This window comes from Sphaerodactylus townsendi, linkage group LG07, assembly GCF_021028975.2.
Source record: "Sphaerodactylus townsendi isolate TG3544 linkage group LG07, MPM_Stown_v2.3, whole genome shotgun sequence".
In the NCBI taxonomy this organism is placed as follows: domain Eukaryota; kingdom Metazoa; phylum Chordata; class Lepidosauria; order Squamata; family Sphaerodactylidae; genus Sphaerodactylus; species Sphaerodactylus townsendi.
In genome coordinates this window covers 18,606,914-18,729,327 of record NC_059431.1, presented here as the reverse complement: position 1 = coordinate 18,729,327, position 122,414 = coordinate 18,606,914, and the positions used below count along the sequence as shown (strand labels likewise).

At 54.9% G+C, this 122,414-nt stretch overlaps 1 protein-coding gene across 2 annotated transcripts; it reads right to left on the bottom strand.

The window, feature by feature from the left end:
* Positions 1–71,369: 71,369 nt before the first annotated feature.
* MALT1 (MALT1 paracaspase) lies at positions 71,370–122,018 on the bottom strand. Of its 2 annotated transcripts, none has more exons than XM_048503808.1 (17): positions 121,857–122,018; positions 119,750–119,916; positions 115,021–115,142; positions 111,493–111,643; positions 106,360–106,538; positions 104,848–104,944; positions 102,273–102,305; positions 101,901–101,927; positions 99,149–99,184; positions 90,919–91,122; positions 86,872–87,049; positions 81,622–81,696; positions 80,420–80,547; positions 77,168–77,317; positions 74,492–74,649; positions 73,406–73,531; positions 71,370–72,679 (listed from the first exon to the last, which is right to left on the bottom strand). In XM_048503808.1, the coding sequence occupies exons 1-17, from the start codon at positions 122,009–122,011 to the stop codon at positions 72,209–72,211; spliced, it is 2,457 nt and encodes an 818-aa protein (XP_048359765.1). In that variant the 5' UTR covers positions 122,012–122,018; the 3' UTR covers positions 71,370–72,208. The 2 variants fall into 2 exon arrangements, with proteins under 2 accessions (XP_048359765.1, XP_048359766.1); XM_048503809.1 differs by having other exon boundaries at positions 99,149–99,181.
* Positions 122,019–122,414: the final 396 nt, after the last annotated feature.

Here is a 122,414-nt window from a genome sequence, read left to right as displayed (position 1 = left end):
TGAGCAAGCCTTTATAGGAACATCCAGAATCCCACCTGGAAAAACTAATGGAGAAAGCATCTTTTCTGGTCCGCAATTGAGATACTCTCCTCCGAAAACCAAACAATTCTTCTTAAGCATATCCAACCTTTCATGCCTTGTCATCCACACTAATGGAAGTGACTGAGGGACAAGACATACAGTTCTTGTGACCAAAAGGTAGGTCTACCACGATGTAAAGAAAGGTGAAGAGCCACCCACCACTACCAGATTTGGAAGTAAGAAAGGACAGCAGAGAGGAACACAGAAGTGGGGAACTATTTTGTTTACTGACTGCCTTTCCCACTGACACCCAATGCAGATCTGTTGTTGAAGGCCCACTAAATTTAATGGGAAAATAGCACAATAATGTTTTTCCATGGCTCTGGTTCATTTCAATGATGTGGGCCCAGGAGAACGACACAGTGGAAGATGGAAGAAAGGGTGCCTTTTAGCTTGATACTTTACCTCAGGCAGCAAAAATGTCTCGGCCTAGTTTCTGAAATGCCACAAAGCAGACTGCAGCCACCATCTCACGCTCCTTACCTTCTATTTCAAAGAGGCCTTTGGTCCCCTACTTTGAGCATTAAGGATTTCAGACGGTCTTTTTTCCTTTTTTGCTTTGTTGTTAAAGATTGCAATAACATTTGAACTGATTTTTTAACTTCTATTATGAGACAGGGCTCTTGAAACAGATTCTGCAACCTGCTTCCAGTGCTGGGCTGTTCAGATGATCCAGCAGAATATAAAACGCTAGAATGAATCAATGAACAAATTGATGCATCAACAGATAAACACACTGCTCACAAATACGGATGTTGGTGAGACAGATGTTGAGACGAGCACCCCCCCCCCCCCGGCTTTCCTGATGTTATTGTCTGGAATAAATAATCTGGCTTTTATGGTGAATGACTCAAAGAACTGATTTACCGGGAGCCTGGAAATAGCAATTGAGATTTCTTCACCAGCCTGAATTCCTTCAGGCCACTTCCTGGCAAGCCGGAAAGATCTGTATGCAAGGCTGCCCATTACTGGAAAAATTGGATGGGAAATTCTATTGAACGCTCGCTTTTCTTCCCCGCCACTGAAAGTGTTATTGCGTTCCATCTAGACCGCAAACCAGGCTGAGCTGAGATCAAACAAATGCTCATTTCATGACACGATAAAAGCTGCCTCAACTAGCAGTTTTCTCCTCTCCTCGTCATTCCATATTTGTCTGGCACTGAGATTCAGTTGGGTTAATTCATTGTGACTGCAGAATACAATTACTGAAACGCTGGTGGGTTAATAAGCATAAGAGAAATGGTGTCAGACAATGAAAATATGTGATAACGTAGGCCTATGAGAGTCGGGCAAAGCTGGACCAGATCTAGAGTGGACGGTGTCTAGCTCAGTGGTTCTCAATCTGTGGGTCGCGACCCCTTTGGGGGTCGAACGACCCTTTCACAGGGGTCGCCTAAGACTCTCTGCATCAGTGTTCTCCATCTGTAAAATGGATAAATGTTAGGGTTGGGGGTCACCACAACATGAGGAACTGTATTAAAGGGTCGCAGCATTAGGAAGGTTGAGAACCACTGGTCTAGCTGGAGGCTGGAGCTCTCCAAGGATTTTAACTGATCTCTAGACTACAGATCATTTCCGCGGGAGGAAATGGGAGTTTAACTGGGTCACCTGTGTATAGCATTAGGTTCCTGCTGAGCTCCTTTCCTTTCACAAACTCCACCTTCTTCAGGCATGTACCAAAACCTCATGAAATTCTGTAAACTGGAATTGGCAACCCTAATTGAGTCTGCACAGTGAAGTGCAGAATATAGCATTCACCTGATCACATACCACTGTAGCCCATTTGAGGCCAACCTAAGGGCATTCTGCTAGCACAACAGGAGTTCTCCCACTGAGCAATGGCCAGTAACTGACCCTATTTTGAACTAACCTTATCAGTGTGGGTGGGGGAATAAATTAAGGACATATTTTGCTGGCTTTGAATTAGAAAAGGAAGGAAGGAAGGAAGGAAGGAAGGAAGGAAGGAAGGAAGGAAGGAAGGAAGGAAGGAAGGAAGGAAGGAAGGAAGGAAGGAAGGAACGGAAAGGAGAAGGGGAGGAGGGGATTGGATTTATACCCCGCCTTTCTCTCCTGTAAGGAGACTCAAAGTGGCTTACAAGCTCCTTTCCCTTCCTCTCCTCACAGCAGACACCTTGTGAGGTAGGTGGGACTGACAGAGTCCAGAGAGAACTGTGACTAGCCCAAGGTCACCCAGCAGGAATGTAGGAGGGCAGAAACACATCTGGTTCACCAGATAAGCCTCGGCCACTCAGGTGGAGGAGTGGGGAATCAAACCCAGTTCTCCAGATTAGAATCCACCTGCTCTTAACCACTACACCACGCTGGCTCTTATGAAGCTTTTAATTACGATTTGGAAGCAGCCTTGACCCACGAGGAAAAACAGCTGAGGGAGAAAGAGGTGTGTGTGTAGGTATTTTTGAATTGTATGTGGCAACTGTAACGTTTTCATGGCAAGAGGTGGTTTACCATTCAGAGGTGGTTTACCATTGCTGCCTCTGCACAGTCACCCTGGTGTTCCTTGGTGGTTACCAATCTAAATACTAACCATGGCTGACCCTCCTTAGCTTCTGAGATCTGAGAAGTCCTGGCTGTTTTTTTTTTGTTTAATAAGCTGCCCTTCTCCATGCAGGCTCAGGGCAGAATACAACATCATCATTAATAAAATCCACTGTATCTCAGGGCCACAGACTCCACTAAGGGACAACAGTTAACTGAAAAACATGCCTCTAAAAAACATAATTCACTCCAATATGGGGGACCCAGGCAACAAAGGAAAGGGCAAAGAAGGAAAATGGGAAGGGAGTAGGAGGGGAGGCCAAGAGATGCTGCCTTCTTCACCCATAAGCCTGGAAGAACAGCTCTGTCTTACAGGCCCTGCGAAATTTCACCAGGTCTCACAGGGCCTGGATCTCACTTAACAGGGTGTTCCACCAGGCTGAGACCAGAGCTGAAAAGGCCCTGGTCAAGGACAGCTGGACAGGTTCCAGGGATCTCTAGTAGGTTGCTGTTAGACAAGCCTAATGCTCTTTGGGGAACGTACCAGGGAGAGGCAATCCCGCAGATATGAAGGCCCCAGATCATTTGTCCAGGTCAGGGTAGGATACATATATTTTAATATATACCCACTAGATAGGTTCGGTCTTTCTGTCAGTCCCCATGGGTCTCTACAAAGACGCCAGGAAAGAACACCGTTCATTCTGAAATGGCTCTTCCTGGATAGCTCCATGCCTGAATGCTCTGTGGAGAAAACCAGACTGAAACAGGCCTGTCTTCCTGGTTATCTTCCTGTGGCCTCAGACCACAAGCTACTTGACTGCTTGTGGGTTTCTGAGAGTATTTCCTTAGCCTGGGTGCATGGATTCCCTCCCTGATGTTCCACTTGCTTTCCTTTCTCACTGGTGCTCTCCTACACCAGCGTGCCTTCTTCCTGAACTTTCCCCGCAGCCCAACTGATTGCTCTTCATGTCAGGAATGCTCCTCTCCGTCAGCCCACAACCCCACCTCCCTTGCCTCTGGCCTTATTGGCCTACAGCAGGACATACCCTTTCCCTGCACCCCAGACTCTCCCTCGGTCTCCCTGCGTGGGCCTGAAAGGGTAGCTGCCACTGCCCCCTCACTGTCCTAGGTCCTCTGAGGCATCCCATCTTCATTTCCATCCCAGTCATTGGGAGTTCCTCAACATCACCTGGGTCCAACAAGGCAGTTCAACATCACCTAGGCCCAACCTCAAGAACAATTCTCTCTTGTCAGTGCTTCACTTTCTTGTCATGGGGCAAAATATCACGCAGCAGTCGACGATCAATCCCAGCAGATCCCAACTTAGACATTCCCCTTGTCTTTGGGACCAAAGGCTTGAAAGGGCTTTCTTCTGCCGGTCCTGTCACTTCTTCCATCTGTTGTAATGCACACCTGGAACTCCACAACTGGAGGACCAAGCAAAGGAAGCCGTGGCTATTTCATCTCCCAATTCTCAGGTAATCTTAAAAGATCAGAGCGCAAGCTTGCAGCAGTAGCCCAGATTAGGTTGCAGCAAGTGAGAATGTCCTGGTTAAAGATCAAGAGTGCCCTTGAGTCCACCTACCTTCTTGAAGAAGTTCTTGGGTCCCTGAAAACCCCAATGTGGCCTTCCTTACAACATTCCTTTTGTCCACCCCAGCAAACCAGGAAACAACTATAACTAGGGTCGATTCCGCACTTGCGTTATCGACCTAAGTTCAAGCTGCGTTCGACCTAAGTGCCCCGCACAACCATTGGGATCAACGTGGTTTTGTACCAGCTTCGTCCCGTTTAACGGTCAAATTTCCAACTCCAGTTGGGAACTACTACTTTTTCAGGGAACCACACTCAAACTCAGCTCGATTCCAGTAAAGTGCGGAATCTCTGGTGCCAGGAGTCCCCCATTCAGCCAACCACAGCTGAGTGTTTTGGGCATGCGTACAGCTGGAGAAACTCCATTCCTGTGGCAGTTTTTTAAATGTGTGTGGGGATAGATGGAACATGGCCGTAGAACAGTAGCCAATCGGAACGGAGCACAGGATGATTCTGCCCTCCGAGCTGGGATCAAGCTGGTTGCAGTGGGGAACAACAATGACTTCGACCTAGGTTAGTACCCTTCTCAGGGAACTGGGTCGAACCTATTTTACTCATGTGCAGAATCCAAACAGGGACTCTCAGTCCTACTTCTATCAATCTAAACAGTTTTTTCCTTCTGAAGCAAAATCCACTTTTTAAACTGACTGCTATATTCCGGATGCACCAGTAAAAAAAATCTTGCTATTTTTCCCTTGCCACACATAAATCATAGCAACTCTCAAATCAATAAACACAGAGTTTATAAATGTATATCTAATGTACAGTTTTTATAAATCTACAGCATTTGCAAGCAGCACATTATATTTCATGGCTGTTTCACGCATTATAGAGGCAAATCTTAACTGGCCTACAAGCCTCTCAGGGTCTCCTTTCTGTTCACTCTGTTCTTTCTCCTCCTCCTTGGTTTTCACCCATTTTTGTTATCTAACCTACCATTTAAGAAACGCTGCCTTAGATGACACCCTCACTACTGCCTCCAAACACAGAGAAACTCTACATTTAATAAATAGTTCACAAATGTGAAGCTTTACAGAGACAGTGAAGTTTAAGATTAGTTGTTCAGTTTCCAGCTCTTAAAAAAAACCTCAGAGATACAGTGGAGTCCAAGCTCTTCCTAAGATTTTTGTCTAGGTTTCCTGTCTGAACTTACGCCTAGTTGTGACTATGAGTCTTACAGCCTCTGAGTCACATTTACAGTAAGGCCAAGGCAATGCCACCGCTGCATGGCTGATTGCAGTTTATACACCTAACCACAGTCATTATTATTAGAAAGGTAGACAAACTGACTTATAAGCCACTCAAGATTCAAGAACGATTGGATCCTGGGAAACGCAACAATACACACAGAAATATGATTTAAAAGTCAAACTTGATTTAAAAAGCAAAGTCATGGCATGGCATACCAGGGCTTTCGTCTTTCTAAAATTCCCACATCACCAACTGTGGCCAAGGAGATTGCAGTAATGGTGTAGTGGTTAAGAGTGGAACCATCGCAAAGCAGTGCCCCCAGCTCTCAAGCCTTTCCAGGATACTGTGGCTGATAGTATCGAAAGCTGCTGAGAGATCCAGGAGGCCCAACAGAATCACATTGACCCTATCTGTTTCCTGGAAAAGGTCATCATTCAGGAAGACCAAGGCAGTTACAGTTTCATGACCAGGCCTGAATCCAGTCTGAAATTGGATGAAATCCAGTCTGAAATGGGATCCTTGCAGCAGGGATAGCAACAAAGCAAAGCATTTCTGTAGAAGTGAGCAGTAATGGCAATTCTCTCAGATGTCTTTTAGATAATATTCAAAAATTCATTACAGTTGGATCTGTCAGTGGCTATTAACTTAAATGGAACCTCTTTGTCCAGAGGCAGCATACTGTTCCCAATCCCTAAGCTATCAGTTTCAGGTTTGTATAAATTGATAGTCCTGGAAGCAGTGCTACATTAAACCTTTTCACTGCTATGGTGCCAACATCAAATCCCCAGATTTCCAGGAAACAAGGGTACAGGGATTATTCCAGTGCTCAGGTATGTTGATTTTAGGTTTCTTTTTTGGCTATCCCAAATATTAGAATATTTGTCTAACCCAAATATTATTAGAAGGACTTGGCTATGCAAGAAATCTGTTCGGCTGTATTTAGAAACAATGTTATGCTAGTCTATAGTGTCTATGACCGTGGTGGCGAACCTTTGGCACTCCAGATGTTATGGACTACAATTCCCATCAGCCCCTTCCAGCATGGCCAATTGGAAGGGGCTGATGGGAGGAAACAACCAGATCCTGTATCTAGGTATAAGGCCGCCACCACTAACCTGACAAGCAACCCTGTACATGATGTCGGCATGCCCCTCTTCCCCAGTGTATTCTGGCACCTCTCCAGGCTGGGCAACCTCTTCAACCTTCTCTGCAACCTCTTCCCCCCCACTCCATGACCCGGGAGCAGTGGTGGGAGTCAGCAGGTTTGCACCACTTCGGCAGAACCAACCAGTTGTTAAATTATTTGAATCTCACCACTGGAACCGGTTGTTCAATTATTTGAATCCCACCACCGCCCGGGAGGTGTTCCCTGCCTCCCAAGGACTGGTGAAATGAGCCTCCTTTAGATTCTGGTCATGTAGGAAGAGCTGTGAGATCACCCAGGTTATAAATATCTCCATGCCTGCACTGTGCTCTTGGATCACACTGTCCCTCCAGTATCTGACAATGCCTTCCCAGACTGGCAGAGCAGACGCCTGGCCGCCCCGAAGGTGTAGCCGCCTCCATGGTGGCAGCAAAATTCCCCACGCCTCCCTCTGGTTGGAAGCATGAGCAGCTGCAGCAGGGATAGCAACAACCTTCAAGTGGAGCCCAGGGTATGTGTCCTACCTCCCATACCTTAGATACGCCACTGCTTGTAAGTCCAGCTTACAAGGAGAAACAAAGGGGTAAATAAACAGCTCCATCCTAACAAGAGCAAAACCCTTCAAGGTCCACTGAAGGCAAAGGCCTTAGAAAGGCATAACTCTGCTCAGGACTGAACTGTAAGTCAGTCTGAAAAGCAGATAGCGAAGTAAGTACAAAACGGGATAAAGGGAAGATCCCCACATTTAAAGGGCATTTTCATGGTAGACACCTCTGAGCCGGGATCCTTACATCTTTGGCACCGTTCTCAGCCCACCAATGTCAGCTATTTCACACATTAAGGTTCCCATTTCAAAGGTTAACACAATTAACAATTCGTAAAAGAAACAGACTCACACACACAAAACCCTGAGCTGATCTCTATCATTGGAGGCCCAGCAGAACCTAGCAGATTCTTCTTTAGCTCTTAGGACCTTCAGAAAAGCACACACACCCCATCCAAGAGAGAGATGGCACCACGAGAAGTAGAACCGCACCTGTCTCCTCCCTGCTTGGCTTTCTGGACATCTAAGCCCCTCACTTTGGGAGGAAGGGTTAAAACATTCACTCCTCAATGGGGACCAATCACTGGGAATGGGAGGGAGGAGAAGGGGCAATCCGCTTGTTTTACTGTAAACACTTTAATCCATGAGGGAAAGTGCTATAGAAACATAACAAACAAGTAATAGAGGAGGAGGAGGAGGAGGAGAACAAGAAGAAGAAGAAGAAGAAAGGAGGAGAAGGAGGGGAGTAGTAGTAGTTTGGATTTATACCCCACCTTTCTCTCCTGTAAGGAGATTCAAGGTGGCTTACAAGCTCCTTTCCCTTCCTCTCTCCACAACAGACAGGTAGGTGAGGTACCTTGTGAGGTAGGTGGGACTGAGAGAGTTCCAAAGAACTGTGACTAGCCCAAGGTCACCCAGCAGGAATGCAGGAGTGCGGAAACACATCTGGTTCACCAGATAAGCCTCTGCCATGCAGGTGGAGTGGGGAATCAAACCCAGTTCTCCAGATTAGAATCCACCTGCTCTTAATAACTACACCACGCTGGTTCTCAGGTATATTATCCAGGGAGAGTTTGATCCAAGTGAAGTATATTATCCAGGTTTGATAAAATTCAGACCTATGTACTAGTTTGCTTTGACTTGGGTGGTCCAAGCTAGTCTGTTCTCAGAGATCTCAGAAGCTAACCAGAGTCAGTCCTGGATAGCACTTGGATGAGAGACTACCAAGGAAATCAAGAGTTGCTATGCAGGGTTGCTCTTTTCGTCTCTTTCCTTAAAAACTGGTTGGGATTGTCATAAATCCATTGTGACTTGATGGTACTTTCCACAACACAGGTGTCAAACTCGCTGCCCTTCAGATGTTCATGAACTACCATTCCCATCAGCCCTTGCCGGTATAGCCAATGCTCATGTTGGGAGGGACTGATGGGAATTGTATTTCATGAACATCTGGAGGGCCGCGAGTTTGACACCCCTGTTCCACAACCATGTAATGCTTTACTAGACCAATTCACAGCACTAAAAAGACATTTTAGGCTCCCCAACACCCTTGGTAGGATCCAAAGGATCAGACATGAGGCTTCTGCACATGCACCAAGGCTTTTCAAACTCCCTGCTCCCATCACAGCCTGTCAGCTGGCCCACCCCCAAATATCAGGTAATCCTTGGGGGAAAGACTTTAATGCAGTCTGTGATGATGTAAGTAGACAAGGAAATCGAGAAAGAATCTAAGTCATGCGTAACCCTTCAAGCAAGAATACCGATGACCACTGAGAAAAACACTAGGCCCTAGAAACACTGGGGTGAGCATTTTCACACTTATTCAGGCAAATCAATAGCCAGGTTTACCTCACATCCTTTATAATTATTTTCAAGGTGGGGATAAGAGAAACAAAAGAAAAATTATTTCATGTGGGGAGGGATCTAAAACCTATTGGATTATTCCCCCGTTCAGGATCAACGACTGTAACCAGGCAGATTCAATGTGATCTTTTCATAAGGCCAGCCCTCAAATATCAGTCTGCATTTTCAGCTTTAAAAGATGGCCTACATGGGAAGGAAAAAAACCACCATCAAAAATCTCCCAGCGAACAGAATGTTTGAATATATTATACAGAAACGTCCAAAGAATCATAAACAAATTTTGTTCGGATTCCTCCTGTTAACAGCAAACAGTTCCTACCACAATATTTAAACGAAAGAAATCAATTCCCTCTGCAGAGAGCAAGAGAAAATAAAGGCAACAACACAGCCCACACATAGACACCCATGCACACAGGCGATACGACAAGATTCCCCAAACCTCAATTCAGAATACTGCCACAAAAGAAGTGTTAGCACTTACAGATTTAAAAACAGCCAACAAATACAATGGGGACCTCATCTAACCCTATGGATTTTAGGTGACCCTTGGAAAGAAAACCACGAAACAAAGAGAGCCAATGTATCAATAATCTCCCCCCATCATGCATCATGGACTAGCAGCATCTGAAAACAGTTAACAGCCAAGCACACCAGGAAAACCACTGGACACTGATACTAAAGGTTAACACAAAAATGAAATCTCAGCAAGCTGGGCTCCCTTCATGCAAGCTATTTAAATGTCCTGTCAAGTGCTCAGAAGCACTGTTGCTTAAACCTGATGGGGAAAAAAAAATTTGCTGCATATACACACACAGTATTTTTTCAGCCTTAACAGTCTGCATGCTCTTCTCATTCCACTCCCATTTAGCCCTTTAAATACCTTATGTCATCGTCTGCACAACCAGGAAATAAAGAGGTTCCTTGAGGCTTATGTCACCCTGTAAATGCAGCCAACCCCTGCCTGACACCGTCCTCCATGAAACATACCCAATCAAAATACTTCCAGGGCTTTTAAAGACTCTCTACTTTATTCCGCTTGAATATAACGGACAACCTAAATTTCAAACTGGACCAGAACATATTTCTTTCCCCCTTTTTCCCCCCCTCCTCTCCCCACTGTTTATCCTCCATCTTTGTTGGTTCCTCTCACCAGATTGCAGATTTATACCAGCAGCTGCCAGCCAAGGCACGGCTGGATTTTAGTAACATCAGAATGCATGCAGGATTCCAAAGGTGCAGATGGTTTCCTGTTTTAGGAAGTTACAGTTTTTAGAAAAAGAAACCACCTCCCCAGGCAAAATTGCTTAGTGTTGGTTTCGACAGAAGCTTTGTTCAGCTGAGTTGTGGCAGACACTTGCAAATCGCAACATCTTTCCCTATGCCACGTTCATTGTTGGTTTCTCCTGTCTCTCGTCCCCCCCCCCCCACACACACACAAACGCTCCCTTCCCCTACAGCTGAAAGCTTCAGTGTAAAATGCAAAATGCTGGCCCTCATCTAAATACACATTCGTTTTCTAGAGAACGAAAAACAAATCTTCTCCATTATCCGGTGCTCTGAAGCCTGAAGCCAGGAGGAGACATTCCTTACCAGCTGATGCAGGGTCCATCCGGTTTCCTATTTGTGGGTAATTAATGCTTGGTCTCGTAATTTATGCCCCTGCTAATCCACTGGAGTTCTACAAAACCTTTAAAACATGTCCCCCCGGCCAGGCAGAGGGGGGAAAAAACATTCCTTGTAACAACTATTAGGGAAAAGGCATGCCGAGCTTGTTGTTATTTGTAGAATATGTGTGTATGTGTACACAGCCTAACATGCTTTCCTGAATAAAGGTTAGGATAACTATTTTTGTAAGGAGGGGTAAAAAAACAACACCCCTGGATTCTTTAAAATATACATAAACTTTTCTAATTTTTCAATCGGAACAGCAGGGCAAGGCAAACAGCTCTTCACCATGTGGTCCACAATTTACGGCAGTCACACGAAGGCCTGTTCTCTTTTATGATTTAACAAGGAGGAAATGTCTGCCTGCATGGAATAAAGGCAGGAAGGCAAGATTCTTTTTGCCTGGTGATAGAAGAAGCCTTTATAAACAATAACTTTAATCCTATTAAACCTGGATGAGGTTAGCTTGCATTATCCCCTCACCTTCCTTATTTACCGGGGGGGGGGGGGGGGGGGGCATGGAGAAAGAATCATGAACATTGAGGTTTTGCATACCTTATCTCCATGCTATTGTGACAAAACTAAAAAAACCAAACAAATAAACCCATTCCTCACCTTGTGTACTTTGACCTGGGATAATTTTGTAAAGGGTTAAAGGCAGCCTCAATCAATAGGCCTACAAGGAAAACAGAGAGAGTATGCCTCACAGCCTTTTTTAAAAAAACACACACAAAATGCTTCCATGCACAATTCTACAACAATAGTTTGCTCATGGCCTTCAACAGAGACACAACACACACAATATTAACGTTTGAGATTCCTTTTTCTCTCTGAAAAGAAGCCCACGAGACAACGCCTTAGAAATACCAGCATGCAAACCAGCAACCCTGAGCCACAAAGCCTAACAAGAAATACAAATTGTTTAAATCCATTTTTTTTATTTTGTTCAGCTTTGCAACAACTCTTGCATATCCAAGTGTCCTGTCTAGCAAACAAAGGAAACATTTTTAATAAGGGTGATAAATCTCAGATCTTGTCTGTTCCTTCAGCAAAAAAAAGGAAACAAAAAAGAACCAAAGGAGGAGATAAAAAGGCATGTAACAGCCCAAGTATTCCCAGTTACTGCAAATCTGTACATAGATACACAGAATCTTTTATGACCACATTAGTCACATACCAGCGCTGTGTGTCTAAAGTGTGCATTCACATATTGTTAAGGGATGATAATCTTTGCTGCAAGATCCTCTTGCTTTTGGCTTGCATGAAGGGAGGAAGCTATCCTACTGTAGCAGCTCAGTGACTGCATTGTACTCAGGAGCTGATCTGCCTCAAACCAGTTTCAGCCGGCTCTGGTCACCCTACATAAAAAGCTATGGCAACCCTCGCTGAGTTGCCAACAAGTCCCTGAAAAAAATCAAGAGGGGTTCAGTTGTTTTCTTCGCTGGTGAGGGTGTTCCTGCGTTGTGCCCCCTTTTCCAGCACAGCCCCACTCTTCACACAACTGCTTTCCAGCACGACCTCCCTCTTCACACAACTGCTTTCTGCATACAAACATTCCTTCCCCCCCACCTTTCCCTCCCCTACTTACCTCCCAGAAACCTGGTTGAAAAGCTTTCTGTGTGTGTGTCTGTAGCTAACAAAGAGAGATTGCAATAAAAAAAATCCTCACAGGATCTCCTTTTGCGGCACAATGGATACTCGGCCGCAGGAGCAATAGGGTGACTGCTAAGCAGGGTTTTCCCTGGTTCTGCTCCCTCAAGAGCATGGGATGCTCCTAATCGATGCCATGTCGTCTGACCACTGCCCTCGGTACCCAGGGAATTAGAAGGCAAAGCTTTCTTACTCAGAAACCAACCTGGGCATGTATATCCTTGCAATGTTTGGGGGTGGCTGTTAAATATTCTCTCCTCAGTGCCATACTGATTATTATCACAGGTCTTTTTAAGCCTCCTTATCCGTCAGGAACATACTCATCAAATGCGGTGGCTCGTGGCCACATTATTTACTACAAGGTGAATTGTTAGCAAGGCCTTCTCCCTTACCTGATTCCCCATAAAGAGGTGCCCTTCCAACCCAGAATAATCCCCTCACTCTGCTTTGCACTTGGGCGATATGGCCTACACAAACACACAAACATTTCAACACCTTACCTGGATATAGAATTCGCCCCCTACCTTTAAGAGCTGTGCGCAAAGGAAAATGTGGCAGTTCTGTTTCCTCAAGTATCCGCTCTTGCAAGGTTGAAATTCCTTCCTCCACAATGTTAACAGACAAGATTCCTACCTCTAAGCTTGCCTATACCAAACAGACTCGGGCCTTTATGTACATCAAGATAACCTTTTAACCTGGATTTCAGATCTTTCACACCTGTTTTCCTGCACTAGGTTGGCCCTTGAACCCAGTCATCACTTTATATCTGTACCAAGATGACTTTGCTACACCCTTTTCAGCAGGGGCAGATGTCTTCATGCCATCTTCCTATGACTCAATCCTTCATGCACTCCTGAATGCAACCTTTTAAAGAATCTCCTCTCTCGTCATCCCCTCCCGGATGGAGGTCACTCACAGTCATTTTTAATAGCTTCGTAGAGCTGTGCATTTATTTTGTATTGGTTGGCTGCTAATGTGTGTCGTTCAGCGCAAGCTGGTGGGGCAGAAGACATCATTTTGTGAATTGCCTATGGGGAGGCCTAAAGCAAAGCCAGAATTCCAGTTAGGGTGCCTAGAATAATGCAGTGAATAATATTGATGCTCCATATCCATCCATCATCCTTGCACAACTTCTAAATCAGGGGGTATCAACTTGCATTGTTACAAGGGCCAGATATGACATAAAGGTGACTTGGATGGGCTAGATCAGCACTGGGGGGGGGGGGGTGGCTCAGCTGGCAAGTCTGCAGCAAACTTGCAGACCAGATTGGCACTGGGGGGGGGGCTCACCAGGTCGAACTGAGAACTGGGGGGCGGCCTCAGCTGGCTCGTGGACCTGGAAACCCTCCCAAGGATCCAGAAATGCCCCCCAAGCTGCATGTTTAACACCCTAAAAGTTTATTTTTCTGGATGTCTCCTTGGCTAGGACTGATTCATTGGTGGCTTCTGCGGAGAGGTTGCCAAACCAGGTCATTTGCCAGTGGATGGCTCGCTTGCCATCCCTATAATACATGGGGGAAGGCCAAATCACGTGCTTCCCGTGTTATCACACGTGAGTTTCACCCACAACAGAAACCATCACATGTATGGAACAGAAGCTGGGAGATAATTTAGTGTCCCAAGATACCGCTACTTTGCCAGGACAATCGTACTACAAAGATAATGCCAACTTTCTGACTGTGATAATTTACAAGTTGTCATATCATTTACTATCCTCTAGTGCAGTGTTTTCCAAACTTTTCGACGTCACGGTACCCTTCACCTCACTCTTCATATCTCACGGTACCCCTGCCATCCTCCCCCCACCTTCCCCTCCCAGCTCCCCTGCTTGCTACACCCCACCTTCCCCTCCCAGGGTGAAGGGAAGCACAGGGGGGTGGGAAGTGGCTGCTGACCTTGCGGCAGACCCTGCCCCCTGGGCCAGCTCCATGTCCTTGCTGGTGCCGGTGGGAGACACCACAAAAATGAGGGGGCCCGGTAGCATTGCCGTGGTACCCCTGGGACATGCTCACGGCACCCCAGGGTACCACGGAACTCTGGTTGGGAATTGAGACAAGTTATCTCACTCCCTTCCCCACATTATTTTCCTAAATCTCTTCCTTTTCCTTACTAGTTGTGGTTTGTCCAAGATGGCCATAACTCTCTGGCTCTATACAGAAGCATGATTCACATAGCATGGTGTAGTACAAAGACAAGACTCGCCAGTCTTTCTTAGCCTGCCTACACCTTTGGAATTAGTACAGAAGATGGTGAGTACAATCACAAAATGGCTGCCACAAAAGGCAGAGCTGCCCACAACATGGCGGACAAACATGGCTCACAAAATACTAGAGAATGAGGTTATGTATAACTCCAACAGTAATTCTTCAACATTTCAGGCAGAGGCTTTGTTTAACAGAATATCCTTTAAAACAATAATATTCTTTATAAATATTTTGATGATATTGTTTCACGAGATTTTCTTGCGTAAGCACAACTTACCTTCAGTCTTGCCATGAAGATCCTAGTGCTGTACTAGCTGCTCTCAAAACAATGTTTTTAAAAATCTGCGCAGCCAATCAGATCTCTAGTGGACATTAAAACACCACATCGAACACCACCCACTTTCTAAAAAACACTTGGTGGGCATCAGAAAAGGTTACAGTAGGCACCATGGTGCCCGCAAGTACCATAGTTGGGACCCCATACTATGATCTTGGAGACCAGGGTCAAAACACTAGTCTACCATGGAAGCTCATTGGATTACCTTGGGTGAATCACTCTCTCTTAGCCTAACCTTCCTCAAAAAGTTGTTGTGAAGAGAAAATAGAGCAGGGGGAAATGATGTCAGCTGGTTTGGGTCTACATTGGGAAGAAAAGTGGGGAGTAAATATCATAAGTAAAATAAACAAACATTGCAGCCTCTACAGAACTCCCTCTATGAATCAGATACTTCCGGTAATGATACGCAATTCATGCGGTTCACACTGCAAAGTTAATTCTCATACAAGGACCACATCGTCACAGCCGCTGATGTGGAAAGGATCCGTGAAATTCAGCTGAACACCATGACTGCAGCTTACATATAATGGTCCTATTTATCAATACCGAACCTTGAGAGGAAATAGTGTGCTGGCAAAATGGGAATATGAACCTGAGTCTCAATCGTCCAGACCCAACAGTCTCTCCACCGGGATGGATCCAGACAGCCCAAAGCCACACGGCTAAAAGTCAGGATGACCTCTGGTGATGTGGTTATGCCTTGCAAAGGGTCAATACAGAATGCATAATCTCTTCTTCCAACCTCCTATATGGTTTACAATCATCTGAATCCGCAGAAAAGGTTACAGTAGGCACCATATATGGTTTACAATCATCTGAATCCACAGAAAAGGTTACAGTAGGCACCATGGTGCCCGCAAGTACCATAGTTGGGACCCCCATACTATGATCTTGGAGACCAGGGTCAAAACGCTAGTCTACCATGGAAGCTCATTGGATTACCTTGGGTGAATTACCTTGGTTACCTTCTTCCAACCTCCTATATGGTTTACAATCATCTGAATCCACTAGCTACCACAGACTAGAATAGGGATCCCCAACATCTTGCCCATGGGTGTTCGATGACACCTTTCCTAGTGTCCACCAAATATTTTTGGAAAAGTAGGTGGGACTTCTGCCCAGAAAGACTTCTGATTAGCCTTTGGAGATTTGATTGGCTATGCAGAGTTTTTTAAAGGTTGCTGCTGCCATAACGCATGAACCTTTACTGAGTGTCTGAAGGAAAACTGTGGCAGGTTATTTTGTGGTTGGCTTTGCCTCCTGAGGCAGCCATTTTGTGGCTGTGCCAACAATGCTGTGTCAAAGGGGCCCACATACTGCCAAAGGTGGGGGACCCCTGGCCTAAAATATCTACCCCCCATATGCATGCACCATGCCCCCAAATCCACCCCCTTAGCACCTCTCATTGTATAGTTTTCTAAGGGATGCTTAAAGCCAAGTCAGGATGTACATGACCGCACATGATCAATAAGGCCACGATTCCAAAACTGACCTCTGGCCTTTTTGCACTCGGCCTGGCTGTTCACTTATAACAAAGGCTCTAATCTTCCACTTAATTGCACAGAAGTAAAAGCCAGTGAATTAAGTGGGTTTACTTTTCAGAACATGCAGCTCTAGCCAGCCAAAACCCACCCTCAAGGTCAGGCAATACAGCTGCTGGGTGAGAATTGAAACCTCCTCATTTTATAAGGCTCTATGGCAAAAAACAAAAAAACCCTTAGTGGTGTGCATCGAGGGATGTCCACTGCCTGAAACTACAATGGAGGCGATGCATGCTTCTAATAAAACATGGCTGCTGGGTAGCATTGAAACCTACTCATTTTATAAGGCTGGTGACTATCCTAGGAAAAAAAATCCCTTAGTGGTGTGCATCCAGGGATGCCCACTGCCTGAAACCTTGATGGAGGCGATGCGTACCTCTAATAAATCTAAGAGGCACCCAACGTGAAAAACCTAGGGACACACTGACCCTTCCCAGGAGCCAAATGCAAACACCCCCAGCCTTGCATGGAAAGAACGGCTCCCGGGTCAATTTTGCACCCATCCTCTTGGAAAACGAAAACCTTTGCAATTCTGCAAGCAAAACGCTGGCCCAGCTGAGATGAGACGGATGCAGCCCCAGCATTTCCCCCACCCCGGCTCTGAACCCGCCGGCCTAGCCTTTCTGGCTGCACGCTCCCCGGCTGAGGCGAAAAGCTCCAGCGGCCTGCTTCGCCTGCACACCCGCGGCCCTTGCCTATTAATTCCCCGGTCCCTTTGGGCGGAGGCCGCGACTGCAAGCTCCCCCCCCCCCCGCCCGCTTTCTTTATGCCGCGCAGGCATTGCAACGCGGCTACATCGAAGTTGCAAGGCCTACAAATATGTATTTTCCCTTTGTGTGTATGCACGAAGGGGGTGGGGGGGAGAGCCTTTGGTTGCTGCAGCAGCCATGCCCCACCAGGAAACAAAAGGCGAGAAAGAGAGCAAATACCCCCGTTTCCCCCGCGTTGCATGCAAACGCCTCGCCCCCATGCAAACAGACCTGCTGCTGCTGCTGGTAGCCTTTGTGCAAGAGGCCAGCGCGAGCTGCAAGCCAGGGAGGGGCTGATCCTGCCAAGGGTGCTTTTCAGGCAGACATGTTTAAAAGGCTCCCTCTCCCTGCCACAGCAGCCTGCAGAGAGAGACAGCGAGCGAGAGAGAGAGAGGGAGGCCTGGCTTTAAAAGATGGTTGCACATAATGTCAGGCAGACAGAGGGAGAGGCTCTTGCTGGGACTAAGGGAAAGGTGGGGGTGGGGGTATGCCTCTGGCTTGGGGAAGAAAAGGGATGGATGGGGTGTGTGGAAGAGATCTCCCCTGTGGATTCAATTTAAAACTTGTCACTGGAGTGTGAAAGGGGGGACTGGACCAGAGAGACACAGAGATTTTAAAATATATATATATATTTAGTGGGTTTTTTTCTGATTCATTTGTTTTGCTAATCCAGGAATTCCCTCTTGAGCTGGGAAGCAGAGAGGAAGGGAGTTAAAAGCAGACCCCCCCTCCCTTGCCCGTTTTAATTACAGGCAAGGAAGAAAAGAGGAAAGCAGTAATGGGACCCGCAGTAGTACCTCTGCGGCAGGGGGTGGGTTGGTGATGGTGTTTTGAAATCACCCTTCAGGAAAACAGAGTCAGCAGGCCAGAGAGGTATTGGATTTGTGCAAAACAAAACAAAAAGAGTCTCCAAGTCTCGCTCCCACCAGCCCCTGCTTTTTAAAGTCACAAGAAACCAGCCAAATGAAGCGAAAGGGCTTATTTTTAAACAAAATAAACTCCCCCCCCCCCAATTCCGTTTTAAAAGGGCTTGCGGCTCCTCAAAGGCTAGCAAATTTATTGCGGAATAACATTTGTTTCAGAAGCCACAACCCATTTTATTCCCAAGAGGCCACGATAAGCGGGTGGCATCACTGCTGGTGATTGGCCTGGCAAACGCTACCAAGAATGGTACGAATTGAGAGTTTGACATTTCATATCATAAGTAGGAACCAAGTGTGGGGTGGAGAGAGAAACTACCAATTGTATAACATCAAACAAGGTCGTCCCCCCCCCACCCCACACTCTCTTTTACAAGTACTCTGCCTCAGGGTGTTGCTTGATTTTAAGTGTTCCCACGCCCCCAGCACAGAGAATAAAATATTGCAGCCATATAGCAGGTGTGAGAACAAGGCTGTTGAATAGCAACGTAGTACTCTCCCTCCCATGCCCAGGAGAAGGTGGGAGTCTAGCTTAAGGGCACTGCGATAATTCATCTAATTTTGCCTATGTTTATTCATGTCCTGTTGGTCTGAAATTTATCAAGGCTCAAAAGTTGAAGCCGGTTCAGGGCTGTGACCAACAGTATGCTTCTGCAGTACCCTTATCTTAATGGTACTTATCTAGCAAACCTGCCAGTGTTAAAACTGTAGCATGATAAGACTGTCTTTGTTTTAGATTCAACTTGTGTGGTTGAATAAAGCTGAAGGCCTTTTAAACATTATTTTCTGTTCATGGTGCTGTTGTACAGCTCTGCCCTGGGTAGACAGGGGAACAGTTTTCCCTTTTATTTTCTGTTCCTCTCCCAGTCCAATTACTTCTGTGATAAATACAGTGGAACCTCGGTTTTCATTGCCTTCGGTTTTCATCTGTTTCGGTTTCATCAATTTTTTCAGTGAAAAATTTGTCTCGGTTTTCATCGATTTGCAGTAAGGTGCAGGGGTTTGTGGAGAAAAATCACCTGAATAAAGCTGTTGCAGGCCATGTCTGCAACTTGCTTAATGTCTTGCCCCATTTCAGACAAATCTTAAAGAGGCGTCAGAAACAGACCTCCTTGGACAGCTTTCTGGTGCAACATTGGTCCACTGGCTCTGAAGCTGGTCCTAGTGTTATTGTTTGTTGCTGTTTTCAGCATTAAACACTATGTTTATTCACCCCCCCAAATGTGTTTTTGGTATGCTTTTTGGAGTGCTTTGAACGAATTAATTGGATTTACATTGATTCCCATGGGAAAGTTTGCCTCGGTTTTCATCGGTTTCGGTTTTCATCTTTTCGGATGGATTACCAACGAAAACCAAGGTTCCACTGTATATCTTAAATATATTTCTGATTGACAAACTACCTTCAAGTGTCCATCGCAAAATTTTTCTGCATGCTTACCATTAACTTGGATAGGAACTCTTATTTGGTCCCGCAACCTCATTGCCAATTTTGCAATATCCAATGAGTTATAGAAAAAACTGCATAGGCAATATTTTCTCCTTCCTGCACCACACCTGGATGTATTTCTTTGTTCTGGATTCATCTGCACTCATGTGCTGATTTCTGATCAAGTGCCAGAAGGGACAATAAAAGGTCACATTCAGACAATGCATGTAATTTGCAAGTGTAGGCGCAGAACGGGTTCTGAAAAATCTTTAAGTTACTATGTTGATCTTTTCTTTAAATTGCATTGCTTTTATGATTTTATACTTTAACAGTGATCAATTAAAATGAACCAAAGTAGGCCTTTTGCTCTCTGGCTTCTGTTACTAGCCAAGTCAGCAAAAGCCTTGATGAAAAGCTTTTGTCCTCAATACTGCATGGGAATGTATGAGATTATGAACTTAGTTGTTTTTTTTAGGCAGGGGTGTCAAACTCGCGGCCCTCCAGATGTTCATGAACTGTAATTCCCATCAGTTCCTCCCAATATGAGTATTGGTTATACCGGCAAGGGATGATGGGAATTGTAGTTCATGAACATCTGGAGGGCCACGAGTTTGACACCTGTGTTTTAAGGTCTCCTTGTCCTGGCACCTTGAGTCTGCTCTTTTTCTGATACAAAGCAAGAACATGGCTAAATGTTTAGACTCCTTGTCTAAGAAAATAGGGCAACAGAGAATAATTCTGATAAGGTGGAGTTGGACCTTAGTTCATAATACATCAAAGGTGACAATCTGAAATCTTCCAATTAGGGCACCAATTGGGGATGATCTCCACCCTTTGCAATGATTGATTGATGATGACAGTACTGAGGGGTGTATTCTTTCTTTTGCTATTCTGATGTAACCTATAAAAATAAGAACCCACATCCATTTTGGTGTGGCTCTTCTGAGACTATCTTGCTTGCCCGTATGTTGGCCTGAATAAAATTTTTCTTTGGTTTTATTCGTTGTCGGCTTGAGCTCTTTGGGCTTATTTTCTTAAACCCGTTACCCCACGGTAACATTTTGGTGCCGAAACCCGGGAATTTGGGGTCCTTCGCTTTGTTGCCTCCTCCCCTGGCACCTTTAGTCCAGGCCATCCGGGTAGGGAAGGATTTGTTCGGATACCGCGCTGGCTTGTAGTTCCAGGAAGTAAATTGAAAAGGTATGGTCAGGGGAGCCTCCGAAGACGCTGGCTAGCCCGTCCCTGCCTCATCTGAAACCTGCTTCTTCCCGTCAAGACAGGTGTAGTATTGTCTGTGTTCTGTGTGTGTAAGTCACATTTTTGTGGTCTTTGTCTAAAAATAAAAAAGGTTTGTCTTGTCTTGTCTATGGGTACCCTTTAGGAGTTCAGAAAACCCCGGATATCCGAGGTCCTCCGATTCCATTGAAATCCGAGGACAGAGAACGAGAACCCCCTTGTGGTTGAAAAGTTTAAGTAAAGTCCTAGGCGAAGTTAGGTTAGGAAATCTCGCTGCTCAGATTGCAGAACACCCTAGGTGAAACGTCGTTTTAGACGCTAGGGTGAGATTTAGCTAGACCATTAAAGGATCAGGACTGATTAAGGCTGTGAAGGTTAACTCAACCTCCTTGACTATGGTTTGGTTTTTGAAACCCAGAGCAAAGGAAGGTACTGAGCCTCAGTCGACGGACTCAGCCTTGTCCTGTGTATTTTATAATTGGAAGGCATTGGCCTCCAAAATAAAAGGATCTAAAGACAAATTAAAACTTCTTTGTGAAAAGGATTGGACCCTTTATTGTTTGGAAGGGGGAATTGTTTGGCCTCTGGAGGGTACGTTGGACCTGTGTACTATTCAGTCATTGTATCAGGTCCTCCTTACCGCAGGGAAAGAAAAAGAGGCGAATTTTTTAAAGGGAACATTTATGGAGGTTAGTTTAAGTCCATCGTGCTATGTGACCCTCCAGGATCTTCTCTGATGGTGGTGCGTAGACCTCCTTCTGGTCTCAGACCTCGGGCTGGCCCCCCGGGGTATGACTGAGAGGAGGTGCTGCTACCCCCACCAGAGGAGTTCTTGCAGCCTTCCTTGTGTAATCCTGTGGTGGCTCCAATTACTCCTCCACCTTCTGGCGCAGGTTCTTCACTGGCCGCGGCACCGGCTCAGGGAGGACCCGTAGGGGCTCCTTCGTCGTCTGGTTCCTTGGGCGGTGCTGGACCCTCCCAGTCTCCAATTCATCTATTGTCAGAGGAGGAAACAGCTGACTCTGATGATGAGGCATCCTCCCCACAATCCAGTGGATCTACCAAAGAACTGGGTAGTGAGAGCGAAAAGATGACTTTTCCAGTCCATTCTGATTCCGGGTCGGCAGAGGAAGGGGGAGAAGCGTCGGGCGCCATCAAAAAGAAGCCCAAAGGACCCACTAAACCTGCTGAGCCGGAACAGACAGGACCTAGGAAAAGGAAACAAACCCAATTTTATCCCAATAGTGAAGGGCTGTTTCCACTTCGTACTCAGGTGGTGGCTGGAGCAGGGGGCATTGAAACTTATTATTCGTATGTCCCATTCACTTCCAGTGATTTATATAACTGAAGGAATCAGCAGGGTGGATATACAGCAGATTCCTTAAAAATGCATGACCTTTACGCCCTTCTTTACAGTATATTGCTACTCTGGGAAATTTATCTGATTGTTGGTTATGTTACAAAACACAAGTAGCTTATACAGATACCTGGGCACATTATACTCACATCCCTAAAGCCTCTGGGGCCTCTCTAGTAAAGACTGAAAACCAGAGTGGTGCCAATCAGTTATGGCCCTTGCCTGCTTCAGGACGTAAGGAGCCAGGAGGAAAGGAGGGTGTTTTGGGGAGAGATCTCTGGAAAAAGTCCTGTCTGTGCAAAACTTGCACAGCGCCACCTGTTTCTATGACTGTATAGAACAGCCATTTGAGCTGACCTTCCTCACTGACCCGAGGAACTTCATATTATGCCATTAGAAGAATAAGAGGAGGAGGAGGGGGAGAAGTTTGGATTTAAACCTCACCTTTCTCTCCTGTAAAGAAACTCAAGGTGGTTTACAAGCTCCTTTCCCCTTCCTCTCCCCACAACAGACACCTTGTGAGGTAGGTGGGGCTGAGAGAGCTCTGAGAACAGTGACTAGCCCAAGGTCACCCAGCAGGAATGAAGGAGTGCGTAGACACATCTGGTTCACCAGGTAAGCCTCCATCACTCAAGTGGAGGAGTGGGGAATCAAACCCAGTTCTCCAGATTAGAATCCACCTGCTCTTAACCACAATACCTTGCTGGTTGCAACCCCCAGGGTGGGAAATACCTGGAGATCTGGGGGTGGCTCCTGGGGACAACAGCGTTTGGGAGAAGGGAGGGATTTCAGTGGGGCATAATGCCCTAGAGACCACCTTCCAAAGCCGCCATTTTCTCCAGGTGAACTGATCTCTGTCATCTGAAGATCGGGAGTAATCCCAGGAGTCCTCCAGCCACCACCTGGTTGTTGGCACCCCTAAGAACACCTCCTTTGCATATGCATTTGTGCAACAGAACTTTTGAGGAGCAGTTCTCTGTCACTGGGCCCAGTTCTCAAGCACACAACTCCAACTCTGCAGGTATCAAGTGTTTACATGATTAATGCCTGCTCTAATCAGGTTTGTATGGCTTGGGGACGGGATGTGTGTTTAAATGTACTCCCCCGCTCGCTTTGTTATGCAAGATGTATGGTTTTGCCGCTCTTAATACGTTTCAAAGATATGCCGATCATCGCTGAATTATTAATTGCATACATGCCTGATTAGATAGCAGCCTGCACTGATTAATAAGCGTATTGCTAGCCGTTTGCAGAGGGGGCTGTCAGCAGCTATTTAAGCACTGTATGCTCACCTGCATGGAAATGTCCAAATGTTGCCTACAAGTTGTTGTACAGATTATTTATTTAATGAGCTGCCATCTCTTCACTGTTGGGCCCACAGGAGGGCTGGGTGGTTGGCAATTCAGCTAGCTCAACCTGACAGGAGAATCAAGAGTCCTCAGGCCAAACCAACTCCTCCTCCCTATTCCTGTTTAGCTCTTGTACCTTGGCAGCACATTTATTCAAACGACCAGGAAAGGAAACAGTAGGAGTCGCTGGTCACCTTCAGAGGTTGGATATACTCAGGGAAAGTGTGTGGCAATTTGGGCCTTTAAGGGCAGGTTCCTGAGAAAGGCTAAGGAGAATAGGAGATACTTCTGGTGTGGCAACAGTTGTGGTCTCGGGGTGTAAGGAGAAGGAATGTGGGAAGACCTGCCGAAGACACCTAGTAAGACAGGTGAGGGGAAACCTCTGGAATTGCAGAAGAAGGAACTTCACACCGGTCAGGAAAAGCTTGTGATGGGGGAAGTTTCACCTGACTGATTATCAGGGAGTGGTCTAGGATTCTGAGGAGCGTCAGTCAACCTCTTCAACTCTTCAACTTCTCTCTCAGCCCTGCCTATTTGCATGGAGATGTCATGAGGGTAAAATGGAATATCCCCCTGTTGGACTGCCAAGTCACCTACCAGCAGCCGCTCTGAATGGCAGCCAGAGAAAAATTAGGGGGGGGGGGGATTGGATGAACCATCCAGCGATTCCTAGACTTACCACAGCCTCGCCCCGGTATCCCCTCTCCCAAGCTTTCCTGACTGGAGGTCTCAGTGGGTTGAAATATTTCCCCTTCCTCTGGGTTGCCTATGGGATAGTCATCCAAATTTTTGAGCATTCAGAAATAAATACCCATAAACAACTTCCAATTTATTGTTTTAATATCTGTAATCTTGGAAAAAATACTTCAAAAGAGATACTAAATCTATTGAAAATAAATAAGATAATACTGGTTGCTTTGGAAACAAGCCCGGAGACAGCAATTAACTTTCCAAAGTCTCCTGCTGTTTTAATAAAAGTTTTAAAGACGATAGATCTTTAAATGAATTTTGACTCCCAGGTCGAAGACCTTTAATTAAACGTATCATTTTAAATCAGCCTGGCAATGGGATAAATCAGCCTAGCCTGCATGGTGTAGTGGTTAAGAGCAGGTGTACTCTAATCTGGAGAACTGGGTTTGATTCCCTCTCTGCCACTTGTGCTGTGGAGGCTTATCTGGTGAACCAGATTAGCTTGTGCACTCCAACACATGCCAGCTGGGTGACCTTCGGCTAGTCACAGTTCTTCGGAGCTCTCTCAGCCCCACCCACCTCACAGGGCGTTTGTTGTGGGGGGAGAAGGGAAAGGAGTAAGCCACTTTGTTGTGAGGGGAGAAGGGTAAGCCCCTTTGAGTCTTGTGACTGTCTATCAATTAAGAGTCCAAGGAGGGTATCGATGAAGTCACCACAGCAAGGAAACACCTCCAGATCGCCTTCAACAAATGGACTTTAAGGACTTTTTCTATTTGCCCGCCTCCGATTTACTTTGAATTTCCCCCCTATAAATTGCTTTTACGTGTGCTCCTGGGGCACGTTCATCTTAGTAAAGTGCTCCTGCATTTCAGATTCTTGTGTCTGTCCTCATTTCCGTTAAGAAAAAAACCCCTTCTTGCTGGGCTGGATTTCGCTGCTGCCCGGTTGATACTGTTTTGGTTCAGCAGCATTAATTGCTACTTTGGCAGCGGGTAACAAAAGTGGATTGAAAGTGCTTTATTCTGCATGTGCATAAGGGACCCGAGTGTACAGACTGCTTCATGCACATTGTCACCCCTTCGCCCCCTCCCCTTAACTTAGTTCAGCCTGAAAAAAGTTCAAAATTGGCTTGAAGAGGCTCTGGTGGTAGGGGAGGAGGAGGAGGAGGAGGAGGAGGAGGAGGAGGGAGAGGAAGAGAGTTGGATTTATATCCCCCCTTTCTCTCCTGTCGGAGACTCAAAGGGGCTTACAAGCTCCTTTCCCTTCTTCCCCCCACAACAAACACCCTGTGAGGTGGGTGGGTCTGAGGGAGCGCTGAAGAACTGTGACTAGCCCAAGGTCACCCAGCTGGCCTGTGTTGGAGTGCACAAGCTAATCTGGTTCACCTGATAAGCCTCCACAGACTTTTTTCAGCCTGAACTGAACAGGCCTGAACCTTTTCAGCCTGAACTAAGGTAAGTGAGGGGGGGAATGCAGGGGGTCTATGGGATGTGTGTGGAAATCATAGAATCTGCCCCAGGTGCAGTTTGGCCCAGTTACGCCCTGCTTTTCAGAGATACCCTGTTAAGCTGACCATCTGCCTAAAATACAGACAAGTCCAATCAATCAGCCAGTCTTTATTTGATAGCCGTAAGCCTTTCAAATTCAGCAATAATATATCAGCAGGTTAAGATAGATTAAAGCGCAAACCATTTTAAAACTAATTCCTGTACACTGAGGTCAAGAAAAACACAGCCTTAAAAGTTGAAAGGTTGATACGGTATATATATACAATTTATAACTTAGCCTTTATGCTGCCACCTTTCTGTGCTCTAAGTTTGGCTGAGAGAAACATCAATGTGGCTGCCTTGCATGTAACCTCCTCAAAGACATCAGCCATTATAAAACACACTTTATTCTCCTCAGTACCAGATCACTTTTCTAAGATATTTTTAAGGAATAGATTCCTGATACAGAAGAGCCATTTCCTGGCTGACATTTTGTGGTGGGCGGTGATTCCTTCCATGGAAACAAATTTGCGGATGGATCCACTTTTGACAGTAATTTTGGGGCTGCAGCCACTTCACCTGAGGGTCAGAATTGCAAATTAAGTCCTAGTTAAGGATCAGAATTGCAAATTAGAGTCCCGATTCAGCAATTAAGCAAATTCTGAGTCCTAATGAAGCACAGATTCAAACAAGTCTGGACCTTATGCGTTGAAGTGTTTTGATTTATCACAAATAACCGCTTGAAGCTACTAGGGCACAGGTGTCAAACTCACGGCTCTCCAGATGTTATAACTACAGTACAGTAAACCTTTATTAGGCATAAAGTATGGACTACAGTTCCCATCATCCCCTGCCAGCATTGGGGGGGGTGGGGGGGGGGGGGGGTGGGGGGGGGGGGGGGTGGGGGGGGGGGGGGGTGGGGGGGGGGGGGGGTGGGGGGGGGGGGGGGTGGGGGGGGGGGGGGGTGGGGGGGGGGGGGGGTGGGGGGGGGGGGGGGTGGGGGGGGGGGGGGGTGGGGGGGGGGGGGGGTGGGGGGGGGGGGGGGTGGGGGGGGGGGGGGGTGGGGGGGGGGGGGGGTGGGGGGGGGGGGGGGTGGGGGGGGGGGGGGGTGGGGGGGGGGGGGGGTGGGGGGGGGGGGGGGTGGGGGGGGGGGGGGGTGGGGGGGGGGGGGGGTGGGGGGGGGGGGGGGTGGGGGGGGGGGGGGGTGGGGGGGGGGGGGGGTGGGGGGGGGGGGGGGTGGGGGGGGGGGGGGGTGGGGGGGGGGGGGGGTGGGGGGGGGGGGGGGTGGGGGGGGGGGGGGGTGGGGGGGGGGGGGGGTGGGGGGGGGGGGGGGTGGGGGGGGGGGGGGGTGGGGGGGGGGGGGGGTGGGGGGGGGGGGGGGTGGGGGGGGGGGGGGGTGGGGGGGGGGGGGGGTGGGGGGGGGGGGGGGTGGGGGGGGGGGGGGGTGGGGGGGGGGGGGGGTGGGGGGGGGGGGGGGTGGGGGGGGGGGGGGGTGGGGGGGGGGGGGGGTGGGGGGGGGGGGGGGTGGGGGGGGGGGGGGGTGGGGGGGGGGGGGGGTGGGGGGGGGGGGGGGTGGGGGGGGGGGGGGGTGGGGGGGGGGGGGGGTGGGGGGGGGGGGGGGTGGGGGGGGGGGGGGGTGGGGGGGGGGGGGGGTGGGGGGGGGGGGGGGTGGGGGGGGGGGGGGGTGGGGGGGGGGGGGGGTGGGGGGGGGGGGGGGTGGGGGGGGGGGGGGGTGGGGGGGGGGGGGGGTGGGGGGGGGGGGGGGTGGGGGGGGGGGGGGGTGGGGGGGGGGGGGGGTGGGGGGGGGGGGGGGTGGGGGGGGGGGGGGGTGGGGGGGGGGGGGGGTGGGGGGGGGGGGGGGTGGGGGGGGGGGGGGGTGGGGGGGGGGGGGGGTGGGGGGGGGGGGGGGTGGGGGGGGGGGGGGGTGGGGGGGGGGGGGGGTGGGGGGGGGGGGGGGTGGGGGGGGGGGGGGGTGGGGGGGGGGGGGGGTGGGGGGGGGGGGGGGTGGGGGGGGGGGGGGGTGGGGGGGGGGGGGGGTGGGGGGGGGGGGGGGTGGGGGGGGGGGGGGGTGGGGGGGGGGGGGGGTGGGGGGGGGGGGGGGTGGGGGGGGGGGGGGGTGGGGGGGGGGGGGGGTGGGGGGGGGGGGGGGTGGGGGGGGGGGGGGGTGGGGGGGGGGGGGGGTGGGGGGGGGGGGGGGTGGGGGGGGGGGGGGGTGGGGGGGGGGGGGGGTGGGGGGGGGGGGGGGTGGGGGGGGGGGGGGGTGGGGGGGGGGGGGGGTGGGGGGGGGGGGGGGTGGGGGGGGGGGGGGGTGGGGGGGGGGGGGGGTGGGGGGGGGGGGGGGTGGGGGGGGGGGGGGGTGGGGGGGGGGGGGGGTGGGGGGGGGGGGGGGTGGGGGGGGGGGGGGGTGGGGGGGGGGGGGGGTGGGGGGGGGGGGGGGTGGGGGGGGGGGGGGGTGGGGGGGGGGGGGGGTGGGGGGGGGGGGGGGTGGGGGGGGGGGGGGGTGGGGGGGGGGGGGGGTGGGGGGGGGGGGGGGTGGGGGGGGGGGGGGGTGGGGGGGGGGGGGGGTGGGGGGGGGGGGGGGTGGGGGGGGGGGGGGGTGGGGGGGGGGGGGGGTGGGGGGGGGGGGGGGTGGGGGGGGGGGGGGGTGGGGGGGGGGGGGGGTGGGGGGGGGGGGGGGTGGGGGGGGGGGGGGGTGGGGGGGGGGGGGGGTGGGGGGGGGGGGGGGTGGGGGGGGGGGGGGGTGGGGGGGGGGGGGGGTGGGGGGGGGGGGGGGTGGGGGGGGGGGGGGGTGGGGGGGGGGGGGGGTGGGGGGGGGGGGGGGTGGGGGGGGGGGGGGGTGGGGGGGGGGGGGGGTGGGGGGGGGGGGGGGTGGGGGGGGGGGGGGGTGGGGGGGGGGGGGGGTGGGGGGGGGGGGGGGTGGGGGGGGGGGGGGGTGGGGGGGGGGGGGGGTGGGGGGGGGGGGGGGTGGGGGGGGGGGGGGGTGGGGGGGGGGGGGGGTGGGGGGGGGGGGGGGTGGGGGGGGGGGGGGGTGGGGGGGGGGGGGGGTGGGGGGGGGGGGGGGTGGGGGGGGGGGGGGGTGGGGGGGGGGGGGGGTGGGGGGGGGGGGGGGTGGGGGGGGGGGGGGGTGGGGGGGGGGGGGGGTGGGGGGGGGGGGGGGTGGGGGGGGGGGGGGGTGGGGGGGGGGGGGGGTGGGGGGGGGGGGGGGTGGGGGGGGGGGGGGGTGGGGGGGGGGGGGGGTGGGGGGGGGGGGGGGTGGGGGGGGGGGGGGGTGGGGGGGGGGGGGGGTGGGGGGGGGGGGGGGTGGGGGGGGGGGGGGGTGGGGGGGGGGGGGGGTGGGGGGGGGGGGGGGTGGGGGGGGGGGGGGGTGGGGGGGGGGGGGGGTGGGGGGGGGGGGGGGTGGGGGGGGGGGGGGGTGGGGGGGGGGGGGGGTGGGGGGGGGGGGGGGTGGGGGGGGGGGGGGGTGGGGGGGGGGGGGGGTGGGGGGGGGGGGGGGTGGGGGGGGGGGGGGGTGGGGGGGGGGGGGGGTGGGGGGGGGGGGGGGTGGGGGGGGGGGGGGGTGGGGGGGGGGGGGGGTGGGGGGGGGGGGGGGTGGGGGGGGGGGGGGGTGGGGGGGGGGGGGGGTGGGGGGGGGGGGGGGTGGGGGGGGGGGGGGGTGGGGGGGGGGGGGGGTGGGGGGGGGGGGGGGTGGGGGGGGGGGGGGGTGGGGGGGGGGGGGGGTGGGGGGGGGGGGGGGTGGGGGGGGGGGGGGGTGGGGGGGGGGGGGGGTGGGGGGGGGGGGGGGTGGGGGGGGGGGGGGGTGGGGGGGGGGGGGGGTGGGGGGGGGGGGGGGTGGGGGGGGGGGGGGGTGGGGGGGGGGGGGGGTGGGGGGGGGGGGGGGTGGGGGGGGGGGGGGGTGGGGGGGGGGGGGGGTGGGGGGGGGGGGGGGTGGGGGGGGGGGGGGGTGGGGGGGGGGGGGGGTGGGGGGGGGGGGGGGTGGGGGGGGGGGGGGGTGGGGGGGGGGGGGGGTGGGGGGGGGGGGGGGTGGGGGGGGGGGGGGGTGGGGGGGGGGGGGGGTGGGGGGGGGGGGGGGTGGGGGGGGGGGGGGGTGGGGGGGGGGGGGGGTGGGGGGGGGGGGGGGTGGGGGGGGGGGGGGGTGGGGGGGGGGGGGGGTGGGGGGGGGGGGGGGTGGGGGGGGGGGGGGGTGGGGGGGGGGGGGGGTGGGGGGGGGGGGGGGTGGGGGGGGGGGGGGGTGGGGGGGGGGGGGGGTGGGGGGGGGGGGGGGTGGGGGGGGGGGGGGGTGGGGGGGGGGGGGGGTGGGGGGGGGGGGGGGTGGGGGGGGGGGGGGGTGGGGGGGGGGGGGGGTGGGGGGGGGGGGGGGTGGGGGGGGGGGGGGGTGGGGGGGGGGGGGGGTGGGGGGGGGGGGGGGTGGGGGGGGGGGGGGGTGGGGGGGGGGGGGGGTGGGGGGGGGGGGGGGTGGGGGGGGGGGGGGGTGGGGGGGGGGGGGGGTGGGGGGGGGGGGGGGTGGGGGGGGGGGGGGGTGGGGGGGGGGGGGGGTGGGGGGGGGGGGGGGTGGGGGGGGGGGGGGGTGGGGGGGGGGGGGGGTGGGGGGGGGGGGGGGTGGGGGGGGGGGGGGGTGGGGGGGGGGGGGGGTGGGGGGGGGGGGGGGTGGGGGGGGGGGGGGGTGGGGGGGGGGGGGGGTGGGGGGGGGGGGGGGTGGGGGGGGGGGGGGGTGGGGGGGGGGGGGGGTGGGGGGGGGGGGGGGTGGGGGGGGGGGGGGGTGGGGGGGGGGGGGGGTGGGGGGGGGGGGGGGTGGGGGGGGGGGGGGGTGGGGGGGGGGGGGGGTGGGGGGGGGGGGGGGTGGGGGGGGGGGGGGGTGGGGGGGGGGGGGGGTGGGGGGGGGGGGGGGTGGGGGGGGGGGGGGGTGGGGGGGGGGGGGGGTGGGGGGGGGGGGGGGTGGGGGGGGGGGGGGGTGGGGGGGGGGGGGGGTGGGGGGGGGGGGGGGTGGGGGGGGGGGGGGGTGGGGGGGGGGGGGGGTGGGGGGGGGGGGGGGTGGGGGGGGGGGGGGGTGGGGGGGGGGGGGGGTGGGGGGGGGGGGGGGTGGGGGGGGGGGGGGGTGGGGGGGGGGGGGGGTGGGGGGGGGGGGGGGTGGGGGGGGGGGGGGGTGGGGGGGGGGGGGGGTGGGGGGGGGGGGGGGTGGGGGGGGGGGGGGGTGGGGGGGGGGGGGGGTGGGGGGGGGGGGGGGTGGGGGGGGGGGGGGGTGGGGGGGGGGGGGGGTGGGGGGGGGGGGGGGTGGGGGGGGGGGGGGGTGGGGGGGGGGGGGGGTGGGGGGGGGGGGGGGTGGGGGGGGGGGGGGGTGGGGGGGGGGGGGGGTGGGGGGGGGGGGGGGTGGGGGGGGGGGGGGGTGGGGGGGGGGGGGGGTGGGGGGGGGGGGGGGTGGGGGGGGGGGGGGGTGGGGGGGGGGGGGGGTGGGGGGGGGGGGGGGTGGGGGGGGGGGGGGGTGGGGGGGGGGGGGGGTGGGGGGGGGGGGGGGTGGGGGGGGGGGGGGGTGGGGGGGGGGGGGGGTGGGGGGGGGGGGGGGTGGGGGGGGGGGGGGGTGGGGGGGGGGGGGGGTGGGGGGGGGGGGGGGTGGGGGGGGGGGGGGGTGGGGGGGGGGGGGGGTGGGGGGGGGGGGGGGTGGGGGGGGGGGGGGGTGGGGGGGGGGGGGGGTGGGGGGGGGGGGGGGTGGGGGGGGGGGGGGGTGGGGGGGGGGGGGGGTGGGGGGGGGGGGGGGTGGGGGGGGGGGGGGGTGGGGGGGGGGGGGGGTGGGGGGGGGGGGGGGTGGGGGGGGGGGGGGGTGGGGGGGGGGGGGGGTGGGGGGGGGGGGGGGTGGGGGGGGGGGGGGGTGGGGGGGGGGGGGGGTGGGGGGGGGGGGGGGTGGGGGGGGGGGGGGGTGGGGGGGGGGGGGGGTGGGGGGGGGGGGGGGTGGGGGGGGGGGGGGGTGGGGGGGGGGGGGGGTGGGGGGGGGGGGGGGTGGGGGGGGGGGGGGGTGGGGGGGGGGGGGGGTGGGGGGGGGGGGGGGTGGGGGGGGGGGGGGGTGGGGGGGGGGGGGGGTGGGGGGGGGGGGGGGTGGGGGGGGGGGGGGGTGGGGGGGGGGGGGGGTGGGGGGGGGGGGGGGTGGGGGGGGGGGGGGGTGGGGGGGGGGGGGGGTGGGGGGGGGGGGGGGTGGGGGGGGGGGGGGGTGGGGGGGGGGGGGGGTGGGGGGGGGGGGGGGTGGGGGGGGGGGGGGGTGGGGGGGGGGGGGGGTGGGGGGGGGGGGGGGTGGGGGGGGGGGGGGGTGGGGGGGGGGGGGGGTGGGGGGGGGGGGGGGTGGGGGGGGGGGGGGGTGGGGGGGGGGGGGGGTGGGGGGGGGGGGGGGTGGGGGGGGGGGGGGGTGGGGGGGGGGGGGGGTGGGGGGGGGGGGGGGTGGGGGGGGGGGGGGGTGGGGGGGGGGGGGGGTGGGGGGGGGGGGGGGTGGGGGGGGGGGGGGGTGGGGGGGGGGGGGGGTGGGGGGGGGGGGGGGTGGGGGGGGGGGGGGGTGGGGGGGGGGGGGGGTGGGGGGGGGGGGGGGTGGGGGGGGGGGGGGGTGGGGGGGGGGGGGGGTGGGGGGGGGGGGGGGTGGGGGGGGGGGGGGGTGGGGGGGGGGGGGGGTGGGGGGGGGGGGGGGTGGGGGGGGGGGGGGGTGGGGGGGGGGGGGGGTGGGGGGGGGGGGGGGTGGGGGGGGGGGGGGGTGGGGGGGGGGGGGGGTGGGGGGGGGGGGGGGTGGGGGGGGGGGGGGGTGGGGGGGGGGGGGGGTGGGGGGGGGGGGGGGTGGGGGGGGGGGGGGGTGGGGGGGGGGGGGGGTGGGGGGGGGGGGGGGTGGGGGGGGGGGGGGGTGGGGGGGGGGGGGGGTGGGGGGGGGGGGGGGTGGGGGGGGGGGGGGGTGGGGGGGGGGGGGGGTGGGGGGGGGGGGGGGTGGGGGGGGGGGGGGGTGGGGGGGGGGGGGGGTGGGGGGGGGGGGGGGTGGGGGGGGGGGGGGGTGGGGGGGGGGGGGGGTGGGGGGGGGGGGGGGTGGGGGGGGGGGGGGGTGGGGGGGGGGGGGGGTGGGGGGGGGGGGGGGTGGGGGGGGGGGGGGGTGGGGGGGGGGGGGGGTGGGGGGGGGGGGGGGTGGGGGGGGGGGGGGGTGGGGGGGGGGGGGGGTGGGGGGGGGGGGGGGTGGGGGGGGGGGGGGGTGGGGGGGGGGGGGGGTGGGGGGGGGGGGGGGTGGGGGGGGGGGGGGGTGGGGGGGGGGGGGGGTGGGGGGGGGGGGGGGTGGGGGGGGGGGGGGGTGGGGGGGGGGGGGGGTGGGGGGGGGGGGGGGTGGGGGGGGGGGGGGGTGGGGGGGGGGGGGGGTGGGGGGGGGGGGGGGTGGGGGGGGGGGGGGGTGGGGGGGGGGGGGGGTGGGGGGGGGGGGGGGTGGGGGGGGGGGGGGGTGGGGGGGGGGGGGGGTGGGGGGGGGGGGGGGTGGGGGGGGGGGGGGGTGGGGGGGGGGGGGGGTGGGGGGGGGGGGGGGTGGGGGGGGGGGGGGGTGGGGGGGGGGGGGGGTGGGGGGGGGGGGGGGTGGGGGGGGGGGGGGGTGGGGGGGGGGGGGGGTGGGGGGGGGGGGGGGTGGGGGGGGGGGGGGGTGGGGGGGGGGGGGGGTGGGGGGGGGGGGGGGTGGGGGGGGGGGGGGGTGGGGGGGGGGGGGGGTGGGGGGGGGGGGGGGTGGGGGGGGGGGGGGGTGGGGGGGGGGGGGGGTGGGGGGGGGGGGGGGTGGGGGGGGGGGGGGGTGGGGGGGGGGGGGGGTGGGGGGGGGGGGGGGTGGGGGGGGGGGGGGGTGGGGGGGGGGGGGGGTGGGGGGGGGGGGGGGTGGGGGGGGGGGGGGGTGGGGGGGGGGGGGGGTGGGGGGGGGGGGGGGTGGGGGGGGGGGGGGGTGGGGGGGGGGGGGGGTGGGGGGGGGGGGGGGTGGGGGGGGGGGGGGGTGGGGGGGGGGGGGGGTGGGGGGGGGGGGGGGTGGGGGGGGGGGGGGGTGGGGGGGGGGGGGGGTGGGGGGGGGGGGGGGTGGGGGGGGGGGGGGGTGGGGGGGGGGGGGGGTGGGGGGGGGGGGGGGTGGGGGGGGGGGGGGGTGGGGGGGGGGGGGGGTGGGGGGGGGGGGGGGTGGGGGGGGGGGGGGGTGGGGGGGGGGGGGGGTGGGGGGGGGGGGGGGTGGGGGGGGGGGGGGGTGGGGGGGGGGGGGGGTGGGGGGGGGGGGGGGTGGGGGGGGGGGGGGGTGGGGGGGGGGGGGGGTGGGGGGGGGGGGGGGTGGGGGGGGGGGGGGGTGGGGGGGGGGGGGGGTGGGGGGGGGGGGGGGTGGGGGGGGGGGGGGGTGGGGGGGGGGGGGGGTGGGGGGGGGGGGGGGTGGGGGGGGGGGGGGGTGGGGGGGGGGGGGGGTGGGGGGGGGGGGGGGTGGGGGGGGGGGGGGGTGGGGGGGGGGGGGGGTGGGGGGGGGGGGGGGTGGGGGGGGGGGGGGGTGGGGGGGGGGGGGGGTGGGGGGGGGGGGGGGTGGGGGGGGGGGGGGGTGGGGGGGGGGGGGGGTGGGGGGGGGGGGGGGTGGGGGGGGGGGGGGGTGGGGGGGGGGGGGGGTGGGGGGGGGGGGGGGTGGGGGGGGGGGGGGGTGGGGGGGGGGGGGGGTGGGGGGGGGGGGGGGTGGGGGGGGGGGGGGGTGGGGGGGGGGGGGGGTGGGGGGGGGGGGGGGTGGGGGGGGGGGGGGGTGGGGGGGGGGGGGGGTGGGGGGGGGGGGGGGTGGGGGGGGGGGGGGGTGGGGGGGGGGGGGGGTGGGGGGGGGGGGGGGTGGGGGGGGGGGGGGGTGGGGGGGGGGGGGGGTGGGGGGGGGGGGGGGTGGGGGGGGGGGGGGGTGGGGGGGGGGGGGGGTGGGGGGGGGGGGGGGTGGGGGGGGGGGGGGGTGGGGGGGGGGGGGGGTGGGGGGGGGGGGGGGTGGGGGGGGGGGGGGGTGGGGGGGGGGGGGGGTGGGGGGGGGGGGGGGTGGGGGGGGGGGGGGGTGGGGGGGGGGGGGGGTGGGGGGGGGGGGGGGTGGGGGGGGGGGGGGGTGGGGGGGGGGGGGGGTGGGGGGGGGGGGGGGTGGGGGGGGGGGGGGGTGGGGGGGGGGGGGGGTGGGGGGGGGGGGGGGTGGGGGGGGGGGGGGGTGGGGGGGGGGGGGGGTGGGGGGGGGGGGGGGTGGGGGGGGGGGGGGGTGGGGGGGGGGGGGGGTGGGGGGGGGGGGGGGTGGGGGGGGGGGGGGGTGGGGGGGGGGGGGGGTGGGGGGGGGGGGGGGTGGGGGGGGGGGGGGGTGGGGGGGGGGGGGGGTGGGGGGGGGGGGGGGTGGGGGGGGGGGGGGGTGGGGGGGGGGGGGGGTGGGGGGGGGGGGGGGTGGGGGGGGGGGGGGGTGGGGGGGGGGGGGGGTGGGGGGGGGGGGGGGTGGGGGGGGGGGGGGGTGGGGGGGGGGGGGGGTGGGGGGGGGGGGGGGTGGGGGGGGGGGGGGGTGGGGGGGGGGGGGGGTGGGGGGGGGGGGGGGTGGGGGGGGGGGGGGGTGGGGGGGGGGGGGGGTGGGGGGGGGGGGGGGTGGGGGGGGGGGGGGGTGGGGGGGGGGGGGGGTGGGGGGGGGGGGGGGTGGGGGGGGGGGGGGGTGGGGGGGGGGGGGGGTGGGGGGGGGGGGGGGTGGGGGGGGGGGGGGGTGGGGGGGGGGGGGGGTGGGGGGGGGGGGGGGTGGGGGGGGGGGGGGGTGGGGGGGGGGGGGGGTGGGGGGGGGGGGGGGTGGGGGGGGGGGGGGGTGGGGGGGGGGGGGGGTGGGGGGGGGGGGGGGTGGGGGGGGGGGGGGGTGGGGGGGGGGGGGGGTGGGGGGGGGGGGGGGTGGGGGGGGGGGGGGGTGGGGGGGGGGGGGGGTGGGGGGGGGGGGGGGTGGGGGGGGGGGGGGGTGGGGGGGGGGGGGGGTGGGGGGGGGGGGGGGTGGGGGGGGGGGGGGGTGGGGGGGGGGGGGGGTGGGGGGGGGGGGGGGTGGGGGGGGGGGGGGGTGGGGGGGGGGGGGGGTGGGGGGGGGGGGGGGTGGGGGGGGGGGGGGGTGGGGGGGGGGGGGGGTGGGGGGGGGGGGGGGTGGGGGGGGGGGGGGGTGGGGGGGGGGGGGGGTGGGGGGGGGGGGGGGTGGGGGGGGGGGGGGGTGGGGGGGGGGGGGGGTGGGGGGGGGGGGGGGTGGGGGGGGGGGGGGGTGGGGGGGGGGGGGGGTGGGGGGGGGGGGGGGTGGGGGGGGGGGGGGGTGGGGGGGGGGGGGGGTGGGGGGGGGGGGGGGTGGGGGGGGGGGGGGGTGGGGGGGGGGGGGGGTGGGGGGGGGGGGGGGTGGGGGGGGGGGGGGGTGGGGGGGGGGGGGGGTGGGGGGGGGGGGGGGTGGGGGGGGGGGGGGGTGGGGGGGGGGGGGGGTGGGGGGGGGGGGGGGTGGGGGGGGGGGGGGGTGGGGGGGGGGGGGGGTGGGGGGGGGGGGGGGTGGGGGGGGGGGGGGGTGGGGGGGGGGGGGGGTGGGGGGGGGGGGGGGTGGGGGGGGGGGGGGGTGGGGGGGGGGGGGGGTGGGGGGGGGGGGGGGTGGGGGGGGGGGGGGGTGGGGGGGGGGGGGGGTGGGGGGGGGGGGGGGTGGGGGGGGGGGGGGGTGGGGGGGGGGGGGGGTGGGGGGGGGGGGGGGTGGGGGGGGGGGGGGGTGGGGGGGGGGGGGGGTGGGGGGGGGGGGGGGTGGGGGGGGGGGGGGGTGGGGGGGGGGGGGGGTGGGGGGGGGGGGGGGTGGGGGGGGGGGGGGGTGGGGGGGGGGGGGGGTGGGGGGGGGGGGGGGTGGGGGGGGGGGGGGGTGGGGGGGGGGGGGGGTGGGGGGGGGGGGGGGTGGGGGGGGGGGGGGGTGGGGGGGGGGGGGGGTGGGGGGGGGGGGGGGTGGGGGGGGGGGGGGGTGGGGGGGGGGGGGGGTGGGGGGGGGGGGGGGTGGGGGGGGGGGGGGGTGGGGGGGGGGGGGGGTGGGGGGGGGGGGGGGTGGGGGGGGGGGGGGGTGGGGGGGGGGGGGGGTGGGGGGGGGGGGGGGTGGGGGGGGGGGGGGGTGGGGGGGGGGGGGGGTGGGGGGGGGGGGGGGTGGGGGGGGGGGGGGGTGGGGGGGGGGGGGGGTGGGGGGGGGGGGGGGTGGGGGGGGGGGGGGGTGGGGGGGGGGGGGGGTGGGGGGGGGGGGGGGTGGGGGGGGGGGGGGGTGGGGGGGGGGGGGGGTGGGGGGGGGGGGGGGTGGGGGGGGGGGGGGGTGGGGGGGGGGGGGGGTGGGGGGGGGGGGGGGTGGGGGGGGGGGGGGGTGGGGGGGGGGGGGGGTGGGGGGGGGGGGGGGTGGGGGGGGGGGGGGGTGGGGGGGGGGGGGGGTGGGGGGGGGGGGGGGTGGGGGGGGGGGGGGGTGGGGGGGGGGGGGGGTGGGGGGGGGGGGGGGTGGGGGGGGGGGGGGGTGGGGGGGGGGGGGGGTGGGGGGGGGGGGGGGTGGGGGGGGGGGGGGGTGGGGGGGGGGGGGGGTGGGGGGGGGGGGGGGTGGGGGGGGGGGGGGGTGGGGGGGGGGGGGGGTGGGGGGGGGGGGGGGTGGGGGGGGGGGGGGGTGGGGGGGGGGGGGGGTGGGGGGGGGGGGGGGTGGGGGGGGGGGGGGGTGGGGGGGGGGGGGGGTGGGGGGGGGGGGGGGTGGGGGGGGGGGGGGGTGGGGGGGGGGGGGGGTGGGGGGGGGGGGGGGTGGGGGGGGGGGGGGGTGGGGGGGGGGGGGGGTGGGGGGGGGGGGGGGTGGGGGGGGGGGGGGGTGGGGGGGGGGGGGGGTGGGGGGGGGGGGGGGTGGGGGGGGGGGGGGGTGGGGGGGGGGGGGGGTGGGGGGGGGGGGGGGTGGGGGGGGGGGGGGGTGGGGGGGGGGGGGGGTGGGGGGGGGGGGGGGTGGGGGGGGGGGGGGGTGGGGGGGGGGGGGGGTGGGGGGGGGGGGGGGTGGGGGGGGGGGGGGGTGGGGGGGGGGGGGGGTGGGGGGGGGGGGGGGTGGGGGGGGGGGGGGGTGGGGGGGGGGGGGGGTGGGGGGGGGGGGGGGTGGGGGGGGGGGGGGGTGGGGGGGGGGGGGGGTGGGGGGGGGGGGGGGTGGGGGGGGGGGGGGGTGGGGGGGGGGGGGGGTGGGGGGGGGGGGGGGTGGGGGGGGGGGGGGGTGGGGGGGGGGGGGGGTGGGGGGGGGGGGGGGTGGGGGGGGGGGGGGGTGGGGGGGGGGGGGGGTGGGGGGGGGGGGGGGTGGGGGGGGGGGGGGGTGGGGGGGGGGGGGGGTGGGGGGGGGGGGGGGTGGGGGGGGGGGGGGGTGGGGGGGGGGGGGGGTGGGGGGGGGGGGGGGTGGGGGGGGGGGGGGGTGGGGGGGGGGGGGGGTGGGGGGGGGGGGGGGTGGGGGGGGGGGGGGGTGGGGGGGGGGGGGGGTGGGGGGGGGGGGGGGTGGGGGGGGGGGGGGGTGGGGGGGGGGGGGGGTGGGGGGGGGGGGGGGTGGGGGGGGGGGGGGGTGGGGGGGGGGGGGGGTGGGGGGGGGGGGGGGTGGGGGGGGGGGGGGGTGGGGGGGGGGGGGGGTGGGGGGGGGGGGGGGTGGGGGGGGGGGGGGGTGGGGGGGGGGGGGGGTGGGGGGGGGGGGGGGTGGGGGGGGGGGGGGGTGGGGGGGGGGGGGGGTGGGGGGGGGGGGGGGTGGGGGGGGGGGGGGGTGGGGGGGGGGGGGGGTGGGGGGGGGGGGGGGTGGGGGGGGGGGGGGGTGGGGGGGGGGGGGGGTGGGGGGGGGGGGGGGTGGGGGGGGGGGGGGGTGGGGGGGGGGGGGGGTGGGGGGGGGGGGGGGTGGGGGGGGGGGGGGGTGGGGGGGGGGGGGGGTGGGGGGGGGGGGGGGTGGGGGGGGGGGGGGGTGGGGGGGGGGGGGGGTGGGGGGGGGGGGGGGTGGGGGGGGGGGGGGGTGGGGGGGGGGGGGGGTGGGGGGGGGGGGGGGTGGGGGGGGGGGGGGGTGGGGGGGGGGGGGGGTGGGGGGGGGGGGGGGTGGGGGGGGGGGGGGGTGGGGGGGGGGGGGGGTGGGGGGGGGGGGGGGTGGGGGGGGGGGGGGGTGGGGGGGGGGGGGGGTGGGGGGGGGGGGGGGTGGGGGGGGGGGGGGGTGGGGGGGGGGGGGGGTGGGGGGGGGGGGGGGTGGGGGGGGGGGGGGGTGGGGGGGGGGGGGGGTGGGGGGGGGGGGGGGTGGGGGGGGGGGGGGGTGGGGGGGGGGGGGGGTGGGGGGGGGGGGGGGTGGGGGGGGGGGGGGGTGGGGGGGGGGGGGGGTGGGGGGGGGGGGGGGTGGGGGGGGGGGGGGGTGGGGGGGGGGGGGGGTGGGGGGGGGGGGGGGTGGGGGGGGGGGGGGGTGGGGGGGGGGGGGGGTGGGGGGGGGGGGGGGTGGGGGGGGGGGGGGGTGGGGGGGGGGGGGGGTGGGGGGGGGGGGGGGTGGGGGGGGGGGGGGGTGGGGGGGGGGGGGGGTGGGGGGGGGGGGGGGTGGGGGGGGGGGGGGGTGGGGGGGGGGGGGGGTGGGGGGGGGGGGGGGTGGGGGGGGGGGGGGGTGGGGGGGGGGGGGGGTGGGGGGGGGGGGGGGTGGGGGGGGGGGGGGGTGGGGGGGGGGGGGGGTGGGGGGGGGGGGGGGTGGGGGGGGGGGGGGGTGGGGGGGGGGGGGGGTGGGGGGGGGGGGGGGTGGGGGGGGGGGGGGGTGGGGGGGGGGGGGGGTGGGGGGGGGGGGGGGTGGGGGGGGGGGGGGGTGGGGGGGGGGGGGGGTGGGGGGGGGGGGGGGTGGGGGGGGGGGGGGGTGGGGGGGGGGGGGGGTGGGGGGGGGGGGGGGTGGGGGGGGGGGGGGGTGGGGGGGGGGGGGGGTGGGGGGGGGGGGGGGTGGGGGGGGGGGGGGGTGGGGGGGGGGGGGGGTGGGGGGGGGGGGGGGTGGGGGGGGGGGGGGGTGGGGGGGGGGGGGGGTGGGGGGGGGGGGGGGTGGGGGGGGGGGGGGGTGGGGGGGGGGGGGGGTGGGGGGGGGGGGGGGTGGGGGGGGGGGGGGGTGGGGGGGGGGGGGGGTGGGGGGGGGGGGGGGTGGGGGGGGGGGGGGGTGGGGGGGGGGGGGGGTGGGGGGGGGGGGGGGTGGGGGGGGGGGGGGGTGGGGGGGGGGGGGGGTGGGGGGGGGGGGGGGTGGGGGGGGGGGGGGGTGGGGGGGGGGGGGGGTGGGGGGGGGGGGGGGTGGGGGGGGGGGGGGGTGGGGGGGGGGGGGGGTGGGGGGGGGGGGGGGTGGGGGGGGGGGGGGGTGGGGGGGGGGGGGGGTGGGGGGGGGGGGGGGTGGGGGGGGGGGGGGGTGGGGGGGGGGGGGGGTGGGGGGGGGGGGGGGTGGGGGGGGGGGGGGGTGGGGGGGGGGGGGGGTGGGGGGGGGGGGGGGTGGGGGGGGGGGGGGGTGGGGGGGGGGGGGGGTGGGGGGGGGGGGGGGTGGGGGGGGGGGGGGGTGGGGGGGGGGGGGGGTGGGGGGGGGGGGGGGTGGGGGGGGGGGGGGGTGGGGGGGGGGGGGGGTGGGGGGGGGGGGGGGTGGGGGGGGGGGGGGGTGGGGGGGGGGGGGGGTGGGGGGGGGGGGGGGTGGGGGGGGGGGGGGGTGGGGGGGGGGGGGGGTGGGGGGGGGGGGGGGTGGGGGGGGGGGGGGGTGGGGGGGGGGGGGGGTGGGGGGGGGGGGGGGTGGGGGGGGGGGGGGGTGGGGGGGGGGGGGGGTGGGGGGGGGGGGGGGTGGGGGGGGGGGGGGGTGGGGGGGGGGGGGGGTGGGGGGGGGGGGGGGTGGGGGGGGGGGGGGGTGGGGGGGGGGGGGGGTGGGGGGGGGGGGGGGTGGGGGGGGGGGGGGGTGGGGGGGGGGGGGGGTGGGGGGGGGGGGGGGTGGGGGGGGGGGGGGGTGGGGGGGGGGGGGGGTGGGGGGGGGGGGGGGTGGGGGGGGGGGGGGGTGGGGGGGGGGGGGGGTGGGGGGGGGGGGGGGTGGGGGGGGGGGGGGGTGGGGGGGGGGGGGGGTGGGGGGGGGGGGGGGTGGGGGGGGGGGGGGGTGGGGGGGGGGGGGGGTGGGGGGGGGGGGGGGTGGGGGGGGGGGGGGGTGGGGGGGGGGGGGGGTGGGGGGGGGGGGGGGTGGGGGGGGGGGGGGGTGGGGGGGGGGGGGGGTGGGGGGGGGGGGGGGTGGGGGGGGGGGGGGGTGGGGGGGGGGGGGGGTGGGGGGGGGGGGGGGTGGGGGGGGGGGGGGGTGGGGGGGGGGGGGGGTGGGGGGGGGGGGGGGTGGGGGGGGGGGGGGGTGGGGGGGGGGGGGGGTGGGGGGGGGGGGGGGTGGGGGGGGGGGGGGGTGGGGGGGGGGGGGGGTGGGGGGGGGGGGGGGTGGGGGGGGGGGGGGGTGGGGGGGGGGGGGGGTGGGGGGGGGGGGGGGTGGGGGGGGGGGGGGGTGGGGGGGGGGGGGGGTGGGGGGGGGGGGGGGTGGGGGGGGGGGGGGGTGGGGGGGGGGGGGGGTGGGGGGGGGGGGGGGTGGGGGGGGGGGGGGGTGGGGGGGGGGGGGGGTGGGGGGGGGGGGGGGTGGGGGGGGGGGGGGGTGGGGGGGGGGGGGGGTGGGGGGGGGGGGGGGTGGGGGGGGGGGGGGGTGGGGGGGGGGGGGGGTGGGGGGGGGGGGGGGTGGGGGGGGGGGGGGGTGGGGGGGGGGGGGGGTGGGGGGGGGGGGGGGTGGGGGGGGGGGGGGGTGGGGGGGGGGGGGGGTGGGGGGGGGGGGGGGTGGGGGGGGGGGGGGGTGGGGGGGGGGGGGGGTGGGGGGGGGGGGGGGTGGGGGGGGGGGGGGGTGGGGGGGGGGGGGGGTGGGGGGGGGGGGGGGTGGGGGGGGGGGGGGGTGGGGGGGGGGGGGGGTGGGGGGGGGGGGGGGTGGGGGGGGGGGGGGGTGGGGGGGGGGGGGGGTGGGGGGGGGGGGGGGTGGGGGGGGGGGGGGGTGGGGGGGGGGGGGGGTGGGGGGGGGGGGGGGTGGGGGGGGGGGGGGGTGGGGGGGGGGGGGGGTGGGGGGGGGGGGGGGTGGGGGGGGGGGGGGGTGGGGGGGGGGGGGGGTGGGGGGGGGGGGGGGTGGGGGGGGGGGGGGGTGGGGGGGGGGGGGGGTGGGGGGGGGGGGGGGTGGGGGGGGGGGGGGGTGGGGGGGGGGGGGGGTGGGGGGGGGGGGGGGTGGGGGGGGGGGGGGGTGGGGGGGGGGGGGGGTGGGGGGGGGGGGGGGTGGGGGGGGGGGGGGGTGGGGGGGGGGGGGGGTGGGGGGGGGGGGGGGTGGGGGGGGGGGGGGGTGGGGGGGGGGGGGGGTGGGGGGGGGGGGGGGTGGGGGGGGGGGGGGGTGGGGGGGGGGGGGGGTGGGGGGGGGGGGGGGTGGGGGGGGGGGGGGGTGGGGGGGGGGGGGGGTGGGGGGGGGGGGGGGTGGGGGGGGGGGGGGGTGGGGGGGGGGGGGGGTGGGGGGGGGGGGGGGTGGGGGGGGGGGGGGGTGGGGGGGGGGGGGGGTGGGGGGGGGGGGGGGTGGGGGGGGGGGGGGGTGGGGGGGGGGGGGGGTGGGGGGGGGGGGGGGTGGGGGGGGGGGGGGGTGGGGGGGGGGGGGGGTGGGGGGGGGGGGGGGTGGGGGGGGGGGGGGGTGGGGGGGGGGGGGGGTGGGGGGGGGGGGGGGTGGGGGGGGGGGGGGGTGGGGGGGGGGGGGGGTGGGGGGGGGGGGGGGTGGGGGGGGGGGGGGGTGGGGGGGGGGGGGGGTGGGGGGGGGGGGGGGTGGGGGGGGGGGGGGGTGGGGGGGGGGGGGGGTGGGGGGGGGGGGGGGTGGGGGGGGGGGGGGGTGGGGGGGGGGGGGGGTGGGGGGGGGGGGGGGTGGGGGGGGGGGGGGGTGGGGGGGGGGGGGGGTGGGGGGGGGGGGGGGTGGGGGGGGGGGGGGGTGGGGGGGGGGGGGGGTGGGGGGGGGGGGGGGTGGGGGGGGGGGGGGGTGGGGGGGGGGGGGGGTGGGGGGGGGGGGGGGTGGGGGGGGGGGGGGGTGGGGGGGGGGGGGGGTGGGGGGGGGGGGGGGTGGGGGGGGGGGGGGGTGGGGGGGGGGGGGGGTGGGGGGGGGGGGGGGTGGGGGGGGGGGGGGGTGGGGGGGGGGGGGGGTGGGGGGGGGGGGGGGTGGGGGGGGGGGGGGGTGGGGGGGGGGGGGGGTGGGGGGGGGGGGGGGTGGGGGGGGGGGGGGGTGGGGGGGGGGGGGGGTGGGGGGGGGGGGGGGTGGGGGGGGGGGGGGGTGGGGGGGGGGGGGGGTGGGGGGGGGGGGGGGTGGGGGGGGGGGGGGGTGGGGGGGGGGGGGGGTGGGGGGGGGGGGGGGTGGGGGGGGGGGGGGGTGGGGGGGGGGGGGGGTGGGGGGGGGGGGGGGTGGGGGGGGGGGGGGGTGGGGGGGGGGGGGGGTGGGGGGGGGGGGGGGTGGGGGGGGGGGGGGGTGGGGGGGGGGGGGGGTGGGGGGGGGGGGGGGTGGGGGGGGGGGGGGGTGGGGGGGGGGGGGGGTGGGGGGGGGGGGGGGTGGGGGGGGGGGGGGGTGGGGGGGGGGGGGGGTGGGGGGGGGGGGGGGTGGGGGGGGGGGGGGGTGGGGGGGGGGGGGGGTGGGGGGGGGGGGGGGTGGGGGGGGGGGGGGGTGGGGGGGGGGGGGGGTGGGGGGGGGGGGGGGTGGGGGGGGGGGGGGGTGGGGGGGGGGGGGGGTGGGGGGGGGGGGGGGTGGGGGGGGGGGGGGGTGGGGGGGGGGGGGGGTGGGGGGGGGGGGGGGTGGGGGGGGGGGGGGGTGGGGGGGGGGGGGGGTGGGGGGGGGGGGGGGTGGGGGGGGGGGGGGGTGGGGGGGGGGGGGGGTGGGGGGGGGGGGGGGTGGGGGGGGGGGGGGGTGGGGGGGGGGGGGGGTGGGGGGGGGGGGGGGTGGGGGGGGGGGGGGGTGGGGGGGGGGGGGGGTGGGGGGGGGGGGGGGTGGGGGGGGGGGGGGGTGGGGGGGGGGGGGGGTGGGGGGGGGGGGGGGTGGGGGGGGGGGGGGGTGGGGGGGGGGGGGGGTGGGGGGGGGGGGGGGTGGGGGGGGGGGGGGGTGGGGGGGGGGGGGGGTGGGGGGGGGGGGGGGTGGGGGGGGGGGGGGGTGGGGGGGGGGGGGGGTGGGGGGGGGGGGGGGTGGGGGGGGGGGGGGGTGGGGGGGGGGGGGGGTGGGGGGGGGGGGGGGTGGGGGGGGGGGGGGGTGGGGGGGGGGGGGGGTGGGGGGGGGGGGGGGTGGGGGGGGGGGGGGGTGGGGGGGGGGGGGGGTGGGGGGGGGGGGGGGTGGGGGGGGGGGGGGGTGGGGGGGGGGGGGGGTGGGGGGGGGGGGGGGTGGGGGGGGGGGGGGGTGGGGGGGGGGGGGGGTGGGGGGGGGGGGGGGTGGGGGGGGGGGGGGGTGGGGGGGGGGGGGGGTGGGGGGGGGGGGGGGTGGGGGGGGGGGGGGGTGGGGGGGGGGGGGGGTGGGGGGGGGGGGGGGTGGGGGGGGGGGGGGGTGGGGGGGGGGGGGGGTGGGGGGGGGGGGGGGTGGGGGGGGGGGGGGGTGGGGGGGGGGGGGGGTGGGGGGGGGGGGGGGTGGGGGGGGGGGGGGGTGGGGGGGGGGGGGGGTGGGGGGGGGGGGGGGTGGGGGGGGGGGGGGGTGGGGGGGGGGGGGGGTGGGGGGGGGGGGGGGTGGGGGGGGGGGGGGGTGGGGGGGGGGGGGGGTGGGGGGGGGGGGGGGTGGGGGGGGGGGGGGGTGGGGGGGGGGGGGGGTGGGGGGGGGGGGGGGTGGGGGGGGGGGGGGGTGGGGGGGGGGGGGGGTGGGGGGGGGGGGGGGTGGGGGGGGGGGGGGGTGGGGGGGGGGGGGGGTGGGGGGGGGGGGGGGTGGGGGGGGGGGGGGGTGGGGGGGGGGGGGGGTGGGGGGGGGGGGGGGTGGGGGGGGGGGGGGGTGGGGGGGGGGGGGGGTGGGGGGGGGGGGGGGTGGGGGGGGGGGGGGGTGGGGGGGGGGGGGGGTGGGGGGGGGGGGGGGTGGGGGGGGGGGGGGGTGGGGGGGGGGGGGGGTGGGGGGGGGGGGGGGTGGGGGGGGGGGGGGGTGGGGGGGGGGGGGGGTGGGGGGGGGGGGGGGTGGGGGGGGGGGGGGGTGGGGGGGGGGGGGGGTGGGGGGGGGGGGGGGTGGGGGGGGGGGGGGGTGGGGGGGGGGGGGGGTGGGGGGGGGGGGGGGTGGGGGGGGGGGGGGGTGGGGGGGGGGGGGGGTGGGGGGGGGGGGGGGTGGGGGGGGGGGGGGGTGGGGGGGGGGGGGGGTGGGGGGGGGGGGGGGTGGGGGGGGGGGGGGGTGGGGGGGGGGGGGGGTGGGGGGGGGGGGGGGTGGGGGGGGGGGGGGGTGGGGGGGGGGGGGGGTGGGGGGGGGGGGGGGTGGGGGGGGGGGGGGGTGGGGGGGGGGGGGGGTGGGGGGGGGGGGGGGTGGGGGGGGGGGGGGGTGGGGGGGGGGGGGGGTGGGGGGGGGGGGGGGTGGGGGGGGGGGGGGGTGGGGGGGGGGGGGGGTGGGGGGGGGGGGGGGTGGGGGGGGGGGGGGGTGGGGGGGGGGGGGGGTGGGGGGGGGGGGGGGTGGGGGGGGGGGGGGGTGGGGGGGGGGGGGGGTGGGGGGGGGGGGGGGTGGGGGGGGGGGGGGGTGGGGGGGGGGGGGGGTGGGGGGGGGGGGGGGTGGGGGGGGGGGGGGGTGGGGGGGGGGGGGGGTGGGGGGGGGGGGGGGTGGGGGGGGGGGGGGGTGGGGGGGGGGGGGGGTGGGGGGGGGGGGGGGTGGGGGGGGGGGGGGGTGGGGGGGGGGGGGGGTGGGGGGGGGGGGGGGTGGGGGGGGGGGGGGGTGGGGGGGGGGGGGGGTGGGGGGGGGGGGGGGTGGGGGGGGGGGGGGGTGGGGGGGGGGGGGGGTGGGGGGGGGGGGGGGTGGGGGGGGGGGGGGGTGGGGGGGGGGGGGGGTGGGGGGGGGGGGGGGTGGGGGGGGGGGGGGGTGGGGGGGGGGGGGGGTGGGGGGGGGGGGGGGTGGGGGGGGGGGGGGGTGGGGGGGGGGGGGGGTGGGGGGGGGGGGGGGTGGGGGGGGGGGGGGGTGGGGGGGGGGGGGGGTGGGGGGGGGGGGGGGTGGGGGGGGGGGGGGGTGGGGGGGGGGGGGGGTGGGGGGGGGGGGGGGTGGGGGGGGGGGGGGGTGGGGGGGGGGGGGGGTGGGGGGGGGGGGGGGTGGGGGGGGGGGGGGGTGGGGGGGGGGGGGGGTGGGGGGGGGGGGGGGTGGGGGGGGGGGGGGGTGGGGGGGGGGGGGGGTGGGGGGGGGGGGGGGTGGGGGGGGGGGGGGGTGGGGGGGGGGGGGGGTGGGGGGGGGGGGGGGTGGGGGGGGGGGGGGGTGGGGGGGGGGGGGGGTGGGGGGGGGGGGGGGTGGGGGGGGGGGGGGGTGGGGGGGGGGGGGGGTGGGGGGGGGGGGGGGTGGGGGGGGGGGGGGGTGGGGGGGGGGGGGGGTGGGGGGGGGGGGGGGTGGGGGGGGGGGGGGGTGGGGGGGGGGGGGGGTGGGGGGGGGGGGGGGTGGGGGGGGGGGGGGGTGGGGGGGGGGGGGGGTGGGGGGGGGGGGGGGTGGGGGGGGGGGGGGGTGGGGGGGGGGGGGGGTGGGGGGGGGGGGGGGTGGGGGGGGGGGGGGGTGGGGGGGGGGGGGGGTGGGGGGGGGGGGGGGTGGGGGGGGGGGGGGGTGGGGGGGGGGGGGGGTGGGGGGGGGGGGGGGTGGGGGGGGGGGGGGGTGGGGGGGGGGGGGGGTGGGGGGGGGGGGGGGTGGGGGGGGGGGGGGGTGGGGGGGGGGGGGGGTGGGGGGGGGGGGGGGTGGGGGGGGGGGGGGGTGGGGGGGGGGGGGGGTGGGGGGGGGGGGGGGTGGGGGGGGGGGGGGGTGGGGGGGGGGGGGGGTGGGGGGGGGGGGGGGTGGGGGGGGGGGGGGGTGGGGGGGGGGGGGGGTGGGGGGGGGGGGGGGTGGGGGGGGGGGGGGGTGGGGGGGGGGGGGGGTGGGGGGGGGGGGGGGTGGGGGGGGGGGGGGGTGGGGGGGGGGGGGGGTGGGGGGGGGGGGGGGTGGGGGGGGGGGGGGGTGGGGGGGGGGGGGGGTGGGGGGGGGGGGGGGTGGGGGGGGGGGGGGGTGGGGGGGGGGGGGGGTGGGGGGGGGGGGGGGTGGGGGGGGGGGGGGGTGGGGGGGGGGGGGGGTGGGGGGGGGGGGGGGTGGGGGGGGGGGGGGGTGGGGGGGGGGGGGGGTGGGGGGGGGGGGGGGTGGGGGGGGGGGGGGGTGGGGGGGGGGGGGGGTGGGGGGGGGGGGGGGTGGGGGGGGGGGGGGGTGGGGGGGGGGGGGGGTGGGGGGGGGGGGGGGTGGGGGGGGGGGGGGGTGGGGGGGGGGGGGGGTGGGGGGGGGGGGGGGTGGGGGGGGGGGGGGGTGGGGGGGGGGGGGGGTGGGGGGGGGGGGGGGTGGGGGGGGGGGGGGGTGGGGGGGGGGGGGGGTGGGGGGGGGGGGGGGTGGGGGGGGGGGGGGGTGGGGGGGGGGGGGGGTGGGGGGGGGGGGGGGTGGGGGGGGGGGGGGGTGGGGGGGGGGGGGGGTGGGGGGGGGGGGGGGTGGGGGGGGGGGGGGGTGGGGGGGGGGGGGGGTGGGGGGGGGGGGGGGTGGGGGGGGGGGGGGGTGGGGGGGGGGGGGGGTGGGGGGGGGGGGGGGTGGGGGGGGGGGGGGGTGGGGGGGGGGGGGGGTGGGGGGGGGGGGGGGTGGGGGGGGGGGGGGGTGGGGGGGGGGGGGGGTGGGGGGGGGGGGGGGTGGGGGGGGGGGGGGGTGGGGGGGGGGGGGGGTGGGGGGGGGGGGGGGTGGGGGGGGGGGGGGGTGGGGGGGGGGGGGGGTGGGGGGGGGGGGGGGTGGGGGGGGGGGGGGGTGGGGGGGGGGGGGGGTGGGGGGGGGGGGGGGTGGGGGGGGGGGGGGGTGGGGGGGGGGGGGGGTGGGGGGGGGGGGGGGTGGGGGGGGGGGGGGGTGGGGGGGGGGGGGGGTGGGGGGGGGGGGGGGTGGGGGGGGGGGGGGGTGGGGGGGGGGGGGGGTGGGGGGGGGGGGGGGTGGGGGGGGGGGGGGGTGGGGGGGGGGGGGGGTGGGGGGGGGGGGGGGTGGGGGGGGGGGGGGGTGGGGGGGGGGGGGGGTGGGGGGGGGGGGGGGTGGGGGGGGGGGGGGGTGGGGGGGGGGGGGGGTGGGGGGGGGGGGGGGTGGGGGGGGGGGGGGGTGGGGGGGGGGGGGGGTGGGGGGGGGGGGGGGTGGGGGGGGGGGGGGGTGGGGGGGGGGGGGGGTGGGGGGGGGGGGGGGTGGGGGGGGGGGGGGGTGGGGGGGGGGGGGGGTGGGGGGGGGGGGGGGTGGGGGGGGGGGGGGGTGGGGGGGGGGGGGGGTGGGGGGGGGGGGGGGTGGGGGGGGGGGGGGGTGGGGGGGGGGGGGGGTGGGGGGGGGGGGGGGTGGGGGGGGGGGGGGGTGGGGGGGGGGGGGGGTGGGGGGGGGGGGGGGTGGGGGGGGGGGGGGGTGGGGGGGGGGGGGGGTGGGGGGGGGGGGGGGTGGGGGGGGGGGGGGGTGGGGGGGGGGGGGGGTGGGGGGGGGGGGGGGTGGGGGGGGGGGGGGGTGGGGGGGGGGGGGGGTGGGGGGGGGGGGGGGTGGGGGGGGGGGGGGGTGGGGGGGGGGGGGGGTGGGGGGGGGGGGGGGTGGGGGGGGGGGGGGGTGGGGGGGGGGGGGGGTGGGGGGGGGGGGGGGTGGGGGGGGGGGGGGGTGGGGGGGGGGGGGGGTGGGGGGGGGGGGGGGTGGGGGGGGGGGGGGGTGGGGGGGGGGGGGGGTGGGGGGGGGGGGGGGTGGGGGGGGGGGGGGGTGGGGGGGGGGGGGGGTGGGGGGGGGGGGGGGTGGGGGGGGGGGGGGGTGGGGGGGGGGGGGGGTGGGGGGGGGGGGGGGTGGGGGGGGGGGGGGGTGGGGGGGGGGGGGGGTGGGGGGGGGGGGGGGTGGGGGGGGGGGGGGGTGGGGGGGGGGGGGGGTGGGGGGGGGGGGGGGTGGGGGGGGGGGGGGGTGGGGGGGGGGGGGGGTGGGGGGGGGGGGGGGTGGGGGGGGGGGGGGGTGGGGGGGGGGGGGGGTGGGGGGGGGGGGGGGTGGGGGGGGGGGGGGGTGGGGGGGGGGGGGGGTGGGGGGGGGGGGGGGTGGGGGGGGGGGGGGGTGGGGGGGGGGGGGGGTGGGGGGGGGGGGGGGTGGGGGGGGGGGGGGGTGGGGGGGGGGGGGGGTGGGGGGGGGGGGGGGTGGGGGGGGGGGGGGGTGGGGGGGGGGGGGGGTGGGGGGGGGGGGGGGTGGGGGGGGGGGGGGGTGGGGGGGGGGGGGGGTGGGGGGGGGGGGGGGTGGGGGGGGGGGGGGGTGGGGGGGGGGGGGGGTGGGGGGGGGGGGGGGTGGGGGGGGGGGGGGGTGGGGGGGGGGGGGGGTGGGGGGGGGGGGGGGTGGGGGGGGGGGGGGGTGGGGGGGGGGGGGGGTGGGGGGGGGGGGGGGTGGGGGGGGGGGGGGGTGGGGGGGGGGGGGGGTGGGGGGGGGGGGGGGTGGGGGGGGGGGGGGGTGGGGGGGGGGGGGGGTGGGGGGGGGGGGGGGTGGGGGGGGGGGGGGGTGGGGGGGGGGGGGGGTGGGGGGGGGGGGGGGTGGGGGGGGGGGGGGGTGGGGGGGGGGGGGGGTGGGGGGGGGGGGGGGTGGGGGGGGGGGGGGGTGGGGGGGGGGGGGGGTGGGGGGGGGGGGGGGTGGGGGGGGGGGGGGGTGGGGGGGGGGGGGGGTGGGGGGGGGGGGGGGTGGGGGGGGGGGGGGGTGGGGGGGGGGGGGGGTGGGGGGGGGGGGGGGTGGGGGGGGGGGGGGGTGGGGGGGGGGGGGGGTGGGGGGGGGGGGGGGTGGGGGGGGGGGGGGGTGGGGGGGGGGGGGGGTGGGGGGGGGGGGGGGTGGGGGGGGGGGGGGGTGGGGGGGGGGGGGGGTGGGGGGGGGGGGGGGTGGGGGGGGGGGGGGGTGGGGGGGGGGGGGGGTGGGGGGGGGGGGGGGTGGGGGGGGGGGGGGGTGGGGGGGGGGGGGGGTGGGGGGGGGGGGGGGTGGGGGGGGGGGGGGGTGGGGGGGGGGGGGGGTGGGGGGGGGGGGGGGTGGGGGGGGGGGGGGGTGGGGGGGGGGGGGGGTGGGGGGGGGGGGGGGTGGGGGGGGGGGGGGGTGGGGGGGGGGGGGGGTGGGGGGGGGGGGGGGTGGGGGGGGGGGGGGGTGGGGGGGGGGGGGGGTGGGGGGGGGGGGGGGTGGGGGGGGGGGGGGGTGGGGGGGGGGGGGGGTGGGGGGGGGGGGGGGTGGGGGGGGGGGGGGGTGGGGGGGGGGGGGGGTGGGGGGGGGGGGGGGTGGGGGGGGGGGGGGGTGGGGGGGGGGGGGGGTGGGGGGGGGGGGGGGTGGGGGGGGGGGGGGGTGGGGGGGGGGGGGGGTGGGGGGGGGGGGGGGTGGGGGGGGGGGGGGGTGGGGGGGGGGGGGGGTGGGGGGGGGGGGGGGTGGGGGGGGGGGGGGGTGGGGGGGGGGGGGGGTGGGGGGGGGGGGGGGTGGGGGGGGGGGGGGGTGGGGGGGGGGGGGGGTGGGGGGGGGGGGGGGTGGGGGGGGGGGGGGGTGGGGGGGGGGGGGGGTGGGGGGGGGGGGGGGTGGGGGGGGGGGGGGGTGGGGGGGGGGGGGGGTGGGGGGGGGGGGGGGTGGGGGGGGGGGGGGGTGGGGGGGGGGGGGGGTGGGGGGGGGGGGGGGTGGGGGGGGGGGGGGGTGGGGGGGGGGGGGGGTGGGGGGGGGGGGGGGTGGGGGGGGGGGGGGGTGGGGGGGGGGGGGGGTGGGGGGGGGGGGGGGTGGGGGGGGGGGGGGGTGGGGGGGGGGGGGGGTGGGGGGGGGGGGGGGTGGGGGGGGGGGGGGGTGGGGGGGGGGGGGGGTGGGGGGGGGGGGGGGTGGGGGGGGGGGGGGGTGGGGGGGGGGGGGGGTGGGGGGGGGGGGGGGTGGGGGGGGGGGGGGGTGGGGGGGGGGGGGGGTGGGGGGGGGGGGGGGTGGGGGGGGGGGGGGGTGGGGGGGGGGGGGGGTGGGGGGGGGGGGGGGTGGGGGGGGGGGGGGGTGGGGGGGGGGGGGGGTGGGGGGGGGGGGGGGTGGGGGGGGGGGGGGGTGGGGGGGGGGGGGGGTGGGGGGGGGGGGGGGTGGGGGGGGGGGGGGGTGGGGGGGGGGGGGGGTGGGGGGGGGGGGGGGTGGGGGGGGGGGGGGGTGGGGGGGGGGGGGGGTGGGGGGGGGGGGGGGTGGGGGGGGGGGGGGGTGGGGGGGGGGGGGGGTGGGGGGGGGGGGGGGTGGGGGGGGGGGGGGGTGGGGGGGGGGGGGGGTGGGGGGGGGGGGGGGTGGGGGGGGGGGGGGGTGGGGGGGGGGGGGGGTGGGGGGGGGGGGGGGTGGGGGGGGGGGGGGGTGGGGGGGGGGGGGGGTGGGGGGGGGGGGGGGTGGGGGGGGGGGGGGGTGGGGGGGGGGGGGGGTGGGGGGGGGGGGGGGTGGGGGGGGGGGGGGGTGGGGGGGGGGGGGGGTGGGGGGGGGGGGGGGTGGGGGGGGGGGGGGGTGGGGGGGGGGGGGGGTGGGGGGGGGGGGGGGTGGGGGGGGGGGGGGGTGGGGGGGGGGAGGGGTGGGGGGGTGGAGGGGTGGGGTGGGTGGGGGGCGTGGGGGGGGGTGGGCGGGGGAGGGGGGGGCAGGGGGCGGGGGGGGGAGGGGGGGGGGGGGGGGGGGGGGGGGGGGGGGGGGGGGGGAGGGGGGGGGGGGGCGGCCGGCGGGGGGGGGGGGGGGTTGCTCAAAGCAGACCTGTCCCTAGTGTAAGACCTGGGCTATAAGCCTGACTAGTCCTTATTTAACTGAATTTTGCTCAGAGCAGACCCGTCCCTAGTGTAAGACCTGGGCTATAAGCCTGACTAGTCCTTATGTAACTGGATTTTGCTCAGAGCAGACCCGTCCCTAGTGTAAGACCTGGGCTATAAGCCTGACTAGTCCTTATTTAACTGGATTTTGCTCAGAGCAGACCTGTCCCTAGTGTACGACCTGGGCTACAAGCCCAACTTATTTAACTGGATTTTGCTCAGAGCAGACCTGTCCCTAGTGAAATACCTGGGCTTCCAGCCCGACTAGTCCTTATTTAACTGGATTTTGCTCAGAGCAGACCTGTCGCTAGTGTAAGACCTGGGCTACAAGCCTGACTAGACCTTATGTAGCTGGATTTTGCTCAGAGCAGACCTGATTTTGCTCAGAGCTGTCCGGTACCCGGAGAGGCGTGGTAGAGATAGAGGACGTTATACGGTGTGCCACTGCGGCTGTCACCCGCAATGGCTTGGCACAGATAGAGGGCGTTACACCGTGTGCCTCTGCGGCCGGCACCCGCAAAAACGTGGCACAGAGAGATGGGCCTTATACGGTGTGCCTCTGTGGCCGGCACCCGCAAAAACGTGGCACAGAGAGATGGGCCTTATACGGTGTGCCTCTGTGGCCGGCACCCGCAAAACCGTGGCACAGAGAGATGGGCCTTATACGGTGTGCCTCTGCGGCCGGCACCCACAGTGGCTTGGCACAGATAGAGGGTGTTACACCGTGTGCCTCTGTGGCCGGCACCTGCAGTGGCTTGGCACAGATAGAGGGCGTTACACCGTGTGCCTCTGCGGCCGGCACCCACAGAAGCGTGGCACAGAGAGATGGGCGTTACACCATGTGCCTCTGCGGCTGGCACCCGCAGAGGCGTGGCACAGATAGAGGGCGTTACACCGTGTGCTTCTTTGGCTGGCACCCGCAACAACGTGGCACAGAGAGATGGGAGTTATATGGTGTGCCTCTGTGGCCGGCACCCGCAGAGGCGTGGCACAGATAGAGGGCATTGCACCGTGTGCCTCTTTGGCCGGCACCAGCAAAAACTTGGCACAGAGAGATGGGCATTACACCATGTGCCTCTGCGGCCAGCACCCGCAGTGGCTTGGCACAGATAGAGGGCGTTACACCGTGTGCCTCTGCGGCCGGCACCCACAGAGGCGTGGTACAGAGAGATGGGCGTTCCACGGTGTGCCTCTGCGGCCGGCACCCGCAGAGGCGTGGCACAGATAGAGGGCGTTACACGGTGTGCCTCTGCGGCCGGCACCCGCAGAGGCGTGGCACAGAGAGATGGGCGTTACACGGTGTGCCTCTGCGGCCGGCACCCGCAGAGGCGTGGCACAGATAGAGGGCGTTACACCGTGTGCCTCTTTGGCTGGCACCCGCAACAACGTGGCACAGAGAGATGGGAGTTATACGGTGTGCCTCTGTGGCCGGCACCCGCAGAGGCGTGGCACAGATAGAGGACATTGCACCGTGTGCCTCTTTGGCCGGCACCAGCAAAAACTTGGCACAGAGAGATGGGCATTACACCATGTGCCTCTGCGGCCAGCACCCGCAGTGGCTTGGCACAGATAGAGGGCGTTACACCGTGTGCCTCTGCGGCCGGCACCCGCAGAGGCGTGGTACAGAGAGATGGGCGTTACACGGTGTGCCTCTGCGGCCGGCACCCGCAGAGGCGTGGCACAGATAGAGGGCGTTACACGGTGTGCCTCTGCGGCCGGCACCCGCAGAGGCGTGGTACAGAGAGATGGGCGTTACACGGTGTGCCTCTGCGGCTGGCACCTGCAGAGGCGTGGCACAGATAGAGGGTGTTACACAGTGTGCCTCTGCGGCCGGCACCCGAGGAGGCGTGGCACAGAAAGAGGGCGTTACACTGTGTGCCTCTGCGGCCGGCATCCACACAGGCGTTTCACAGAGAGAATGGTTCCAGGTATGTACCCTGTGGGCAGGACAAAAGGGATTAGTGTCTTCTTTCTTTTGTCCATTGCTTATTGGTGGGTGATTTTTGGTTTAAGTGTGCTGATCCGCTACAGTACAGTCTATTTTGTTTGTTAACCTGTTGGCTTGGTTTTATTTATCTTTAGACTAATTTAATTTTACCCTGTGGAATCCTATTACCTTGTTAAAACATACTCATGGCTCCAGCAAGCACAGCCCCACGGAAAAGACACAGGAGGATTAATTTTTAACTCAGAGCGACATCATGGGGATGGCATATCTTTATGGGAATTCAGGCCTTCTCAAGGCCTTTTTAATTTCTAGTTTTGTCTTCTAAAATCTGACTTGCTCTTCAATTTTGGCACCAGTCAGAACAAATAGCAGTAGCTTTTGCAGTTTAAGCAGAAGATTTGTGGAATAATTTGAGGCAACTGAGTTTGTTAGCTTGTACTCACACTGCGGGGGAAACTGTATACTGACCACACAGTCCCATGACGTGCTTCTGAGGATGTGAGCCGTGGATTCTTTGGGCAAAAGGTTAGGAGCTAAAACTACCAGACGACAGCCACAGAGCCCAGAAAACCCACAACAGCCGTGTATGTGTACAATAAGGGTCTCACTTTTGAGATGCTTAGATTGTGTCTCCCATAAACAAATCTACTGGAAGAAGATAAGGCAAATAAATATTCACTGGGTTGAACTACTCTTGCAGAGTTCCAGGCATTCTAACCTGGCATCTCATAAGGCAAGTGCTGCATCACGCCAAAGGCCCATCTCAGTCCAAAATCCTTTTCCCCGCAATAGCCCAACAAAATGTCCACTAGGAAGGCTGGAGTGTAATACTTTCCCCCATAATTCATTTCATAACTTAAGAGTTGGTTGTAGGAATTTACTGCCATTCATTTTAAGGGGGTGACCTTCTGTTCTAGTATTATGAGGCAGAAGTATTTATGTTCCCTTTGTACTGTTGTTTTTAACCTTTATCATCCCCTTATCAATTATCTTCTCCTGTCTTGAGATTTTGAGGTAGGGAACATTTCAATCTTGCAGCTCTTCTGTTCACCATACCTGCATTCCCTAAAGCAGAATATTCCGGGAAATGTGTGCTAAAAGGGTCATCAGTCGTAGATACAGTGTTGGGGCCGCACCTGTGCATTAAGTACAATTTATTGTGCCTTATCAGTAGCACGAATGAGGGTGGGGGGATGTTCAGCAGCTGAGTATCAATAAACCTCTTTGTGACCTCAGCTATTTCAATGTGTTGAAATTCATGGGAGATATTCTCCTTCTGCTTAGAAGCTGACTTTTGTTTTCCTTTTTGACAGGTCATTTTCGAAGAACTCTTCACCCAGTTCCACATCTTGGCCTCATGGCCCATCCATGTCAAGCAAAGACTTCAATGGCCAGAAAATGCAGAAAGAAAAGGAATCGCTTTGCTTTGTTTTTCCTCTGGATAAAGAAGATGGCTGAAACAAAGGAACGGTGTCCTATACCGCTTGGATTTTGTGTTTTCCTGTCCTCTGCAAGCAAGCCCCTCCCCCCAATATCTCCCCTTATTCCACAAGGGGCAAAACCCAGTCTGTAGATACTATACCATTCTTCAGACTTCGAATTTTGCTCAGAGCAGACCGCTCCCTAGTCTTATATCTGGGCTACAGGCCCATCTCTTCCCTATATAACTTTGAATTTTGCTCAGACCAGACCTGACCCTAGTGCAATACCTGGGCTTCAGGCCCAAATATTCCTTATTTAACTTTGAATTTTGCTCAGAGCAGACTTGACCCTAGCATTATACCTGGGATACAGGCCCGGCTATTCCTTATTTAACTTTGAATTTTGCTCAGAGCAGACTTGACCCTAGCATTATACCTGGAATACAGGCCCGGCTATTCCTTATTTAACTTTGAATTTTGCTCAGAGCAGACTTGACCCTAGTGTTATGCCTGGGCTATAGGCCTGACTATTCCTTATTGAATAATTGTGATCTTATGTTTTGTGAAGTGATAGCTAATGAAATAGTGTTGTATTTATAGGTCCTGTACTAATTGTAATCTTTTTTGTTGTTGTTTCTATATTAAATGTATTTTATGTAGATTTTATCTGTAAGTTTCCGTATGCCAATAAAGGCTTTGAAGTTTGAAGTAGGAATAATTGCTGGTTGGTAAATATGCCAGGTAATGGTGCAGTGTGGCACAGTAGGACATAATGGTGAAAATTTTGAAGAATGCGGGTGGGTACACTATTGGGCGTACACTATTTTTGTTAACCTTCATTTAATGTGCCTAAAAGAGCAGAGTGATGAAACGCATAAAAACATTTTTTGCACTATTAGATGGAGCTGAAGGTTTGGCAATAGTGTGTGTGTGTGTGAGAGAGAGCATCACAAGGGGCCGCTTCATTGTGTGTGTAGTCAGTCCATAAACTAATTCACTGTTATATATTCAACTTCTGGGGCTGCCATTTAGAACTAGATAGGCTGCAAGCCCCTAAGTGGAGGATGCATATTGCGTGCACACGAATATTAAAATAACAGGTTGTGGTGCAAAGGTAACCCCTCATTCCTCCCCATTCAGCTCAGCCGCGGCAGCCCTTTTCCTCCTGCCGGTGGAACCATGTTGTGCAAGCAGGTAAAATAGTGGCGCCCGGTGCAAGCCCCGCACAACCAGCTCCCACTTTCCCCTTTCCACTGCCTAATTCTGAGGAGGGGACGGAGAGCGACCTCCCCCCCCCCATGAGGAAGAAGATTTTGGATTTATATCCCCCTTTCTCTCCTGTAAGGCAACTCTAGGTGACTTAGAAGCTCCTTTCCCTTCCTCGCCCCACAAGAGGCACGCTGTTTACACTGTGCAACTGCCGATCTGGAGATCGGGAGTAATCCAGAGGTGGGATCCAGCAGGTTCTCACCAGTTCCCGAGAGTGGGTTACTAATTATTTGTGTGTGCCGAGAGGGGGTTACTAATTGGGTCCGCTTTTCCGTCTCCACGCCCTCGCCTCCCCCTCTCTTCTTCTTTCTCGTAGCCCTGAGCTTGCCAGCTAGTAAGAAGAGGGACCCTTTAACTACTGCTGGGTCCAGGGGACTCTTTACTTGCTTGGTAGGCTATTTATTTTGGCACCCTGTCTGGTCATTTTATGATAAATTGTGATTTACCATGATGCTTGGCCACTTAAAAGCTCTGTATTCCTGTATGTGAGAATGTTTTGCTAATCTGTGTCTCTAATCCTGGATTAATTAATGTGAAATATTTGCAGAATATACAGTATAGATTGCGAATTCTAGTTCACAATGGATGATGCTCTGGTTTATTTTTTACTTTAAACAGAAGAAGAAGAAGAGTTTGGATTTATATCCCCCCTTTCCTGTAGGAGACTCAAAGAAGAAGAAGAAGAGTTTGGATTTATATCCCCCCTTTCTCTCCTGCAGGAGACTCAAAGGGGCTCACAATCTCCGTGCCCTTCCCCCCTCACAACAAACACCCTGTGAGGTAGGTGGGGCTGAAAGAGCTCCGAGAAGCTGTGACTAGCCCAAGGTCACCCAGCTGGCGTGTGTGGGAGTGCACAGGCTAATCTGAATTCCCCAGGTAAGCCTCCACAGCTCAGGCGGCAGAGTGGAGAATCAAACCCGGTTCCTCCAGATTAGATACATGAGCTCTTAACCTCCTTCGCCACTGCTGCTCCAAAGGGCTTACAATCTCCTTGTCCTTCCCCCATCACAACAAACACCCTGTGAGGTAGATGGGGCTGAAAGCTGTGACTAGCCCAAGGTCACCCAGGAATAAAAAGGAAGTGTTAATGACTGATTTTAGGTATTTATGAGGCTAAAAGATTACAAAGCATTTTGTATAAGTGAAAGGTTAAAGGTACTAACTACTAATGCTTACTCAATTTTTAAAAGAGGCATTACCTGTGTATCCTGGCAGTAGCCTTGATATCTAGCTCTTGAAAATGCCTGTGCAGTAGGAATGGTCCATCGGATCCATGTTTTAATGAATTTGTGTCTTAATCTAAAGTGCAAATTATTTTGAGTATTGAATGTATCAGTCCTTCAGAATATAGTTAACAAACAGTGATAATTGTGAATCTTCACTAAACTGTAGTGACCACTCATGATTTCACAGTTGGCATAAAGTCCTGTTGTTTCCTATGTGGCTGGTTAGCGAAGGTAGAAAACGGGATAATTCTCCCTGTTGGGCTGTTTAAAAACATGTTTTAGAAATATGGTAAACTCCCTTGTTTAAGGAAAGTATCCTTCTTTTGATTTCTAGAAACAAAATTAAGTATTTGAAAGTATTAAGTATTTGACAGGCAGTCAATTAGAGGAGAAGTAGTTGTTTCTGTTGGCAGTAGACGATAGGACTTGCTATAATGAGTTTAAATTATGGACAGAAAGGTACCAGCTGGAAATTAGGAACTTTTTTTTACAGTAAGAGTTTTTTACAGTAACCGAGAAATTATTAATGCCCCACCCCCGGAATGCCCGGCCACACCCCCATCGTGCCCCGCCCAGCCCCATTGGCGCTATGCCACTGTTTGAACCCCACCACCATGGGAACCTGTTACTAAAATTTTTGGATCCCACCACTGGAGTATTCCCAGGAGTCCTCCAGCCACCACCTGGTGGTTGGCACCCCTAAGAACACCTCCTTTGCGTATGCATTTGTGCAACAGAACTTTTGAGGAGAAGTTCTCTTTCAGGGTGACCAGTATAGAAACAGTCGCTGGGCCCAGTTCTCAAGCACACAACTCCAACTCTGCAGGTATCAAGCGTTTACATGATTAATGCCTGCTCTAATCAGGTTTGTATGGCTTGGAAACGGGGGGGGGGGTTAAATGTACTCCCCCGCTCGCTTTGTTATGCAAGATGTATGGTTTTGCCGCTCTTAATACGTTTCAAAGATATGCCGATCATCGCTGAATTATTAATTGCATACATGCCTGATTAGATAGCAGCCTGCACTGATTAATAAGCTTATTGCTAGCCGTTTGCAGAGGGGGCTGTCAGCAGCTATTTAAGCACTGTATGCTCACCTGCATGGAAATGTCCAAATGTTGCCTACAAGTTGCTGTACAGATTATTTATTTAATGAGCTGTCATCTCTTCACTGTTGGGCCCACAGGAGGGCTGGGTTGTTGGCAATTCTGCTAGCTCAACCTGACAGGAGAATCAAGAGTCCTCAGGCCAAACCAACTCCTTCTCCCTTTTTCTGTTTAGCCCTTGTTCCTTGGCAGCACATTTATTCAAATGTGTTGTCTGGCTAAAAGACCAGGAAAGGGGGAGAAAGTAGATAAAAGTGGGGTGGTGAGTTAGAAGCAGCTGACCCACTGAGAACCAGCGTGGCATAATGGTTACGAGTAGGTGGACTCTAATCTGGAGAACTAGGTTTATAAGAACATAAGAACAAGCCAGCTGGATCAGACCAGAGTCCATCTAGTCCAGCACTCTGCTACTCGCAGTGGCCCACCAGGTGCCTTTGGGAACTCACATGCAGGATATGAAAGCAATGCCCTTCTGCTGCTGCTGCTTCTGAGCACCTGGTCTGCTAAGGCATTTGCAGTCTCAGATCAAGGAGGATCAAGATTGGTAGCCATAGATTGACTTCTCCTCCATATATCTGTCCAGGCCCTTTTTAAAGCTATCCAGATTAGTGGTCCTCACCACCTCCTGTGGCAGCATATTTCAAACACCAATCACATGTTACGTGTAAAAATATTACCTTTTTTCCTTTGATTCTCCATTCCTCCACATAAATGGCACACTCTTATCTGGTGAACTGGATTTGTCTCCCCACTCTTCCACACAAAGCCTGGGGGGTGACCTTGGGCTAGTCACAGTTTGTTCAGAACCTACCTCACAAGGTGTCTGATGTGGGTAGGAAGAGGAAGGGGTGGAGTTTGTAAGCCGCCTTGAGGCTCCTTACAGAAAAGAATGGCGGAGTATAAATCTAAACTCATCTTCTTGGTTTCTGCTTCTTGATCTCCTAAAGGAATTTACAGCCACCCCCTGGAAGCAGGCTGATGGCATTCTATCAATTTAACTATTTAAGAACTGGTGTGGTGCAAAATATCAGACTTGGATCTAGGAAACTCACATTCGAATCCCCCACCCCCATGGGAACACACTTGACACTGTGCCCATAGAGTGATCAAATAGGCTGTCAGGCCTCCCTCTATGACTGGCCTCTCTGTGACCCATAAGTGAGAAGGGGTACCTCTAAGAATTGCCGGAAACTGATTTAGGCTGGATTGTAATTCCAGGAGATGACTCAATGTAGCCCAATCATGCTTTTCAGGAAAAGGTTTTAACTGGGAGAAAGTGCCATGTGCCACAGAGGAAACCTGAACTCCTGAGTAGGCCAGGATCCAGCAGCAGCTCCAAACTATCAACCTGCTTCTCTGGGGGGAGAGAGGCCCCCTCCAAGGGAGGCCGACTTCTCAGTCCTTGAATAGCTTTGTCACTGATTTTCGTTCTTGTGTGGATGGATGTTCAGTTTATTGACCCTCATCTGTTGCATTAACTTCTCCAGATACCTGTTCAGAACTTCCATTGACCCACCCAATTCAGTGGATAAGGAGAGTCAGAACCGGCTGTCACCTGCATGTTGGTGGCACTGCATTTTAGATCTCTGGACGATCTCTCCCAGTGATTTTGTACAGACGTTAAACAGCACAGGAGAGAAGATATCTCTGTGAGACTCCATAGTATAAATGCCATGGGATCAGCAGAAGTTCCCCAGCTCCACCTTCAGCTGAGTAGAAGTGGAGCCACCAATGCATGGTGTTCCCACTCCCAGCTCAGCCAGCTTCTCCAGAAGGTTAGTGGTATCAAAAGACATCAGCTGGAATGCCCTGCCATTTTCTTGAGCAACAACGTGTTGCGTTCTCTAGATTTCTCAATAAAGGAGGTTCAGTGTAAATGAAATCTGGTTTATTGACAGTAAATAAGAAATGTTGCACTTAGGACAAGATCGTTGTCCAATCTGAAAATGGGCGTGAACCCCTGACAATAACTACCTCCCAATTCCAATTAGCCAGTAATAGTTTCTTCTCAGGCGTGGTACAGCTGTTAACCCCAACAAGTCTCAGGCCCCTTCTGCACATGCAGAATAATGCACTTTCAATCTACTTTCACAACTGTTTGCGAGTGGATTTTGCTATTCTGCACAGCTGCAAAGTGCATTGAAAGTGGATTGAAAGTGCATTATTCTGCATGTGCGGAAAGGGCCTAAAAAGATAAATGCTCTGAAGTTCTTATGTGAAGGCTGTTTCTCAATAAGCACACATAAGCCAAAAAGCAGCACAGATAGGAAAGCAAAAGTAAGAGAAATGTCAGATGTCAGCTTTAATCATACAAAATGGAAGGAGAGGGATGAAGAATTTTTATACATAAGTTTTCAACTCCTGAATTAAGTTAAAGAGTTAAAGTTATTGCTGAGATACATTTGTATTTGCCTTGGTTTTTTTAGAAATGGAATTTGGGTTAAAGTGTTTACAGAGATGTTAAAGCTTTCTGGGTTTTGATATTAACAGAAAGTTACTATAATATGGATCACTTTTGCAGTGGGTGATGGACGGGGAGTCAAAATTGTTATGTGGAGTATTTACCTGTGTTGTTTAATTAGCATAGAGTCACTGGATCACTTATGTGCAATTTTTATTAGTTTTGTGGCAGTTTTGTTGTAGTTATGAAATTAATAAAAACTATTAGAACAAGAAATTTCTCTCCAAATGCCTTAGAAAGCCCATAGCAAGTAAATACTACAGAATTCCATTTCTATCCTCTCTGGGTTATGAGAGCAATAAGATTGAAGTTTTAAAAAAACAGTGTGATTTATTATAACTGAAAGTGTTTTCAGAATAGCATAGAACAGCGCCCTCTAGCAGAGAGAGAATTAATTGCATGCAAGATCCATGTGATATAATTAGAAAAGATGCTTCACAGCCTGAAGGGTTTTAGAATCTTCATGAGAGCCAGCATGGTGTAGTAGTTAAGAGCAGGTGGGTTCTAATCTGGAGAACCGGGTTTGATTCCCCACTCCTCCACCTGAGTGGCGGGGGCTTATCTGATGAACCAGATGTGTTTCCGCACTCCTACATTCCTGCTGGGTGACCTTGGGCTAGTCAACAGTTCTTTGGAACTCTCTCAGTCCCACCTACCTCACCAGGTGTCTGTTGTGGGGAGAGGAAGGGAAAGGAACATGTGTTTTTAAGACTCACATCCGATTATGAGACCAAATATTGGGGTGGGGGAGCACTTCAGAGCACATAATTTTGATCAAGGGGGTAGGCCATTTGGAATGATGTGAAATGTAAAAATTGTGTGGAGCAAGAACATTGCGTCCATCCCATCACCCCATATGTCCCAACTCGGCCTCTACGCTCTGCAGAGGCCAACTTACTGGTGGCCCCCGGCCCCTCTATGATGCGGCTGGCCTCCACGCGGGTCAGGACCTTTACGGCACTGGCCCCGGCCTGGTGGAACACCCTTCCTCCAGCCAGCCAGGGGCCCTGGGTGAGGATTCCACTTGAGGCCTGTAAGACTGTGTTGTGCCACCGTGCCTTTGGAGTTTCCAGCTGCTGACATGGGTGCCCCCTGCTGCTTGCCCTGCCCCTAAGGCAGTTACATCAGGGTCCCCCCTCATATTATTGAGGGGTCCTGCCATCAGCCCCCCGATGGGGGTAGGTTTTAAATTGGGGTCGGACGCCTTTTATTATGTATTATGGTTTTTTGCTGTTTTATGAGTTTTAAGCTATTTTATGGGATGGAGCCTATGTGTTTATATTTGTATGACCGCTCCTGTTGATGTTGTAGTGAATGTTGTTCACCGCCCGGAGCCCTTCGGGGATCGGGCGGTATACAAATTAAATTAATAATAATAATAATAATAATAAAAACATCCCCAATGTGTTTTGTGTAAAAAAAAGAAAAGAAAAAGAAAAATCAAATGCAATTACTAAAACTTCCTCAGTTCCCACATTCCTTAAAACAGCTTACAGTTTAAACCAAAGCAATGAGCCAGATGTGCTTCCAGAGGCATAATGGAAGAAAAATATTTTCACCCATTTTGTACAATAAGGTCAAAGAAGATTGGAGGCAGACCTCATGGAGGGAGGGCATTCTACAATACTGAGGCTACCACTGAAAAAGCCACAGATGTTCCATACACCAACTAATCCCAGTTAAAACAAGCCAGAATAGGTTTCTTTACCCATTATAACAAAACATTCAGGTATACTTTTAGGTTCCAGGCCAGAACATATATTTTATCCAGGCTTTTAATTGAGGGGCTTTAAAAATACACAGTGTGCATCAGATATGGGCATAAACCAATGCCAGAATTTAAAATACCATTTTTGTCTAGTCCCCTCAAATGCTTTGCAAGTGAAGATCTAGCACCTCAGGGAATGAGGTTCTGGGCCAGCCATCTTTATGCTGTGGTGGCTTTCCACTGAGAGGCACTTTTAAACATAGGTTATTATAGTTTCAAAATCAAATGTGAAATTTTTTTAAATCTGGTTTTTGCCATAGATTTTCAGAGTTTTGAAAAATAGACATCAGTTAGAGCAGAAAGTTAGGGATGCCTGCCCTCTAGTGAAACACTCAGGAAATACAACTATCAATGACTGAATTGGTATCCTATGTACAAAAATGGTGTTTCATTTCTAGGCGTAAAGAAACATATCCTTACACATTCTTTAACACTCACACTGAAGTGTGGATCTGGTACAAATTCATCCATTCATCTCTGACATCTTATAAAATGAATTATATAACTCTCCTTAGGACTATTCTATTGGACTTCACCCAAATATACAAGATGGAGGATCTAGAAACTTAAAGTTCTGCAGGAACACGGACAAAAATGCTGTTTAAATCTGATTTCAGTGGGAAATATCAAAATGCTTTTCCTCACCAGTTACTCCTCACAGTTAATGAGAAAAGATGCTTCACAGCCTGAAGGATTTTAGAAGCATATTCTGAATTATTGCTGCTGAACAGACTCCATATAAAGATATAGTAATGGATATGAATGTCTCACTTATATATGGTATTTGGGAATATTTAATAGGTTACTAAAGAAAAAACAGGAGGAAGTTTTCCTCTGTGGTCCCGCATATTATTGACTGGATTATGACAGTATGGAAAATTGCTATCTTGTCCTTAAACCGACACATTAAAACAGAATTATGAAGCAAGAAGACATAAAGATTGCTAAATTCATGAAATTACGAGCTTTGTTTATAATGTTATTACATGGTAAAGTTAATTATAGTTGTTCCCTTTTTGTGTGTTTCTCTCAGCTTTATAATGTGTTTTCATTCTGTATTTTTGTGTGACCCCTATGTCCTGTTAACAATAATAAAATTCAAAAGTCATGGTTTCAAACAATGGGTGTGGAAGATCCATGTGGATCTTCATAGAATCACCTGTATCAACAGGTCTCTTCTGCAGGAACATTTCTTCCTACTGCGAGACACATGATGCCATGTGAGCTGGCCTCTTAGGATAGGAAAAGTACTCGAGCTTAGGCTTCTGTCTCGTGCTTTTGACTGCAATCTGAATGTGAACTGAATCTACTTGAATAAATGTAAGGTTTTTTTTTACAATAGACTTCTGGGGAGATTTATTAACTGCATTCAATATCACGCTTCTATGACTGGGCAAACTCTGCTATATTAACCAAATATCCCAATAGCGACATGTGCTCTCTTGGAGACGAGGCAGCGATATTGGCAGCTTCTTGCTCTCATCTTGATCTCCTTGTCCCTAGGGGAATTCTGGGTGCTGATCCTGCCCTAGAATTGAAGGTAAGCCATGCATGGCATGCAGAAAGTATGTATTTTCACATAGGCCTTGCTCCATTAGTTAGCAAAAGTTTGTCTGAATCAGTTATGCCTCATTGAAGATGTTTATGACTTTTCGTGCAACTTTGAGCAGGCATTTTTTTATTCCTAATTGTTCTCTGCACAATTAGCGCCCTTGAGAAGTTACATCAGCAAGTATAAACTAACCCCGGTAGCGTCACATGAACAGTTGTTGTTTGCCCGCATAAATGCCAGGAAATGGAACCTCGACGTTGCAATTAGCTACTAGCATTTGACCTTCACAATTTCACTTAAAAATATCACTTGCTTGTTCAGAAGAATATCGTGAAATGGTTCAGCTGCAAATATGCGTGCCCCCCCACAAGCCATATTAGAGCTCTGTGTACCTTGTGATGTGTGACCTTCTCAGATATGGATTTGAGTGAGGATATGTTTCTTGCCTATGCTTTTGGTAACCGATTTACAACTTTAGTTCATTAGATTTAGTTTAGCTAGATGATTAAAGATGCATAAATCATACTGGCATATGTTAGAGCTATTATGAATCACATATGCCAGTGTGATTCATGTGTCTTTAATATTCCTTTTATCTTATTTTCCCTCAGTTAAGATTACTTTAACATACAGTTTTTAGCTAGAATACTGAGTATTTATCAGCGGAGAGTTCACATTGGACCTGGAATGAATGAACTTCTGATCTTCCTTTTAAGCCAGGCACCTGAGGCCTGTAAGTGGTGAAAGCCAGAGGAAGGATTCTCTCACATACGCGCACGCACGCACACACACACACACAAAGAGACATCTTAAGTTTTCATGAGGCTGTTACTTTGGTAATATCACATTCACAAGCAGGTCTCAGATCAACATATCTTTCTGTTCATCACCATATGACCATAGCAAACTGCCCATACTGAGTCAGATCATTGGATTATCATGGGAGATACTGTCTACAACATGGCCCCCTTTTTGAGCTTGTGGGCACCTTTAAAATTTTGAAAGCAGGTGGTAAGCATCATCCCAAAATGGCAGCCAAAGGAGGTGGAACCAAAGCAAAAATGGCTGCCATGCTTTGCAGAAAAATTGTGAAAGGAGAATAAATAGGAGCAAACCACGAAGCGGGAGTGGAACCACAAACCTGGGTCGTTTCCGCATGGTCAAAATATCCTAAGTTGAAAAAGAAAAATATCCCTGTGCAGCCAAGAATTCCACACAGTTCCCGGTTCTAAAGCGGGTTTGCCCCGCGATATTCCCCTCATCCCAGGGTATTCAAAAACCATCAAGTTGGAGGTTCTTTCTCTCTGCCTGACGTTCATTCAAGCTGCCACTCAAACAACAGCCAGTCAGAATGTGGGACACCAGGCATGCTCAGCTGCCACTCAAAAACAGCAGCCAATCAGAACACAGGACACCGGGGTTGCTCAGATATGCTTCTGAAGTAAATACAGAAGTCCTGGGCTTGTGCGAAATAAGCTGGAGTATTTCCTCCCAGTCTTCAATGGATTCTTTTAAAAAATAGGTAGCCATGCGAACAGACACCCTAGGATAAAATAGATCCAGGTTAAAAAAAAACAGTGGCTCACAGGTATAACTTTTCCATGCGGAAACGACCCTGGAGGCTTACTAGTTGTTCTGATCCTCCTATGGCAGCTTCTGCGATCACATCCATGGGAAAAAAACCCCCCTTTCATTAGAATGAGAAAAAGCCAATAACAAGCCTTGCTTTACAAAGGCCCACTTTCTGAAAAGTTAGGTGGTCATCCAGGAAATATTGGTGGGAGCCATGATACTTATGAGAACGCTTTTGGAGAACCAATGAACATTAACATTTTGAGATATGCTGATGATACCACATTACTGGCAGAAAATAGCGAAGACTTTGAAACAACTACGGCTGAAAGGCAAAGTAGAAAGTGCCGAAGCAGAACTACAGTTGAACATCAAGAAGACTACTAGGAAACTACTCAGCTTTTAGGAGCAGCAGTGGCGTAGGAGGTTAAGAGCTCATGTATCTAATCTGGAGGAACCAGGTTTGACTCTCCGCTCTGCCACCTGAGCTGTGAAGGCTTATCTGGGGAATTCAGATTAGCCTGTACACTCCCACACATGCCAGCTGGGTGACCTTGGGCTAGTCACTGTTCTTTGGAGCTCTCTCAGTCCCACCTACCTCACAGGGTGTTTGTTGTGAGAGGGGAAGGGCAAGGAGATTGTAAGCCCCTTTGAGTCTTCTACAGGAGAGAAAGGGGGGATATAAATCCAAACTCTTCCTCTTCTTCTAGGTTGACGATGAAGAAACTGAAATTGCTGAAGGCTTTCTATTCCTTGGCTCCCTCATCAACCGATAGTGAGATTGCATCCAAGAAGAAGACTACGACTGGGAAGGTCAGCCATGAAGGAGATAAAAAAATTCTTATATGCAAGGGTGTATCACTGGCAATCATGAAAAGTTAATTCATGCCATAATATTCCCTATTAATATGTACGAGTGGACACTGAAGAAAGCTGACAAGAAGAAAGTAGATCTGGATCATAGACGAAGGGCCTCATAGGCCTTCCTGTTCCCTTCACAGCATAAGGCACAGCTAGCCATGGAGAAAGGAGACTAAAAGCACCTCCCCATCATGGGTAGCATGCTCTCTTCCTGGCAGCTGCATGGAATAAGAGTGCAGTGGCTGTGAAGAAGGGAAAGGAGTTGTTGGAGAAGAGGAGTTTGGATTCATACCCCATTTTTCTCTCCTGTAAGGAGACTCCAGGTGGCTTACAAGCTCCTTTCCCTTCCTCTCCCCACAACAGGCACCTTGTGAGGTAGGTGGGGTTGAGAGAGTTCAGAGAGAACTGTGACTAGCCCAAGGTCACCCTGCAGGAAACGCATCTGGTTCACCAGATAAGCCTCTGCCACTCAGGTGGAGGAGTGGGGAATCAAACCTGGTTCTCCGGATTAGAATCCGCCCGCTCTTAACCACTCCACCATGCTGGCTCCTTTGGGGCCCTTTACTTCCATCTGTGGCAAAAGACCTGCAGCTCAGGGAGGCCGGCAGCAGCAGCTTCCCTGACCTCCAGCAACAGCTGTTTCAAGGTATTAACCCTCTGCTGAGGATAAGTCAACAGACTTGCCCATTTTCTTGGAACATGGGGCAGGTGCCACATTGGGGGACAGTTCTCAGAAGGGCCACAGGTGGTGTATTAAAGAACTACAGGTAGTTCCAGAGCCACTGTCTTATATGAACATGTAGGATATATGGACAATTAAATTGCTGTAATTTATTTGATTCCTTCTATCAACTGCAAAGATTGGGGTAGCTTCAAACTGACGTGTTTCTGTTGTGGCTTAGAACAGCTAGCTGTGCATGGGAAGTATCTAAGATCAGAGAATCTGTACTGGTCGAAGAAGAAAGGAGAGAAAGCAAAACATTTTTAACGAGTTTGCTACTTTTTATTAAATGTTGAAAATAAAGGGTGAATTGTGTTTTGTGCAAATTTTAATTCAAAGAGAAACAGTCCTTGTGATCCTTCAGCTTTACAGTGCAATTTCCCTTTAATAATATATTTCTTTAAAAATCGAAAGCTTTCACTTTAAAAAATCTAGCATTAAAAGACAACAGAGCAATTGATACAAGCACCCTTCAAATGACACTGACAAAATGCCCAGCATAGTTACAACTGAAAACTGCTTCAGAAAATCCCCAACAGAGTTGTTCAGTTGCAGAAAAAGAATGTTCAAAAAAAAAAAAGTTGGACAAAGTAAAGGAACAGAAAACACCAATGCCCTATATTTTGTGGTCCTTCAGCCTTAGAACATCTGTGGTATTGGAGAGTTTTGGACTAGGGTCCCAGGAGACGTGGGTTCAAACCCCATTGGGTAGCTCACTGGGTAGCCTTGGGCCCATTACAAACTCTCAATCTGGCCTACCTCACAGGGTGGTTGTAAGCAAATGGAGGAGAGGAAAATGATATTCTAATTGCTCTGAGTCCCAGCGGGGGAGAAAAGTGGGATATAAATGCAAATAAATGCTTATATGCCCCAATGCACACAGATTTCTATTGAAAGAATGATGAACCAGATTTCATTACCTGTGCTGAGCCTTGGGTGTGTGTGTATGACTAGATATGGTAGTTTGTGAAGAATGAGCAATAGTCGGAGCAGGAGCTGATGCCGTGCAAATATGAGAAAACAGTCCCGAAATATATGGATGGGAGAACACATTCTGTCAGGGTAACCAAAGACCCACATTCTTGACACCAGCAGCTGTGACCATAAACCACAACTTGTCTAGCTGACGGCTATTCCAGTAGGCCTCAAACTTTTGTGGAAACAAGCAGAAAAACAATTACCTCTACAAATCCCTATAAAACAATTGGAAATTATGCACAAGCCCTTTTCGGGAGGGGTCTCCAAATTAAGATACATAGCCAAAGCCAAAGAAGATGGAACATTTGTACATCATCCTAACGAAGTTTGAATCACACAGTGACCCAGAGGTGGGATCCAGCAGGTTCTCACAGGTTCCCGAGAGTAGGTTACTAATTATGTGTGTGCCGAGAGGGGGTTACTAATTGGTGATTTTGCCACATGATTTTTGCCTTAGTTACACCCCTCCTCTCAGCAGTAGTGCGCAGGACTTGAAGCAGTCTAGCAGGAGGTGCACCGGTGTGCGTGGCAGCCTGCGCCTGTGTGCATTCGTTTCCCGCCCAAGGACCAGCATAGCGACTGCGCCCTTGCCACAGCCCCGCCCAGGAATGCCACGCCCCCGGAATGCCTGGCTATGCCCCCCGTCGTGCCCCGCCCAGCCCTATTGGCGCTACGCCACAGTTTGAATCCATGGGAACCTGTCACTAAAATTTTTGGATCACACCACTGCAGTGACCCCTTCCGCACATGCAGGATAACACACTTTCATTTTAATGCACTTTGCAACTGGTTTTTACTGTGCGAAACAGCAAAATCCACTTGCAAACAATTGTGAAAGTGGATTAAAGGTGCATTAGTCTGCATATGTGGAAGGGGCCAGCGTCTTAATATGCAGTGGACACAGTGTGTAACAGACTTCTCTCTGTGATACGCCTCTGACGATGCCCGCCACAGATGCAGGCGAAACGTTAGGAACAAGATCCAGCAGACCACGGCCACACAGCCCGGAAAGCCCACCACAACAAATAATTCATTTGTTCCAGACTAGAAAAATTCCCTATGGCTGAGGCATTATAAGATTTTGGGCACGATTGACAAATCGTATTATACTCTTTAAGAAGACATGACTTTGTGTGGAAGACCTGGGTGCCAATTTAAACAACTCTTCAACAATTCATCTCAGTCATAAAAGAGTTTTATAATTGCAATTTGTAATCTGGTAGCCAAACACCATATTACTTTTGACTACTGAGGAAGGCCAGTTGGCTGAAACGCGTGTTTTAAAGGGTCAAAAAGTGTCCCGTTGGACCCTTCCATGTATTGTAATTTTGATTTTGTGTGTGTAAGGTAGGCTATTATGGGCCATTTACAAGTGTGGATGATTTTAATTTGTAAAAAATACAACTGTGTTTTTGATATTTAGTAGTTTTATATTTAGTTTTATATTTAATGGCCCCTTAAACAACCTCATGACCTTTTCTAAGTACTTAATTCTAGTTTTGTAGGGTTTGTTACGTTTGTTTCCCATTTTTGTTTGTGCTTGATTTTAGATACCCAGGAATCCAATAGCAGCAGCTACACTGATGGATGATTTGCTCCCAATTTTAATTTATAGCCTGTCTTCATCATTGAGACTCAAAGCAGACTACATAAGGGAAGTCAACGCAATCAATCAGGTGGGACATCTAATAATCAATGCGATCAGAACCTCGTTGTCTTTTCATTCGACTGTCCTTTTCTATTGCCTGGGGGCGAATACTTTTTTGTGCCATTTGGCATTCCCTCAGTGATTCTTCCATCAAATGTTTTAATTGTTGTTCTTGTATCTTTGTACATAGTTTAGCTCTATTTTATTGCCTTATTCATGTTTTCCATAATGAATTTATTATGCATGTTTTTATCTGTTATGCATCTTGGTGGCCTTTGTCAGGGCAGAATGTTGGGGTACAAATTTTGCAAATAAAATAATAATAAAGAAATGCTGTCTGGGATAAACCACAGAAAAGACTGCAGAAAAGGAGGTTGACGACATAAATGAATGTTCCTCCATACTAAATACTAATAAAAGCCTGCACATAGAAAACTAGCAAGAGTTCTTTCTCCCTGACATGCTGGTTTTCTATGAACAAGGACTCTTGGGTTTGTTTGTTTTTCATATGGAAGTACGTTCAAGCTTCCACCTGCAGCCTGAAGTGTTACAGCCCACACAAATGCACAACCTCAGAATAATTGTGTCTCAATCTCCAGGCAGATTCATTTGAAGGTTTACTTTCGAAAATGGTCTGGGAAAAGAGAGAAGGGGAATTGACATATGTTGCAACATGTGTGGCTTACAAGATTTTGGGGAATATCTATCTGTTGCTTTAGTCTTGATGGGCTTAATCTTGCAATGAGCTGAACAGTGTTCAGATGTCTGAGATCTAATCGTAGGAGGGAGTCAAAAAAGGTTTCCCAGGTGCCAAAGGTCCGTAGAGAAAAAACACATTACCATGGCAATGCACGCTCCACACTAATTGCTGCCTCTTAAGGTGGGCTGTGAATCACGCAGGTAGAAAAGCACTAGAAAAGCCACTGTACTGCTCTTAGAGCAAAACACAGCGTCATGAAGGGAATGCAGCAACACTCTGCAGAAGCCTTTTAACAAGGCTTACGTGACAGTCCTTTTATGTTTGGCCATTTGCAAAACACATTTTCTTGGTAATTTCAAAGGGACAAATATGATTTCTAGAATCACATTTCTTGTTTTACCTCCCCTCGCAAGAAGGACTAGCAAGAATGTGCCCTTTAATCAGAATGAAGCTGAGAATCATGCAGTCCTGAAGAACTGAGATCTAGCACTCTCACTGAAAGTTTGGGAAGTGCCCCTTTCCTTGGAAACAGGAATGCTGCATCTGAATTTAAAGATACCACCATGCCTTGCAGTTGCAAGAGACTCTAGCTCCGTGGTGGTGAACCTTTGGCACTCCAGATGTTATGGACTACAATTCCCATCAGCCCCTGCCAGCATGGCCAATTGGCCATGCTGGCAGGGGCTAATGGGAATTGTAGTCCGTAACATCTGGAGTGCCAAAGGTTTGCCACCACTGCTCTAGGTTATAAATACAGAAGAATGGAATGCAGATCTCAAATAAACTAACAAAAGCAGCCGGTGAAGGTTAGGTGAACAGCATCTGGAAAAGCGGATTTGCTCTTGGCAGCTATGAACCAAGTCCAGGTGTCCTGACAAGACAAATATCTTCGTTCTCTTCTTTAATAACTACCCCATATGGTACTTGTGAAAATGTGGGTTCTGCAGCTTTTGAATGACAACGTTTTTGAAGCTTTCCGTAAGTGCTGCCGGTTTGAACAGAACTCAGATTTGGAAGCCAGAAGCAACATTCCAACAAATATGAGAATATCCCTGGTGGGCCAAGAGGCGAACCAGCGGAGCCCAGCACCCTGTTTCCGACAGACTCCATCCAGATGTTTAAGTAGGTCAGCAAGCCCAAACTCAATTAAGGTTGTGTTCATCAGCTGTATTCGAAAGTATTGTGTCACTCCCTAAACACACCCTAAAAGGCAGGAGAGCGCGTATCTTCTTCCAATGACATAACTGGGTTTGTTGCAATCCTCCATCTTCACCAGGCTCCTACGTATCACCATCTTTCCAGGTGACCTGTAATTTCTTCAACGCTTCCCCAGCAAAGAAATGTTGCAATGAATGACGCAACAAATCATCCTTTCTTGTTGCCTGATATATACATTTAAGGGTTCGCTGTCACTGATAAAACACTAATGTTGTTCTTTCAAACCAAGGAGGTAACGCAAAAGTAGTGCTGCCGCTCGCGCTCTCAGGAGCATTGTCAGCAAAAACACAGCTCAGTGGAAAGACTGCAGCTACTGCGGATGAGACAACCTTAAACTTCCTGACAAATGGGACCCCAGTTCTTCACCCATGTCATCCGTCGTCTCCACAGGTATGTTGCTCGGGTTTGAGCAGGAAGGATACATCCAGGTGGACTGCCAATCAATTAACCTGTCAGGAGTCACATCACAGTGGCACTGCAGTGGCTGCGCTGGATTTCCTGAGTGAATGGGGCCCGGTTGGCAAAAGCCCATGTGGGGGTGTGGCGGAAGGTGTCGACTGGAAGGGGGGTAGTGTTTGGCTGCCCCCACAACAGGGGTCTGGGCGAGGCAAGCCCCGTTGGGTGCCCAGCAGCTCTTGACACAACTGTTCTGCTGGAACCCTTGATGAATACGCAGTTTCGCAATGAGCGGTTTGCCGATGTTCACCGACTTCTTTTCGTCCACAATGTCGTCTATTCCAGCGTATTCATAATGCAGACACACCGTGAAAGTTAAGTCTTCCTGTGATATTAAGGGGTGGGAGAGAAAGGGATGGGAATGAATGAATGAATGAATGAATGAATGGCAACACTTCCTGCCAAAACAAGCAAAAACAGCCAAAAGGCGGTATTAACTGCCATCAAAACGGTTTTATTTTTGCAAATTCACACCTAACCTTAACTCTTTTTCACTTGCATGAGGGAAGTCAATAATAAGGAGCAGCAGGGGTGTAGTGATTAAGAGCAGGTGCACTCAAATCTGCAGGAACCGGGTTTGATTCCCCGCTCTGCCACTTGAGCTGTGGAGGCTTATCTGGGGAATTCAGATTAGTCTGTGCACTCCAACACACGCCAGCTGGGTGACCTTGGGCTAGTCACAGCTCTTCTGAGCTCTCTCAGCCCCACCCACCTCACAGGGTGTTTGTTGTGAGGGGGGAAGGGAACAGAGTTTGTAAGCCCCTTTAAGTCTCCTTACAGGAGAGAAAGGGGGGATATAAATCCAACTCTTCTTCTTACAAGGGACCCACCCACCTTCTGAAAAATTTGGTGGGCATCAAAGGAAGTATTGGCAGGGGCCATGGTGCCCAAGGGTTCTACAAAGGGGAACCCTACATTATACTGGCTTCATTTAGAAGGGAGCTGGTCACTGTGTGTTATCAGTGCTTGCCAAAAGTTTCGTCTTATTCCCGTGGCTGATATAAGAAACAACATACAGTGAGTTTGCAAGATAAAAAAAAACCCAAGTGACCTTCAGCTTCTGTAGTGAACTTATTCTTGTATAAAGGCAGTGTTTGGGCAAGTCCTTTGAAAGCAAATAGCTGCCAGTTTCCTCAGGTGTCCCCTTGTTTGATTCTTTAGGATCCACATCTAAGTCCTGTCAAAATGAAGCAAGCAAAACATTCCACTGAGGGTTCAACAGAGATAAAAGCTATAAATGTTTTCACAACATAACCTGTCACGGTCCAAACACAGATTCATTAAAATGCAAAGAAGGGTAACATTTTAAAAATATCAAACATAATGAAAATAAATGTGTTCCAGGTTATCATGGTGCTGTTTCACACATGCGTAATAGGACCCTCTGTACATTTGGCTGGGTAGCAACGGAATGTGTTTATTAACTTTTATTCCATTAAAGTTCTATTTGGGGTAGTATGGTGATAGTGGTGGAAAGCTGTCCAGTCACAGCTGACTTAACGGCAACCCAGTAGGGTTTTCAAGGCAAGAGACATTCAGAGGTAGTTTGCCATTGACTGCCTCTGCGTCGTGTCCCTGGACTTCCATGATGGACTCCCATCCAAGTACTCACCAGGGCCGACCCTGCTTAGCTTCCATGAGCTGAGAAGATTTGAGTATCCATGGCTATCCAGGTCAGGGCATGGTAGTACTAATGGCAGTATACTCATGATGTATATATATATATTCATCATTCCTTCAAATCTCCCCTGAAAGTCCTGTAGATCTCTTGGGTTTTTCTGCATGTCTTATTTGAGTTGCTCATGTGCACATACTGCATTGGGTTTCTTCCCCTCCAGTGTTATGCTCCCCCTAGTGATCGCTTTGATATTTCATCGCTGTATCACCAGTTTCTGAGCGCTTAAAGATACAGCAAGAAATATCGAAGTGACCACTAGAGGGAGCAAAACACATTCGTAAAACAAAACAAAAAACACACTATAGGCACACAAATATGGAAATTTTTCAACCCTGTAAGTACATTATTTCATCAGAGCTGCTTGCCATCAGATCACACAATTTGTGGTTTACAGGGGATGAATGCAAGCCTCACTGTTAGCCAAGTGCATATCCACGCCCACCCCGCACACCAACTTACAAGTGGGAAATCTGTGACATAGGCTTTGCAGACTGTTATTTCAGGAGGTTTCTTTACTATCCTCGTGTAGACAATCATGACGTTGGAAAACTCGGCTGCGAAGCCAAGCTGAATTTGAACACCACACGCGAACTCCAGGCACATGCTCTCAGGAAGCTCTGGAAATAAACACAATTTTAAAAATAGCAATTAACATAACTGCTGCCATTCAAAAATCAGCTGGGCAAATTGCACTCTTCCTTACGCTTATCTCAGTAGACAAAGTGGCCATTAGGCTTTTGGTCAGTGTACAAGACCTCACTGATTAGGGCTTCTTGCAGCCTCTTAAAAATGGCTCCTGTCACCTTCACTGTACAAGCTGCGCCTCAAGTGAATGATAAGGGCTCATGTGAATAGAAGCAACAAGCAACGAAGCAGCTATGCTCCGATGGCTCGTCTCCTGACCAGGAAGGATGAAAGCGGGATGCCTAAAGATGTTACAGCTGGGCTTTCCTCCAACCCAGCATTTTACCTTAAAACACAGCCATTTTTAGGATATCATTCGTTAGTTGAACAAAACAGATACATCCCTACTGTTGGGAATCTTTCCCTATGATGGGGGGCATTCCAGGACAGCACAAGTCTATTGAGTGCAATTCAGTCTTCATAGCCACTCATTTATTAAGATGTTTATACCACACTTTTCTCCTCAGTGGAGACTTGAACTGGTTTACTATATAGTTCTCCTCCACTTTGTTTTCTTCTGAGAGAAACTGGCTGTCTGGGTGTTGTGGGTTTTCCAGCTATGTGGCTGTGATCTGGAGTTTCCGTTCCTAACGCTTTGCTGTAATCTATTCTTGTGCCCCCCCCGCCTCCCTCCCCTTCCCTTCAGGGTGGCTGGGCCACAACAGGCCCTCCCCCCTCCCCCCAAGGTGGGTGGGCCTCAACTAGGGTGGCCGGGCCATGACCTGATGATATTCCTGGTATGGTATGCCGTGTATTATCTTTACTGCATTTTGTTCTAATTTTGTACTCTGTCTCAGCAAGAGCTATAAAGAAGGAAAGTGTGCAAATAAATACATAAATGCCATGACATAGTTCCTGGGTAGCATAGAATAAAACATTTGCAGGTGGTTATCCACCTTCGAACGATTAACAAGGTTCCGGCAGCAACACAGGAGAGGTCTAAATAGAAGAAAGGTCTAAAACAGGGGTAGGGAACCTGCGGCTCTCCAGATGTTCAGGAACTACAATTCCCATCAGCCTCTGTCAGCATGGCCAATTGGCCATGCTGGTAGGGGCTGATGGGAATTGTAGTTCCTGAACATCTGGAGAGCCGCAGGTTCCCTACCCCTGGTCTAAAAGGAGGGGAAATACCCAGGTATTGGAGTTACAGTTGTATAGCAGCTTCCATATTACAAAAGGCACTGCTACAGCCTTACGCGGCCTGGGACCCTCGTGCCTTTGGGTCCGCATTACCCCATATGTCCCTACTAGGCCTCTGCGTTCAGCAGAGGCCAATCTGCTGGTGGTTCTTGGCCCCTCAATGATGTGGCTGGCCTCCACTCGGGCCAGGGCCTTTATGGCCCTGGCCCCTGCCTGGTGGAACACTCTTCCTCCAGCTGTCCAGGCCCTGCGGGATCTTGGTGAGTTCCGCAGGGCCTGTAAGACGGAGTTGTTCCACCGGGCTTTTGGAGTGTCCAGCCGCTGATAAGTGCCCCCATTTTATTCTCCTGTGCTCGGGGTCACTTTACCATCTATGGGACCCCTTCCCCCCTCTTTGGGAGGGTTTTAATAAGGGTTTTATTGCTGACGCTGGTTTAATATATTGACTGCTGTCTGTTACTTTAATGGGTTTTAATTGTATATGTTGTATATTTATGTTGTTCACCACCCAGAGCCCTTAAAGGGTAGGGCGGTATAAAAAACTCAGTAATAAATAAAATAAATAAATAAAAATATATCTATGGGCCATACTGTCCAGAGACTACTGTAGCCTGGAGAAAGAAGGGAGGGCTGTGACTCAGTAGAATATCCTCTGTTGTGCATGGAGAAGGTCCTGGGTTCAATTCCTGGCATCTCCAGTTAAAAGGACCAGGTAGTAGGCGATGTGAAAGACCTCTGTCCAGGACCTTAGAGGATCCTCGCTAGTCTGAGTAGATGATGCTGATCTCCATGGACCAATGGCCTGATTTAATATAAGTCAGTTCCATTTATGCCCTGGAGGCCATACTCAGAACATTCTAAGCCAGTGGTTCTCAACCTGGGGGTCGGGACCCTTTTGGGGGTCGAACGACCCTTTCACAGGGGTCGCCTAAGACTCTCTGCTTCAGTGTTCTCCATCTGTAAAATGGATAAATGTTAGGGTTGGGGGTCACCACAACATGAGGAACTGTATTAAAGGCTCGTGGCATTAGGAAGGTTGAGAACCACTGCTCTAAGCTGTGGACAATCGCTGGCCCTTTGTGAGGGTATGGAGAGAAACTGGATGGTTTTCTTCGGGTTTTCTCTCCCCTTCCTTCCTGCCACTGTTTCCATTATGTTGGTCATATGACAAGACTTTTGAGAATGCAAACCTGATTTAATGCACTGATTTAATGAACTTTTGAGAATGCAAACCTGATTTAATGCACTGATAACCCAAGGAAAAGAAAGGGCATAGATTAACATACCAGAGGGTGTTCATATTTACCATACCGTGCGCTTTGGCCCACTGTAGGTTCCGTGCCAGCGCCTCTGCAGAGGTTCCTGTTTGCTGAATGGGATCAGTTAACGCTCTCTTCTCAGATAAGCTGCTACGGATCTCCAAAGCCTGCTTGCCTTTGGTAAGGTGACACTTGCCCATATCTAAAAATAAGACACAAATCATATTCTAGGAATCAAAGCTGCTGCAAAATTCTAATTAAAGCACCCACATCCCAATAGCGTCGCCATGTCGTTATGATTCCAGTTGTGTCAGCTTTTCATAGGCCGGTTGTTCCAAAACTCAGTACCGAAAGGAACACACTGTGCAAAATTTCTTACAAGAAGCACTGTACTAAATGCTAAATTAGCGGCAGCAGTATTCAACATGACCCAAGCACTCCTTTAACATCCCTCACGCTTCGTTTCCCATCTTCTTCCCATATTTATATGCATTCCAACTATTTCTAGAAATCTTCCCATGTTATACACACGGACATTTTTGTTCCCTATTGTTCTCAGTCTTATATGACAGATTAACCATGTTGTTATTCTTTCCAATAAAAGTATCTTCTGAAATCTGGGGAAATAACACACTTTTTTCCCAGTCTCAGAAAAGGCCTTCTCTATGCAGATGCAGGAGTGCAGAAACACATCTGGTTCACCAGATAAGCCTCTGGCACTCAGGTGGAGGAGTGGGGAATCAAACCTGGTTCTCCAGATTAGAATCCACCTGTTCTTAATCACTACACCACACTGGGTCTATGAGAATGATGTATTTATTTATTTCATTTATAGCCCACTTCTGTTCCTAATGGACCCAAAATGCCTTTTGATGTTTTCCTGCTTTAGGTCCCCACTGTGGTCAAGACAGGGGATAAATGAAGCAAATAAAATAAAAATAAAACATTGATTCATTAACATATCGAGAATGTAGAACTCTTTCTTTTACATCTGTGAGTTCAGAATTAAAAAACCTGTTACTATAATCAAGATGACATTGAGCAATTATCTTCAGTAAGAGAATTGCTTGATATTCTTATGAAGTGATGAAGGATCTCCATGTTTTTGTTTCACAAATGTAATGAGCAAAAGTGACAGCACACACACCCTTTTGAGAACAGGTAGCAAATGGACCTGATGGTTTGAACACCAATTTCAAATTCCAATGTGGCTGTTTTACTGGAGAATAAACATTGTTTAATCCTTTCTAGAAGACTTTCACCCATTTTCTTTTATCTTCAGGGATCTAATCTGGACAAAGGTATCTGTGCACATCTGGTTCTGATCCACAACTTGATAACTGATTATATCCTAACAGTCAGTGCTGAAAAGGAGTAATTTTCTTAATAACTGATCTAATTTCCCACTTACACTATCATCCAGGGATCAGGTGCTAATTTGATCCAGCAGGCTCTTTCTCATGTTCTTATGTTGAACACTTTTGTTCCTCCACCACTATTGAATGAGTGGAAGAATGTGTAACTTTTCAAAATAAACCTAACATTCATCTTCTTTTGCATGTTTTCAGTCTTAGGCAACTACAATGAATTCAAGACTAGTTTTAGCCACTGACATATCTAAAAGTTTCTGTATGTTACAGAAGACTACAAGAGTAACGGCCTACATGTGAGGAACTCAAAATATGCTCTGGATATGAAGAGCAGATTACATTTATACCCCACCTTTCTCTACTGTAAGGAGACTCAAGGTGGCTTACAAACTCCTTTCCCTCCCTCTCCCCACAACAGATACCTTGTGAGGTAGGTTGGGCTGAGAGAGTTCTGAGAGAACTGTGACTGGCCCAAGGTCACCCAGTAGGCTTCTTATGGAGGAGCGGGAAAACAAAACTAGTTCACCAGATAAGAATCTACCGTACATGTGGAGGAGTGGGGAATCAAACCTAATTCTCCAGATTAGAGTCCACTGCTCTTAACCACTACACCACACTGGCTCTCTTAAATATGTAACAACTGAAGCTTAAATGTACACTTAGCCATTCTCATTAATTGTTCACTGAAAAGTTTCAAATCCTTTGGTGTCATCAGGACACTCTGGCTTCTCTACAAGTCGTGGTTCTGATGGGATCTCTGAAACAGAAAGTGGTATCGGTGTCTTGCAAGATGCCAAGAACTCCATCTGTGTTTCTGGATGAACTTGTAGAAAGCTTCCCATGAAAGATTTGGTGGAAACTGAAAGCCTAGAACATGCTTTACTTCACTGCCCCTTTTATCAAGAGGCCCATTCTAAGTTTATTATTCCCATGCTTAATAGTTGCTTGGGATTGGTGTATATTAAGATGCTGGTTGCTTGGGATTGGTGTATATTAAGATGCTACTTATAGACAAAAATCCAAAGGTTATGACACATACTGTGAAATTCTGCGCCGTAGCTGGTAATATTTGCCAGATATGGTTGGGATAAGGTTTAAATATAAATACTGGAATTTTAAATGTTAGTTTTTTAATCTACAATTTACCCTTATGAGCTTATAGAATTTGATGTGGATATTGCTTTAAAGTTTAGGCGTTAGTAACATTTCTGAGGAATCTATGAAGTTTATGCTGGTCTTTGTATAAGAATAACAATGGATTGACTGATTGAAGTGATATTGGGTCACTTCCTTGGTCTGATGCTGTGTCATGCCACATTCGTTTTCTTTATCTTCTTGTAGGTTTCTTGGTTGCTTCTGAGGTTTCAGTTTTGTTACTTGTTCCTCAGACTTTTTTTAGATGTATTTTCTGAATTGTTCCTGGAAACTCTGTGTGTGCGTGTGGGGTGGCTGTCGACTGCTGCCTCTGCCACTTGGTACTGATTTGCAATCCCAGGCTATGCCATAGATTCCACTTACAGATAAAAACCCAAAGGTTACGGCACAAGAATCTGCAGACAACGTAACATCCCTTTCAGCAAGAAGAGCGTCTGCTTTAGTTGTAACACCTTTCTGAACAGCAGGGGTGTACCGCCCAGGGGGACTTATGGAGTCAAATGTACCTGGGCTGCAGCCATTTAGTCACGTGGGGGCGGAAAATCACCCCACACCCCTCCTCCTTCCTCCTTGTTTGGCCGAGTTGGGGGAGGGCGGCCACCCATACCGGGGTGGAGGGGGGGAACTCAGATTTTGCATCAGGCTACATTTTCCCCAGATACACCTCTGCTGAATAGGAATGACTGATAAACACATCCAACTTTTTTTCCTCCTACGATCATAGTTTGCTTGATCCCACACAGAAAGGAGATCCTGTATTACAGACAAGTTTCTCTCACCTTCTGCCACCCCGTCCAGCAACACAGTAATCTTCTTGTCTTCCAATAAGTGTTCTTTCAAAAACTTCATGAAAATCCCATTGGCTAATCCGGACTGTTGAATTTCAAAAGCCTCCGCCCCCTGACATCTGTAAAATATAGCATAGTCAATAAGTGAAAAAGCATACAACGAAAGAGGTAGGTACGTATATAAAAAGGAAATATGAAGCTGCAGCTTTCTGAAGAGAGTCTTTACAGGACACCAGCTCCAGAGAGATAGTTGTATTACAGCCCATCCAAAGTCGGAGGAGGCAGCGCCAATGTGGCACCACCCTGTTGCTTCCAAGAGGGTTTTCCAGAGGAATGGGGAGCAAAAAAGATAAAGCTCCCAAACCCCACTGCCATTGGAAAGCCCCACTGGGTTTACAGGACTTATGCCATCCAAAGGGTTGCATAAATCCCAGGACCGGGGTGCCGTGTTTCCAGTTGAAATCTGGGAGGGAGCTGACTAATGTCGGCTCTGCACCAGGAACACCTCCCATGCTGTCCTCTGTTCAGCCTTTGCACTCCCACACACACCAGCTGGGTGACCTTGGGCTAGTCACAGCTTTTCGGAGCTCTCTCAGCTCCACCCACCTCACAGGGTGTTTGCTGTGAGGGGGGAAGGCAAGGAAAGCCCTTTGAGTCTCCTACAGGAGAGAAAGGGGGGATATAAATCCAAACTCTTCAAACTCTCTTCTTCCTTAATGGTTGAGAAAAGCAGAGTATATAAATCAACTCTTCCTCCTCCTCCTTCATAGGCCTGGTGGAACATTTCAGTCTTTCGGGCCCTGTGGAATTGAGCCGGGGACCACAGGACTCAGGTCCCACTTGATCAAGAGTTCTACCAGGCCAGGGCCAGAGCCGAGAAGGCTCAGGGTCTGGTTGAGGACAGCGAGATACTTCTTGATCAAGGATCCCCAAGGACCAACCAAATCTGAAACCTGAATCTTTTGATTGGCTTGAAACCTGAACGAAACCCACTTTTTATTCCTGCTTAGGGATTCAGTTCTGGTTCCAGACAACCAAGAGGTTTTAAGTTAGGGTTTAAATGAACCCACAGGCAAACTGTCATCATTTGTAAGGAAAGGACAAGAGGATCTTACTTTAGAAGGTTCTACCACATTCTGATTTTCTTACAGAAAGAAAATTAAAATCTACAGATTTAATACAATGAACCTTACGTGGCATATCCAAAGACAATGTTAGCTGTAACCTTCAGGGCATCCAGGATTAGAATGGTGTTGTCGTACTCATTCCTTCAATAAACAAAAGAATACAAAAATCAGAAGGGCAGGCCAAACACCAGCATTTATCCCCACACAGGCTTTTTCTGCATGCATAGTTTGCCACAGATCTTCCCAGTGGTCAAACCTTGTATCTTGGAAACGTTTTTTTGTGAAATCATTCCATACACCTTCTTTCTCCCTGTCATTTCCCCCCTTGCCTCTTCATTTGCATTTATTCTACACAATACTGCTATTATTCCTAATGGTGGTGAGATATCATCCGGGATGCAGAAGAACAACCCTTTCCCCTTTTTCCCCTTTTGCGCAGACGCTCTAGTGTTATTGCATAGTTATATTGATGAGGCAATTTTAAAAAAGTCTCTGCCTCCATTTCTACCATTGAGAACTATCCATACAAAATGGAAGCTAACCCCCCCCACCCAGAAATTATTATCATTACCAGAAAACATAATTACCAGAAAATTTTCAAAAACCCACAATTTTCTGGCCAAATTAGAGTTGCAGTAACATCCACTCATTACTGCAGCAGTCCCTTGTCAATTTCACTCACGCCAAACTGTGGACACAGAGTATCTTTGCCTTAAAGTTACTTTGCTGGTTCAATATGAATCTTTGTATCTGTTCCTGACTATTAACATTGCAAGTGCTGTGTGAAATTGACAAAACTGATCCAATCCTCCCGGCTTCTTTGAATCTTTGTATCTCAGCCTGAATGTTAACATCACAAGGTCTATGTGAAATTTACAAAACTGATTTAATTGTCCCTGCTTTTTGGTTTCTGTACCTGCACTTTAACATTACAAGCTCTGGGTGAAATTGACAAAGCTGGTTTAAATCATCCCTGCTTCTTATCCCTGCCTAAATGTTTTATTGCTAGATTGACATGACAAAAAGAAAAACAAGAAAAATTCCTTTCAAAAATTGAGGGGGAGTAGAAAATGGCTAAAGGAGGGGTTGGGCAACTATACAGAGGTGTGGATAAGGACCAAGTGTTTGGTGAGATAAGAAATAAAGACTGTTTCAACAGGACTGCACACTCAAGGGAAGGTGGCTCAGAAACAGATAGGAAAAATCATGGTAAAATTGCTCGGGAAAACATCAGAGGAAAAATGAAGAGAAAATGTTTTCAGAACCAAACAGGAAAACTGTGCAGAATTCAAAGGAAAAAAATGTACAGTTTGGCGTAAGATTCATTGTAAACAACTTGTGCCGAAAAGGCTCGGTTTCATTTTTGCTGCTCTCTGAAATGTCAGTCAATTAATAGCTAAGTAAGCCTCATTCTGCTATATTAATACAAGCTGCTTGCATCTTGTGAGTCTTTCACAATGCATCTTAATGAGATAGAAGTCAAGGACAGAGAGTTGTCACATAATTCATCAAAGGGACCACTTTGGTTGATGCAGAACACCAATTTGGTTCATGCAGCACGAGATTTTATTTGCCTGATGCTTTCAGGATTCAATTACATATTTTAAATGTATTCTTTTATTCTTTTTGAACTTATTGCTAAACAGCATTGAGTACAAGTCAGAGACGTACAAGTCAGAGGCGGAAGGAGGGGTTTTGCGCCCCTCACCTGACCCAAAACCGTGCGCCCGGTGCATGGCGCACCCCCACCTCCTGGTGAGTTTGGGCCAGTCGCACCATTCAGCCTAACTTAGTCCATAGGGTGGTTGTGAGGATAAAATGGAGGACAACAGAATGATGTAAAATGCCACCCACTGCACACTGCTTGTCAAGGGGATGATGCCATTTAGGTGGTCCTGTTTCAGTCTTGGCTAATTGCCACTGAGGGTTCCGACTCTCCACAAATGTAAAAGCCCTTTTTTGCAGCCATCTAAGCACATGGCCTCCACTACATAGTATGGTGTCATCTCATGGGTAGTTTGTCAAACTAGTATCTGGATGCTTCCATGGCATGGTACAGATTTTAATATAGATCCAGATACTAGGCATAAGTAGGGATTTGAATCTGGATCTCCCAGATACTAGTTTGATGCTAGACATTTTACCTGCTACACCCTAAGTGTCTCTCTGTTGTTTTGATGCCTTAAATTGTGTGTTCTCGTCCTTTTACTTATCCTGGGTATCTCCTTCAATGGATCCAACATTCCTATGTATCTTGAACTGTCCTTTATTTTAGATATTTAATTCATTTATATCCTGACTTTCTCCTCAATGGACACCCAAAGTGCTTTCTCTTTCCTCCATTGTATCCCCACAACAACCCCGTGAGGTAGGTAAGGCTGAGAGAACGTGACTGGCCCAAGTTCACCCAGTGGGCTTCCATGGAATGAGTGGGAATTTGAACCTGGGTCTCCCAGTTATACAATACAAAGACCTTTATTAGGCATATTTGTGCAACATAAAATTACAACAAGAAAAGGTACAACGTATGCTGTTAATTCACTCTTAGCAACATGATCTGCAACAGATGGTGAGCTGTTTTTCCTAAAATCAGAGGATCATTACTATTAAATAGAACAGGAATACCATACCTTGTTGGGGCAAGCAAATAAATCATGTTCACCCCTTTCTGTTGGAATAGCACCAGAACAGGGGCACATAGCCAAATATCTTGAACTATTAACTGAACCCCAACAGAACCCCAACAGAGATGGATTATTACAAGGGCCAGATGCAGTACTTTCCCATCGGCCATTACAAAGAGTTGCTACCTATCTATCCCTCTCCAGGATCAGGTCTGTCCACACTGTAAAAACCAAGTGGAGACTCTTGCTCACATTATACTTGACTGTCCAAGATATGTGGGTATTAGGAATTTCTCTCCTGGGCTGGTCTTAGACAAACCTGAAGGACACTCTGACAACTCTGTTGTGGAGCTTTTGTTAAATAATACAGAGGCCATGCTCTTGGAAAAAGTAGCAAAATTTCTTTTACAAGTGATATAACTTTCTAAGTAATGTCCAATGCTAGATACAGTTTATCTGTCTGTGTTTTGAATGTACTTTTGATTTGTACTTCAGAAATGTCTATAACGCTCTGGAGCCTATTTTAATATGCCTAATAAAGGTTGTTGTATTGTAAAATAGTTTTACCTTGCAAACTTTGGGAGAGGCTTTACCCATAATTGAAGATTATGGGCCAGTCAGTTTGACATCTGTTCCTAGTAAATTAGTAGAATCTATCATTAAAGATAAAATTATAAAACATGTAGAAAAGCAAGACCTGCTGAGAAAGAGTCAGCATGGCTTTTGCAGAGGCAAATCCTGTCTTACAAACTTACTAGAGTTCTTTGAGGGTGTAAAGCAGAGGAGCAGCAGTGGCGTAGGAGGTTAAGAGCTCGTGTATCTAATCTGGAGGAACCGGGTTTGATTCCCAGCTCTGCCGCCTGAACTGTGGAGGCTTATCTGGGGAATTCAGATTAGCCTGTGCACTCCCACACACGCCAGCTGGGTAACCTTGGGCTAGTCACAGTTCTTCTGAGCTCTCTCAGCCCCACCCACCTCACAGGGTGTTTGTTGTGAGGGGGGAAGGGCAAGGAGATTGTAAGCCCCTTTGAGTCTCCTACAAGAGAGAAAGGGGGGATATAAATCCAAACTCTTCTTCTTCGTCTCTTCTTCTAAACAGGTATGTGGACAGGGGTGAACCGGTGGACATTGTCTACTTGGATTTCCAAAAGGCTTTTGACAAAGTTCCTCACCAGAGACTGTTGAGAAAACTCAGCAATGAAGGAATAAGAGGGGAAGTCCTCCTATGGATTAAAAACTGGTTGAGAAACAGGAAACAAAGAGTGGGTGTAAATGGGAAGTTCTCACAATGGAGAGATGTCGGAGTGAATTGTCCCCCAAGGATCCGTTTTGGGACCAGTGCTCTTTAACCTATTCATAAAATGACCTGGAAGTAGGGGGTGGGTAGCGTGCAGTGGCCAAGCTTGCAGATGATACCAAATTATGGTAGGGTGCGGTGAGAACCACAAAGGATTGCGAAGAGCTCCAAGCGGACCTTGATAAATTAGGTGAGTAAAAGGCTCAGAAAATGGCAAAATGCAGTTCAATGTAGCAAAATGAAAAGTGATGCACATAGGGGCAAAAAAATCCAAAACTTTCACATTACACGCTTACAGGGGTCAGTGCTAACAGTCACAGACCAGGAAAAGGGATTGTAGAAGCTGCCTTAGTTGATAGGGTTCCATGGGAGATGTCAACTCAATGCATGGCAGCTGTAAAAAAAAGGCAAACTCTATGCTGGGGATAATTAGGAAAGGAATTGAGAATAAAACTGCAAAGATTGTCATGCCCTTATATAAAGCAGTGGTGCTTAACCTATGACTTGGAGTTACTGTGTCCAGTTCTGGTCACCGCGATCTCAAAAAAGGATATTGAGGAGATAGAAAAAAGTGCAGAGAGAAAGGGCAACAAGGATGATTGAGGGACTGGAGCACCTTCCCTATGAGTGGAGAGGCTGCAGCGCTTTGGGACTCCTTTAGTTTGGAGAGGAGGCGGCTGAGGGGGTGGGGATATGGATTGAAGTCTACAAAATTATGCATGGGGTAGAAAATCGATGTTGACAGAGAGAAATTTTTCTCTCTTTCTCACAATACTAGAACCAGGGGGCATTCATTGAAAATGCTGGGGGGAAGAATTAGGACTAATAAAAGGAAACACTTCTTCACGCAACGTGTGATTGGTGTTTGGAATATGCTGCCACAGGAGGTGGTGATAGCCACTAACCTGGATAGCTTTAAAAGGGGCTTGGACAGATTTATGGAGGAGAAGTCGATTTATGGCTACCAATCTTGATCCTCCTTGATCTGAGATTGCAAATGCCTTAACAGACCAGGTGATTGGGAGCAACAGCCGCAGAAGGCCATTGCATTCACATCCTACATGTGAGCTTCCAAAGGCACCTGGTGGGCCACTGCGAGTAGCAGAGAGCTGGACTAGATGGACTTTGGTCTGATCCAGCTGGCTTGTTCTTATGTTCTTATGTTCTTATAATAGAGCTTCCCTCTGTGAATTATATTTTGGACAGTAACATACAATATGCTCCAATGTAGGACAATGTGGGCATACTCTGTCCGATAGGGGGAGCTTCTCAATCCAACCTTGTAAAAGGGGAGGGTCTCCCAGTCACTAATCCACCACTCTTAACAATGGCTCCCTTTATCCATGAAGATTAAAAAAAAACAATCTCTAAACACAAGAAATTAAGTTTTAATACCTTTTTCTGCACATATCCAGTAAAAACACATTGAGGCCGGTCTCCTTTGCTTGCATCCTTTTGAGTATGTTTTGTACACAGAGGCAATTGGCAGCCCGGTAGGGATTGGGGGCATCGATAGGAACCATAAAACTGTTGCCATAGTTTTCATAGCCGTGGCCAGCATAATATAGTAAGCCTGGGAAAGAAAAATGAGACCGCTCAGTTGAGTCACGACATTCAGCACAATTATTCCTTTCATTTAAAACGACAAAAACCACAAAACAGGCTGTGATCCTTCTACAATACCAGCTGACTATATTCATCTGCTTTGATGGGGAAGGAATGGCGATGAACTGGATCCTCCCCAAAAACTACCACAGATGGATGGTAGTGACTTGGTGTGACTTGGATGCTTTCTGCCATCCAATACAACCCCAAATGCCCCCTTAAAAACTGTTCCTGGGGAAGGGAGACCCCAGAAGTAGCATAAAGGGAGAGATGGAGAAGAAGGAGAAGACGACGAAGAAGAGGAGGAGGAAGAGGAGTTTGGATTTATATCCCCCCTTTCTTTCCTGTAAGGAGACTCAAAGGGGCTTACAAACTCCTTTCCCTTTCCCCCTCACAACAAACACCCTGTGAGGTGGGTGGGGCAGAAAGAGCTCCGAAGAACTGTGACTACCCCAAGGTCACCCAGCTGGCATGTGTGGGAGTGCACAGGCTAATCTGAATTCCCCAGATAAGCCTCCACAGCTCAGGCGGCAGAGCAGGGAATCAAACTAGGGTCTTCCAGATTAGAGTACACCTGCTCTTAACCACTATACCACTAATGCTCTCTCTGAATGCTCACTCTGTCATGGAAGTAGGAACTGGCAAAAAATTTTTGTCCCCCCCAATCTCCTTCCACCAGCAGAACCATCTGAGAGGATCCAACCATATGCTTCCAGAACCACCTATTCCATGACCAGGGCAAATCTACCAGATGTGCTTTTATAGAATGTGAAATGTCATTATTCCAGCAGTAATTATAAAGAAACAATATTGTTATAAGTACGGTATTTGTAAAAAGGACTAAACGGAGGCCGGCAGCAGCTGTGGTCATTAAAATGCAGTAAGCCCACAACAATCCACATACCAACTGGATTTTTGTATGCTCCACGGATATTCAAAAGATATTTCCCTGACAACTGGAAATATCAATGTAACCAGAGAGTCTGATCTATTATGAACCATTACAGTATAACTTTAATATCACAGTGCTTTAGCACAGTTCCCAATGTAGCAGACCGATTCGGGACTGGGTGCACAGGTATTATGTACCTGCAGATAAGGAAGTCCTGCCCCCTGGAACCATCACAGGAGTCAGTACTGCCCCTGTGATTGGAGCAGCTCAAGGATCTTCTAGTGCCACATTTCCTCCTCATCACTCTTCATTCGTTCACTTCAAAGTTAATGTCTTTGGGCATGCAAAAGGCAGCAACTCCGTGCTTCCGTGCCTCTCCTATCTCATTTTAAGAAACATCAAACAGCTGATAAGAATGGCAGCCAATTAGTTGCAGAGTTATCTAACTGAAGGCGGTTAAAAAGAAACCCAGAACGAATTAACTATAAAAGGTACTTTTGTCCTGTCGAAGCTGAACAGGATTTGTCATACGGGAGACAGATTACTTCCTTATAGATTAGGAACATAAAAAGAGCTCTGCTGGGTCAGACCAGTGGTCCATTTATTCCAGCATCCTGTCTCACACAGTGGCCGGCCAGTTACTGTGGAGAACCAACAACGAGGCATACAAGCTGAGGCCTTCTCCGATGCTGCCTCCTGGCACTGGTTTACTGCCTCTGCATATGGAGATATGAGTCCGCCTAATCCCCTTTTTAAGATGCCTTAGCCTCTGGCCATTACAACATCCTCTGGTGAAGAATTTCATACTTTAATCATTCACTGCATTAAAAAATATTTCCTTTGGCATGTCCTGAATCTACTGCCCATCAGCTTCACCGGATACCCTTGAGATCTTTTCTTTTATGTTTGTGTAATTTTCGGGATAAAACGGCAGCATGTTATGTTTAGGAAGTCCACAGACAAAAAATATGGTTTTCCTTATGCAATTTTGGAGGCAGCTCTGGGGTTCTGACAAGTCCTGGTCCAAAATTATTTTTAATAAATGACATTAACAACAGGCAGATTTTTTTAAAAGGCTGAGAGCCACACACAGTTTGGCACAGCTTTTCGTTTGAGTTCCTGTCAGCTGGCCCTAGCGATGGCATTGATGCCACGGGTTTAAATGACAAATTACTGCTAAGGAAAGGGAACGGTGAAGCACGCTGTCAGAAGGTCTCTGGGCACCTTTCCTGCTCCAATAAATCTTCCTGTCATGGTGACCCTTGGCTTGGCTGTAGAAAGGGCAAGACCTTCTGAATGTCACATCAGCCAGCATTGAATTAAAGAGAACACCATACTTTGCAACCTAAAATTATTACTTGAACACCTTCCCCTTAACCACTTGCAACAGCCCTACCAGGAGCAGAAACCTTCTCTATAAATGCCTTCAATGAAAGCATAATTCATTTTGCACAATTTGCAACTGTAATGCAGGGAGGTGGGAAATTCACACAGCTTTTGAGATGGGGAAGGAGATGAGAAGGGGAGGAGCTCAGCAGAGAATGCATTTTGCATGCTCGAGAACTGAAGTATGATCCTCGGCTTCTCTGCTTAAAACAATCTCAGGTCCCAGAACTAGGAAAGAGAGCTGGGAAACCAGCATCTCGACTTGGCATGAGGCAGTTTTGTATGTTCCACCTCTACAATGTTTTTGACTAATGACAGCTAATTGGGTCTGCTAATTGACATCTTTCTCATCCTCCTCCATTACACTTTTTTTTTAAAAAAACCCTAACTGTTAAGTAATTGAAATGTGTAATGTGCCGTCAAGTCACAGCTGACTTATGGCAATCCAGTAGGGTTTTCAAGGCAAGAGGCTAGCCGAGGTGGTTTAGCCATTGCCTTCCTCTGAATAGCGACCCTTGTGTTCCTTGGGGGAAGGCCAGAGGCATATCAGGGGAAAAAGGCATCCGGGGCAACACCCGGTCAAGGGTCCCCCTGCCTCGTGCCTCCCCCCTGCGCCCCACTTACCACGGTGGCTCTGGTGGGTGGCTCAGGTGGGCACTGTTGGGGCAGGCCACTACTGCCCTCCCCATCAGCAGGGAGGCCTGGGAGGGCAGAAGCCCAGAGTACCCCTTTTGCAGGAAGGAGAGACCTCCTGGCTGCGTGGTTGGGCCTGGCCTCGCGCCCCAGCATAGGGGAGCTGCTGGTCGCTGGCTGGGGAGCTGTGCCACGGGAGAGGCCAGGCGTGGGGACCCGGCAAGCGCCCCCATGTGACCAAAAGGCATGCGCTCAGGGACATGAGTTACCCCATGTCCCTATAGGAGGTACGCCACTGGGGAGGACTATCCAAGTACTACCAAGACCAACCTTGCTGACCTTCTGAGATCTGATGAGATCAGGGGCCATCTAGGTTAAGTTATTTAAGTTATTTCAGCAATTCCCCCCCCTTCAATATCTGAAAAACTGATTACTGTTAAGTAATTACAATAATCAATTTTTTAGGGGTTGAAGGGGGAGGAAATATTTATAAAAAAACATAAGATTTTTATTAATCTAATTGCACAGGACAGGGGCTCTCAACTCAGTGGAGTTATGATTTTGGAATTTTGAGAACAGGTAATTGGCATCACCACAAAATGGCTGCCCTAGAAGCTGAGGACCATCACAAAATGTCCCAAGCCAAGCATCTTCCAATGATGAATGAGTGCCCCCTATAGGCAGATGACATTTCCCAGGATCTTCTAAAGCACTTCCTGCTCCGATGAAGTGATGAAAAGAGAGGGTTGATTCCTTGCTTCAGGGAAGGAATACTTGGGGAAAGCATGACACACACTGGAGGGTATCATCTTGGGGAATCATTTGTATGAGATGAGGCCATTTCTAATAACAAATATTAAAAGTGTCAGGAGATACAAGCAAGCAAATGTTTTCAACAGATCTTCTTTTGCATCATTTATTCTTACCGTATACTCCTTTATCCAGAAGCAGTAAGAACTCGTCAACGGCATTCCGCATCTCAGGTTCAGTAAGATCCAGGAGGGAAACCACTTTGAAATCCAGTTGCCTCAACAAATTGGTGAGTTCATAAACATCCACCAAAGGAGCCTTCAGCTTTGGGTGCCTACAATAACTCATGTTGCCGATCAGCAAGGCTACTTTGTCTACGGCTGGAAAAACAAATCACACTTTGGTACACTCCTGAGTAGAAATGAACATTTCCAGACATTCTGAAGCGCTTGGATTAAAAAAAACCCATCGCCCTTCACCACCGAGAGAAAACTGGACATTCTGAGGGAAATGAAGATGTATGTAATATTTGTTTGTTCTCAAGCCTACTGTTATTTAATGCTTTAACAATGTAAAATGCATTGCTACAACTTAGTCAACATATATACCATTTGGCACATTCATGGAATTTCAAAAATCAACACTTCTGTTTTCTTCAAGTAGAACTGCCTGTACATCCAATATGGGAAAGAGATCTGCACATTGCTGTAACATATGATATCTCCGTTTTTGTTGACTTGGTGGGAGATTCTGGTAAGCTGAAGATGACTTATGGTGACTCTGTGGGGTTTTTGAGGCAAAAGACGGTCAAAGGTGGTTTGCCATTGCCAGCTGATAGCATGGTGTACTGGTTAGAGAGTTTGGATAGAATCTGGGAGACCCAGGCTCAAAACCCCACTCTGCCATAGAGGCTGGCTTGGGCCAATCACTCACCTTCAGCCTAATCGACCTTGTAGGCCTGTTGCAAGGATAAAATGAGTTACACATTTATGTGTAATTGAATTTGGTGAGTTTAGAGAAGGCGTATTCTAATCTGGAGGAACCGGGTTTGATTCCCTGCTCTGCCACTTGAGCTGTGGAGGCTTATCTGAGGAATTCAGATTAGCCTGTACACTCCAACACACGCCAGCTTGGTGACCTTGGGCTAATCACAGTTCTTCTGAGCTCTCTCAGCCCCACCTACCTCACAGGGTGTTTGTTGTGAGGGGGGAAGGGCAAGGAGATTGTAAACCCTTTTGAGTCTCCTTACAGGAGAGAAAGGGGGGATCTAAATCCAACTCTTTTTCTTCTTAATTAAGAGAAAAGTGAGGTATAAATGGAACAAAGAGTTTGGATTTATAGCCTGCTTTTCTCAACTATAGAATCATAATGTTGGAAGAGACCACAAGAGCCATCAAGTCCAGCCCCCTGCCATTCAGGGATTCACAATCAAAGCACTCACCCAACACCTGTTTATTTTTATTGCTTTTGTTTGTTTGGGAAGGGGGGATAAACTTCAGCATGAAGCCATGAAGCACTGAAGCATCCATTCACAAACTAAAAGAGAAAAACATGTATTGGCTGGCAGTCATGAATCGTTTCGAGGGGGTGAATGTGAACGTACATCATGATGAAGGGAGAGATTGAAAACATTTTACGAACGTTTTAGGTGTTGTACAGAAAGGGCCTAAAAGAGAATGGGAGGAGAGAGTATGGATAAGAGACAGCCAACATCACAGCTTTGTGTACCCCTCCTATAATTTTCAGTAATGAAGATTATACTTCTAGATCAGGGGTAGGGAACCTGCGGCTCGAGAGCCGCATGCGGCTCTTCTGCCCTTGCACTGTGGCTCCACGAGCCGAGCCACCGGCCCCATCCTTGCCCGCCCTGCAGGCAGCAGGGCGGGCGCACCAACTGCCCACGGTCGGCTGGGGTGCGACGCGGGCTTCCCCTCTCGCCCGCCCCGTTGGAGCGGGGCGGGTGCTTTCCCTGCAGCTGGCGAGGCCAAGCCGCTGGCTTCATCCTTGCCCGCCCTGCAGGCAGCAGGGCGGGCGCATCCATGTGCTTCTCAGAATGAGCAGAGTAAAAGGTAAAAAAACCCCTATATATATATAGTGTTATCTTTATTTTAAATGTCAAAAATTATTTGCGGCTCCAAGTGTTTTATTTTCCCGTGGAAAACAGGTCCAAATGGCTCTTTGAGTGTTGAAGGTTCCCTACCCCTGTTCTAGATCAAACCAAGCTGAACTGTCCCTAGAAGGTAAAATGACAACACTGAGGCTATCATACTTTAATGGAGGAAGAATTGCTAAAAGTGCAGTGTTAAGTGTTACACCTTTCTAAACTCACCAAATTCAATTACACATAAATGTGTAATTCAGTTTAGGATTGCACTGATAGGTTCAGTTCTGGTATTATGCCAAACCATGGTTTGCTCTAATATTAGTTTATGGTTTAAGCTTCCAACCATGGTCTGCTCTAACTGTAGTTCATGGTTTGAGCTTCCAAACATGATTTAAGTTTCCAATTGGACACACTCGAGCTGCTTACATGTTTAGAAATCCAGTTGCCAACTACTGTGGCCAGCGAAGAAAGAACATGGCTGTAAATTGTGATGTAAGACACTGTGCTAAACCGCAGTTAAACTTCCTAAACCAGAGTCTATTACAGTGATGGCGAACCTATGGCATGGGTGCCAGAGGTGGCACTCAGAGCCCTCTCTGTGGGCACACGCACACAGAGTTCGTCATGTGGGGGGCAGAAAATCACTCCACCCACACAGACAAATCTAGGCTGGCCTGGGTCACTGAGCACGATGTGCGTGCACCGCGGTGAGCAGGAAGGACTCAGCTGGCGGGTCTGTGCTCCGGGTGGCTGCTGCCTGAGGGGGGGGGGCACAGAGGAGACAGAGATGCTAGAGAGGCACAGAGCGGTACGCGTGGGACTTGCTGGAGGCTAGAGTAGGCTGACCCCTGCTCAAGCGGGTGGGGCGAAAGAAGAGGGAGCCAACTGGTTTTTTCTAAACTAAAACCTCAGTATTCAGGTTAAATTGCTGGGTTGGCACTTTGCAATAAATACATGGCGTTTGGGTTGCAATTTGGGCACTCGGTCTCAAAAAGGTTCTCCATCACTGGTCTATCATAATGACTCAGCCTTAGCATTTAAGTTTTTTAAAACACTTTCTACCTGTAATGCTGCTGATATTGTGTACTTTGTTATTCTGTCTGAAAATACCAAGAAAGAAATTTATCAAACGAATAAACAGACATGAGCTTCCAAAGCAGAATAAGAAAATCTGACAGGTTTCCCCAACACAATTATGAACAGATCTCTGTGCCTTGATCTTAATTTACTGCGCGAAACAGGTCGTTTATAGATGAAATACAATCTGCCAAGCTCCATCACAATGAAAGCCATTTTACAGAGACAGTTACAAATGATAACAACACCCCCACAGTTTCAGCGGCCACCTGTTTTAAGGATTCCTGCGACGGAGTCATTAACGCGGGCCTATTTACACTGACAACATATCTCTGAGCTCTTTTTATCCCCAGAGAAACTGTAAATTAATAGAGACAATTTACAAACTGCCAAGCTTCATATAAACAGAAGATAGCATAAATTCTGTTTCTCTTTTGAGAATTCAGTCCTGGACTGAAAAATACAAAGTACGTAGCATTTTTGCATCATTTATCCAACTCGCTGACAGAAATTCCATCCTCCAGCCTCCTCTTTGCCTAGAAGGTTCATGGCCTTCGCTGTCTCCAATGCAACTATCATAGAAAAATGGATTGCCACTGTCAATGGACTCTGACCTGACAATATAAAATCAGGAATATGCACTCAAATTATAGTACACTGCAGCAATACGCTGACTCACAAATGCAATCCTAAACAGAATTAACAGCCATCTAAGCCCAGTGACTTCCCCAGAGGGGACATGACGGTGGTTTATAAAATTATGGGTGGGGTGAAGAAAGGATAGATAACTTTATCTCTTCTAAAATGTTAGATTTTATGGGCACCCAATGAAATCAATGGGCAATAGACTCACTGGCTGATGGAAAGAAGCATTTCTTTACTAAAAAAAAGTATTAAATTGTGGAATTCACTGCCTGTGAATGTAGAAGAAGAGGAAGAAGAGTTTGGATTTATAACCATCTTTCTCTCCTGTATGGAGACTCAAGGTGGTTTACAGACTCCTTTCCTTCCTCTCCCCACAAGAGACACCTTGTGAGGTGGGTGGGGCTGAGAGAGTTCTAAGAGAATTGTGACTGGCCCAAGGTCACCCAGCAGGATTCATGTGCAGGAGCAGGGAAACAAATCCAGTTCACCAGATAAGAATCCTCCACTCGAGGAGGAGTGAGGAATCAAACCAGTTCTCCAGATTAGAGTCCACTGCTCTTAACCACTACAAAAAAAAATATTTTTTTAAAAAAAACCACTACACCAAGCTGTAGTGATGGCCACTGGAACAGATGGCTTAAGAAGAAGAAGAAGAAGAAGAAGAAGAAGAAGAAGAAGAAGAAGGAGAAGAAGGAGAAGAAGAAGGAGGAGGAGGAGGAGTTTGGATTTATATCCCCCCTTTGAGTCTCCTGCAGGAGACTCAAAGGGGCTTACAATCTCCTTGCCCTTCCCCCCTCACAACAAACACCATGTGAGGTAGGTGGGGCTGAGAGAGCTTCAAGAAGCTGTGACTAGCCCAAGGTCACCCAGCTGGCATGTGTGGGAGTGTACAGGCTAATCTGAATTCCCCAGATAAACCTCCACAGCTCAGGCGGCAGAGCTGGGAATCAAACCTGGTTCCTCCAGATTAGATACACAAGCTCTTAACCTCCTACGCCACTGCTGTTGGTGGAGGAGAGATTCATCAATGACTAATCTTTGAGTACCAATCTTTGAATACCAAATCTTTGAATACCAATGTTAGGAGGCAAAATTAGGGGAAGGCTCTGGCTTCTGTGTCCTGTTTGGTAGCCCACCAGGGCAGCTAGCTGGCCACTGTGTGTGACAAGATGCTGGACTAGATGGAGCATTGATTTGATGCAGCAGAGCACCTGTTATGTTTTTAGAACACTGTAACACTGCTAATAAATGCATGCATTGTTAGCTCCTCAGCACCATTTCTGAGGACATAAAATCTCAAACATAATGGATCACTTTTCTGCTCACAACAGGCAGCCAGATGGGAAAAACTTTGAATAGGAAGATAATTTTGTGCCAAGCCTAGTGCGTTGTTTGCTATTCCTGTCAACCCTCGGGCCTCTGCAATGCCGTAGGCCCCTTGATGAGGGACGGTGACCCAGGTCAAGTCCTGGGCCTCTCTACAGTACAAAAGGAGGAAGAGCAACGGAGAATGCAAGTGTCTGAGAAGACTGGAGGGAGGACTCATTCAACTAGTTCAGGGGTAGGGAACCTGCAGCTCTCCAGATGTTCAGGAACTACAATTCCCATCAGCCCCTGCCAGCATGGCCAATTGGCCATGCTGACAGAAGCTGATGGGAATTGTAGTTCCTGAACATCTGGAGAGCCGCAGGTTCCCTACCCCTGAACTAGTTGGGTGGATGTGGCCAGGGAAGGATGCTGTGGGTCTGGGTGGAAGATTCAACTGCATTTTGGGAAGGGGGCCTGCCCTCAGGGCTGGAGGTTGGGTGGCTAGAAGTGGAAGCGGGGGATAGGTCCAGCTCTTAGGAAGGGCTCTAAAGGCAGTGGTATGCTGCAATTGGGGTGAACTGAATGAGGAGAAGAGGACAGGCAGGATCCATGCATGGAAGATGAGTGACATTTAATTACCTCAACCAGGGGACAGGGAGTTGAGGAAAGCTGTATGGTTTTGGAGCTGGCAATGAAGGACTCTTTGCGACGTCAGAGAGTGAAGCGTTCATTAGCGGTAGATTGACCACCCCCACCACCAAGTCTCCACTGTGCTGCATGTGCCACCCCCACCCAGGCTGCATGTGCCATGCCCTGCCACCCCCACCCAGGCCTCAATCAGTGGCAGACCATGTAGTAAAACAGTTCCTTCAAACAATGTATGTGACCAGCTCCCGAACAGACCATCAATCGCCTGAGAGAACACAACTGAGACAGCACCTTCTCTGTTTCCCTTGGGGCTACAGAAGGGCTGAGGAAGGTCAGGGGGTCACCAATGACCTGAAACAGATTTTTGCCATTCCCTGCATTTATCTTCGAACATCTTGGCAGAAAGGTATCAAATGACAGAAACATGCAAACGTTTTTATTAAATAAATGTTTAAGTGCTCCTTGTGGGGAAGAAAGAAATCCACCCTGAACATGTCAATGATCAGCATAGAATTTTTCTCCTCCATGCTCTGGTTTTTTGTAAGGGCCTTCACCGATGTGCCGGAGGGAATGGTGGTGTATGGAGATCTCTGGTGAACTCCCACTACCAGCAATGTTCACCGAGGTAACACAACCCGTTCCAAGGCCCCACCATGTGACTGCCAGGCCGCTTTGGGCCGTGCCTTTACCAATCCTCTGCTACATAAATATCTCTCTCTCTCTCTCTCTCTCTCTCTCTGTGTGTGTGTGTGTGCGTGCGTGCGTGCGTGCGTGCGTGCGTGCGTGCGTGCGTGCGTGCGTGCGTGCTCCTTCAGCATGCAAAAAACCCAAAAAAAGCCCTGCTCATTTCTGGCCACAGTGCTTAAATAGGAAAACGGTTCTAAAGCCGGTGCCGTTGCCAACTTCCTGGCTACCGTACCATCAAAATAACCTGCAAAGGCCACAACGCTGGAGCAAAACGTCTGCCCGGTCTTCCCGCAAGCAAAACCAGCCTCAGCCAGCTAGATGGTATAACTTGGGAAGAGGCGCCACTCTTTGAAGTCCACAGGCTTCAAAAGAAGAGGGGGAGGGTCTCTCTGCTCAGGACTGCAGTGCGACCGGTCTGTTTTCCTACCCAGCGACCTGCCCCCAATCTGATGCCAATCCAAGTTACTGAAGGTCCCCAAAAAGGGGTGAGATAATAATACATCAGTCTGTAGTCTCCAATCCCCCACAACTTCCTTTCATCACACAGATAAGCCTGTGTAGTGCACCCTAAGAAGCTTGAACACACACAAAGCCACCTTGCACTGAATTAGACCATCAGTGTTTCAGAGTCTGACTTGTCGGGAATGGGTAGCAATGGACAGGGTACAAGCCAAACACACAAATAAATCAGACTGGCGTTTGTGTTTTTTCCAGGCTGCGTGGACATGGTCTGGTCGTTTTTGCTTCTAACGTTTTGCCCGCATCTATGGCTGGCATCTTCAGGAGCACACATCTTTCTGTAACATGGATCTGAAGATGCCAGTCACAGATGCCAACAAAATATTAAAAGCAAAAAATACAAGACCATGGTTAACATAGGCCAGAAAAGCCATTAACAGCTGGTTGAGTCCAGTTGTGAAAGCCTTCAACAGTACAATCTCCTTTCCCTCCCCCGCCCCCCACAACAAACACCCTGTGAGGTAGTTGGGGCTCAGAGTGCTACGAAGAACTGTGACTAGCCCAAGGTCACCCAGTTGGCATGTGTTGGAGTGTTCAGGCCCATAAAAGCTTACGTTAGAATAAAAATCTGTTAGGCCCTTTCTGCATGGGCACAGCGCCCCAGGTTTTTGCAAAGCGCTGTCTTCCCATCGGCGCAGTGTGAACTGTTGACCCCTGGAGGTCGGAAGGCAGCGTGGGCAGGTCCCTGCAGCCCTCCAGAGCGACGCTGGACATGAAGGTCAGTGGAGGGGGCCGACCGAGAGGTGGCTCCACTCTCCAGCTGGGGGGAAAGTCGGGGCCGCTCGCACGATAGCGTGCGAACGGTCCCTAAGCCTCCACCGGCACAATTCATGCAGGTGGAAATGCTTTTCCCTGTGTGTGAGGAAACAGCCAGTGTCTTTAGTTAGTTCAGAATACCTACAGCTAACCTATCTCAAATGAATCCGCAAAGTGGCACATGTTTTTTTTAAAAAAACTGGGCAAAAAATCAGTAAAACCAAACCATAAATAATTAGAAAAAGACAGATCTTAAAAGCACAAAGGAAAAATATTTAAGAACTGCATACTCCAGTTAAAAAACTGTTTTATTCACAGAGATATTCAGCTTCCTTAAATAACACCTCTCTCCATTCAAACAAAATACACTAGAGATCAAAAGTCAAGAGCGCAAGAAAACTCTTGATACAGAAAACAAATCCAATGAACACTCTACAGAGAGCTATACCACCTTAAATACAAAATGAAGTGACCAGCTGATTCCAAAAATGCTTGGCTACAATCTAAGCTGGCACAGCCATGGATTTGACCAGGCTTGTTAAGTTTTAATCACTTTTATGTTGTTTAATGTTCTCGCCATGTTTTACTATGTAAACCACCTCCAGCAGGTTCTCTGGAGAAGCAGAGCGGGTATTTTCTAAACAAGTGTATAAACTACTCACCAAAATGCCTTTCAGTCAATTGTTCCATAAGATCTGCTTTGTAAGAAAGGAAATGAAAATGGTCAATCAATTCACTACTCCCAACAATATTGCAAACATTCAAAGGTTTTTTAAGCGTTTTCCCTGTCTGATGCTCCTTGGGTTTAGATTTAATGAAGGCTGCATCCTGATGTCATAGCAATGGAACCATGGACGCAAATAATGGTTATTATAAGCTCATCCCTATTTTTCCACTCTCCTGCCAAGAACTGCTGTCAAACATGAACTTTGGATACACAGATGCTATCAGTGCAAGCAGATGGTTAAACAGGGGTCCCTTTGGCAAAGGCAACACAAACGGGTTAAATGACCCTGTGTTGCCTGTCTCCGCATTCTCATGGCAGGTACATGGGGCCATCAGGATTGTTGGGGGCCCGGCAACAGGATGCAGGATGTTTCACACAGGAAACACTTCGTTTCCCCGCGAAATGCGCATTTGAGAATTCCCCCCACCTGAGAATCTCCCCCCCCACACAAACACACAAATATGCTGGCACAAAATGGCAGCTGCTTAGAGAATCCACTCTAATGGCAGCCGCTTAGAGAATCCACCATAATGGTGGACAGAAGGGGGAGAACAGAATGCTTCCTGCTTGTCATAGTTCACACAGGCAAGCAGGAAGAGTGTGAAACCCGAGTTAAAGGGGAAAAGTTGCTAATTTAGCAACTTTAAAATTGGTTTAGCAAAATATAAGGGTTTTATCAAAATTAAAGGGTTTTAGCAAAATTAAAGGCTTAGAAGTGTTTTGGGGGCGAGTTCTGAGGAAACTTCTCCACCATAACACTTTTTTCACACCCCTTAACACATTACATTTTGCCTGTGCGAAATCACCCAGAGTTAGTTCTCCCACTAACTAGGATCCGTAGACTAGATTCAACTACACAGAAATCTAGTAGTACTTTCAGAATTAACATGTATCCTAGAATGAGCTTTGGTAAGACAGCGTTCACTTCATTTGATGCAACATCCTTGCAAAAGTTCATACTGGTATAATGTTGTTAGTCTTTTAAGAAAGGAGTCCCTAGCCTTTTTGAGTCTGTGGGCACCTTAGTTCTGACACAGGGGTGGTGGGTGCAATAACAAAATGCCTTCCATGGTACGTACAGCCCACCACAAAATGGCTGCCACGGGAGACAGAGTCAACAACAAAATGGCAGGAGTGAGGTCATGCATAACACTAATAGTGACTCTTCCATATTTAAGGCGGAAGCTTTGTTTAATGGGATGTCTATCAATCTGCACAGCCAATCAGATCTCCAGTGGACAATCAGAAGCCCTGCTGGGCATAGCCTCACTGACCTTGCCCACTTTCTAAAAACACTTGGCCGACACTAAGAAAATAGGTACCATGTTGGGTACTTTAAGGTGCTACATCTTGACTTGTTTTGTTCTGTCACCACAGATTAACACAGCTACCCTGCTAGATTTAACTATGCCAGCCATAGTGGACTAACAGTGCAATCCAAAGCAGAGCCACACCCTTCTCCCAGTGGGCTAAGAAGGATATTATTGTAAACCTGCAAAATCCTTCCAGATCCTGATGCAGTTATAGTAAAGCTCCCTCAGCTTACGTTCCCAACCCTTCTGTTGTACATTGACCAAACCAGACCTTATTTATGTTTTTGTAAGAGTCAGATCCAGTGGTGGGATTCAGCAGGTTCGCACCAGTTCGGCAGAACCTGTTGTTAAAATGGTGTTTGTAAACAACCAGTTGTTAAATTATTTGAATCCCACCACCGGAACTAGTTGTTAGATTATCTGAATCCCACCACTGGTCAGGTCCCTGTCGCCTGGATCTGATTCACTTTTAGAGAGATTCACTGCCTAAAAGCCGGAGAGAACCTAATTCTGCAAGAGAGAAGAAAATAATTCCTCCCCATCTAATCTCAGAAAATGGAGGGGGGGGACAGAATCCTTTCGTCTCCTAAACCAATGGTTTCCAACCTGTTTTCACTCACCTGCTGGCAACCCATTTTCCTAAAATTGTAGCCCCATATTGGCAAACCCATTACATTTTTTCATTTCCCCAAATGCTCAGGGGCAATCCTCTCGGGGATACGCCTACTCTAGGTTGGGAATCACTGTCCTAAACTCATATTGTGCAGTTAGCATGTACTCTCCCTGTTTTTAAAGAGATATTCTCTGCAGCAGCTGTTGAGTCAACTGTTGTTGTTTTTTAATGTACCATCTCATTTGGCTCTTAGCAAAGGCCAGAGTCAGGCTGTTCAAAAATGCAGAAGGTTTGCTAGAAGAAACATTCTGTTACTATAAACGCACTGTTTGCAATACCGAGGCACAGATAACCTATGTTCTCCACTGAGTAGGATCCGGGAATGGTTTTCTGCTTTCACCCCTGCATATGCAACATTCCACAGGATGGGATATTTTGGAACCCACAGTAGCACTTGGCAAAAAAGCAAACACGGACTTCTGCAGCTAAGGAAGGATTGACATGACCTTATGACTGGCATTTTTGTCCCCCAAATGTCTGGCACAAACCCTAATGGGGTCACTGTTTGATGCCATGAATTTTCCAGACTCAAAACACCTGATGTTTTTCCATCATGGAATTATCATCTTTTTATACTTGGCCTTGAAGATTATAGCTGTGCATGGGTTTTGCAGTAAAACATTCCAGACCCAAATGCCATTTCATACCAACTTCTCTCGCATGCTGCAGGGATGGACTTATGAATTAAAAGTTTTACTTACCTGGCCCTCCGATGCCCGTTAAATCTTCTGAAAGGGAATACAGAAAACTGAGCAATGGTGCATTTGACAGGCATATTCATGAAAGGATCTAACAGAAAGCTAAAGATGGAAGGAAGGTCATGTTTAATGATTGTGATTTACAATGGTGTGTTAAATATGGTACATAGATAAAGCGGCTCCACATTCATTGGCAAAGGAAAGGACGTTTTTGTATCATTAGTAGAAGAGATAAATGGAGAAATGAAAGCATGCAGTAGTAAGTCAACACAGTCAACAGCACTGATGCTCAACTCAACATATCGACCACATTTAATAATTCCCAGCATGCAGAATTCACCATGAAGCTCTACCACAACCAAAGACTGACTTTACCTTCACTGCATTCTACTGCAATAGATTTTCCACCTTGTTTTCAAGGGAAAAAAAAGAGAAAAGCTCTTGATTGCATCTAGAACATGTATTCAACACGAGAGGGAATAATCTTAAGACTAATTTAACTTCTTAAAAGATTCAGGATGAACGAGTAATTGAATGTGGTGTAGCAGTCAGAGTGTTGGGCTCGGTTCTGGGAGACCTAGTTTCAAATTCCCAGCAGTGGCTAAGTGGTTAAGAGCAGGTGCATTCTAATCTGCAGGAACCGGGTTTGATTCCCCGCTCTGCCGCCTGAGCTGTGAAGGCTTATCTGGGGAATTCAGATTAGCCTGTGCATTCCCACACATGCCAGCTGGGTGACCTTGGGCTAGTCACAGTTCTTCTGAGCTCTCTCAGTTCCACCTACCTCACAGGGGTTTGTTATGAGGGGGGAAAAGAGATTGTCAGCCCCTTTGAGTCTCCTACAGGAGGGAAAGGGGGAATATAAATCCAAACTCCTCCTACTCTTCTTCTTCCTCAGAAGCTGACTGGATGACCTTGGGCCAATTATTCAGACTGTTCTACCTCACAGAGTTGTCACGAGCAGTGGTGAAGCCACCAGGGGACGGGGGGTGCGCAACGCACCGGGTGCACCGATTCTGGTCACCGATTCTGGTCATCCCTGCCCCCCCCCGCGCTCCCCCCGCAGCGCCCCCCCCCACGGCATCCCCCACTTACTTTTAGGAATGGAACATCCCAGAGAAGAAGCCTGCCTGCGTTGCCTGGGCCTGGTGGGAACTACATTTCCCAAGGGCTCCTGGAAAATGTAGTTCCCACCAGGCCCAGGCAATGCAGGCAGGCTTCTTCGGCCTGCTCCTTTCCTAAAAGTAAGTGAAATGGGGGGGGGGCTGCCGCAGGGGGGCCGCAGGGCCGCGGAGGGAGGGGGAAGCCAGAGTGTGAACCGGGCGCATTCTGGCCTAGCTACGCCTCTGGTTGTGAGAGCAAAATGGAGGAAAGGACAGTGATGCAAGTCACTTGGTTTCTCCTCTGAGGCAAAAAGCAAGCTATAAATAAAATAAATCAGGAGTTCTAGCATTTTTGATCCTGAGGGAACCTTTGGAATTCTGACACGGTGTAGTAGGTGCAGCCACAAAATGGTTGCCACAAAAGAGCCGGCACAGGAGGCAGAGCCAGCCATAAAATGGCGACTGCAGCTTCCCTTCAGTCACACAGTGAAGATTCTTGTTTTGTGACAGCAGGTGTGGCCAAAGCGACCTTTTTTTTAAAAAAAAATCTGCACGGCCAATCAAATCTCCAATGGCCAATCAGAGGCCTCGCCATGCAAAAGCCCTGCCTGACTTGGCGAACACCAGGAAAGTTGTCAGCATGCGCCACGGCACTCACGGGCTCCACGTTGGGGATTTAAATCAAGGTACAGCAAATTGGTGCAGCTTTAGTAGTAGACGTTATGCTGCCCCCATTCCTGCAACAGAGACTGACTGGGAAACAAAGACAAATAGACAAGCAGGGCTTTTGCTTCAGAAGCTCCCCATCTATCTCTTGCTTGAATCATCTGCTGTTTGTCCTGTTGGCACCTTTTGGCCATGCCTCTCCTTGCAGAAGACCATCTGACCTTATCTGAATTGTTTAACCTCTACGCTTATTCGCTGCCGCAACTGTTAAAGACTCGCCACCCAAATCGTGTGCACAGGAGAAACCTGAGACAGGACATCAGCCGATAAGCCCTCGGCAAATTTCACCTAGCAAATTTCTAAGTGAGCTACTGTGCCATGAGAACACATGTACAGCTTGTAGGATTTCCAGGTCTCCCCTGGAACCAGCAGATGAAGGGGCGGTTAGAGTTGAGAAACTCATACAGGGGGAAATGCCACAGAGTCCATGCTGCCAAGCATCCATTCTGTCTAGCAGAACTGATCTCTGTAATCCTCAGATGAGGTATAAATCTAGGGCAGTGGTGGCGAACCTATGGCACTCCAGATGTTATGGACTACAATTCCCATCAGCCCAATTGGCCATGCTGGCAGGGACTGATGGGAATTGTAGTCCATTACATCTGGAGTGCCAAAGGTTCGCCACCACTGATCTAGGGGATTCCCAGATCCCACTGGAGGCTGGCATCCCTAGCAGAATGCAACTCTCCCACTGTGGCATTCTGACCCAGGAGTAACCAAGTGACGTGTGCAGTGCAGTGTAAAATGTATGCAGAAAATCTACATGGAACATCACTAATAAACTGAAATGAAGAGAGGGATTAGAGCCCAGTAGTGTCTTCAGAGACAAACAAGATTTTCAGGGTAGAAGCTTTCAAGAGACAAAACTCCTGTGGTCAGACAGGTGAAATTAAGTGAGAGAAAAGATGAGGGAATGAAGGAAGCAGAGTGAGGGAGGAAGGAAAAGAAGAACGAGGGGAGAGAACGAGGAGAGGTCCAAAGTAGGGTTATAAAGAGAATCCCCCTCCCCTGCAAGTGTCTATAGGTGCAAACACCCCCTCCCCTTCCCCAGTAATTGCGTGTTTTCTTACAGGATTCTGCGAATCACACTGATTGCAGTACAACGCTAACAAAAGGTTTCTTACCTACAATGACTTCAGCCTTCTTGCTTTCTTGAGCTTCTAGATCATTGTAAACACGGCACCAGTACGTGCCTTGATGTTCGACATCCACGCAGGAAACCTGGGAAAGCATCGTAATTCCTAATCAAAAATACTTACAAGTGGATCCTCATTTTAAAAAATAATAAAATTCCAGAAAAATGCCCGATTTTAAATTTAAGAAGCCAAATCTTGTCCCTTTCTTCCAAGGAGCTCAAGGTTCTCCCTTCCTCCATTTTATCCTCACCACAACCCTGCGAGGTAGGTACAGCTGAGAAAGAGAGGGAGAGAGATTTGGCTCCAGGTCATCCAGGGAGTTTCACAGCTGAGTGGGAATTTCAACTCAGGTTCCTATTCTGACGCTCGTAACTATTTTGTGACACTGACTCTCATACCTATTCAGATTTTTAAGTTCCTCCTTCTGGACTGCCCTAAAGACACCGCAGGTGTGCAAAACCTGGTTTATAGTTTTCTGAACAGGCTGAGATGCAGAAATGTGCCATTAAAAAAATAGAAACACACAGTGGGAAAGGACCTCAAGGGTCATTTTTCTGGGCATGTAAGAAAGGGCTACGAGAACCAAGAACTGATGCCCTTCCTCTTATGGTCTGCAGGGGGCACCTGTCAGAGGCGCAGGGGGTATCCCCTGTCCCCGGGCATTGCCCAGCAGGTCATGTGGGGGGAGGGTGCAAAATCGCCCCACACACACCGAAGCCTGCTGCAGGCCTGCCAAGCCGCCCCCCCCCCCACCTCCATCGGAGCCCGTGCCGGCCTCCAATAGAGGTGGGGAGGCCAGCAGAAGCTGGCATTGGGCCTGCAGGTTGCCACAAGCCCGTTGAAGTGCCCTTCAACTCAATGGGCCTGTGGCAGGCTGCCTCTATTGGGCAGGGGACACGGGGGTGGGCAGGCGCCTGGAGCAGGTGTTGCCCCCAAGGACCATTCCCCACCCCAATACGTCTCTGATGATCTGTCTAAGTTCACAGAATCAGCATTGCTGTCAGATGGCCATCTAGCCTCTACTTTAAAACCTCCAAAGGAGAGCCCATCGCCTCCTGAGGCAGTCTGTCTCACCGAGGAACCGCTCTACTGGGAAATCCTTCCTGACTGGTTGTAAATAAGACATCAGCACCCTGGAACAAAATAATTGCAAACGTTTCCTGAACCTCCATTCTGAATTTCAACACACCGCCGTGTAGGAGGGAAGCATCTAGCTTTGCGTCACAGTTCCAGTAACAGTTGAAAACCTTTTGTGCCAACTCCTCCCACCTGGCTAATTCCTTCGGCAACAGGATACGAATGACTACGCCCACTTCAGAGTTTAGTACTCCAAAGAGATCCAAGCAAACTTTATCTGCATGCTAATAATGACTGAGCACCAGGAAGTTAAGGAACGTGCCATTTTATATGTAAGGCTTTCACGATTACAGTTACAAATAAACTTAATTTTCAGGAGGTTTTGAGTTTACGTTTGACGGAAGAAAAATAATGAAGACTCACCATGTAAGACTTTTTCTCCCCATGGGGTAGCAGAGAGCCATCCTTGAACCACTGATACTGAGGTGAGGAAATCCCGATAGCTCCACACTGAAGAACCAACGTTTCCCCTACTAACAGATTTTGGGACTGTGGGTGGAGGCAAATATATAGCTGGTTTTTTGGCAGATCAAGAGAGCTCCCTTAAAATGAAGTGAGAGAAAGAACTGAGATTTCTGACATTCAAAATTTGGAAGCAAAAGGCCCAAGAACATGTGAAGCTGCCGTATAATGAATCAAATCACCAGTATTGAGGTTAGTACTGCCTCCCCTGTCCTTCAGAGGCGGAGCTACCAGGGGGTGGCATGTTGCACTAGGCGTGTGCCTAGGGTATGTGTGGAAAATTGCCCCCCACAGCGACCCCCATTTACCTTAGTGAAACAGTGCAGGCTGGAGAAGCGGCCTGTTCCCTTCAGGCTGAAAAAGGCCTGGTGGGAACTACACTTCCCAGGATACCTTGCGAGTCCCAGGGTCTTATGGGAAGTGTAGTTCCCACCAGGCCATTTTCAGCCTGAAGGGAACAGGCCACTTTTCCAGGCTGAACTAAGGTAAGGGGGGGGGGGGGCAGGGCACCGCTGAATGGTGTATGCGGAAAACACAGAGTGAACACCAGGTGCACTCCTGCCCAGCTACGCCTCTGCTGTCCGTTGAAATGTGGTGTTGGAAGAGAGGGATACTGTGGACTGCCCAAAACCCCCCAAATAAGTGGGTTCTAGATCAAATGATGCCTGAACTGTCCCTAGATGCTAAAATGAGGAAACTGAGGCGGTCACACTTTGGTTACATAACGAGAAGACAAGAATCTCTGGAAAAGACAACGATGCTAAGAAAAGGTTGAAGGCAATAGGACAAGACCCAACATTAGATGGATGGACTCAGCCTAGGAAGCCACAGTTCTCAGTTTTCAGCCAAAGACCTGGGAGGCAAGAAGCTCGATACAACAATGCAAGATTTGAGGAGCATTTATTTTAGGAGGACATTAATTCATAGAATCATAGAGTTGGAAGAGACCCTGGGTTGGACTTGATGGCCCTTGGGGTCTCTTCCAACTCTATGATTCTATGAATTAATGTCCTCCAAAATGCTCTATTGTTAACAGCCTTGCTCAAGTTTTACAAGACTCATGCCGTCGCTATGAGTCGGAAGTGTCTTGACATCACTTAGCACATACACATTGCCTATCCTGACTGGAAGCAGGATGTCAAAAGTCATTTTCATCACGTTCTACCTCACCCTTTTAACTGGAGATGTTGGGGATTGAACCTTGAATTTTCTACACCCTGGAGCCACAGACAGTCTGGGAATGTTGGTTGCTCTTTCTCTGCTGCCAAGGAGATGAAAGGAGGCCACAATGATTTCCACGAGGAAACCAGCAGACAGGGTGTTACATAAGGCTTCCTATCTTTCCTATGTGTAAGTGTGAATTCAGAGGTGTTTCCCCCAGAGATGTACTATTATCATGTCATGTTGGGAAAAACACACACATAGTATTTCTCAGGGGGAAACTACAAATTAAGTAAATAGCTCTCCCTCCACCTCCTTCGCCATTCTGTAGAGAGAAAACCATTGCTTGAAAACCTCTACTGTTTATGGGTCCACCTCAGGTCCTTACCAGCACACATAAGATGGGAGAGATTTCAGAGTATCAGGGCCAGATTCATAACCAGACCACATGATGCGGGGAGAGGGGGATAAGTCTTCTCCCTCCTCCCATTTTCCCTACCAGAGATGGCCCCAGAGAGCTGCTATTGGCTCCACTGGAGAATGTTACATAATCTAATGGGCGAGTTAAAACACTCAGCAATGGGGCAAAGAAGAGGAGGAGTTTGGATTTATACCCAGCCTTTCTCAACCGTAAGGAGACTCAAGGCGGCTTACAAACTCCTTTCCAGTCCTTTCCCCTGTGAGGTAGGTGAGGGGCTGAGAGAGTTCTGAGAGAACTGTGACTAGTCCAATGTTACTCAGCAGGAATGTAGGAGTGGGGAAACAAATTTGGTTCACTAGATAAGAGCCTGCTGCGCACGTGGAGGAGTGGGGAACAGCCTACATAGATAGCCTACATCTGTGGTGGTGAACCTATGGCACTCCAGATGTTCATGGAGTACAATTCCCATCAGCCCCTGCCAGCATGGCCAATTGGGGCTGATGGGAATTGTACTCCATGAACATCTGGAGTGCCATAGGTTCGCCACCACGAGCCTACATAATACACAGATTCTAACAGCCAGGCACCATGACGGCAATCATAACACCTTTATTATTTTTCTCCATGGAGTGTACATACATTTCTAAAGGAAGACACTGAGAGAGCTGTTCCTAAGTCATATGAATGAGATTTGTGACCGGTGATATACAACAGGCATGCGACATGACCAGAGGTGGGATCCAGCAGGTTCTCACCAGTTCCCGAGAGTGGGTTACTAATTATTTGTGTGTGCCGAGAGGGGGTTACTAACTGGGTCCGCTTTTCCATCTCCACGCCCTCGCCTCCCCAAGAGGCATACTGCCTTTGAACGTGAAGGTTCCATATAGCAATTGCGACTAATAATGTAACTCCCTGAACTGGGTTAATCCCTTCCAGGTACTGCAATTCATGGATTCTCAGCCTTTCGTACCGTTTATCTCACCAGTCTCTATCAAAGAACCTGTGTGTTTCACCATTGCTGTGTTCAGATTTGTGAGTTGGGGCATTTTCTATAATGTGATGATGATTTAGAAATGACCTGGTACAAAAAAATTTTTTGGGTCGTGGTGGGGTGGCTGCCCATGGGGGGGCATCCAACCCAGGTTTTGCCCAGGGCTCAGGTTTGCCTAGGTATGCCTCTGCCCCCTTTGCTGAGGGGGGGGGGGCAGGTGAGGGAACCTGTTACTAAAATTTTTGGATCCCACCACTGGACATGACCACCTTCCTTTATTGGTGAGTATACCAGAGACATTTTAATTATACAGGTGGGGATACTGCCTTACAGCCATTGCTAAAATGCTACCCGATACACCACAGTAGCCAACCACAACCCTTCCTACCTGTCGTAATATTTGACTTATGTATATATTTCTCCCACAGGAATCAACATCAAGAAATGGTCATTGCAATAACAATGGCAAGCAAGTTTCCAAGAGAATTGCAAAATACTCTGGACTAGTTCACACACACAAACATGTGCACTGTGTAAAAGGGAATAGTAAGACGCCAAGGCACTCATATATTTACTAGCTAGGCTTGTGCAATCCCCCTTCCATGTTTTTGTAAGATTACACATACTGGGCTTACAAGAATGCATTCAGTCCCTTCACTCAAATCTCCTTGGGGAGGGGGGCAAAAGCATTTTCCATCCCGAGGTCACTGTTTTACAAGACTCAAAACTCTTCAAGAATGTCTGGCACCAGAGGGCATATTGCCCCACCTGATAACTAATATTTAAAATTAATTAATGCATGCTCCTAAGTACATTTAAAATAAAAACAACTAAGCCATCGGGGCTAAACATTTCTAATGCACATGCTACATTAGCAGGGCTTTAGCCTCGCATGGAATGCGCGGGGAGCAGGCAGAACAATTATGGATGGGAAGGATCTATTGCGAGTTCTCAATTCAGTTGTTGCGGTCAATCATGTCAGGGCCCGTGGATTTAAAGGTTTAGACAATTGAGACGCACCCAGCAGTTGGCACCCAGCCTCCCAGGGACCTGGGGATTAAAGGTTCAACAACAGACATGTACTGCATGCTTTGGTCTCCCTGCTGTCCCAGATCCTCTTGTTTTATAGGTCACGTACAACCAGGAGCCAACATTTCAGGGGGACCCACAACAGATGCATCCTGTCTCTCTCTGAAAATATGCTGCATGTCTATACTACATGCACGAATTATCATTCTCTGATGTTGTAAGCAGTCTTAAACAAAACAAAAAATGCATGTCTCACATATGCCTTGTCTTAAAAAACATTCCAACAGGGAAAATCTCCGTTACCCTCCTAGGGAGGAGTCCGGCCGTTCCCTCTTTTTGGGGAGGCTTTTTAATAAATTGGGTTATGGGACGCCTGTTATTGTTTTGACTGCTGTTTTAATGGATTTTAATGGTTTTTAGTAAATGTAACAATTGTTTATGTGGTCACTATTGTGATCCTTTGTTATACATTGTATATATGCTGACGTTGTTGTGCACCGCCCAGAGCCCCTTGGGAATGGGGCGGTCTACAAATCCAATTAATTAATTAATTAAAATTAATGGGGTTTCTGGACGCCTCTTATTTATTTAAGTATTATTTATGTATCAATTGTTATTCGCTGTTTTTATGAGTTTTAGGTTGTTTGTTGATGATGAGATGGAGCCTATATATCTATATGTATTTATATTTTAGTGTATGAATTGCTCCTGTTTGATGTTGAGTGTTGTTCACCGCCCGGAGCCCTTCGGGGATCGGGCGGTATAAAAATTGAAGAAATAAATAAATAGATAGATAGATAGATAGATAGATAGATAGATAGATAGATAGATAGATAGATAGATAGATAGATAAATAAATAAATATTTCAATCACAGGAGTTGCCCATCCCAGGTAAGGTAAATTTAGTCACCTGAGCAAACACCGTAACAATACTGACCCATGAGGTGACATTTCTTTGTTTATGAGGTGGTTTGCCATCACCTTTCCCAGACATTTACACTCATTCAGTTGTCTACACTTAACCTTGCCCCTACTCAGAGCTCCCCCAAATATCCCATTTCCCCAGGGAAAACTTACTGGGGGGGAAACAGAGGGGGCCAATCAGAGGCCAGGTGCTGTGCTATCTTGACCAATAATTGGGTGACCCATTGAGCAAAGACAAAGGGAATTTGAATTTCCTGGAAGCTAATGCCATTCTATCAACAAGAGCTAAATCAACTGAGCCGCTGACGTTCCTATTGATCTCAGACCAAGAAAAGAAAAGTTACACGGGGAAGCCAGCATAGATCCATTATCACCATAGCAAACTGTACTATCCAACACATTATACAATTGGAGCTTATTGAGATAGTATTTACTCTGAAATACTTCCTGGCCATAAGACCCCACACAATGATTACTAGTTATTATACATAGTGTTTTGTAACTCACCCTGGCTGGCTCCTTGGAGATCACGAACCGTCAGTTGTGCCCACTGGCTGAACACAAAGGAAAAGCCACTGTTCACTCGACATATGTAAAACCCGGCATCATCTGGATTCACTTCGTTCAACGCCAGCTCCGGAGAATTCCCACGTGGAATCTGTATTGCACAGGATTTTTTAAAAGGTAGCATAAACCATAACAAAAGAAAGCACGAGGACTTCTCCATAGTGGATTCTGCACTGCATATTTAAGACAAGTTGCAATCGTTATAAATGAACTCGTTTTCCCTTTTTATAAAGGGAATCGCTCCATTCGAGAGCTGTAGTCAAACTATCAGAATAAGGAAAATTAGACTTTGAAACCTGAAAATCGTTCAGATTAATATTTATCCTCACATTTCATCCCACCACTCCTCAAAGCATCATGGTATTATCTTATATCTACTCTGAATTGGGTGTAGGACAGTTGCTTAGCGGAAGAGCATCTTGCTTTGTATGCTGAATGTCCTATGTTTCATCCCGGCATCTCCAGAAAAGAGTCAGGTAAAGTAATATGAAAGACCTGAGATCTCTGCCAATCAAAGTAGACAGTACTGGCTTGGACAGGCCAAAGGTTCGATTCCTTATAAGGCGACCCAGATATAAGGTGACCCAGATATTGCAATAATTACACTGGCTACCAATCCACTCCCAAGCTCAATTCAATGTGTTGGTTTTGATCTTTAAAGCCATATATAGCTTGGCACCAGGATATCTGAAGTATTGTCTTCTGCCATGTGTTCCTGCCCGGGAATTAAGATCTCAATAAGAGGTCTTTCTGACTGTTCTACCAATAAAGATGCTCGTTCGGTAGGTTCTCAAGAAAGGGCCTTTTTAGTGGCAGCCCCACAATTTTGGAACAACTTCCCCAGGGAGATCCGCCTGGACCCCTCATGTTCGATCACTAGGGTTTTTAGGAGGCAGCTGAAGGCAGTTTTATTTATGGTTGCACTTAATTAAAGCAGTCCTAAATTGTGATTGAAAATGTTGGTTTTATGCTCTTTTATGTACTTTATTAACATAGTATGCTGCCCACAGCTCTGTAAAAAAGAAAAGCAGTTACTCAACGGCCTTTTCCACAGAGACACTTCAAAACGTTTTGAGGCAGGAAATACTGTAAAACATTTCCTCCATGGAGTTCTGCATTGTTTTAACCCCAAAACATTTTTTGCAGCCTCAAAACATTTTTAATGAATGCCCTTTTAAAATGAATCTTTAGCTGAAACATTTTCAAAATGGCTTCCTTCGCCTGTGCAATTTTTTAAAGATGTTTCCCACGCCTCTCTGTCTTCCCTGCATTTCTTCATAGGCGCCGTTTTCTTTAGCTCACTCCTTGTCCCTCGCCTGTTTTTCCTATAGGTTTCTTTATTGCGGGGGGGGGGGGGCGCTTATCATTGAAGGTTTAAGAAGGCACAGGGAATCGCAGCACTCCACTGTGAAGCACAGAAGCAACGTTTTCAAACAAAAAGGGAGAAATCACAAAATGGCAGCCCAGAATCGTTTGGAGGGAGGGAGTACAGGCATACCTAGCCCTTCCGGGATGGGGTGGTATAAAAGCCGCAGAAATAAATAAATAAAATAAATAAATAGGTGGATTGAAAATGTTTTACAAATGTATCCGGGGCTTTGTGAGGAAAGGGCCATTATTTTAAACAAACAAACATACATGTGTAGGTAGGTCATGCTGTGAGAGAATCCTTTGATGAAGGCCATCCAGTGAAATTCGAGGCTGAGTGGAGTTTTGAAACACTGTGGACACTGAGAAGACTATATCACACTGGGGGGGGGGGGGGGGAGCAAAGTCATTTCTGAAACGAGTCTTCTGAAGTAATGCAGTTTAGTCCATCTTGCTGGGCCTGAACCTGATGTCATGTTACCACAGAGGCACACACTTATTTCCCTGCTAATCTTCCCCACCAAGAAAATGACAAAAGCTTTGAGGAACACCTGATGTTCCGGTGTTACTGCTCACATTTTTTAATGTCCATTGCAGTAGGTGATGGTGGAAGACCCGCACCTGAGACTCTGGAAAGCTGCTGTCAGTCTGAATAGGGAATACTGCCCTTGATGGACTAGTGGTCTGACTCTGTATGGTAGCTTCATATGCATTCATATGTGTATTTCAGGACATTCGTGTGTGTTTTTCCTAGCAATAAATTGTTCCAACAGATTTCTAATACTCTTTTGGGGGAAAAAAATACTCAAACAGGGATTGTATTATATCCTTTGTAATACAATCTCCACACAAGGACTCAGCACAAGTAGCTTGTTAGTTCAGGAACGGCCTTTTCTTTGACTGATTCTTGCACAAATTTCCTAGGCATTTTATTAGAAAGAGCGAGAAAAGCAATCCAGCATGTTGACGGAAGGTCAACACCCAGCTAAACTCGTCTTTCAAACAGTTTTTCTCAACAGCTTCAGTCATCACTTTCTAAGGAAAGGATAAACATGTTACGGCATTATACGGCTTAGATAAAAAGAGGAAGAGATGGCCACTGAACTAAAAGCAGAAGAATGATTAATGAGAACTTACAACAAATCAGGTTTTGGAGGGACAATTTTGCAGACAACTGCTTTCTAAAGCTTTAACTAACCAGAGGCAACCTTACAATCTACGGATCTATCACAGTATCTGGATGTTCATGCTTTGTAAACAGCATTTGGGTGGCCTGACAGATCTGGGTGTCACCAGACAGGTATTCACTCACTTTTCTTTGCAAAGTGGATCATAAGCTGCCATAACAATGTTTTTTCCCAGTGAGTTTTCACCCAAAAGCAGGTACATAAAAAATAGTCAGTTATTCTCCTCCCATACAGCATGTTGACAGCAATTCACCTTGATCAAAGTAACCACCGGTACAGTTCAGTAAACCTTTATTAGGCATAAATAATTCTGCATACAGTATGTTAGTATCATAAACAACAATACAACGAGGAATCCAATACACTAAGTTAGGATAAATTATACACAAACTTTCTGGAGACCTATTGTGATTAATGAAAACCGATTTGAACGACTTCTCATGTTTATTACAATGACTTGGGCCTCAGACATTAAATCAATGTAATTTAGATGATTTGATATATCGAGGGACACATTTTAGTACCGTCTTTGAGATATTACTTCCGCTAGATATGTAGCGACCCTAAAGGTTATCTCAGAAGATGCATCACTAAGTAAATACTTCACTACATAAGCCAAAGGCAAATTTGTTTTAGCTTTAATAATCGGGGTTATATAGTGACTACGTAATGCAAAGTGTAGCTGACATTCTAGGAGGATATGATATTTTGTATCCACGGAATTTACAGAGCATGGGCATCATCTGTCACCGAATACCCACCATTAATCAGAAGATACTGCAGATAGCTATCTCAGAAAGATCATGGTCTTTGGAAACATCTTCTACCCAATCTTATGTCTTTTCCCCCCCTTTTTGTACAATTTTGCTTCAAACTGTATTAATACTTCCAGCACACTTTCTACTGTGATTACCTCTTTCTGTTGCTTAAACCACTGATAATGTAGAAGTGGATATCCAGTAGCCAAGCAGTTCAACTTCACCATCTGCCCAGGAAACACTGCCTGGGATTCCGGTTCTACAGCTATCTTTATACCTACAACAAGAGGGAGAAAAAGAACTATGGAATACTGAAAGATGTATTTGATGTGGCGTTACCACTAAAGTAACACGTTGATGTCGTCAATATTTCCACTCGATTTGAGCCATAAAAATAAGCACAAAAGACAGAAAGGTGCCTAAATATTTTAAATCATTAAATATCAACAACAAACTATGCCCAACTTTCCCCAAAAAGCAGTGTAGGGCATGGTGCCATGATTTGGATGGCCCAGATAACCCAAACTTGTTAGATCTCAGAAACGAAGCAGGTTCAGCCCTGGTTAATATTTGGAATGGTGACCAAGGAAGTCTAGAATTGCTCTACAGAGGCAGACAGTGACAAACCACCTCTGAATGTTTTTTTCTCTTGAAAATCCAACAAGGTAGCCATGAGTCACCTGAAACATGACGGCACTTTTCACACACACAAACAATGCATGGGGTGAATGAGCTGTCTTCTTTTCAAAATTTACTTTGCAATGACTTGATCCTTACTTTACATTTCTCATTAGAGAAATCCTCTGAATTCAGATCCTCTGAAGATGCCGGGCCACAGATGCAGGCGAAACGTCAGGAGAGAATGCCGCTAGAACATGGCCATACAGCCAGGAAACCACACAGCACCCCAGTGAATCCGGCCATGAAAGCCTTTGACAATTCATTAAATATCAATTTAAAAATACAACTGTATAACCATGTTGGGCTGCAGTAGAACAACCAGATTCAAGACCAGTAGCACATTAGGGACCAACAAGATTTTGAGGGAATAAGCTTTTGAGAGTCTGTCAGGAATGACACCTACCACAGTTGATTGAGATGCATTCCTAACGCCATGTAATGGCTAGATAATATATGAACAGTGATTGCATCTGGGTGATTGAGATGCATTCCTGCCAATGTAACAGCTTCAATGTAACAGCTTCATATGGGGAGCCCCACTGGCCCCCCCTCAGGGAGGTAGGTTTTTAAATTGGGGCCAGACGTCTTCTATTTATTTATTATGTATTATGGTTACTCGCTGTTTTTATGAGTTTTAAGCTATTTTATGGGATGGAGCCTATGTATTTATATTTGTATGATTGCTCCTGTTGTTCACCGCCCGGAGCCCCCCGGGGATCGGGCGGTATATAAATTGAAAAAATAAATAAAAATAAATAAATAGATATATGTACTTAGCCTGCTATATGTTACCACTGCTGTAATGGAACATTCTTTCCTTGATCTTGCTTTTATTGTTTCACATGCTTGGTAGATAACTAGGCTTATCCCTGACACTCTCTACTCCCATGGGAAACGGGATGTTTCCATTGCTCTGTGGGGGTAAGAAGCCAGGTGGCTTTAACTCTATCTGTCGCTGACCTTGGGGCACTTAGGCTCCGAAGCAACTCTTTTTCATATTCTTTGGGGAAATGGGAGGGGGAATTGTTTCTGTATAAAGGGAATAGCAAAAGGCTGCTTCGTCAGAACTGACTTCTTGAAAGGCTGGGTGCTTCGTTACCTTTCCAAAAAACACTGCTGATCAACACTCCAGAGTCTGTTTACTGATTCAAGGATCGAGACCTAACAGAGTCGAAGCTCAGATATCTGATAAAGGGAACTTTGACTCTTGAAAGTGTATACTCCAAAACTCTTGTTGACTCCTAAGGCACTACTGGACTTGAATTCAAATCTACAAAAGGTTTATCATTATTAAAATCACAGGAGCTCTCATGACTCAGTCATTAATAATAAGTGGTTACAGACATTTAATCAGAATAGAACTACCTGAAAGCAACAGGTACGATATGACTGGATGTTCTGCTGATTCAAGAGGGGAAAAAGTTGGCTTTAACTCTCCTCCATCCCCAAAGGCTACATCAGGAATATCAAGGATACCAGGACATGAGACTTGCCACAAAAGAAAGTATCGCTTCCCTCTTGTTGTCCAATCCAATGTATGAACCGTTCACATTGCAATTTCCCAGACAGGTTCACTTTCACTGTTACAGCAACACACTAACTTACTTTGCCAAACAGCACGCTTTAAACAGCTCAGATCAAGAGAATGTTTGCCACAAGGTGAAGCACAAGATTTAAAATAAGCTCTGATCTCTGACATGAAAGATGAAAGTAAACAACATTTTAAAAAACAGCAGCAATATATAAAAGTGCATTGTGTATCCAAGGTATTGGCTGCAAAAGGACCAAACAGGGTACCATAGGAGTAGTCATGTCAATTGCTTTGGGCGCTTCTGAGTACTGTCTGAGGGTCTCTCACAGGAGTACCAAACGCATCAGCAGGAAACTCCCCAGTGGTCATCAGGAATCCACTGATGTCTATGGGGAGACCATTTTAATAGATCCCCACCCTTGTGGAGGTTACGGAGTACTCTAAATCTGTCGAACTGTTCAAAATCTGACAGACTACATCCGCCGAGCCATCATAAAAACATTCCATGCCCCTTTCAGGAAATTATCTGCAACATTAGTGGAACTTACATTAAGAAACTGGAAGGGAAAAGGTCTTCAATTTGATTTCAGATGCTGAAATCAGTAACAACGTTGCTTGGCAGTACATTTCACGTGGATCTTGTGTGGGACGAATATCTGGCTCCGAGACACCTATTTAAGTCTGGATGGATGCATTTCCTTAGAGTCAGGCTCAATCCTTGTCCCTTTCCACCTCCAAAAGACTCTCGAACCCTTATACCTTGAAGATCTTCTGGCTCTCTAAGGGGTTACCGGAATTGAATCCAGTTGATCTATCTATACTTGGAATCTCATAGACCCCACAAATCCATTCATGGACTGAGGAGTATCAGTCCTATTCTTAGTACTTCTCATTACACATTCACTTCCTATAAACTAGCAGTCATGCTACTAACATTTGCAAAAGTTAGTTCCCAGGATTAACAACACAGGGACTTTGCCTCGGTGTCCTCAAAACATCCATATAAAACTACCAGCTTGAATGTCCTAACCAATGGAGAAAAACTAATCTTTGCATGCCAGTATAAATCTTGTGGGAGAACATTACCCATCATTGGGATCTTAAACCAATACTAGTATAATAATGAAGACTTTGACCTTCTGTATTCAGACTGGGGGCATTTAAGCTCCACTTGCTCTTTTGGAAAACAGGGAAGGCCACATAACCTGCATCTGATAGTACAAGTTATGGTTCTCACGTGTGCTGATAGATCAAACCAATATATCTCTTATCACAGGTATCAGGCAACTGAATGTGCCAATTATTCAGTACCACCACAGCCCAAGTGGCAACATGCCAAACGTTCAGCTTGAAAGGTTTCTGACGATATGAAACTTCACCTTCCTCCCCAATGGGCATCCAATGCAGATTCCGATATTCTTATCACCTCCATTTTAAACTTGCAACAGATTAGGTGAAAACGTGGTTGGCCCCAGGTCACCAAGAACGTCAGAATGGGAATTAGAACCTGGATCCCCCCATTCCTAGTGGCTACTTTTTTGTAGTGAGTAAACCACCCATAATCCTTATTCAGGCCTAGATAAATGTTATCAAATTTGCTAATGAGTTCTTTTACAAGTCTTAATTTAAGAATCACAGCTCTGCGAACCAAGGAGGAGTGTTCTGGAGGGCTGCAACGTTCACTTGTTGGTTTCTGTATACCTGGTTTCTGAGCAGCAATTCACCCCACCCCACCCTCAATTTGGATGGGGCCATAAACGTGTGTTTATCAGCTTTTAACTGTAAACGTTTTTCACTGCAGTATGTCTACGTTCCCTTTTGGGCGTCCTAATTGTCATGGACTTTGTCTCTACACAATCAACATTACATTCCTATTGACCCTAGAGGGAAACCAAAGTGGCTCACATCATCATCCCCAGCTCCTCCAGTTCATCCTCACAACAACCACCCTGTGAGGTAGGTCAGATAGATTCAAGTCTAGTCACTCTCTTATTCAGTTCCTGAAAGATTCAGCAAAAAGAACACTGCCCCCTTGATGAAGCTTAAACAGCAAAATACGTGACAATAAAGCTGTTTGTCTACTACATCATCAAAGGTTGTTTTGTCTGCTTGCCACCAGTCACCTGGAATATTTTCCCCCTTTTGGGGCGTTTATTTTAGTTAGTTATTTATTGGATTTATATCCCGCCCAAGGATGAGCCCAGAGCAGCTTACAAGACAAATACAAAAATACACACCTTCTATCTATGTAAACAATAAAATCCCTAACAGTTACAATACTCTCCAGTGTTGTATTACAATCTAGTAAAACCTTCCTGATTGGACGACTCAGGAAGAGACACATAACGCAGAACCAATCCAACCCAACAAGTCCCATAATAACCAATAGAAACAAATAATGGAATGATTAGGGAGGCTTAAAGAGGCCAACAATGATGTAACCAACGTTTGCTGACAAGTTGCTTGGCGTAGCCCTATTTTTTTTTTCTCTTTCAGCTCAAGGTCACACAGTAAGCTTTCACAGTGGAGTGGGGATTCGAACCTGAGTCTCTCAGACACTCTATCTACATGCCAGCTCCTCCACGTGCTAAGCAAAACATGCAGCCCATCTCAAAGAGAACGCTCAGCAAAAGACACAGAGAAGTGGTTTATTATGAAAATTCAACACTCACTCGGAGGACTGAGACACTGAAGGGCCTCGTTGTGCTCGAGGGCTTGTAGCAGCTCTCTTAGGTCCAGCACGGTACAGCCTCTTTCCCCCAAGAGTTGAAGAAGACTCCGGCTGGGACTTCCATCGGGCTCTAGTACTTGCAGAGAACATTGCTCCAACTCCTGAGGACTGCAAAGATTGATAATATTTCGGGGAAGGGGAGGATAAAAGTTGGAAAATATGTTTTATATAAATAAGCACCGACCGATTAAGAAACGAGAAGCCAATTCTTTCTGAACATCAGACTTCAAAAAAGGAGTCCTTTGCCAAGAAGTCCCACTGAACTGAGTTCACAACTATAAACGGTGAGCTTCACAATTGTTTATAATTTCTTCCCTGCAACTTCTTGGTTCCTTTTAACAAAGACACCCGCCAGGATGACAAATTAAGTAAACAAGAGTGGTACCTGCGATTACTCATGGGCAGCTGGGAAAACCCCTGTCCTCCCACCTTGATGAAGAGTTCTAGAAAACTCCAAAGTTTACACAGTGTGTTATGTTCTTCTGGTTGCTTTTAATGAATGTATCGCACGGATTTTGTGATGGATCAATGCTCACACACACACACCACCCCATTTCCAGTGAATCATCGCCCACATTTTAGGCAGTCAGACCCACCTGCTTACCAGTCTATTCTCCCCACCCCAAATCCTCAACTTCAGAAACATTACTCACTTTTACAGGGAGAGTAAATTTGCAATCCTGTTTATGCATCTGCTTAGGAGCATATTCCACTGAACACATTGGGACATCCTTCCCAGGTTAAAATGCACAGGGTTAAGCCAAAAAATAACTGGAAACCAATTTTCTCAAGGAAAATTCCTTTGCAAAGCAGTTTGTAGATGCTAGAATAGGCTTTAAGAGGGGCTGCCGTTTTGGATCCATCGCACTTAAACAAAACAGGACTCCTGTGGTACCCATGTCAAAGACTTTTTCTATTCTAGCATAAGATCCCAGACAGTCAATTTATATAAGGGGCCCAGGAAATAAAAATAAAGTTCAAACAAAAGGAGGATGAGAGTGAAATACATTTCAAAACTAACAACAATAACAAAAACAATAACGCAGAAATATTCATCAGATAACTTCTAATGAGTTAACATTTGTATTAGGTGTGAAATGCAAGGTGTGTTGAAAACCGTGATGAATGAGAACACACAAGTCCTTGATAAAACTGAAGGGTGGTTGTGCGAAATCTCTTAACCAATCCTAATTTAATAGATTAACGCTGGAGGTTTTTTTGTTTCTTATTAAGAACAGACTTGCTACTTGGCTTTCTGGCAGGACTCCTTTGCCACCAACCACTTAGCCGACAAATTCCCTCACCCAGGGCAGATAAAGCTTTGTCTGTTGAATTTCTGCCCTGCAGCTGTTTGAGAGGCAGAGAAAACCCTGGTTAGGTGAAGCAGCAACCTCAGACTTTCTCTTGAATGCCTGCATGGGATGCAGATAGGTATGCCAACCTCCAGGTGGGGCCTGGACATCTAGAATTACAAGGGATTTCCAGACTATACAAATCAGTTCCCTTTAGATTTGCCAAATTGTGAAACTCCTGAAGATTTGGGGATGGCACCTGGGGAGGACAGGGATGGGGGACAGGGGGGGTAGCAACCTTATCAGTAATGCCTCCAAGTGTTCAGGTTTTGAGGTCCACACCTTCGGCTTTCCCCAGCCAGGGTCTCTTCTGCCTCTCAAACAGTTGCAGAGCAAAAATTCAACAGGTGAACCTTTCTCTGCTCTGGGTGAGGGAGTCTGGCAGGAGGCACAAGAGCCCTTCCAGAAAGCAAGTTGGCAACTCTAGAGAAAACGACTGCTTGGAAGGGTGGCTTGGTGGCCATTACACTCTGCTGTGACTTTCCTTCCCCAATCCCGTCACACACACACACCCAAACTCCAGGAATTTCTCAATCCAATGTTTACAACCTCCTCTTCAGCGAAGGCGACGAAGAACCCTGTGGCACCCGAAAGACGCCGACGCCCTCCAGAGCTGAGGTTCAGGCTCCACCCAACCAGCCCCTTCCTCCCACCCAGACACCCCAACCACCTCCCCCCGGGCTACCTGCAGCTCACCTGAGCCTGAGCCCGCCGTGGCTGCCGGCCAGGAGAGCCAAGTCCCGCCAGCCCCTGCCAGGCGCCGCGCGATCCAGCAGGTCGCTGAGTCTTTTCAGCAGGGGCTCTGCCAGGCGGCTGATGGGCGGCGGGGCGGCCGGCTGAGCCCCGGCCATGCTGGGCAGGCTGGCGAAGGCAGCGGAAGAGCCGGGCAGAAAAGCGAAAGGGACTCTCCTCCGATACCTCATGGGCGGGACAGGAGGAGGAGGAAGAGGAGGCACCGGGCTGATTCAGGAAGCCCAGAGGCCGGGGGAGGCTCCTACTTGCAGGCTGAGAAAGCCGGTGCAGCTCCCCAGAGAGGTGGGTTGCTTGTGGTCCTGCTGGAGGCGCCTCGCCTCATCGCCCCTTCTGCAAAAGGGCACCTTCGCCAGGCTTAAGGTAGCAACCTCCAGGTGGGGCCGGGAAATCTCCCGGAATGGTAACTGGTTGCTAAGATACAGAGATCAGTGCCCCTGGAGGAAACGGCTGCTCTGGAGAGGACTGGATGGCATTACGCAACTGTCTCCAAAAAGCTCCCCC

What these genes read in the sequence shown, in the direction of transcription:
- MALT1 (XM_048503808.1), bottom strand. Translation starts at nt 122,011, where the DNA reads ATGGCCGGGGCTCAGCCGGCCGCCCCGCCGCCCATCAGCCGCCTGGCA. An exon ending in CACGGCGGGCTCAGGCTCAG is followed by an intron (nt 119,917 to 121,856) that starts GTGAGCTGCAGG and finishes CAATCTTTGCAG; the next exon opens with TCCTCAGGAGTTGGAGCAAT. An exon ending in TCTGGATAAAGGAGTATACG is followed by an intron (nt 87,050 to 90,918) that starts GTAAGAATAAAT and finishes TTTCTTTCCCAG; the next exon opens with GCTTACTATATTATGCTGGC.